We start from the raw sequence: 144,179 nt of genomic DNA, 5'->3' as shown, positions 1-144,179 counted from the left end.
TGAGGTGAGAAATGCAAGATACGTAAACATTATTAAAAACGGCATTATCGAAGTGACTAGTGATCCATTTATTAAAGTGGCCAATGATTTCAAGTCTGTATGTAGGCAGCAAGTCTGATGGCCTTGAGATAGAAGCTATAGGCAGTCTCTCGGTCACAGCTTTGATGCACCTGTACTGACCTCACCTTCTGGATGGTAGCGAGGTGAACAGGCAGTGGCTTGGGTGGTTGTTGTCCTTGATGATCTTTTTGGCCTTCCTGTGACATCGGGTGCTGAAGGTGTCGAGGAGGGCAGGTAGTTTGCCCTCGGTGATGCGTTGTGCAGACCGCCCCACCCTTTGGAGAGCCTTGCGGTTGTGGGCGGTGCAGTTGCTGTACCAGGCGGTGATACAGCCTGACAGGATGCTCTCAATTGTGCATCTGTAAAAGTTTGTTAGGGTTTTAGGTGACAAGCCAAATGTCTTCAGCCTCCTGAGGTTGAAGAAGCACCGTTGTGCCTTCTTCACCACACTGTCTGTGTGGATGGACCACTTCAGTTTGTCCGTGATGTGTACACCGAGGAACTTAAAACTTTCCACCTTCTCCACTGCTGTCCCGTCAATGTGGATAGGGGGGGTGCTCCCTCTGCTGTTTCCTGAAGTCCACGATCATCTCCTATGTTTTGTTGACGTTGAGTGAGAGGTTGTTTTCCTGACACCACACTCCAAGTGCCCTCACCTCCTCCCTGTAGGCTGTCTCGTCGTTGTTGGTAATCAAGCCCACTAATGTTGTGTCATCTGCAAACTTGATGATTGAGTTGGAGGCGTGCATGGCCACACAGTCATGGGTGAACAGGGGGTACAGGAGGGGGCTGAGCATGCACCCTTGTGGGGCCCCAGTGTTGAGGATCAGCGAAGCTGCTGTTTCCTACCTTCACCACCTGGGAGCGGGCCGTCAGAAAGTCCAGGACCCAATTTCACAGGGCGGGGTTGAGACCCAGGGCCTCAAGCTCAATGGTGAGAAAGATGTTAATTCTGCCAATGAGAGGATTGCATAAAACATTCTGCAATGGCATGCATGCTTATGATTGGACAAAACAGATGAAAAGGAGCTTCATGTCAAATGTAATGTTTATTAGTTTCACATGGAATTCTCATCTCGTCACATTGTCGTCAAATATAAATATTTTTTTTTGTTATATATATTTTTTTTGTAAGGCATCTCGTCTCGTTACCGTCATTCGTTTTCGGCAGGATTTTTTATTTATTTTTGTCATAGTTAACGAAATTAAAACTGTCTGGCATTGGTTACTATCTGCCGTAATAGTAACCTGCCAGCTATTTGAGGGGATAGCAGGCCTAGTTGGACAAGGCCATCTGAAAGTGCACATGATGGAAGTTAAAGGTAAATATAAACTATTTCATGGGGTAAAAAAAATACACTGACTAATAGGTGACTTAAATGATTGTGACTAAAACTAGACAAAAATTGTCCAGAGTTTTAGTCGACTGATAAGAAGGATGAAATTACTCAAATGTGACTAAGATGAAAAGGTATTTTAGTCAAAAGACTAAAACTACATCTAAAATAGAAGCCAAAATTATCACCGCACACAGTATATTGCTTGCAAGTCATTGCAATAAAAACAAATCTAATGTTGTTTGCAAGTCAGTGTAATTGAGCAAGCAGGCATCATTAAAGTAACTTTTACATGCAGTCACAACATTCAGTTGGAGTTTACTGTCCTCGACTCTTATGAACAGGTTATCAGTGACATAATCAACGATCAGAGCATCCATTACAGAGTTGTATAGTTCATATATTTTTATGGCCAGCCCCAGATCCAATTCAGACTTCAAGTGAAGGGTGTTTGTTAAATGAAAAAATAACATTTGTCCCCCCGGTGTTTTACATCCCTAAGAAATGAAATTTGAAAAAACTATCACCCATAAAATGTTACGTTAGGATTAATTGGAGACAAAAACCTAAAACAGAGATTGAGACAATAACAATTTCTACATTACCTGTATGCTCTTAATACCAGCTTTGCAGTAGTATCTTTTGATGTCCACATCAATTTCAGTATTTCCAACAAAACTGGAGAAAAAAGTTCAACATCATCAAAATCACATGTTTATCTATGTAAAAAATGTTTTACATACTACACAGAGTACATTCTATGACAAGCCAAAGTCTACAATCTGTCCAAAATGGAGATAGTCAGGTCACCTGATCTGTAGGTCCATGATGATCTGACGCTTGTCCACATTCTCTGTGTAAACCTTGATCCCGTTGATCCTTAAAGGCTAAACACAAGACATCACGATATCACCACTAGGCCTCAGCCCCCCACTTGTGTTCTACCCAGTATGAACATCGCCACTACTCTGTGACCCCTCCTGGAAACACCCACCAGCTGTCCCTACAACACAGACACATGCACAGATACGGGTCTAGGGGTGCTTGAGCACTTACATTTTTCTTATAGGTGGGGAAAAGGGCAAGAGCTGTTTGAAAAGACTGCCTGAAATTTAAGCCTGTTTTGGTGGGATGAAGCTTTGTCCTTTCCAATGTGACATTACCATGCAGTGAATTTGTTAATAACAGCTAGTTTTCGGTTTTCCCCTACCCACTCCGAGACAGTACTAGCAAAAATCCTGCTTGAGAAATGCATCTTTGCGAAGAAGCTGTTTCTTTTTGACCATTTTAATTGAAAACAATCACAGTAAGGTACTTAATTGTTACCCAGCCAGAAATGATTTGATATTTAGATAAAAGGGTTGCATTTAAAACCAGATTGGGCAGGTTTGACCGCCTGTTGAACAGTTGAAAACCATCTTATAAACATAAGGCATGGTTAGGTAGAGACTCCTGCTGATAAGTCTTGATGTTCACCTTGTCCCCCATGTTGATCTTGCTGAAGCGGAACGTGCTGAGGTGGGAGTTGGCTCCCTTCACGGCCGGCTCGATAGTCTCGCGGAACAGCTTCTCTATGAACTGGCAAATATACGGCCACATCTGTCTCACAGTCTGCAGGGTCAGAGGGAGTAGGAACGGATTAGTGAGTTGGTACCGGTCCCATATTCTGACCATCATACAGTAAGTCATCACAAAAATGTAGGAGACAGAGTGAAGGAGCTGAATTCACTGAATTCATTCTTTAATATCAGGTCCCATATTCACAAAGTGCCTGAGTAGACGTGCTAAGTTTAGCTTTTCCATCACTATGGAATAAGACAGGTGAGACCTGGTCCTAGATTAGCACTCCTTCTCTGAGACTACAGGCCCGGCAATATCCTGAAGGTGATGCGAAAGCATTTCAATCATCTCATCAGTTGTATCATTCACAATACTCAATTCATATATTTATATTTGAACATTTCAATTGTTATATGCTCTGTTATGTACAATACATATTTGAAACTTAGGTCTCAGCTTAAGTCTCACCTTACACTCTTAGCATATTTATTTCTATTTAGAACCTACAAATGTTATTCAGCTGTCCCCATAGGATAACCCTTTGAAGAACCCTTTCTGGTTCCAGGTAGAACCCTATTTGAACATTTTACCTGGAACCAAAATGTATCTACACCGCAAAACCAAGCAGGAAAAGTAGGTCCTCATCAAAATAGAAGTGGAAATTCTAACAGTATGTTCCTCTTTGTTATTTTACCTTGTTCAGCCACTCTACTCTTTCTACATCTGGGAAGTTGACCTAAAGAGAAAAAAAGTAAGACATCATTACTGTTTACATGGTCAAAACTGTTTTATTTGCCCAGTACCAGTAGTCACTGATTCCATCTAAACAAACACATTGTACATTGTTATTTTAACTGAAATAGCTGTTGGACATGAGATATTCTGCCTAGGTTCAGCAGAAGTATGGCTGCTGCCTGCGTTGCATCCTAAATTGCACCCTATTGCCTATATTGCACTACTATTGACCAGAGCCCATAAAATGTGTGCACTGTGTAGGGAATAGTGTGCCATTTGGGACGTAGACCTGCAGTCCTCCTGAACCCCTCCTGGTTATTACAAAGACCACTCCACACAGTATGAGCATCATTGAGAGAGAGGAGAGCCCTGAGCATACACATTACCCACATAATGTACCTACACATACATACACACAAACCACATAAATAAATAACACTGGCTCTCATAAGCCAACAACAATCATAGTCTAAAAGCAAAACTTTTCTAATTAGGCTACCACACCTTTTCAGCACAACACAGAGGAAGTGTGCTGTCATGCGTTATCCCCTTAGGAGCAGCGGCTCCAGCGGTGTAGCCGTGGCAACGAGATTGCATGTGAGAGCTACAGGAGGCAGTAATGCTAACGCGGGTGAGAAAAGAGCTGATCCAGCATTAGCGTGACAGCGTAGAGGAGCATAGGATCGGACAGTGAGAGGAGTGGGAAGTAGGGAGATAAACTACTGCTGGGTTTGACAGATTCAAGCCTAGCTTTTTTTACATGCCACAAGTGCCTCTGTTATGCAAGCAGGAGCACTCAAGTGGACATGGTTTCTATTAACCTGACACATACTATAAAGCAACAAATTCACAAAATAGCGATCAGAGGATAGTGCCTTGCGGATACATCATTTACTCAACGAATAAATGAGTGATATCAAATTACTGTGCAACTGTCAAGAGGTACTTCCCACCTCACAACAGAAATTGAGATGTCATTTATATGCAGTACTGTCCATTTAAGTGGATTGAATGGGGATGCTGTTATTTAACTATGGAAATCCTTTCAAAGCATATTATAGAAGCAACTTGGATCTACTTATTTAAAAAAACATTACACACCTGGAGGTATATAACTTCCATACAGTAGCTACCTTGACATGTTGCTTATGTCTCACAGGAGCCTGAATAAGCAGCAGGATTTTACATTAGTGTAGGCAGTGCTACGCAGCAGCCTATGACTCACAGCAGATGTATTTTTCAACCAAAACAAACAGGAGCAGTTGGCAAACACAATTTTAGGTATGACATTTTAGCTATGTTCTGATGCAACTCACAAATTTTATGCAACACAAAGATGAATAACATACAGTTCTCTAAACTAATTCAATCTGTTAGTAATCAAATTTATTTCACCCGTTACTGAGATGATTGTTCCAGCTTAGATGATTGAGGTAGTCTCAATACTACATTTTCCCTACCCTGGCAGTCATTCTGAGTGCAGCTTGCGGGTGATTAACAATTCCACTTGTTGGATATCCTAACTTTGTCTGGATTCCAATAGGAATTACACATCACTTTGTATGCCAGCATAATGTAACTTGCAGGCGTGATGTGGCCTGTAAACCAGGAGATTCCTAACACTACTGTGTTAGGGTATAACTAGGCCAACAAAAGGTCTTATGATATACAGTAATAGTAAAAGTTTGGACACACCTACTCATTCAAGGGTTTTTATTTTTACTATTTTCTACATTGTAGAAAAATAGTGAAGGCATCAAAACTATGAAATAGCACATATTGAATCATGTAGTAACCAAAACAAATATTAAACAAATCTAAATATATTTTATTTTTGAGATTCTTCAAAGTAGCCACCTTTGCCTTTACTGTGCAGCCGTATTCATCGATCTGGCCAACGCTTTCGACTCTGTCAATCACCACATTCTTATTGGCAGACTCAACAGCCTTGGTTTCTCAAATGATTGCCTCGCCTGGTTCACCAACTACTTCTCTGATAGAGTTCAGTGTGTCAAATCGGAGGGCCTGTTGTCCGGAACTCTGGCAGTCTCTATGGGGCTGCCACAGGGTTTAATTCTCGGGCCGACTCTCTTCTCTGTATACATCAATGACGTCGCTCTTGCTGCTGGTGATTCTCTGATCCACCTCTACGCAGACGACACCATTCTGTATACATCTGGCCCTTCTTTGGACACTGTGTTAACTAACCTCCAGAAGAGCTTCAATGCTATAGAACTCTCCTTCCGTGACCTCCAAACTGCTCTTAAATGCAAGTAAAACTAAATGCATGTTCTTCAATCGATCACTGCCCACATCACTACTCTGGACGGCTCCGACTTAGAATATGTGGATAACTACAAATACCTAGGTGTCTGGTGACTGAAAACTCTCATTCCAGACTCACATTAAGCATCTCCAACCCAAAATTTTTAAATCTAGAATCAACTTCCTATTTCGCAACAAAGCATCCTTCACTCATGCTGCCAAACATACCCTCGTAAAACTGACCATCCTACCGATCCTCGATGATGTCATTTATAAAATAGCCTCCAATACTCTACTCAACAAATTGGATGCAGTCTATCACAGTGCCATCCGTTTTGTCACCAAAGCCCCATATACTATCCACCACTGCGACCTGTATGGTCTCGTTGGCTGGCCCTCGCTTCATACTCGTCGCCAAACCCACTGGATCCAGGTTATCTACAAGTCTCTGCTAGGTAAAGCCCTGCCTTATCTCAGCTCACTGGTCACCATAGCAGCACCCACTCGTAGCATGTGCTCCAGCAGGTATATCTCTCTGGTCACCCCCAAATCCAATTCCTCCTTTGGCCGCCTTTCCTTCCAGTTCTCTGCTGCCAATGACTGGAACGACCTGCAGATATCACTGAAGCTGGAGACTCATATCTCCCTTACTAGCTTTAAGCACCAGCTGTCAGAGCAGCTCACAGATCACTGCACATAGCACATCTGTAAACAGCCCATCCAACTACCTCATCCCCATACCGTATTTATTTATTTATCTTGCTCCTCTGCACCCCAGTATCTCTACTTGCACATTCATCTTCTGCACATCTACCATTCCAGTATTTAATTGCTATATTGTAATTACTTCGCCACCATGGCCTATTTATTGCCTTAACTCCCTTATCTTACCTCATTTGCACTCACTGTACATAGACGTTTTGTTTTCTTTTTTTCTACTGGATTATTGACTATGTTTTACTTATTCCATGTGTAACTCTGTGTTGTTGTATGTGTCGAACTGCTATGCTTTATCTTGGCCAGGTCGCAGTTGCAAATGAGAACTTGTTCTCAACTAGCCTATCTGGTTAAACAAAGGTGAAATACATTTTTTTTTTAAATGACAGCTTTGCTGAGCAAATGTGTCTCCTAGAGGACAGGAAGGACAGGAAGCTTTTGTATAGCTCATGGTTTCAGATACCTCCCGCTCCTTCTCCTCAGAAACACAACCCAAGTGGCACGTTTCAGCATCTCAGTCTGAGTGACCAGCTGGTAGTGTCCAGACTGAGGAAGCTGAGCACCAGCGTTCAGTCTCTCCTTCAGTGCGTGAGGCATGCCTATTAGAGGTCGACCGATTATTGGATGACCAAAAAAGTCGCTGCCGATTAACCGGCTGATTTTTTTGGCATTTATTTATTTGTAGTAATGACAATTACAACAATACTGAATGAACACTTTTATTTTAACTTAAAACATCAATAAAATCAATTTAGCCTCAAATAAATCATGAAACATGTTCAATTTGGTTTAAATAATGCAAAAACAAAGTGTTGGAGAAGAAAGTAAACATTTAAGCTAACATTTAAGTTCCTTGCTCAGAACATGAGAACATATGAAAGCTGGTGGTTCCTTTTAACATGAGTCTTCAATATTCCCAGGTAAGAAGTTTTAGGTTGTAGTTATTATAGGACTTTTTCTCTCTACCATTTGTATTTCATATACCTTTGACTGTTGGATGTTCTTATAGGCACTTAGTATTGCCAGCGTAACAGTATAGCTTCCGTCTCTCTCCTCGCCCCTACCTGGGCTCGAACCAGGAACACATCGACAACAGCCACCCATGAAGCATCGTTACCCATCGCTCCACAAAAGCCACGGCCCTTGCAGAGCAAGGGGAACAACTACTTCAAGGTCTCAGAGCGAGTGACGTACCCGATTGAACCGCTATTAGCATGCACCCCGCTAACTAGCTAGACATTTCACATCGGTTACACCAACCTAATCTCGGGAGTTGATAGGCTTGAAGTCATAAACAGCTCAATGCTTGAAGCACAGCGAAGAACTGCTGGCAAACGCAGGAAAGTGCTGTTTGAATGAATGCTTACGAGCCTGCTGGTGCCTACCACCGCTCAGTCAGACTGCTCTATCAAATGATAGACTTAATTATAACATAATAACACACAGAAATACGAGCCTTAGGTCATTAATATGGTCAAATCCGGGAACTATCATTTCGAAAACAAAACGTTTATTCTTTCAGTGAAATACGGAACCATTCCGTATTTTATCTAACGGGTGGCATCCATAAGTCTAAATATTCCTGTTACATTGCACAACCTTCAATGTTATGCCATAATTACGTAAAATTCTGGCAAATTAGATCGCAAAGAGCCAGGCGGCCCAAACTGTTGCATATACCCTGACTCTGCGTGCAATGAACGCAAGAGAAGTGACACAATTTCCTTAGTTTAAAGAAACTCATGTTAGCAGGCAATATTAACTAAATATGCAGGTTTAAAAATATATACTTGTGTATTGATTTTAAGAAAGGCGTTGATGTTTATGGTTAGGTACACATTGGTGCAACGCCAGTGCTTTTTTCGCGAATGCGCTTGTAGAATCACCCGTTTGGCGAAGTAGGCTATGATTCAATGATAAATTAACAGGCACCGCATCGATTATATGCAACGCAGGACAAGCTAGATAATCTAGTAATGTCAACCATGTGTAGTTAACTAGTGATTATGTTAAGATTGATTGTTTTTTATAAGATACGTTTAATGCGAGCTAGTGTAACTGTGTAGGTTCCGTCCCTCTCTTCGCCCCAACCCGGGCTCGAACCAGGGACCCTTGCACACATCAACAACTGACACCCCACGAAGCATCGTTACCCATCGCGCCACAAAAACCGCGGCCCTTGCAACGCAAGGGGAAACCCTACTTCAAGTCTCAGAGCGAGTGACGTCACTGATTGAAACGCTATTAGCGCGCACCACCGCTAACTAACTAGCCATTTCACATCGGTTACACTAGCACCTTACCTTGGCTCCTTGCTACACTCGCATAACAGGTAGTCAGCCTGCCACACAGTCTCCTCGGCCATAATCGGTGTCCAAAAATGCAGATTACCGATTGTTATGAAAACTTGAAATCGGCCCTAATTAATCGGCCATTCCGATTAATCGGCCGACCTCTAATGCCTATGGCAGCCTGAAAACAACAGGGCACAACACAGTGTAGCCAGTCCAGTCCAGCTCAGCATTGCTTGGCACAGTTTATCACAGCACAGTAGAGACTAGTGCACTCTGATGAGAAAACACTGTAATATACTGACTCACTGAATCATTGCTGCTGGCAGCTACCGGCGTGGAGCAGCACTGAGGCAGACATTTCATTTACTTCTAAATCGAGTTAAGTCATCTTTAGAGAGACCTTCAGAGCTAGTTCATCAAACTAACTCCAGTAGGGTTCTATACACACTAAAGGTTGATGAAGTACCCGCAATAACTACTTTAACAGAGCCCTTTGGAAAAATGTGTCTTAGGAGAGAAGTCACAAGGTATGACAGTGTGACAAGCCAAACATTTAGGATAAAAATAGGGTGAAAATTGATGTCCCCCCATGTTTTTCCCCTTAACCAAATGAGTAGTCCCCTTGTCAGCTAAAATGGCAGAAGAGACAGACAAACAATGATACTGTCCTAGTTTGACACTTGCTGAGTAGATCTCAAGCAGCTTATAAATTATGAATAATTATCCTCATCAAGTATAGGCCTAGTTGATGTCTTCAACTTGAGTCAGACGACATTATTGTCAAGGTGCGTTTAAGTTGGGGGTTTCTCCTATGGCCCTACATTTTGCTAGCCTGAGTGCCAGACTGTTTTTGCCATCATGCCAACTCCTTGTCACTCATCGTCAAGCCAATGATTGTACAATCAGATCTAGAACCAGGCGAACAATAAGTGAGTTTAGATTGGGTGCATCTTCCAGGCATAATCATGCATGCAAGGTGTTGTTAGTTATCTCAACAGTGGCAAGGCAATGTGATTGGGGCCCATGTGTCCCTCCCACACTGGTGTCCGGTTTACCATTGTGCAATGCTGTATTTAGAGGGGCTTAGTCTAATGTCACTGCTGGGGACAGCTGTGTGATCAGAGCTTTACAGGTCAACACTGTTCTGTCTTCTGATCCCAGAGTGATGGTTTTCTTAGAAACTCAAAAACAACAAAAATGATTCACGTGTGTTGTGCACTAGGCTTATTTGGGTTATAGAAAAAACATGTTCAAATACATTTGATATAGGCTAATCAAATGTGGTAGTAATATAGCCATATAATAATAATAATAATCCAGAGTGGATAACTGAATAGGGGGATAAAGATAACATTTTGTGCACTTTTTTTTGGTGCTCCCTTTATAAATGCATCTTGGTCTTACCCATGATGGCAAATGAGAAGTTGTCAGACTTTGTTTGACAGTTGTCTCCTGTTCAAAGAACGCCAAGGCTCTGTACAGTCGGGTGTTCTTGCCTCCTGTGTTTCTCCTCCACCAGAAAAATATTACAAGTCCTATTAAGAGCCAACTGAAACTGAATTCAAAATATCCCAAAACATATATGGGGAAAATTAGCACGAATGTCTTTGTAAACTGAATCCATGTCTGAGTTAGTTCACCGACGGAAGACCCAGACTTGTCAGCGCCGATGTCTGCCGGTGGAAATACGTTTGTATTGGGGTCGGTGTTAACCGGGCTCGGTGTGTTTTGTTCATTCTCCTTTGATCCAGCGGAGCTCCCATTATGTGCATGGGCGCTTCGTACAGCCGTCATACTGTCTATTGACATTCGTTTCTTTGCGCCCACAGTTTCGATGGGATGTTGGAGTAAAGACCTCAACAACAAAAGCTTCTTCTATTCTTTATTAAACTGTCACCAATGTTAAACCTCCTGCGCAGAGAGCGCGCAGAGCCTCTCCGAGTCAACCTCAGACTGCACTCACGTTAGTTCAACCGCATCTGAGCCCATTTTGCCCTGGAAAAAGCGGGCATTGATTATTCTTCCACGCTGCAATAAAGTATACGAGCAACCATCTCATTTGCCTAATTTTCTTGTCTCATTCTTCAATAACACCACGCTACTTCCCTCATACCGCGCAGAGTTCGGGTAGTCCACCACTTGCAATAACCTACAGCAGCCGCAATCTTCCAACGCACTCCTCTCCCAGCGCACGTTTGCGTTCTGTACTACTTCATGGTCGTCACTAGCTTCTACCAATCTCTTCCCATAAAGTCATAAACCCCGCCCATTTCTACACTCGGTTGAGTGATTTTTTTAAAAAAGACATCCGTGTGTCTAATTAGGGATGACACGTGTTACTTTAAACCCAATCACCGTGTTGGCGTAACATGATTTTTGTACATTTGTTCAATACATTTTGTGTCAATCCCTGCAATGAATGTGTTAAATGTTGAAAACCATTCATCACACCCAAGATGTGTTAGATTATTATCCAATCACATTCAGCTAGTGGAAACCCTCTTTCAAGGAACTGTAGGTCAAGGAATAGCTCCATGTGACAGAGGCACAAAATCGCCAGCCCGTGCCCACCACCTGTAGAGACCGCTACATATTTCAGGAATAGCAACATTCTCTAGTCTCATCATCATCTCTGTCATACATCAATAAGAACTCTGAATAGCTTTCAGTGTGATCAATTCAGTACCTCTGCCTAATAATCACCATTATCATCATCATCATTTTAACTGACTGGCTCCAAAGCTACACTAAACAAAACCAATAAATACTGATTACAATTTTTTTAATCTTCATGATGATTAAGGCTTAAAAAATAATAATTAAAGGCTTCCCGATAGAAATGGAATTTAGCAATTATTTTTCTACGGACTGAACTGTGTATCCAAGGTGATTTGTTCTTGCTTGCAGAAATTGCTATTTGATCGATTAAAGATCCTGTTGTCAAGAGAACATGACACATTTACCTTAGTTTCAGTGAGATTGTGCAATCGAAATCTGCTGCCATGGCACTGGATAATGTCAACACAAGTTTGGAAGCTTTATTTCTGAAATCAGTGGAATATTTCACAAGGAAGAACATAAAGGCAATAACATACATCCTGAGAAGAAAAACTGGTGACTTGATACACAACAATTGTACACATATGTGTGGCAAACATAGAGATAGACAGCTAGGCTAGTTAAACTTACATCTCCGGGCGTTAGTTTGCTTGCTAGCTAACGACGTTAAAGCTAATGGTAGTGGTAACTAACCCTTTTGTTAGTGGTTATAACGTTACACCAATATTCTTTGCAGCAAAGCCAGTCTTTGTTATTGCTGTGCGTGTTGTCAATGGGAATAATATTGTATTAGCTACTTGTCGAATTATGAAGAAAATAACTAAATAAGATACAGATTACTTTAGGGGGCACATAACTAGGGGCAGCGTGATAAGGGTAGCTACATTTTTTATGATAACCTTGTCCCCCAGGGTCTCCCGAGTGGCACAGTGGTCTAAGGCACTGCATCGCAGTGCTAGCTGTGCCACTAGAGATCCTGGTTCGAGTCCAAGCTCTGTCGCAGCCGACTGCGACTGGGAGACCCATGGGGCGGCGCACAATAGGCCCAGCGTCGTCCGGGTTAGGGGAGGGTTTGGCCGGCAGGGATGTTCTTGTCCCATCGTGCATTAGCGACTCCTGTGGCAGGCCGGGCGCAGTGCACACTGACACAGTCACCAGGTGTACGGTGTTTCTTCTGACACGTTGGTGCGGCTGGCTTCTGGGTTAAGCGGGCATTGTGTCAAGAAGAAATGCGGCTTGGCTGGGTTGTGTTTCAAAGGACACACGGCTCTCGACCTTCGCCTCTCCCAAGTCTGTACGGGAGTTGCAGTGATGGGACAACACTGTAACCATCAATTGGATACCACAAAATTGGGAGAAAAAGGGGTAAAAATACATTGTCCCGATTGTATCAAGTGCAACGTCGGGTGGAGGACATGATGAAGACTATGGGAGGAGGAGAGATGAATATGAGAGAAGACACAGGACTGAGGAGTTCGTGGAGAGAGAGAGAGAGAGAGAGAGAGAGAGAGAGAGAGAGAGAGAGAGAGAGAGAGAGCCTGGGAGAGGACAAAACCCAGAGACAGAGAAGGACAGATTGAAAGACGACTCACAAGAAAGGACAGGCAAAGAAAGGAGAAGAGAGCAAGATGGGGTTAAAGGCACATGCAATGACAAGTACAGGGATGGGAACAGAGAGTCAGGACAAACTACATGATAGTACAGGGAGAGAGTAAAGGCAGAGAAATGGGTAAGGAGGGGACAAGGGAGAGGGAAAGAGGTTAGCCGTATGAGAGGGATACGGAGAAGGAGGTCTGAGAGATAAGGAGAGGGGGGAGAGACAGTGATAAAGACCATGATCGTGAGAAGAGATAAACATAATGAGAGGGAGTATCTGAAAGAGAGAACGCTACAAAGATAGATCGCAGGAGTAGCAGAGAGACAAGGAAAGAAAATAAATACACAGACAGAGAGCATTGAGGACAAAGTTAAAGTTATCTAGGTGAAAATGATGTCAACGTCATACTTTTATTATTATTTATTCATTTATTTAACCTTTATTTAAAAAGGCAAGGGAAACTTCACCCCAGAGTGTGAGCCAGCGACAACAAAAAGATTTAATGAAAGATTTAATGACTATGATTAGTGAGGTAGTACTACTACCTCACTAATCATAGTCATTAAATGTCTATGATTAGTGAATGTCTATGTACTTAGTCATTAAATCTTTTTGTTGTTGTTGTTTTTTCATTTTGATTTCAGAATACAGGGAGCAACATAGAAAATAAAAGGAGGAGAAAGTAAGAAGACACAAAGATAGAGCACAACACGTAAGCATCTTCAATATTGTCCAAAAATAGGTTATTTTTGTCCCCGAAATTGAATGTAAGTAACAACACCACAAACAAAGCCTGACTGGCTCCGCTGGCTCACACTCTGGGGTGAAGTTTACCCTACACTGAAAAAAATTAAGCTTCTTATATGGTTCTTTCTCAGCTCTTAAGGTTCCTTGGTGAACTCTTGCCTGATAAAGAACCTGAGTTAAGTGTGCAGTTATTGACGTGGCATCTACAGTTCTTCAGACTTCTAAAAGGTTCTTGAAATATATGGAAGCCTGCAGCTGCGTCCCCTTTCATAGCACACAGCAAATTGGCCAGTTTTAACTAGTGTTGCTTTTTCAGTGTAACATTTCTTGTGTTGATTAAAGAGTTAAATTAGCCCTGTAAATAATGAAATTAACACTCAGTGGTGTAAAATAACCCCGGTGTTGGTGGTAACAACCAGAGTTGAACCAAAACCACTCCCATCATTATTATATTTCCCAGCATGCTCTATTGAAGGCAGATTGTTTTTAATTGCATTGACTGATTCATTAATCTTATGCTACTCACATATAAATAACAATTTTCCAAACTATTCCAGTCTGTTACTTGGAGTTTAGATGTTAAAGGTAATCTCATATCATAGTCTTCTCAGCCCTAGCAGTCATTCTGAATGCAGGTTGCAGGTGAGTACAAATTCCATATGTTGCATATCCCCACTGGCTGGATTCCAAAAGGAATTAAACATCACTTTGAAAGCCAGCATAATGTGACTTGCAGGCCTGAGGTGGCCTGTAAACTGTCTGCTTCAGGACACTTTATTAGGGAAAATCTAGGCCCTCAAAAGAAGACCTTATGAAATACTGTATAAAATGTATTGTCTTCAAGAACACCATTTAAATGACAACATCTTCACTTAGGATTTCACTTGTTTAAGGCCACAGAATTGAAAATGAGAGCATGCAACAACTATATCTCTGTCACTAGTAAACACAGTCATGGGTGGTACTGGTGACTCAAAAATGTACTTAAAAGGCACCCTGGGAAATATGTGAATAAGGCTTAAAACCCTAAATTCTTAGAAGAATCATTCCATTTATGGTTCCCCTATGGCAGGGCTGTCAAACTCACTCCAAGTTTTTCCCTTTCAATTAAGACCTACACAACCAGGTGAGGGGAGTTCCTTACTAATTAATTAATCAATCAATTACAAGGGAGGAATGAAAACCCGCAGATACTTGGCTCTCCGTGGAATGAGTTTGACACGTGTCCTATGGCATCGCTCTCAAGAACCTTATTTGGTTCCATCATGCACCTTTATTTTTTAGAGTATAGGTACAGATCTAGGATAATCTTCCTCTCCCCCAATCCTAACCTTAACCATTAGTGGGGGAAATGCAAAACTGACCCAAGATCAGCATCTAGGCTAGGGGCAACTACACCCTACAGACTGCTGGCTCACATCCCGGGGTATATTTTTGTTACAGGATGCAGGTGAAAGTCAGAGACATGATGGTGAATCCAGAGAAGAGGAGCAAGTGCACAGGGAACATAAGGGGTTGGACAGAGAGAGGGAGGAAGAGAGGGATAAACATCGAGAGAGGAGGCACAGAGAAGGAGCTGACCCTGAGAGGGATCCCAAAGAACAGACCAGCGCCAAGAAATCATCATCCTCTGACCTCAGAGTTCACAAGGAAAAGACAGAGCCTGTTAAAGCTAAGGTTAGTATCACTCCAAAGTCAAGTCAGAGTTTATTCAAAGTGCATATTAAATTGTAATTTATAAAACACATTTTACATAATTAAAAAGAATACATGAATATAGGAAAAGGGGGAAAGGGAATATGGAGATATCAACAAGTCATAAACAGTCCCTCTCCCTTTTCAATAGATGCTCCTCATATAAAGTATACTGGTTTTCATGGCTCTGTTTTCCTTTGTGTTTTCCCTTTGTGTCCCAGGAAGTAGTGATGCGATCTGAGTCACCCTGGAGGTCTAGTCAGAAACAATTTAGTGACACAGAGGAGCCCATAACACTTGATGATGGGGTTTTTCTCAGGGCCATATCTGTCTGCCGTCAACCCCTCTGCTAGCATGAGAATAGAGCATGCCTATTTATTTTGGACCATGGCTGTTTACGACACGCCCAATTCAGACCAGGACCATTGTATGTTGAATTCGGGACTGTCAAAATTGATTGAGGCATTTGGTATTGATAACAGTGCATCTAACATCAGATAAGTGGATAAACATTGTCTATAGACATACAGCATAGTGTTCTCTACTCTTTCCTGATATTTTTTCTTTATTCACTGGCAAATGTTTGCAATGGCACCTTCTGTTGGTGGCTTCATTGCTTTGCTTGCCTTCACTTGCTCCTGCTTGTTGTATGGTAATGTTCACATGGATACACTTTTTACTGTAAACACTGTATATTTGTCTATGTACTTAACTAACAGTGGTGCATTCAGTACGACAGAATGGCGTTCAACGTTTAATTCAAAGGAAACTGTACTGTACTGTTTGGACTAATGTATCCAAACAATTTTGCAAAGAGTTTCTATTTGGACAAATTCAGGTAGGTCACTCCCCGTTTTGTTCTGTTTGCTTTCGAAAAGTTTTGCAAAATCTGTGGAAAAATTACACCCCAGACCGACCAGTTGAAGAACAGCGTGATTATGATGGCCCAGAGGGTGATTGTGTATGGTGTGTTGAATAAGCTTGGTGATTTCAAATGGTCACACCCATACTGACCAGGCCACACCTCACAACACCCACAAATCAAGAGCAAACGTAACTCAAAGTGAGAATGAGCACCGTTTTGGGGAAACGTGTCATTTAGTACAAACCGTCACGTAAAGTAGTTAACGTTGAACGAAACTGAATGCATACAAAATGGTGATCTATTGCTCATATTTTTAACTTATTAAAATACGTAAGTCTATGCAACATTAATCAATTAAAAACAGTTCTGTAGCAATGAGGTTTGTGCAGTAGGCTATATGTACAATACATTATCCATGCAGATTGGCTATGCTTGAATTGCCCGGCCAGCATTTTTAAATGTTTAAAAACTGTAGGTTTGTGATCACACTGGTAATAGATCACATATTTTATTACTTGTGAAGCACAGCTAAGTGAGCATAATCATTTGCTTTCTTTTTTACTGAATTGATGGCCTGCATCTGATGGTCAGTCTGAGGGGAGGGAGCAGCGGTGAGGCTAGCTTCACCTAACTTGCCCTCCTTCCACCCTCCTTCCCTCCGCTTAGAAAAGGGGACACAGTCTTCCAGCAGATTGTGGAACTAAAGTAGCACTGCATTATTTCTGCCTCATGCACCAATTCCCGTTGTTACTCCTATGACCAGAGAAAGTGAAATATTCCTTGATATTAAAAAAGACACAAGCTGCTAATAATAACAACACAAACTTATCGGAAGACTTTGCTATAGCCATTCATTGCAGCTGCAGTAATGGTTGTAGCGTGTAGGAAGTAGATAGAACACGCATTTTATGTATTATAAAAGTGTTGAACAAAGTGTTGCTTGTGTTGAATTATATTTTAAACATAAACTTACAGCAAATAACTGCTGTTTTTATGTGTATTCATTGAGTCTCACTCTAGTCCAACTACAACATTTTCCGACAAGATAGAACTGCCAACAGGGGCAGAGATGCAATCTACTGCAGAGACAGCCTGCAGAGTTCTGTCATACTATCCAGGTCTGTGCCCAAACAATTCAAACTTCTACTTTTAAAAATCCACCTTTCCAGAAACAAATCTCTCACCGTTGCTGCTTGTTATAGACCCCCCTCAGCCCTCAGCTGTGCCCTGGACAACATATGTGAATTGACTGCCCCCATCTATCTTCAGAGTTCGTACTGTTAGGTGACCTAAACTGGGATATGCTTAACACTCCAGCCGTCCTACAATCTAAGCTAGGTGCCCTCAATTTCACACAAATGATCAAGGAACCTACCAGGTACAGCTCTAAAATCTGTAACCATGGGCACCCTCTTAGATATCATCATGACCAACTTGCCCTCTAAATACACCTCTGCTGTCTTCAACCAGGATCTCAGCGATCACTGCCTCATTGCCTGCGTGCGTGATGGGTCCGCGGTCAAACGACCACCCCTCATCACTGCCAAACGCTCCCTAAAACACTTCAGCAAGCAGGCCTTTCTAATCGACCTGAAAAAAATGTAGAACTAAGAACAGATACAGCCCTTGGTTCACCCCAGACCTGACTGCCCGTTACCAGCACAAAAACATCCTGTGGCGTTCTGCATTAGCATCGAATAGCCCCCGCAATATGCAACTTTTCAGGGAAGTCATGAACCAATGTACACAGGCAGTTAGGAAAGCTAAGGCTAGCTTTTTCAAACAGAAATGTGCATCCTGTAGCACTAATTCCAAAAAGTTCTGGGACACTAAAGTCCATGGAGAATAAGAGCACCTCTTCCCAGCTGCCCACTGCACTGAGGCAAGGAAAAACTGTCCCCACCGATAAATCTACAATAATCGAGAACTTCAAGAAGCATTTTTCTACCATGCTTTCCACCTGCCTACCCCTGGCCAGTCAACAGCTCTGCACCCTCTGCAGCAACTTGCCCAAGCCTCCACCCCCTCTTCTCCTTCACCCAAATCCAGACAGCTGATGTTCTGAAAGAGCTGTAAAATCTGGATCCCTACAAATCAGCTGGGCTAGACAATCTGGACCCTCTCTTTCTAAAATTATCAGCTGAAATTGTTGCAACCCCTATTACTGCCCTGTTCAACCTCTCTTTCGTATCGCCTGAGATCCCCAAAGACTGGTAAGCTGCCGCGGTCATCACCCTCTTCAAATCAAATCAAATTTATTTATATAGCCCTTCTTACATCAGCTGATATCACAAAGTGCTGTACAGAAACCCAGCCTAAAACCCCAAACAGCAAGCAATGCAGGTGTAGAAGCACGGTGGCTAGGAAAAACTCCCTAGAAAGGCCGAAACCTAGAGAGGAACCAGGCTATGAGGGGTGGCCAGTCCTCTTCTAGCTGTGCCGGGTGGAGATTATAACAGCACATGGCCTAGATGTTCAAATGTTCATAAATGATCAGCATTGTCAAATAATAATAATCATAGTAGTTGTCGAGGGTGCAACAAATCAGTAACACAAGAGTAAGTGTCAGTTGGCTTTTTCATAGCCGATCTTTGAGAGTATCTCTACCGCTCCTGCTGTCTCTAGAGAGTTGAAAACAGCAGGTCTGGGACAGGTAACATGTCCGGTGAATAGGTCAGGGTTCCAGCAGGTCTGGGACAACAGGTCTGGGACAGGTAGCACATCCGGTGAACAGGTCAGGGTTCCATAGCTGCAGGCAGAACAGTTGGAACTGGAGCAGCAGCACGGCCAGGTGAACTGGGGACAGCAAGGAGTCATCAAGCCAGGTAGTCCTGAGGCATGGTCCTAGGGCTCAGGTCCTCCGAGAGAGAGAAAGAAGGAAAAAGAGAGAATTAGAGAGAGCATATTTAAATTCACACAGGACACTGGAAAAGACAAGAGAAATACTCCAGATGTGACAGACTGACCCTAGCCCCCCCGACACATAAACTACTGCAGCATAAATACTGGGGCTGAGACAGGAGGGGTCAGGAGACACTGTGGCCCCATCCGATGAAACCCCCAGACAGGGCCAAACAGGTAGGATATAACCCCACCCACTTTGCCAAAGCACAGCCTCCACACCACTCTTCAAAGGGGGAGACACTCTAGACTCAAACTGTTATAGACCTATATCCATCCTGCCCTGCCTTTCTAAAATCTTTGAAAGCCAAGTTAACAAACAGATCACCGACCATTTCGAATCCCACAGTACCTTCTCTGCTATGCAATCTGGTTTCCGAGCTGGTCATGGGTGCACCTCAGCAACGCTCAAGGTCCTTGTAACAATGTCTCTAACAGGAGGGGGGGGGGGTGTGGAATCAGGAGCAGGAGAGCAGATGGGTTCCAGGAAATCAAATGTTTATTACAGGCGGTCCCAAAGGCACAGCACAAGCACAAAGGGAAACCGCACAAATGTAGCATCCACCCACAGGGAAGGAATTAGGCACATAGAGGAGAAACCTCGACTCCACTAACTACCGAGCAAAATGTCCACGGTAAACACATACCGTACAAAATGAAACAAATCCCCGTGGTGCAGGCACTCACCCCTTTACAGTACTATACAGCAACAATCCCGCACACAGCCTAACCTGCAGCGGGGAAATATAAACCCACCGAAATCAGCACAACTAGACACAGGTGTGTAAAACCAGACAGTACTAAACGAAAAAGGAAAATGGGATCGGTGGCAGCTAGTAGGCGGTGACGAATACCGCCGAGCACCGCCCGAACAGGGAGAGGAGCCACCTTCGGTGGAAGTCGTGACAGTCCTAAACGATATCATAACCTCCATTGATAAAAGACAGTACTGTGCAGCCGTCTTCATCGACCTGGCCAAGGCTTTCGACTGTGTCAATCACCGCATTCTTATCGGCAGACTCAATAGCCTTGGTTTCTTAAACGACTGCCTCGCCTGGTTCACCAACTACTTCTCAGACAGAGTTCAGTGTGTCAAATTGGAGGGCCTGTTGTTCGGACCTCTGGCAGTCTCTATGGGCGTGCCACAGGGTTCAAATCTCGGGCCGACTCTTTTCTCTGTATATATCAATGATGTCACTCTGGTGATTCTCTGATCCACCTCTACGCAGACGACACCATTCTGTGTACATCTGGCCTTTCTTTGGACACTGCTAACAAACCTCCAAACGAGCTTCAATGCCATACAACACTCCTTCCGTGGCCTCCAACTGCTCTTAAATGCAAGTAAAACTAAATGCATGCTTTTCAACCGATCACTGACCGCACACCCCCTCCCGTCTAGCATCACTACTCTGGACGGTTCTGACTTAACATATGTGGACAACTACAAATACCTAGGTGTCTGGTTAGACTGTAAACTCTCCTTCCAGACTGACATTAAGCATCTCCAATCCAAAGTTAAATCTAGAATCGGCTTCCTATTTCGCAAAACAAAGCCTCCTTCACTCATGCTACCAAACATACCCTTGTAAAACTGACTATCCTACCGATCCTTGACTGTGGCGATGTCATTTACAAAATAGCCTCCAACACTCTACCCAGAAAGCCTACATCCAGTTATCACAGTGCCATCCATTTTGTCACCCCCATATACAGTCATGGCCAAAAGTTTTGAGAATGACACATATTCATTTTCACAAAGTCTGCTGCCTCAGTTTGTATGATGGCAATTTGCATATACTCCAGAATGTTATGAAGAGTGATCAGATGAATTGCAATTAATTGCAAAGGCCCTCTTTGCCTTGCAAATTAACTGAATCCCCAAAAAACATTTCCACTACATTTCAGCCATGCCACAAAAGGACCAGCTGACATCATGTCAGTGAATCTCTTGTTAACACAGGTGTGAGTGTTGACGAGGACAAGGCTGGAGATCCCTCTGTCATGCTGATTGAGTTTGAATAACAGACTGGAAGCTTCAAAAGGAGGGTGGTGCTTGTAATCATTGTTCTTCCTTTGTCATCCATGGTTACCTGCAAGGAAACACGTGCCATCATCATTGCTTTGCACAAAAAGGGCTTTACAGGCCAGGATTTTGCTGCCATTAAGATTGCACCTAAATCAACCATTTATCGGATCATCAAGAACTTCAAGGATAACGGTTCAATTGTTGTAAAAAAGGCTTTAGGGCGCCCAAGAAAGTCCAGCAAGCGCCTGGACCGTCTCCTAAAGTTGATTCAGCTGTGGGATCGGGGCACCACCAGTACAGAGCTTGCTCAGGAATGGCAGCAGGCAGGTGTGAGTGCATCTGCACACACAGTGAGGCAAAGACTTTTGAAGGAGGACCTGTTGTCAAGAAGGGCAGCAAAGAAGCCATCAGGGACAGACTGATATTCTGCCAAATGTACAGGGATTGGACTGCTGAGGACTGGGGTAAAGTCATTTTCTCTGATGAATCCCCTTTCCGATTGTTTGGGGCATACGGAAGAAAGCTTGTCCGGAGAAGACAAGGTGAGTTCTACCATCAGTCCTGTGTCATGCCAACAGTAAAGCATCCTGAGACCAATCATGTGTGGTGTTGCTTCTCAGCCAAGGGAGTGGGCTCACTCACAATTTTGCCTAAGAACACAGCCATGAATAAATAATGGTACCAACACATCCTCCGCGAGCAAATTCTCCCAACCATCCAGGAACAGTTTGGTGACGAAAAAATACCTTTTCCAGCATGATGTAGCACCTTGCCATAAGACAAAAGTGATAACTAAGTGGCTCGGGGAACAAAACATCGATATTTTGGGTCCATGGCCAGGAAACTCCCCAGACCTTAATCCCAATGAGAACTTGTGGTCAATCCTCAAGAGGCGGGTGGACAAACAAAAACCCACAAATTCTGACAAACTCCAAGCATTGAATATGCAAGAATGGGCTGCCATCAGTCAGGATGTGGCCCAGAAATTAATTGACAGCATGCCAGGGCAGATTGCAGAGGTCTTGAAAAAGAAGGGTCAACACTGCAAATATTGACTCTTTGCATCAACTAATTGTCAATAAAAGCCTTTGACACTTATGCAATGCTTGTAATTATACTTCAGCATTCCATAGTAACATCTGACAAAAAATATCGAAAGACACCGAGGCAGCAGACTTTGTGAAAATGTATATTTATGTCATTCTCAAAACTTTTGGCCACGACTGTACTACCCACCACTGAGACCTGTATGCTCTCATTGGCTGGCCTAGCTTCATATTCATCGCCAAACCCACTGGATCCAGGTAAACTATAAGTCTTTGCTAGGTAAAGCCCCGCCTTATCTCAGCTCACTGGTCACCATAGCAACATCCACCCGTAGCACACGCTCCAGCAGGTACAGTTGAAGTAGGAAGTTTACATACACCTTAGCCAAATACATTTAAACTCAGTTTTTCACAATTCCTGACATTTAATCCTAGTAAAAATTCCCTGTCTTAAGATCACCACTTTATTTTTAGAATGTGAAATGTCAGAATACTAGTAGAGAGAATGATTTATTTCAAATTGTATTTCTTTCATCACATTCCCAGTGGGTCAGAAGTTTACATACACTCAATTAGTATTTGGTAGCATTGCCTTTAAATAGTTTTTCTTGGCTCAAACATTTTGGGTAGCCTTCCACAAGCTTCTGTTAGGGTTCGTTCCTTTCCTCCTTGCCAATCATCATTGGTGAAATTAGCATTATGACAATATATTTAATTAAATCATTCAAAAAACTTTAATGCAATTGCAGACAGAAGTTGACAATCAAGAACATAGCACACATGTTTCTGAGTAAGTTCTGCATCAAACAAAAGGTCTGAAGTTGTTTTATTAAACCAAAGTCCCGCCTTAGTGATGTCACTGACTACGCCATTACATTTCTACTCCTGAGACCAAAACCCTGCCTAACAAACAATATAAACAATGTATTTTAGTGTTATCTAAAACTTAGCAGTAAACGTCCACTCCCCAAAGTTGATTTATTGTTGAATGTTTGACTAGTCTTATCTCCTACACTCCCCTGCAGAGCTCCTTCTTCACAGTCACACATTACTCAGAGGACCCTCTTTGTAATGAGAGAGAGAGAGAATTAGAAAACAACTGTGGTACAATATTAAAACCTCATAATGTATATATGTTGTTAATCTGTAGTCTAGGACCCTATTCATGTAAGGTGGGGTCTTATAACCCCTCCCCTTCCATTAATATAACATAAGCATAATCAATCATTCTAATACAGCAAACGTTTGTACAGCCCTTTTCATAGCCCCTAGGTGAACCCGACACTTCCCACAATAAGTTGGGTGAATTTTGGCCCATTCCTCCTGACAGAGCTGGTGTAACTGAGTCAGGTTTGTAGGCCTCCTTGCTCGCACACACTTTTTCATTTCTGCCCACAAATTTTCTATAGGATTGAGGTCAGGGCTTTGTGATGGCCAATCCAATACCTTGACTTTGTTGTCCTTAAGCCATTTTGCCACAACTTTGGAAATATGCTTGGGGTCATTTTCCATTTGGAAGACCCATTTGCGACCAAGCTTTAACTTCCTGACGGATGTCTTGAGATATTGCTTCAATATATCCACATAAATTTCCTTCCTCATGAATCCATCTATTTTGTGAAGTGCACCAGTCCCTCCTGCAGCAAAGCACCCCCACAACATGATGATGCCATCCCTGTGCTTCACAGTTGAGATGGTGTTTTTCGGCTTGCAAGCGTCCCCCTTTTTCCTCCAAACATAACGATGGTCATTATGGACAAACAATTATATTTTTGTTTCATCAGACCAGAGGACATTTCTCCAAAAAGTACGATCTTTGTCTCCAAAGTGCAGCTGTAAACCGTAGTCTGGCTTTTTTAGGGCGGTTTTGGAGCGGTGGCTTCTTCCTTGCTGAGTGGCCTTTCAGGTTATGTCGATATAGGACTCGTTTTACTGTGGATATAGATACTTTTGTACCTGTTTCCTCCAGCATCTTCAAAAGGTCCTTTGCTGTTTTTCTGGGATTGATTTGTTCATTTCGCACCAAAATTCGCTCATCTCTAGGACACAGAACGTGTCTCCTTCCTGAGCGGTATAACGGCTGCGTGGTCCATTGGTGTTTATACTTGCGTACTATTGTTTATACAGATGAACGTGGTACCTTCAGGCATTTGGAAATTGCTCCCAAGGATGAACCAGACTTGTGGAGGTCTACAATTTGTTTTCTGAGGTCTTGGCTGATTTCTTTTGATTTTTCCCATGATGTCAAGCAAAGAGGCTGAGTTTGAAGGTAGGCCTTGAAATACATCCACAGGTACACCTCCAATTGACTCAAATGATGTCAATTAGCCTATCAGAAGCTTCTAAAGCCATGACATCATTTTCTGGAATTTTCCAAGCTGTTTAAAGGCACAGTCAACTTAGTGTATGTAAACTTCTGACCCACTGGAATTGTGATACAGTGAAATAATCTGTCTGTAAAGAATTGCTGGAAATATTACTTGTGTCGTACACAAAGCAGATGTCCTAACCGACATTCCAAAACTATAGTTTGTTAACAAGAAATTTGTGGAGTGGTTGAAAAACAAGTTTTAATGACTCCAAACTAAGTGTATGTAAACTTCCGACTTCAACTGTATCTCACTGGTCATTCCCAAAGCCAACACCTGCTTTGGCCGCCTTTCCTTCTAGTTCTCTGCTGCCAATGACTGGAACGAATTGCAAAAATCACTTAAGCTGGAGAATAATATCTCCCTCTCTAACTTTAAAAAATCATTATTTTGCCTCTATGTCCTATTTATTGCCTTACCTCCCTAATCTTCTACATTTGCACACACTGTAAATAGATTTTTCTATTGTGTTATTGACTGTATGTTTGTTTATGTGTAACACTGTGTTGTTTTTGTCACACTGCTTTGCTTTATCTTGGCCAGGTTGCAGTTGTAAATGAGAACTTGTTCTCAACTGGCCTACCTTGTTAAATAAAGGTGAAATAAAAAATTTAAATACAAATTTTAAAAAGTCATGGTTTTCAAATTTATGAAATCTCATAGTATCAACGTTGCAGGGCTTTCAATGCTTCTTTTTAGTCTATGGCTCAAGGAAACATAGGTTACGAGTGTAACCATGGTTTTGTGAGCTATATGGATCACTCCAATATATTGGTATCCCTCCGCAGCAGAGGGATACGTCCGAGGTGAGGATTTACAGATTTACTCCTGTGTACACCAGTGTCACGGCTGGGCTCCGCCCCTATATATAGACCCCATGGCCACGCCACGCGTTCTCTACATAATTTTTTAAGCACCTCTAGCACCGTAGAGGATTGGAGTGATCACAACTGTGGTTACATATGTAACCTTCGTTATGTTTCACCTATATTGGATCACTCCAATATATTGGTATAGCCGTAAAAGATTTAGTCGGTGCTAGAGGGACCTGGCCAACCAGCGGCAAAGTCACAGCACAGGACCGAGACGCAGGGGCCGTCAATGTGGAAAGGGGATCCTGGCACAGTCCTTGGAAGGGGAGGCGACGCCCAGGACCGCTGAACCAAACACAGAGGGAAGTGCCAGATTTACCTGATGGTACCTAGCATAGGTGCAAGAGGAAGCCCAGCTGGCCACAGCACATATATCAGCAAGGGGCACTCCTCTCCTTAGAGCCCAGGACGCAGCCACATCTCGTGTTGAATGTGCCACCACAGATCCCAGCACTGGCCTGCCAGCCAGGTGGTATGCTGTCGTAATCATGTCCACTATCCAGGGAGCCTCTGCTTTGATAGCCCAGCCCCCAGGACTCTCTCACATAGTAGACAAAGTGCTGGTCTGTTCTCACTGACCGTGTCCGCTCCATATAGGCAGCCAGTGCCCACACAGGGCACAGCATGCCGAAGGGAGGCCCAGACTCCCCCGCCACTGCCGGGGGGTCATAAGCAGACAGGATAAAAGAGATGTTCACATGCCTGTCTGACAGAACCTTCGGGAGGAAAGAAGGGTTGGGGCTGAGAGATATACTCCTCCCACCGGGGCCCATCCAGTAGCACTCAGAACTTATTAAAAGAGCACGGAGCACAGAGCTCTGGCACAACCTCAATACCAGTGCACCAAGAGCAGAACAACCGCCAGCGCAACTGGTATGCCGCGGAAGTAGCCGGTGCCCTTGTGCTCTATGTGGTGTTCATTACGCCCTCCTGTAGTCCTAACATGAACCATTGGTGCCGTTTAGCGGCCAAGCCCACAGACTGAGGCGGTGCGGTCTCAGATGCCACAGAGTTCCCCCGGCCCGAAACAGGTTGCGGAGGTCCAGAATTGGTCGAAATTCTCCTGCATTTTTTAGGGACCACAAAATAAGTGGAGTAGAACCCACCTAGCAGTTCTGATGTCTTGATCCTGCAGATGGCACTCTTGTTCAGGAGTGAGGAGATCTCCAGCCACAGGGTTTTCTTCTTCAGGGGTTCTGCCACCATGGGGACACGAAGGCCCCTGAAGGACGGGGGCCGGCACCGGAATTGGAGTCGGTACCCCTCGAGCATTGTGGACAACACCCAGAGGAGTCCACACCCTCCTCCCACTTTGCCCTTTGAGACCGGTAGAAGCGGGCCCGAGGCCGGGGAAGGGTGTGTCAGAGGTCCTGCCGGGGCCCAACTCTCCTCTGCCGCTCCGAGTGCCAGGGTCTCCCATGCACGTCCCTGTGGCGGTGACAGTTTACCAGTTGTTGCTCCACTGCACGCTGTGCCCCTCCCCTGCTGTCGTCCCTTAGCGCGAGGCGATGGGGCAGGAGAGGGACCCCACCGTCGTTTGGTTGCAAGTGGGTGGCCACGGTCCGTCTGTCAGAACGTGCGTGCAACTGGTCAACTAGAGTCGGGTGCAGGACAGCAGAGATGAGTGAACGGGCACACCTTATTTGGCAGAAGCACAAGTCGGACGCAACAGCATCACAACACTCCAGCCAAAGGCAAAGTGAGAGCGCACTGGTCACAATAATTAAAGAACAACAATACAATACCACGGGTTGAAACAATACCCAGAAAAAACCCAGCCTGACGTGTCACACAATACATGTAACGAACAAACAATTCCACACAAAGACATGGGTGGAACAGAGGGTTAAATACACAACTCTTAATGGGGGAAATGAGAACCAGGTGTGTAGGAAAACAAAACAAATGGAAAATGAAAAGTGGATCGACAATGGCTAAAAGACCGGTGACGCCAACCGCCGAACGCCGCCCGACAAAGAGAGGAATCAACTTTGGTGGAAGTCGTGACACCGTCTGCCTTGGACCTGGGACCTGAGGAGGCGGCATGAACCGTCTCAGGGTCTCCCGGTCCCTACGAACCTTATCGGTCTGCTCCAGAATGTCATCAACCTCTGGGCAAAACGTCAAGTGATGGGGAGAGTGGCAGACAGGATTGGACCAGCCAGAGATGGCGCTGGGAGGTAACCACCTGTGCCATGGCACTGTCTGTTGATACGGGCCACATCCCTCTGGAGCAGAGAAAGCAGGTGAGACACCATTGCTTCCCGGAGGATCTCCTCTGTGCCCTCCTGCAGGCGTGGAAACAGAGTCAGCAGGTAGGCCTGCAGCAGCATGGCCACGTTAGTAAATCAGCCAAGAGAGCAGAGGGACCCATACGTGGCTTTCAGGTCCGCATCAAAAACTCTGGAGATTCCGGCTTCAGTCGCTGGTTCCGCCCTATTATCTTCCGGGAGGACCATGGCAGTTATCATGGTGTCCATGGTCGGGTACTCCCGGAGGCGGAGGGATTCTGCACCCGCAACATAACTCCATGGTCCAGTCTCTGCTGTGTCGGAAGCACCCCCTGGCAGAGGCCCATCTCTCCTGCAAGGCCTCGCGGAACTCAGCAATGATGTGGGGAAGGATGGAGAGCCATCACTGTCCACCAGTCTGATGTCCAGTGCAGTGGCTACCCAAGTGAGTTGGCTCCATGGGTAGCCCCGCTGCTGGCTTTTGATGGCCTGGTAGCCCCACTCACGGTGGTGAACAGTGCCAGCTTCATCCCCCAGGAACAGCCTATCATTGGCCAACAGGGAACAGCTGTTGTCACCATTGAAGCTATGAACCTCCTGACGCAGGGCATGCGCCCTCCGTTCATGCTGGTCCCAGTGGTCTGACTCCTGCCCCCATCCAGGACTGGCAGCAGATGGGCTCTGCCTGCGGTGGTTCCGGCCACACTTCCTGGGAGGGGTAGTGGGCCCAGTGGATGGACTAACAGCTTGCTGGCACACCAGTCCTGAGGGAGGGAGCTCGTCCCCAGCCTGAGCCAGAGCCGGGCCGACCCACTCGTGCAAGGCCTCCAATCGCGTCAGGTGCAGGCCCTCTGAGAACATCACACAAATCAGGCATCCAGTAGGGCGCTCCACCACCCTCTCCGCGTAGCTCAAACCAAGGCAGTACATACACGAGGTATGCGGATCCCCAGGGGGATGCCAGCCTCACACTTGTCACAAAGGGTAGCCATAAGCTCAGCCAAGCCAACAGGTCCACGGAGTAGAGTTCCAATGCCCTGGGAGAGCTTATGTCGTGACCCGCTTGGAGGAATAGGAACCTGGCGCGGGGAGCAGCATCTTAAAGAAATTCACAACACACACAGAACAAGCCATTCGGCAAGTTGTGTAAGGTAAATTACAGTTTGTGGCAGCAAGAGCCACCATACTAATGGATGCACACGGAGTCGTAGTGTAATGCTAACAAAATACAAGTACGACAAACCACGGGCGGAAGATACAGACCAACCGCAGCAGTGAGTGGAGCACTCAAGATGAGGGGCAGCCATGTGCAAACAGCTAGTGAGTATACTTTCAAGATATTACACTTACCAGTGACTTACCAAGCAAACTTTAGAAAATGTGTACCTCAAGCCTTATGGACGTCTGCCGAGAAAATGAAAGAGAACGTGTGTCGCGGCCATGGGGTCTATATATAGGGGCGGACCCCAGCCGTGACACAGGTGTACACGGGAGTAAATCTGTAAATCCTCACCTCGGATGTATCCCTCTGCCACGGAGTGATACCAATATATTGGAGTGATCCAATATAGTGAAACATAACCATGTAGACACAGTGATCTGAGCTATATGATTAGCAGTAGGCCTATAGGTGCACTTGATTTGCTCTCTGGGCCTGCTGGGTAGGCAGAGTTTTACCTTCGGACCACAGGAGGTTGGTGGTACCATAATTGGGGAGAACAGGCTTATGGTAATGACTGGAGTGGAATCAGTGTAATAGTATCAAATACATCAAGTATTATTATGATCTGTTCTCCCATTTTTATTTGACCCTTATTTAACTAGGCAAGTTAGTTAAGAACAAATTGTTATTTATAATGACGGCCTACCCCGGCCAAACCCTAACCAGGACGATGCTGGGCCAATTGTGTGCCGCCCTATGGGACTCCCAATCACAGCTGGTTGTGATACAGCCTGGAATCGAACCAGGGTCTGTAGTGACGCCTCTAGCCCTGAGGTGCAGGGCCTTAGACCGCGGCACCACTCGGAGCCCCCCTCAGCATCCTCCTGTGCTTCAGACACATTGCCTTCCCGGCGCTAGGACTGCTGAATCAGGTGCACCTACCGCCAGCAGGGCGATAAAAAAATAGGAACACAAGGCTATATCGTTGGGTTTTTTGCAGAAATGTTTGATTGCAGTCGACCAGTTGGTGACCACTGCGTCACACTTAAAGCCCAATACTAATGTCCATACTCTGTGTTCAGCCGTTCACCTTGCTGTCGTTGCAGTGCAGAACAGTCCCTAGAAAAGGGAACCTGCTCCTAATTAGCTCATACCATGCACTTTCAATCAACATCTTGTGTCTTGCTACTGTCCTGAACTGAAGGTCTGCCCTGAGGACCTAAAGGTGTCGCCCATAACAACCAATGGTATTTTTGCCATGTTTGTATACGAGCTAGTTTGTCTCTGTGCTGTTGTTGTCCCTGCCTGCAGGTCGTCAGATCAGCCTGGTTCACTTCTCCCTGGTGCAGAGGCAGACCATGCTGTCCGTGTACAGCCCCTTAGCCAAGCCCAGTTCCGTGCGCCTCGACAGCAAGACCAATATCTGTATCTGGAACATCTGGGAGCCCTCCCACCCACGGAAGATCCTTGTCTATGAGTCTGGTAAGCTTTTTGTGCATTTGGAACATTTCTGGGATCTTTTATTTCAGCTCATGAAACATTGTAACAACACTTTACATGTTGCGTTTACAACTGCATCTCAGAGCCTAGTTTCAGATGGGGTTGCAAAATGATGGTAGATTTTCCCCCAATTCATAGGTTTTCCAGAAATCCTGGTTGTAAAATTCCCATGATGAATACGGAATAAACAAGAAATCAGCAACCAGGATTTTTTGAAAATCTGAGAATATTGGTAGGTTACTGGAATTTTGCAACCCTACTGCAGAAAATGTGAAGCTTTGATTTAAAATGTTATGTATATTCCCTTACAGAAAAAACACATGCATTTCACATAATATCAACATGTAAATGCATGTGATAACATGAAACTACATATTGTGGCAAAGAAGGGGGTCGAGTGATAAATGGCAGATATGTGAGGGCAGAACTAATAAACGGGCTCTGCCCGATCACTAAAATGGCCACCCCGATCAGAACTACAGATCACAAAATGGCCGACTGCCAAAACTACAATTCCCAGAAGCAAGGGGAACCCTCAGAAGGTGGAGCCGACCCACAGATAAAAGGTCAAGAAAAACCAGGAAGAGAGAGAGAGGGCGGGAAGGATGTATGAACCATAGAGAGAGAGAGACATTCTACGTTGGCTGGATTTACCGTGTACGAGCTGGACTGTTTTGGACTTACCTGTTGGCGTTTAGACCTGGACCTACCGAGAACCAGATTTGTGTACCGAACCCTGCTATCCTTGACCTTACCTGCGGCCTGGGTGGACCAGGACAGCGAAACAAACACACAGGTACTGTCATGTTCGAAAGAACTTTCATTCTGGGCTGACTTTGGTGACAGTTTCCCACTTAATTTGTGACAAACGCTCCTAGCTTTGAAGAGGTTTGCCACACGTGGTGGAGAATGTGGGCACTGGATTAACCATACCGCTGGTTAGGTAGAAAAAAAAAAAGGTTTAGTTAGCACTCCAAAGGGGAGTCAGGTTTTTTTTTGGTTTTTTTGTGGCTTTGTTTGGTTAGGACAGTTTTTTTCAGGAAAATGAGTATGGATGGAGCCATACAGGCCCTGTTACAAGCGGTGGCCGCCCAACAAGAGGCAACTAGAGCTCAACAAATAGCTCATCAGGATGCAATGCGAATGTATCAGGACACGTTACAGGTCCAGCACCACACCAACCAGCTGCTCAGAGAAGAGCAAGAGAGAAACACCCGGGAGTTAACTTCTTGAGGCTACCTGGGACGTTAGCGTGCCACCTGTGGCGCACCCTATCAACAGCAGGTGCATTTCAAGAGCGGCAAATTTGAAACCAAATAAATGTACAAATTCAAATTTCTCAAACATACAACTAACTTACAGCCTTTGAAAGATAAACATCTTCTTAATCTAACCACGTTTACCGATTTCAAAAAGGTTTTACGGGGAAAGCATAAAGTTAGGTTATGTTAGGAGAGTACATTGACAATAGCTGTGTGCAATGCATTGTCGATTCAAAGACATGCCTCACCAAAACCATACAATCAGCTAAAATTATGCACTAACCTTTTACAATCTCCATCAGATGACACTCCTAGGACATTTTGTTAGACAATGCATGCATTTTTAGTTCTATCAAGTTCATATTTATATCTAAAAACAGTGTTTTACTATGGCGTTGATGTTCAGGAAATCGTTTCCCTCCAATACCGGCAGTCAAGTCATGACGACAAAATAATTAATTAATATTAGAAAACATTGCTAAAATATTATATTGTCATTCAAAGAATTATAGATTTACATCTCTTGAACGCAATGGACTTGTCAGATTTTAAATGAACCTTACTGGGAGATCACACTTTGCAATAATCTGAGCACTGCGCCAGACAAATACGCATCGCGATACAGACTAACCGCCATGTTGGAGGAATCTAAAATCGAAAATACTATATAAATAATCCATTACCTTTGATTCTCTTCATCAGATGTCACTTCCAAAGAGTCCCAGGTCCATAACGAATGTATTTTTGTTCAAAAAAGCTCATCATTTATGTCGAAAAACCTCCGTGTTGTAGCGCATGATCTAAGCCAGCCGGACTTCACTTCACTTCAAGAACGGAAAAAATATATTTCCGTTCGTTCAAACATGTCAAACGTTGTATCGCATAAATCATTAGGGCCTTTTTTAACCAGAACATGAATAAAATTCAAGGCGGACCATTGGGTTTTCTTTTAAAACGTTTCGGAATGAGAGTACCCACCATCAAATCGCGCGCCAGGGTGAATGATGGACCATCACGTTCCATGGCTCTTATTCGGTCAGATCTCACTGTAGAACACTCAAAACACTTTGTAAAGGCTGGGGACATCTTGTGGAAGCAATAGGAAGTGCCAGAATATAATTCACCCCCTTTGTTTTTCAATGGCATAGGCTCAAAGTCAATTCAACACATCAGGTATCCACTTCCTGTCAGAATCTGTCTCAGGGTTTTGCCTGCCAAATGAGTTCTGTTATACTCACAGACACCATTCAAACAGTTTTTGAAACTTTAGGGTGTTTTCTATCCATATATAATAAGTATATGCATATTGTAGTTACTGGGTAGGTGTAGGAGGCATTTAAAAATGGGCACATCTTTTTTCAAAAAATTCTCAATACTGCCCCCTATACCCTAACAGGTTAAGAGAAGGCCTAAAGGGGCTAGCGGACCAAATTGGGGCTCAGTTACCAGCTGCAAATACCCAAAGGTGGGCCAATCATTTTCTTCAAAAAATGACAGCGCAGGATGATGTGGAAGCATATCTTACCACCTTCGAAAGGACGGCAGAGAGGGAGAAGTGGCCGAAAGAAGAATGGGCAGGGCTTCTGGCACCATACCTGGCAGGGGATGCTCAAAAAGCATATTTTGACCTGGAGTTGAAGGATGCACAGGATTACGATAAACTCAAGGGAGAGATTCTGACTAGACTGGGAGTGACCGATACCGTGAGGGCACACCGCTTCCACCAGTGGTCCTACAGACCGGGACAACCCCCCCGAACACAGATGTTCGACTTGATTCACCTGGCACGGAAATGGTTGCGACCGGAGACCCGTTCGTCCGCCGAGGTCGTCGAGACCATCGTACTCAACCAGTTTCAGCGAGGTCTACCCCAAGAAGTGCGACGATGGGTTGGCCAGAACGAGGTACTTTCCGCCGACCATCTCGTGGGCCTGGTTGAACGGTATTGTACGGCAGGAACAGCTGAGCAGGCGCAGGAGGAAAGATTCCCATTTCCCAGGCCTGGGCGAACCAGCGGACAGGTTAAGACTGTGCCAACAGGGGGAGGGGGAGGAGAGCAGCGTGGGGCCATGAGGAAAGAATCAGAATCGGGCCGAGACACTAAGGGAAAAACCGGAAACCGGGACTGGGGGTCGAGGAGGTCTCCCCCCCGGAACCCTATTATCTGTTACAATTGTAATCGACCGGGACATATTGCAGCCTACTGCCCTATTAAAGAAGAGCCAATGCAATGTAACCTCGGTGAAAAAGAAGATGAGATATGGTATGCATGTCCCGTGGTAACCACTGTACTTGAAAGATCAAGAAACAAACATATGTGCAGGGTGAAGGTTGAAGGGAAGGAGGTTGAAGCACTACTGGATTCCGGCAGTATGCTAACCCTGGTCGTTGCAAACCTAGTATCGACGCATAAACTGGATACAAGTCAGGATATCAGTGTTACGTGCATTCATGGGGATACCCGTCTGTACCCCACAGCATTAGTGAGCATACAAACAGAGGACGGTCTGCTGGATTATGAGGTCGGCGTGGTCCCAAAGATGCCATATGATGTAATATTGGGTAGATACTTTCCTAACTTTGCGAAGTTAGGTCAAAAGAACGGCATATTTGAGAAGCCAACAACCCTGACCAAGCAGGAAGAAGAATGGGGCCTTCAACCAAGGCCAAGAAAAGAGGTCTCCCAGGGGCCAAGCCCACAGGTACTAGTAGGGGAGGATGAGGATGAAGTGGCAAACCTCGTTGATAATGAACAGCCCAGTACTAGTGGGGCTGGGGTCGATCTGAATCCAGAGGACGACTATCTAGAACCAGCAGACCTGGCAGGGTCCATGACTAATTTCGGGACGGCCCAACACCAGGATCCAACCCTGCAGCAAGCCAGAGCAGACGTGCAGGTCATAGATGGTACTCCCATAAATGATAGGATGATGCCTAATAGTTTTCCCCACTTCATCATGAAAAATGGTTTGGTGTACAGAGTCTCAAAAATAGGGGTTGATGTGGTGGAACAGTTGTTGGTCCCCACCCGGTACAGAAAGACAGTACTGGATCTAGCTCATGGGCACATTCTGGGTGGACACCTTGGTATCGATAAAACCCGAGACCGGATTGGAAGGAGGTTTTACTGGCCAGGAATTCAGGCTGAAGTGGCTCGGCATTGTGGAGAGTGCCCGGAGTGCCAGGTAACAGCTCCCCGACCAGCGTTTAGAAGCCCGTTAGTGCCACTCCCCATAATCGAAACGCCATTTGAGAGGATAGCGATGGACATAGTGGGCCCACTACCCAAATCTGCCAGAGGGCACCAATACATTCTGGTCATTCTAGATTATGCCACTCGCTACCCAGAAGCCATTCCCCTTCGGACAATGGCTTCCAAAAATATCGCCAAGGAACTAGTGTTATTGTTCACCAGGGTTGGGGTCCCAAAGGAGATCCTTACTGACCAGGGGACCCCCTTTATGTCCCGCCTTATGGCAGACCTTTGTAAATTGTGGCAGGTGAAACAGTTGAGGACATCGGTTTACCATCCACAGACGGACGGGCTGGTTGAGAGATTCAACCGGACCCTGAAGTCAATGCTCAGGAAGGTAATCGACAAGGATGGGAAAAACTGGGATTGCATGTTGCCATATCTGATGTTTGCCATTAGAGAGGTTCCTCAAGCCTCGCTGGGGTTTTCTCCCTTCGAGCTGGTATATGGGAGGCACCCCCGGGGAATCTTAGACATTGCCCGGGAAACCTGGGAACACCAATCCACCCCGTATACTAGTGTCATAGAGCACGTCACGGCAATGCAAAACAGGATAGCCACAGTCATGCCCATCGTCAGAGAGCACATGAGACAAGCACAAGAGCACCAGCGGCACACTTATAACCGGCAGGCTACCCTGAGGGAATTTCAACCGGGAGATAAGGTGTTAGTGCTGATCCCCACGGTAGAGTGCAAACTACTAGCCACATGGAAAGGACCATATGAAGTACTGGAGAGAATAGGAGAAGTTAATTATCGGATCCGACAGCCAGGTCGACGGCCCCAGGAACAGATCTATCACATAAACCTGTTAAAAGCATGGAGAGAGAGAGAAACACTAATGGTCACGTACCCCACACACACTCAGGAGACAGCTGAAGTAAATATTTCACCTACTTTGTCCCCAGCACAAGTACAGGAAGTAAAGACCCTGATCCAGAAAAACAGAGATGTGTTTCAGAAGTACCCGGCCGAACTGAGGTTACAGCTCATGATATCGTTTCCCTACCAGGGAGAAAAGTGAGCATGAGGCCATATCGGGTACCCGAGGCTCGACAGGCAGCGATTAGAGCAGAGACGGAGAAAATGTTGACAGCTGGAGTGATCGAAGAGTCACATAGTGAGTGGTCTAGCCCAATTGTGATGGTCTCCAAGCCCGATGGGTCTTTGCGGTTCTGTAACGACTTTCGGAAGGTAAATGAAATCTCCAAGTTTGATGCCTACCCCATGCCCAGAGTAGACGAACTACTGGAGAAAATTGGTAAAGCTCGGTACATTACGACCCTGGACCTGACAAAAGGGTACTGGCAAATTCCTCTGACCCCCAGGGCCAAAGAAAAGACAGCATTTGCAACCCCTGACGGTTTGTTTCAATACACCGTCATGCCATTCGGCCTACACGGGGCCCCAGCCACCTTTCAACGGCTCATGGACAAGGTCCTAAAACCGCACCAAGCATACGCCGCAGCTTATTTAGATGACGTGGGGATCTACAGCCCAGATTGGGAATCCCACTTACCCCGGGTACAGGCGGTGTTAGACGCCCTTAGAAAGGCAGGGCTCACGGCGAACCCTGCCAAGTGTTATGTGGGGTTAGAGGAAACGGAGTATCTGGGATACACCGTGGGAAGAGGATTAATCAAACCCCAACGTAAGAAGGTGGAGGCAATTAGAGAATGGCCGAAACCAGTAAATAAGAAGCAGGTTCGAGCCTTCCTAGGGCTGACCGGGTACTACCGGAAGTTCATCCCAAGTTATGCCACAGTGGCCGCCCCACTCACCGACATGACTAGAGCCAGAGGGCCAAACATGGTCAAGTGGGATGAAAGGGCCACCAAAGCATTTAGGACATTACAGGAGGCCCTCTGCTGTAATCCAGTGCTGGTGGTACCAGACTTTGAGAGAGAGTTTGTGGTTCAGACGGATGCTTCAGAGGTCGGCTTGGGAGCAGTGCTGTCCCAAGAGGTAGAAGGGGTGGAACACCCCATCCTGTTTTTAAGCAGGAAGCTGGAACCACGGGAAACCAACTACTCAGTTGTTGAGAAAGAGGCGCTGGCAGTAAAGTGGGCTCTGGAAAGCCTGAAATACTACCTGCTGGGGCGCCACTTCACCCTCATCAGTGACCATGCACCACTCACCTGGATGCATAGGGCTAAAGAGAAGAACGCTCGGGTGATGCGGTGGTTTTTGAGTCTCCAACCGTTTCACTTTGACTTGAAACACAGAGCAGGAAAGGAAATGGGAAATGTGGATGGGTTATCCCGCATGCACGCATATTTTGCTGCGGTAGCCCGACCTAGGGGGTCGGATCTAGGGGGGGAGATGTGTGGCAAAGAAGGGGGTCGAGTGATAAATGGCAGATATGTGAGGGCAGAACTAATAAACGGGCTCTGCCCGATCACTAAAATGGCCACCCCGATCAGAACTACAGATCACAAAATGGCCGACTGCCAAAACTACAATTCCCAGAAGCAAGGGGAACCCTCAGAAGGTGGAGCCGACCCACAGATGAAAGGTCAAGAAAAACCAGGAAGAGAGAGAGAGGGCGGGAAGGATCTATGAACCATAGAGAGAGAGAGACATTCTACATTGGCTGGATTTACCGTGTACGAGCTGGACTGTTTTGGACTTACCTGTTGGCGTTTAGACCTGGACCTACCGAGAACCAGATTTGTGTACCGAACCCTGCTATCCTTGACCTTACCTGCGGCCTGGGTGGACCAGGGCAGCGAAACAAACACACAGGTACTGTCATGTTCGAAAGAACTTTCATTCTGGGCTGACTTTGGTGACAGTTTCCCACTTAATTTGTGACAAACGCTCCTAGCTTTGAAGAGGTTTGCCACAATATGTATAAACATAATCTCATGTGAAATAAATGTGGCCATGGGGATGCAGAATTTCTACATGTGCTAAACTCTGAACATTGAGATATTAAATGAATGGTAGGAAATGAAAGAGACTCGGTTATGTTAGAAGTTAATGGTTCTCAGAAGAAAGAAGAAGGCTTCGGAATGTGTTTGATGGAGGAGAGGAAAGCGATGTGTTGATACAGGGTAGACAGATGGACATCTGGGTAGTAGATGAAAGAGGGGTTGAGGTCAGGAGGTGAGGACAGATTCTATTATTAAGAGAGTAATAAATGTTTGGAATCCTGTTACCCTCTTTATTAGCTTCCTGTAGAGCCATAAAATGTAAGGATTGGAGAGAAAGGGGAGTGTCTTAAGTAGGATGCATATAAACTGTGAAGTCTGAAATCTTTAGCTGTCTGTTTTCAGCTGTACATAACCTTTGGGGAAAGATTAAACTTGGTTAAAGCTTCTATAGTGTCCGTGAGTTATTTACTCTGAAAAATGAGAACCTAACAATGGGATACCATGAAACTACACGTGACAATATTTGAGCTAGACAAAAACCTCCAGAAAAACACGAGACAATATCCCAAGAACATCCCAAAATTGTCCTCGGGGACATCCCTGGAACAAACTTGGAGCAAGACAAAACCTCCAGGGGACCATGATACAACGTTCTGAGAAACCTTGAAATTCTGGGGAATTGAGAAAGTTTCTCTTTACTCCAGAGGGGGCAATATTGTGAGGAAATTGTTACAGAGAGGCACTTTGGATCGACAGCTTAGATTGCGTTAAGCCAATTGGTCTGAATGAACAGCTCTCGTTCTCATCTTTTTTGTAAATCTGTTTTTCTTTGTTATTTCTGTCTTTTGTTATTCAAGAGAATGTATGTGTAGGAATCTTGAATGATGATCTTACTCTTGTTTGAATAACCTGTCTAGTTGCTACTACTACTGACGGTATTGACATAATTGACATGTTTGATTGACTTGACGAGCGGGACACTCCCCTGCGAGGGTATATAGGTGACTCCCACAATTTTCTACTCAAGACTCTGATGAAGGCGATTCATGCCGAAACATGAACCTATTGTTTGCTTGTTCCGTCAATAAATCGGATTTATGCAGAAACAGAGTGCTCCTTTTCTATATTCTCCCAGATAGTCACCAGTTGAAGTATCCTGGGGTAAGCAATGTTTTGGGGATTTTCAAGTCCCTCAGTCAAGCACCTGATCTCCCCTTTTTCATTTGAGCTGGGCAGAAGCGCGTTTGGGTATAGGGTACCAGGGCATAACTAGCCCCCCGTAAGAACAATGTCTAATTGCTGACACAAAAAAAGCAACATTTGGAAAAAAGATGAAGGTCATGCTTAGGCAAATAAACTATAAAGGGAAATAAATGGCTACAGTTTACACTTTTTTAGCTATTTCATGAAATGTTGTTTTTTGAAAAGACGTGTTTTTTTTTAAGTACCGGGGTAAATGCCCCGCCCCCGGGGGCCAGTTACCCCAGTAGAAGATTATGGCATAGGGTGTCACACACGTGATTTGGAATGGATCGATTTGGATAATGCTTTAAAGCTTATTTCTGCTGCATTTATAAAGATGTGATCAATACATGTTGATGATTTTATTGCTGTGCTGTTTGTATTGATATTTGTTTGCTAAGCATAGCCACTTTTCCTGTAATCCTCTGCTAGCAAACAATTGCCGCATTGGAACTCTGGATTATCAATATTGTCCTGGACAAGAGTGTAATAAACACAGCTTCTACAGCGCTGGAAAAGTTTGTTAGCTATTCCAGGCGAAGCGGGTGCCATTGCAACCTAGCTAGCTAGCTAGCTGGCTAGCTGGTAGCAGGTGTTGACACAAACAATTCAGAGAAAAAATTTAAATGAAACAAAGTAAAACTTCGTAAACAACAGGCCGAAACAACATGACAAGGCGCAGGAGATATCCGAGTTCGTTATCATCATCCTTATGACCTAGACATACTGTCATATCGCCATTATTATATTTTCATATTACTTTCTTTGTTTATTCTACAACTCATACCCATAGGCTGAAATCTGTCAGATCATCTGTCAAATCGGACTCAAATCAAAACCGTTTGTTCGGAAGGCCAAACTAACTGAAAGGTGCGATCCGAAAGATTATAACAAGCAAATTAGCTTCTGTCAAATTTTAAAGAAAAATAAACATGACACTAGCTCATTTTCCATCCAATTGGTGACAGATTTTCATGCATATATTTTAAAATCAGCATATGCGCATTTTCCCACCATTGGTGTTTCCACCAAACAGACTTGTTGAGGATAAAAATCAGTGCGTGATGACCTAGTGCACACAAACTTAAGCAAAAAAGTAAAGTTTCCATGTACTGAATAAAACTCTAAAGTTCAGTGTGTTTCCATCTCATTTTCAACTACCGATAGTTTTGTATGGTCTGGGGCTGTTTTTACCCCCCACAAGATATGAGAAAGCTATTCAACACAGAATTTTTTTTGCTGTTGTAAAGATGATTTCCTGCAATTCTACATATATTGCATGGGGCAGAGAGAAAAATATGCAGTTTTGTAATTAATCTCAAGCTATTCTACACATTTGGCAATGAGGCTGAGAGAATTTTGAATTTTTAAAGTTAACTTCAGGCAATTCTACACATATTGCTATGGGACAGAGGGGAACATTTGTGTAATTTAGCTTGCTTCATCAGGAAAGAGTTTGACATTGGCAAGTAGCCTATTTCTATTCACAACTCGTCCTGGTAAAGTTGTCAGTCTAACTACTATCATTACAACTATAGATGTCATACAAATCAAACAATATTTGTATATAGGTACCTAATTTATCCCCTGAAAGTTAGCTTGTCAGCTGTAGCTAGCCAATTTGACGTGGTCCATACCCTTTGACTGACTCCTCATTTTGTTGTGTTACAGCCTCGATTCAAAATGGATGAAATATCTTTTTGCCACCCATCTACACACAATACCCAATAATGACAAAGTGAAAACATGTTTTTAGACATTTCTGCAAATTTATTGAAGATTAAATGCAGAAATATCTCTTTTACATAAGTATTCACATCCCTGAGTCAGTACTTTGAAGAAGCACCTTTGGCAGTGATTACAGCTGAGTGTCTTTCTTGGTAAGTCTCTAAGAGCATTCCACACCTGGATTGTGCATAATTTGCCAACTATTCTTTCAAAATTCTTCAACCATTATTTTCAGGTCTTGCCATTAATTTTCAAGCAGATTTAAGTCAAAACTGTAACTCAGCCACTTAGAAACATTCACTTTCTTCTTGGTGAGCAACTCCAGTCTAGATTTGGTGTTTTAGGTTATTGTCCTGCTGAAAGGTGAATTCATCTCCCAGTCTCTGGTGGAAAGCAGACTGAACCAAGTTTTCCTCTAGAATTTTCACTGTGCTTAGCTCCATTCAATAAAACATTTTATCCTGAAACTCCCCAGTCCTTAATGATTAGAAATATACGCATGATACAGCCACAACTATGTTTGAACATTGGGGTGGCAGGTAGCCTAGTGGTTAGAGCATTGGGTCAGTAACCAAAAGGTTGCTGGATCGAATCCCTGAGCAGACAAGGTGAAAATGTGCCATTCTGCCCCTGAACAAAGCAGTTAACTCACTGTTCTCTGGTAGGTTGTCATTATAAATAAAAATGTGTTCTTAACTGACTTGCCTAGTTAAATAAAGGTGAAAATAAAAAAATATTGAGAGTGGTACTCAAAACTGTAACTCGTATTGAGTTTTTCACAAAAATAACACTTTATATTCAGACCAAAAAGTTACTTGCCTTACCACATTGTTGTCAATATTTCTTTAGTATCTTGTTGCCAAATTAATGCATGTTTTAGATTTTTTAAAATTCTGAGTGGTTTCCTTCCACTCCAGGAAATGACTGACCTAGGAAGGATGCCTGTATCTTTGTAGCGATTGGGTGAATTGATACACCATCCAAGGTGTAATTAATAACTGAAAGGGATAGTCAATGTCTGTTTTTCTTTTACCCATCTACGAATAGGTGCCCTTCCTTGTGAGGCATTAGAAAACCTCCCTGGTCTTTGTGGTTGAATTTGTGTTTGAAATGCACTGCTCGACTGAGGAACCTTACTGATCATCTTTCAAATATTATCTCCTTTTCAATCTCTTTCAATCTCTCGTTCTTACACTTTTTTCGTTTATTCTACCTGTTTCACTTTCTTCTTCATTTCTTGTCTTTCCAATTCTGCTTTTCTCTCCCTTTCCATCTCCCTTTCTCTCTCTTTATCCATCTCCCTTTCCCTCTCTCTTTCTGTCTCAATAGGTTTGTTGTTCCTGGCCAGTCTTGGTCGCTGATCCTCCATGACTTTCTGCCATAGCCTCAATCTCTCTCTCTTGCTTCATTTTAAAAGGTTAAATTAGTGATAATCTATGACCAAGACATACTTTCAAAGGATTTACAGAGAATGATACATAGAAATACAACCTAGACCTAAGTAATTGAATCAAACACTGGACAACATCAATAGCAGGGTTATTTTGATCAATTCATCTAGACAATTCATTGTCAATTAATGTATTGACATGTTTGAAAAAATTATGAGACATTTTATGGACAAATACAAACACACAACTAGCTTGCCCATTCAGTTAGGGGTTTGAGAAATTCCCGTTGCAATTTATGTGATGTTACAACAATGTTGCCTCTGATGTTTACGCTTGAAGAAATTACTCCTACAAATGATGTTTCACTAATGCAATTATTTACAACCTGCACACATACAGTTATCAACAAACACAACAGTAATGATGTTAATTAATAAGGAAGTTGATATTCAACCGGCAAAAGAAAGGCATAGGGGTTGAGATAAATTAAGGTTAGGTTCAAGACCTAGGGTTGGGTAAAGGTAAAAGTTAGGTATAGTTTCAGTGAGGTTAAGGTAAGGTTTAAGGAAAGGCATAAAAGTTAACATTGGGTTAGCGTACCGCTGTCCACCGTCATTCATTTTCAGCTGGGTAAATATACACTGCCTTTTAATAATAACAATGACATGTCTTACGTGGGCCAGTTGTAGATCCACCATCAGTAGCTCCAGCAGATGTTTGAGTCTCTTGATCTGCATTTTTCTCTGGTTCTCCTTCGCTTCTGTGACTCTCTCTGCCTCCCTCTGTCTCTCTGCCTCCATTTGTCTCTCTGCCTCTCTCTGTCTCTCTGCCTCCCTCTGTCTCTCTGCCTCTCTCTGTCTCTCTGCTTCTCTCTGTCTCTCTGCCTCCCTCTGGCTCTCTGCCTCCCTCTGGCTCTCTGCCTCCCTCTGGCTCTCTGCCTCCCTCTGTCTCTCTGCCTCCCTCTGTCTCTCTGCCTCCCTCTGTCTCTCTGCTTCTCTCTGTCTCTCTGCCTCTCTCTGGCTCTCTGCCTCCCTCTGGCTCAGGATTTCAGCCTTCCACTCGTTCATTAGACCCCTTTCTACTCTTCTTCTCCTCCTTTCCTCTTTTAAAAGGGATCTGAGATGGTCTGTCTCAGACTGTAATTGTTCAATGATCTTGTCCTTCTCCGTTCCACCATTCCTCTTCTTCTTTTCCTCCTCCCAGAGGCACACTTGAAGTCTGTCCATCTCCTTCTTCTGATTTCGATCCTTCCCCCTCAACTCAAGCATGTGGGCTTCCTTCTCTGTACAGGTCTTCTTCTCTTCTCTCAGGAACTGAACCTCCATCTCTGCCTGCTTGTAGCTGGGAGCAAAGGAATGTCCACACATTATTAGGAAGTGAACTCAGACAATTTATTACAGTGTAAAAATAATAATTAAACCTCTGCGCAATTAAACTGTATTTAATAACGCAACTCACACAACTGTGACTTACAGTACGTGAATGTAATGAGTTGACTGTCCATGATGGCCAGAGGTGGGTAATGTGTAGCTCTGGTCCAGGGCATTATGTACAGCTTGCTGACACTGAGCCTTCCTTCAGCAAGCCGCACATAATGCCCTGGACCAGAGCTAGGTTATGTGATGAATGACTTACAGACTGTTCCACATGATAGGAGGGGGTAAGAAGCAAGTCCCAGTAGGAGACGGAGATCGTCCAGAAGAAGAAGAGGTGTCCATCTTCTCAGAGACTGCAGGAATGGTCTACAAGTTTTATTTCTGGAAAATAAAGAGATGCCTTCGATCAGCAACAATGTGTGTTTGTATGTTTCTGTCACTAGATGGGGCCATTGTACACAACATTTACTCACCAGGTCAGTGAATTCAGAAATAGTCTACACACTACAGTACTCAAGCTCTAGCCTACAACCCATCATGCATCAGCACAACTAATATAATAATACCTCATCACAACTTCATAATCACAGTACACCTGGATTGTGTCCTTTAGATAATGATGTTGTAATTTATCTACAGAAAAACGTTGTTCTGAGCTCAACAAGCAGTTGTAGCAGTATGCAAATCAATTCGGTTCCCGACGTTCAACAAAAAGATCCGTTCAAAAAGTTCCGTTCGTTCGTGAACGACACATCACCACACTGTAGTTCTCCACCATTGCGTATCGTGAGCTGGAGGAGCGTTCGTCCAACTTCTCATCCAAGTAAATGGCAGCGGCGCATCATCCATCCGCTGAACTCCCAAGAGACTGGGAGGATAGTTTACGATGCAACAAGCGTTTGGGGAGCACATTCATTGAAACGCAATGAGTGTTTTTAAATTGTTGAGGGACTCTTGCTCCAGGGGAAATCTCAGCAGCGATGTCTCTGCTGTGCGTCAGAGGTGGGATCTTTTCATTTTCACTATGCTTATTATACTGTACATATCTGTCACATTAATGACATTGCACTCAGGAAAGTTGTCTGTAGGCTATTGGGGAGATGCGCGTAGCCCGTTGAGTTGTCACGTTCCAGTCCAAACATGACCTGGGATGTGAGAAGGGAGCTATTCTATAACACATGTAGATGACGTGTTGTCTTTATATGTAGATTATATTTTGGTTTTATATTTCATATTTGATTGATGATTAGGCCTATGAGTTTTGATTCCACTGTGGCTACCTTGCACCATATTGTCCTCTCTTGCTATATCTTACACTTTATGCCCTTGTGCAGATCTTCTCTCTACAAAGTAGTCATGATAGTGTGGATGAGTTGAGTAAACTACACTGTTAGCTTCCCAGTCTGTACTGTACTGTCCCTGGAAGACCCTCCACATAGTTCACCTAGATCTAGTCCACTTTGTACCGCTGGTCAACTAATCATCCAAACCTCTGATTAGTGAATCAGGTGTGCTGGTGGTGGAATACATGATATGAACTGGTTAGGGGGAGGACAGGTTTGAGAAGGGAAAGACTAAATGGACTTTTCTGACCAACATCCCATTGACAGCCCGTCTGGCCAAAACCTAAAACCTTAAACTGACTCTAACCTTAACCCTAACATTAACCAAACCTTTAAGCCTTAAAGGTAGTCTCATCATGGGTGTGATTCAGACTGTAGTTTCTCCCTGTGTGTCCAGTAAACCTCCTCTCATCATGGGTGTGATTCAGACTGTAGTTTCTCCCTGTGTCCAGTAAACCTCCTCTCATCATGGGTGTGATTCAGGCTGTAGTTTCTCCCTGTGTGTCTAGTAAACCTCCTCTCATCATGGGTGTGATTCAGACTGTAGTTTCTCCCTGTGTGTCTAGTAAACCTCCTCTCATCATGGGTGTGATTCAGACTGTAGTTTCTCCCTGTGTGTCTAGTAAACCTCCTCTCATCATGGGTGTGATTCAGACTGTAGTTTCTCCCTGTGTGTCCAGTAAACCTCCTCTCATCATGGGTGTGATTCAGACTGTAGTTTCTCCCTGTGTGTCTAGTAAACCTCCTCTCATCATGGGTGTGATTCAGACTGTAGTTTCTCCCTGTGTGTCCAGTAAACCTCCTCTCATCATGGGTGTGATTCAGACTGTAGTTTCTCCCTGTGTGTCCAGTAAACCTCCTCTCATCATGGGTGTGATTGAGCCTGAAGCTGGAGAGGCCAGTAGCAACCAGCCCGACCATTATATTACTAGTTGGGGATGGATAGTATGTCTGGAGTTACAGTAGGGCATTTCCATGTAAAAGGATTGTCTATTAGGTATTTGTTGTGAATTTGTTAGATATTACTTGTTCTATATTGCTGCACTGTTGGAACTAGAAGCACAAGCATTTCGCTACAGTCGCAATAACATAAGCTAACTATGTGTTGTGACCAATACAATTTGATTTTGATTTGAGCACCGACGCAACGTTCATAGGAGCATGTGTAAACATTAGGTGTCAAATGAAATCGAAGAGTCTATATTTTTGGGAAATGTAATTCTACATCCATTTTTCATCCAGTGAAGACTTTGATTTCTGGGTAAACAGATGGAAAAGGGATCTTAGAAAACATCACCTGAAAAAGTCTAAAAAGGTCCAATATCAGAACTACATAAAAACAGAATCATGTTGACGTAAAGACCCCTGACTACTAATATCAACACTTACATTTGGGTTTGGAGAAATCATTAACCTTTAGTTCTTATGGATTACTAAGAAGTCAAGCTTTATTTTTATGTATTACACTTGTGATTTTAGGAAAGTTAGATATTTATAATACTGTCGTTTGAATTTTGATCTCTGCAATTTCCCCGGATGTTGGCCAGGTGGGACGCTATCGTCCCAGATTTAAAAAAGGCTTTACGGCGAAAGCAAACCATGCGATTGTAACCGATGTGAAATGGCTAGTTAATTAGCAGTGATGCGCGCTAATAGCGATCACTGGTTGCTGCGGAAAAAGCAGTTTAACAGTATCGCTTCCGTCCCTCTCCTCGCCCCAACCTGCGCTTGAACCAGGGACCCTCTGCACACATCAACAACTGACACCCATGAAGCATCGTTACCCATCGCGCCACAAAAGCCATGGCCCTTGCAGAGCAAGGGGAACAACTACTTCAGGTCTCAGAGCGAGTGACGTCACCCGATTGAACCGCTATTAGCGCGCGCCACCGCTAACTAACTAGCCATTTCACATCGGTTACACGATTATCTGAGGACTGCGCCCCGCATAGAAACACATGAAAAACATATTTCAACCAGGCAGGTGCGACACAAAAGTCAGAAATAGCGATATAAAAAATGCCTTACCTTTGATCTTCTTCTGTTTGCACTCCAAAAGGTCCCAGTTACATCACAAATGGTCTTTTTGTTCGATAATGTCCTTCTTTATATCCATAAAAACTCAGTTTAGCGGGCACGCTTCTGTCAATAATCCACCCAGTTTCCCTCCATCAAAATACATACAAAATGAATCCCAAACGTTACTAATAAACTTTTCCAAACAAGTCAAACAACATTTATAATCAAACCTTAGGTACCCTAATACGTAAATAAATTATCAAATTTAAGACGGAGAATCGTTATTGTCTTTACCGGAGAAAAATACCAAAGAACGCGCTCTCTTCCACGCGCTTGGAAACACTACAGCCAAAATGGGAGCCACCTAGAAAAACTACAATTTCTGGCTAATTTTTCCAAAAACCAGCCTGAATCTCTTTCTAAAGACTGTTGACATCTAGTGGAAGCCCAAGGAACTGCAATCTGGGAGGACTTGGCCTTATAATAAAAGTGATAGCCATTGAAAATTGTGGTAGGCTGAATTTTTTTGGTTTTGGGATGGTTTGTCCTCGGGGTTACGCCTGCCATATCGGTTCTGTCATACTCACAGACATAATTGTAACAGTTTTAGAAACCTTAGAGTGTTTTCTATCCACATCTACCAATTATATGCATATCCTAGCTTCTGGGCTTGAGTACAGAGTACAGGCAGTTTACTTTGGACATGCTTTTCATCCGGATGTCAAAATACTGCCCCCTACCCAAGAGAGGTTCAGTTTCAGAAATATTCCCTTGTGCCTTGTAATTCCGTTACCAAAAACCCACATAACTTTCAAATATTTTGAGGCGGGAGGATAATGAAAGTTCACAGAAGTAACAAGTAATGGTGGAGCTAACAGTTAGTTCTAGTGATTTTTCTGATGTATATTTTGTTTGTGAATTATTAAGTGATTAAAACTCGTAATTCCGTTACCAAAATAGTAGAGAAGTTACCAAAAAATCTGTAACCAAATTATTTCTCTCTCTCTCTCTCTCTCTCTCAAATGATTCAGTGTTTTACTGAGTCACTCTGACCAGACTGACTGATTAGGTTTCTCTTCACAGACACTATAATTGATTAACTGTCTATCTCAGGAGTCATATTGAGTTGGCTTCAGTCTCAGTGGTCACACTGCACATGATTCAGAGTCAAGCTTACTGATTCAGAATCAAACTGACTGATTCAGGATCTCTGTTAACACCCCCCCATCAAGCTGATGAGCAGTCATTTTGACTGAAACATTCTAACAGTGTAATACATTTCATATATGCTATCGCAAAAATAATCATTTGGTTGTGTTTATGAAAGCCATGGGTTACATTAGAATACCATTTGTATTTGATTTCAAATAACACAATAGCATTTCATTACATTATGTTACTGTAGGCTATAGGTACAAATTAAACATCACTAAAAACACCACAATCAAGTGTTCAATCAATTGTATTCATGGAGTGCCTTTGTTACGACGATGAAACAGAAATCATATGTGATGTAACACAGTAACAGCTTGTTTTTATAAGGACTAAATAAATAAAATAACCCAACCACCAAGACGTGAGGTCAAATGATGAAAACATTGGTAGAACAAACATCATTATCAACAAGTAGCCTTGATAAATAGTGAAACTCAGCACAAAAGCAATAATGGCATTATAATTAATATAAGTCTCTAAAACTATCATCATACATTTACACATTCACATTATATATGACTCACTGTACTATAGGATCTAAAATGTTGTTGAAAAAAAGTACAGAAAGTTCAGACGCCATCTTGATCCCTTCTCTTACATGTAAACCATTAGCAACCTAGCCATCCTCCATTCCTTACAATGGGGAAAATACCAACCAGTTTATCACTGTTAAAACTCTCTTCAGTTGCCTTCAAATGTGACCAAACTCATGGACTATGTAGTTAACCATGTTACCTCAATATTTTGAGGGTCATATTGCACATTTGCACATTACGTAACTGAATTAATATGGTAAAATGATGAGACGGAGAAACGTTATTAGTTTTCAGTAGTAGGCATTCTCCAAGATTGAAGAAGAAACCTCTAAGACCTCACGATCTCACTAACGCTCCCCATTGACGTCACAGCTCCCCCTAGCAGCAGTAATTATATACATTACTTTAAATGCAAATACCTGGGAGGCCTAGAAAATGATACAAGGGATGGCTCCATCAGATAACAAATGAAGTAAAACATCAAAAATATGACCATACATATTTGTGTGTCATATATACACATGGCATATGTTTGGGTGCCACCTTGGCATCTCTGATCTGCTTGCTTCAGTGGTGGAAAAAGTACTCAATTGTCATAGTTAAGTAAAAGTAAAGATACCTGAATTGAAAATGACTCAAGTAAAAGTGAGAGTCACCGTGTAAAATACTACTTGAGTAAAAGTCTAAAAGTATTTGGTTTTAAATATACTTAAGAATCAAAAGTAAATGGAATATCTCAAATGTACTTAAGTATCAAAAGTAAAAGTACAAATGTTAACCATTTCAAATTCCTTATATTAAGCAAACCAGACAGCACAATTTTCTTTTTTTTAAATGTATTTGCGGATAGCACTCAGATATAATTTACAAACGAAGCGTTTGTGTTTAGTTAGTCCGCCAGATCAGAGGCAGTAGGGATGACCAGGGATGTTCTCTTGATAAGTGTGTGAGTTGGACCATTTTCCTGTCAAAATTTACCAAGTACTTTTGGGTATCAGGGAAAATGTATGGAGTAAAAAGTACATTATTTTCTTTAGGAATGTAGTGAAGTAAAAGTTGGTAAAAATATAAATAGTAAAATAAAGTACAGATACCCCAAAAAACGACTTAAGTAGTACTTTAAGTAGTTTTACTTAAGTACTTTACACCACTGGCTACATTGGTAGCCAGGTTTTGTCACGTCTGCTCCCACTCAGCGATATTGGACTCACGTGGACTCACTCATCACCTGTTATTACCTCCCCTATATTTGTCAGTTCCCCAGCTCTGTTCCCCGCTTCTGCATTTTTTGTTTTTTGTTTGTATTACTAGGTTGCTGTCGCTGTTCCTGTCTCGTTCCATGTCCGTTCTTTATTAAATGTTTGACTCCCCGTACCTGCTTCGTCTCTCCAGCATCATTCCATGTGACAGGATTAGCTGTTTGTATCTAGTCTCTTAATAATTGCATAACGGTGCAAGCTAGACACATGTTATCCTTTGTTTACATGTGAGCATGTATTTTTCTGTCGGTCCTGTCAATGTTGAGTGATCACACATGCCTCAGCACGCATAGGAGGTTACTTTGCCTGCTTGTAAATGTGTGCTAAAAGTGGGGATGTTTCATATTATTTCAGATTATCTTAACTCCCCACCACCAATGAACCATTGATTTTATTTCAGATAACCACTGAACCACCACTGCAATATAGGCCTACACTAAAAAAAGAGGTGCTTTCTACAACCTAAAAGGGTTCTTCTGCTGTCCCCATAGGAGAACCCTTTTTGGTTCCAGGTAGAACCCATTCTGTGCCTAGGTAGAACACTTTTGGGCTCCATTCCACAGAGGGTTCTACCTGGAACCAAAAATAATTTTTCTTTGGTGACAGCCAAGAACCCTGTTGGAACCCCTTTTTTAAAGAGTGTACTCAACAAGTTCAACCTGTTAAATTTACACCATTTCATTCTGTTCTCAAACAGCTGATTGGTATTCAAGATAACACGCAACATAGCACCACCACCGTTGAAGGTTTTCATCAATCTCTTAAATAGCAGTGTTCCAAGATCCTCCACCAGGGGTGACTGTAGGGAGGCAGAGAGCCAGAGGGAGGAAGAGAGACAGAGAGAGGCAGAGAGACAGAGGGAGGCAGAGAGAGTCACAGAAGCAAAGGAGAATCAGAGAAAAATGCAGATCAAGAGACTCAAACATCTGATGGAGCTACTGATGGTGGATCTACAACTGGCCCACGTAAGACATGTCATTGTTATTATTAAAAGGCAGTGTATATTTACCCAGCTGAAAATGAATGACGGTGGACAGCGGTACGCTAACCCAATGTTAACTTTTATGTCTTTCCTTAAACCTTACCTCACTGAAACTATACCTAACCTTTACCTTTACCCAACCCTAGGTCTTGAACCTAACCTTAATTTATCTCAACCCCTATGCCTTTCTTTTGCCGGTTGAATATCAACTTCCTTATTAATTAACATCATTACTGTTGTTGTTGTTGATAACTGTATGTGTGCAGGTTGTAAATAATTGCATTAGTGAAACATCAATTGTAGGAGTAATTTCTACAAGCATAAACATCAGAGGCAACATTGTTGCAACATCACACAAATTGCAACGGGAATTTCTCAAACCCCTAACTGAATGGGCAAGCTAGTTGTGTGTTTGTATTTGTCCATAAAATGTCTCAATTTTTTCAAACATGTCAATACATTAATTGACAATGAATTGTCTAGATGAATTGTCTAGATGAATTGATCAAAATAACCCTGCTATTGATGTTGTCCAGTGTTTGATTCAATTACTTAGGTCTAGGTTGTATTTCTATGTATCATTCTCTGTAAATCCTTTGAAAGTATGTCTTGGTCATAGATTATCACTAATTTAACCTTTTAAAATGAAGCAAGAGAAAGAGAGATTGAGGCTATGGCAGAAAGTCATAGAGGATCAGCGACCAAGACTGGCCTGGAACAACAAACCTATTGAGACAGAAAGAGAGAGGGAAAGGGAGATGGAAAGGGAGAGAAAAGCATAATTGGAAAGACAAGAAATTAAGAAGAAAGTGAAACAGGCAGAAGAAACGATAAAAGCGTTAGAACGAGAGATTGAGAGATTGAAAGAGATTGAAAAGGAGATAATATTTGAAAGCGAAAGAGACATGCGTATTGCAGAGAATGAGAAAGTCAAACTGGTTAACGAAAAGGCAAAAGAGTTAGAGAGAGAGGTTGAGAGACTGAAAGAAGATATGACAACAAAAGAAATGCAATACAAAATCAAATTTGAAAGAGCGAAAGAAGCGTATAGAAGACAGAATGAGAGAGTGAACCAGGTTAACCAAAATGTACTAGTGTTAGACAGAGAGGTTGCGAGAATGAAAGAAGAGATTAGATTGAAAGATGAGACTGAACCAGAGAGAACATTTGATAGAGACAGAGAGAGAGAAAATGATTGGAGACGAAGAGAAGAGGAGATGAAAAATAGAGTGGAGAGAGAGATGGAGATGGAGACAGCCCTCATCAATGACAAAAAGACGTCTGAATTGGAGGAAGTCTTCAAGAAAATCAAGGAACAGCTGATAGAATTAGAAAATATGGAAACAGACAAAAATCTATGGAAACAGAACCAAATGGACATGGAGGAGAAGATGGAGGGTGAGAACAACAAACAGAAAGATGTAGAAAGAAAGAGAATGGAGAAAATACCAAAACAGAGACAACAAGAAGATGAGAAGAAGAAGGAGATGGAGAGAGAAGAAGAAGACACAAACAGAAGCAAATAGAGATGGAAGAACGAGAGAGGGAGAAAGAGAGACAGAGACAGATCAAAAGAAAGAGAATTGAGAAGAGACAAAAAAATATGGAAAGAGAAGAAGAGAGACAGAGAGAGATTGAAAGAGAGAATGAAGAGGAACTATTTAAACAGAGGCAAATAGTGATGGAAGAGGAAGAACGAGAGAGGGAGAAAGAGAGACAGAGACAGATCAAAATAAATAGAATGGAGAAGAGAAAAAAAGTATGGAAAGAGAGCAAGAGAGACAGAGAGAGATTGAAAGAGAGAATGAAGAAGAAATATTTAAACAGAAGCAAAAAGAGATGGAAGAGGAAGAACGAGAGAGGGAGAAAGATAGAGAGAGAGAGATTGAAAGAGATAATAAAGAAAAAAGATGTAAACAGATGCAAATAGAGATGGAAGAGGAAGAACGAGAGAGGGAGAAAGAGAGACAGAGAGAGATCAAAAGAAATAGAATGGAGAAGAGACAAAAAAGTAGGGAAAGAGAGCAAGAGAGACAAAGAGAGATTGAAAGAGTGAATGAAGTGACAAAGGATTCATTTTGCACTTCCTACGGCTTCCACTAGATGTCAACGATCTTTATAAAGTTGTTTGAAGCGTCTATGATGAACAGAGACTGAATTAGAATGCAGGGAAGTTGACGTCGCTGGGATGTCGTCACTTCATTATTGTGCGCACCTGCGCGTGCATGTGAGGCGAGACATTTTTCAAAAACATTTTTCAAGACACAGGAGAGGTCGGGTTGAAATATTACCGATGTTTCACGTTAAAAATGGCCCTAAAGATTGATGCTAAACAATGTTTGACATGTTTGAACGTACGTAAATAGATTTTTTTTAAACTTTTCGTCGTGACTTTCCCCCCCCGCCCTACTTTTGAGGAGCCTACTGAACGCGCTAACAACATGGAACAACTTGGAGTTATTTGGACATAAATTATGAACTTTGTCGAAAGAAACAACATTTGTTGTGGACCTGGGATTCCTGGAAGTGCCTTCTGATGAAGATAATCAAAAGTAAGGGATTATTTACAATAGTATTATTGATATTAGATGGTGCTAACCTGTATATCCTAGCCTATTGTTCTTAGCATAGCACCCCGTTTATTGCAAAGTGTGATTTCCCAGTAAAGTTATTTTGAAATCTGGCAATGCGGTAGCATTTACGAGATGTTAATCTATAATTCTTTGAATGACAATATTATAATTTACCAATGTTTTCGAATAGTAATTTTGTAAATTGTAACGCTGATCCACCGGAAGCATTTGAGGGAAAAAAAAATCAGAATTTCACCACTACTGTAAAATGCTGTTTTTGGATATAAATATGAACTTGATGGGGAAAAAAATGCATGTATTGTATAACATAATGTCCTAGGAGTGTCATCTGATGAAGATTGTCAAAGGTTAGTGCATAATTTTAGCTGGTTATCTGCTTTTGGTGACGCCTGTCTTTGAATTGACAAAACATTACACACAGCTATTTTCAATGTACTCTCCTAACATAACCTAACTTTATGCTTTCGCCGTAAAGCCTCTTTGAAATCGGACAATGTGGTTGGATTTAGGAAATGTTTATCTTTCAAATGGTGAAAAATAGTTGATTGTTTGAGAAATTGAAATTATTAGATTCTTGCAGTTTTGAATTTCCCGCCATGATCTCTTGTCAATAAATCCCAATACCGGGATTAGAGCAGGAAGGGGTCCTCAACAGGTTTTAACAGTTTGCTTACTTGATGCTAACCAAATGTAGCTTGTCTAAGCGCTAGCTAGCTCTAGGCTAGTTGATCTCAGTCAATGTTAGCGTACATGTTAGTGGTTTATAATATAATGGTTGTAGCACCGTTTAGCACAGGCCTCCAGTAATTTATAGCTTTTATTTTTGAGGCACAGCGGTTCCAGTGTTAACAGAGATCCTGAATCAGTCAGTTTGATTCTGAATCAGTAAGCTTGACTATGAATCATGTGCAGTGTGACCACTGAGACTGAAGCCAACTCAATATGACTCCTGAGATAGACAGTTAATCATTTATAGTGTCTGTGAAAAGAAACCTAATCAGTCAGTCTGGTCAGAGTGACTCAGTAAAACACTGAATCATTTGAGAGAGAGAGAGAGAAAGAGAGAATGAGATTGTCCAGACAGACTGTTTTAACACTCTTGGTTTGACCACCAGAGGAGAAAGAAAACAGTTATGAGCTGAACAGTATGCCAGTGGAATGGAGGACAGTACAAGGTAACCCAATTGTGGTTAGTGACAATTATGATTTCCATTGTAGCCAATTCAATTGCAGTAATTTGATTACAGATTTTTTGGTAATTCCGTTACCAATCTGGTAACAGAATTACGAGTTTGAATCACTTAGTAATTCACAAACAAAGCTGATATCAGAAAAATCACTAGAACCAATTATTAGCTCTACCGTTACATCTGCTCCTGCCACACCTTCTACTGCTCATCCTGTGTCTGCTTGACCTGCTACCACTCCCACAGTGCTCTCCCTCTCTCTCTCCCTCTCTGTGTGTGATTGTGTGGGAGGAGACAGGTGTGCTGGAGTCAGAGCAGAACCCCACCAGCTGCAACCTGTTCCATAATCAAGACCTCTACAAATACTCAGTCGTGCCACTTCCACCCTGGCAGATCGTAATCTCTGCTCAGTCAGTCTACGTTTCTAGCCATTTATTACTATTTAGATCCTGTTGTGCCTGTTTTCCTTGCCTGACACAGTTTTCCTCTCCGCTACAGTTCTGCCCACTCTGACTTTGGTCTCTGTCTCCAGGCCAAGGCCCTTCATCCTGCTACTCTGCCCTGGATTCCCCACTCTACTGCTCCCTTGGATTCCCCTCCGGACCTGCCTACCCTGTCCCAAACCCTCTCGCTCCAGCCTCAGCCTCCACACCTGGTTTCCTGCAACCCACCCGAGCTTCCCGTGGCCTGCACTCCATCTTCCCTCTTAATTATCCTCCCTCCTCACAGAGACAAACGTGTAAATATCTTAAGCGGAATTACAAGGCACAAGGCAATATTTCTTAAACTTAAACAATTTCTCCAAACACAAATGTAAGTGTTGATATTAGTAGTCAGGGGTCTTAACGTCAACATGATTCTGTTTTTATGTAGTTCTGATATTGGATCTTTTTATACTTTTTCTGGTGATGTTTTCTAAGATCCCTTTTCCATCTGTTTACCCAGAAATCAAAGCTTGCACTGGTTGAAAAATGTATCTAGAATTACATTTCCCCAAAATATACAGTCTTAGATTTAATTTGACAGCCAATTACACATGCTCCTATGAATGTTGCGTCGGTGCTCAAATCAAATCAAAATCTAATTTTATTGGTCACAACACATGGTAAGCAAATGTTATTGTGACTGTAGCGAAATGCTTGTGCTTCTAGTTCCGACAGTGCAGCAATATCTAACAAGTAATATCTAACAATTTTCCAACAAAATACCTAGTAGACAATCATTTTACATGGAAATGCCCTACTGTAACTCTAGAGATACTATCCATCCCCAACTAGTAACAAAGTGGTCGGGCTGGTTGCTGCTGGCCCCTCCAGCTTCAGGCTGAATCACACCCATGATGAGACTACCTTTAAGGCTTAAAGGTTTGGTTAATGTTAGGGTTAAGGTTAGAGTCAGTTTAAGGTTTTAGGTTTTGGCCAGACGGGCTGTTAGTGGGATGTTGGTCAGAAAAGTCAATTTAGTCTTTCCCTTCTCAAACCTGTCCTCCCCCTAACCAGTTAATATCATGTATTCCACCACCAGCACACCTGATTCACTAATCAGAGGTTTGGATGATTAGTTGACCAGCGGTACAAAGTGGACTGGATCTAGGTGAACTATGTGGAGGGTCTTCCAGGGACAGTACAGTACAGACTGAGAAGCTAACAACAGTGTAGTTTACTCAACTCATCCACACTATCATGACTACTTTGTAGAGAGAAGATCTGCACAAGGGCATAAAGTGTAAGATATAGCAAGAGAGGACAATATGGTGCAAGGTAGCCACAGTAGAATCAAAACTCATAGGCCTAATCATCAATCAAATATGAAATATAAAACCAAAATATAATCTACATATAAAGACGACACGTCATCTACATGTGTTATAGAATAGCTCCCTTCTCACATCCCAGGTCATGTTTGGACTGGAACGTGACAACTCAACAGGCTATGCACATTTCCCCAATAGCCTACAGACAACTTTCCTGAGTGCAATTGTGACAGGTTAAAGGAAATAGTCATAGCCTGTTATACATTAAAAAGTATTAGTAAGTTCATAGTATGTGAGGATCTTAAAACATCTAAGGTTAAAAAGATCATGCATTCTGTATTAGTTGATAGAGATGGATAACATTCATATAATTGTGTTAAAAAGTTAAAATCCATCAAGTGTACAAAAGGTAAGAATTGTAAAAGGAATGTGTAAACGTTATATTGATTACTTTATTTTGTGGTGCCTAATTGAAGGGGAAAAGTGTTAATCTGTGATCGACTAAATGCTCTTAATCTATGAACCTGAGATCGATTGCTCTGGTCTCCACCCAAGTTCAAGGGGAAATCGCAGTCTTTTCCTCATTACAGTTAAAGTTCTCATTGAGGAAACAATACCGTATCACTCGTGATTATTTCTCCCCTTTTTCAGGTATGTTATTGATGATAAAACAGAGTCATTTAAATGTAATAACTCGCTAACATGTCAAGAGTGTTTAAGGTGTGTCTTGGTAACATCTTGAGAAAGTTAGAGTTACGTTTGCAGAGTAATATGAGCCCTGCTCGGTTGCAGCTAAGGCTAGCTTCGTTCTGAGAGTAGCTGCCATTTTATGTCGATCGTGAATGAACATGTGCATTGCTAATACGATATTTTGCGGTGTTATTTGTGTAATGGTTTTTCAAACACTTTATTGACTGTTGATAAATTAAGTTATGGTTGACTGAGTTAAAGCATTGTGCTTGACAGTTATATTGAAATGAGTGTATGTTTCAGTGAATTACAGTGTATACTGTTGTGACTTGAATAAGCCTTGTACCCTACAACACTAGCTCTTTCCTGTAGATCTGTTGTTCTGTAAAATGTGTTACTTTTGTAAAATGTGTTACTTTTGTAAAATGTGTTACTTTGGTAAAATGATTACAGTAAAAGTTCTTAGTGAGGAAACAATACCGTATCACTCTCGTGATTATTTCTCCCCTTTTTCAGGGGCGTAACATTTTTGGAGGCTCCGCTGAGATTGCTGCTCAGATGTCCAGTTTCCACATCCTGGTCGCTGAATTCCGAGCCAGCTAAATTTCCACATAACAACTCAGGCAGGCTGCAGTGAGGAAAGTGTTGCTGTTCGAGGAGATCTGGAAGTTGGTGGTTAAGTACGTGTCAGCTGAGGCCATTGATCGACCATCAGAGACAGTAAGGACCATCTAATTCAGAGTCAACTCCTGCACAGTAAAAGTTCCTCCTGTTCTGTCAACATGACGACCGCCTTGGAAGAACTACAGGAAGAGGTAGTTGGAGAATTGCACACCCTGACTAAAGACAAGTTACTAGAGATACGTGATTTCCTTGACATTTCAGGCGAACAGAGAAGAGATGTTCAAGACAAATCCCGCATATCATTGATGACTCACATTATGAGGTTCCTTGAAAGAGAGGAAGCTGCAGAGTTAGAAGATGGCGGCATGTCGGAATTGTTGCTACTTAAAGACAAAATGACAGAGATGATCAGTGGCATAGATAACAAAACAGGGCAAACTGACCATGATATTGAAACAGCCGGAACACATCACAGAATAGACGAACTGAGAACTGCAACCCCACAACAAGGGGTGGGAACTGAGCAGATTACTGCAGCCAAAGCCAGTGATTCTCTGTGTCAGACCCAACCCAATGCTAATCTTCAGGTGAGCGTGCCGCTCTCACCCAGTGCACAGCCCAGCTCATACTGGCGCAAAGAGTTTAAAATTTCTGGTCAGATAGGTGAACCGGGCCAGAAAGATAAACAGATTTTTTCCAGCCTTGCCCATCAGATCGAGAATGGACTTAACAGCGGCTATCCTGAGGTAGAAATAGTAGACGCAGTAGTCAGGGCTATTTCTCCAGGCTCAGAGCTACGCAGCTACTTGGAAGGTAAACCCCAGCTAACTCTTACCACACTTAGATGTATCCTGCGTTCCCACTTCCAAGAGAAGAGTGCAACAGAGCTTTACAAACAGCTAGCTTCAGAAGCACAGCATAGCAAGGAGACCCCTCAAAGCTTCCTGATGCGCGTCTTAGATTTGAGGCAGAAAGTACTGTTTGCATCCCAGGAGTCAGAATCAGGGCTTAAGTATGACCCTGCTCTAGTCCAGCGCATGTGTTTACACACAGTCCTTACAGGTCTCCAGAGTGACAGTATCAGGATAGACATGCAGCCTCTCCTGCTAGATACCGAAACATCAGATGAGGTTTTGCTAGAGAAGCTTAACATTGCTTGTGCTAATGAGATAGAAAGACGAAACAAAAAGCGGTTTAATGCCCCACAGCCTGCTACAACTGTAAGTGTAGTCCAGTTAGAAAATACGCTATCTGTGAAGGAAGCCAAAGCTAAGATACCCGCAGAACTGTTAACAGAGTTAGCTGAACTTAAGACAGGTGTAGCTTCTCTAAAAGGTCTCAGTGCAGAGATTGCTCAGATTAAGGAGACATTACAGCAGCCTATGTTTCAGTCACCGCCTTGTGTCTATGCCCCACCTCCAGTTAGGAGGCCAGATAGGGACCCCCAGCCACCTGTTTCCCATCAGCAGTATTACAGCAACTACAGTCAGCCCCAAGCACCTGACCCTGCGCAGCATCAATATACACCTAACCTGTATACCAACCGCTCTGCTCAAGCTCCAAGGAGGTGTTTTGTCTGCCAGCAGGCCAGAACAGATGCACGCTGCACACACTGCTTCCGATGTGGGAGTGGAGAACATTTTCAAGCTGGATGTAAAATCCGGGGAGTCAGACCATCAAGAGAGGCCCCTTTAAACGGGGAAGGGTTACCGCTGAGGGACAAGTGTTAACCGTAGCTACCAAAAAGTCCCATGTGCAAATTGTGCCAGAGAAGATTCATTTGAGAACCTGAAACAATGTTCATCATGTAAAGAGACACTGTACTGTTCCAAAGTATGTCAAAACCAACATTGGACTAAACATAAGGAAAAATGCACTCACCTGAAAATTGACTCTACAAGTGAAAGGTTTTCCTGCACAGAGGAAAATGCCCACTCTTTACCATCCCTAGCTCAAGGTTGCCACCCCCGTAAGGTCACCTCGCTAGTCGGCAGACAGTGCCTTATTGAGTGTCACCTGAATCGCCACCACCTCCAAGCTCTATGGGACACAGGCTCTCAGGTATCGGTCATCGATGAACGATGGAAAGAGAAATCTCTCCCAAACGCAAGGCTGAGAGATGTTTCAGAAATCCTGGACTCACCTGATGGTCTAAGGTTGACTGCAGCAAATGGGACTGAAATGCCGTACCTGGGATGGATTGAAACAACTTTTCGGCTAGCCTCTGAAACTGACCAAACAAAGGAACTGATCATCCCAGTGCTGGTAATGAAAGGCTGTCACCTATCGCGTCCCATCATAGGTTTCAATGTTATCGAGCACATCCTGACAATGACTGAAAAGACTAAACGATACAGTACAGTAAAAACAGCTTTCCCAAGCCTCAAAAGAAACAAGGTGAGAGCTTTTATACAGGCTGTTAGCGCAGAACAGACAGATGAATATGCAGTGAAAACCAAGAAAGAGAAGGTTGCTGTACCAAAACACAGTAGCATTCAGATTGAGTGCCGTATAGCTTCCCAGCCTTTCAAAGAGGACATGACAATGCTTTTCCAGCCAGACCTGAACCCGCAGTGGCCAGACGACCTTGAGTTCTTTGACACACTAGTCAGAGTCAGGAAAGGTGTTTTTCCAGTTGTCATGCTTGATGTCTCTAACCCCACTGATCACGACATTGCCCTGCTAGGACGCACAATAATCGATACAGTACAAACCATTATGACTGTGTTACCTGCCCAGGTCTTTGAAAAAACTGTCGCCACAGTGAATCACACCAGCGTTCGAACCCCATGTACTGCTACTGAACGGTGGGATCCACCAGTAGGTTTAAATCACCTCACCGAAGAGCAGAGAGAAGTTGTTAGGCAAATGCTTAGAGAAGAGTGTCACTCCTTCTCCAGATCAGACAATGACATTGGCTGTATTGCACGATTGAAAATGACTATTTCTCTAAAGGACTCTGAACCAGTCAAGCGCGCATACATGTCAGTGCCCAGGCCACTGTATCAGGAGATGAAGGGTTACCTTTATGACCTCATAGCCCAGGGCTGGGTTAGGAAGTCAAACTCTTCATATTCTTCACCTGTCGTGTGCGTTCGGAAGAAGGACGGGACCCTCCGGTTGTGTATAGATTACAGAGACCTGAACAGAAAGACACATCCCGACCGCCAGCCTATCCCTCGGGTCCAAGACATCATGGACAGTTTAGGTGGTAATTCCTGGTTCTCCCTCTTAGACCAGGGAAAAGCGTATCACCAGGGGTTCATCTCTGAAGAAAGCAGACCACTGACAGCATTTGTGACCCCATGGGGACTCTATGAGTGGATACGTATGCCATTCGGCCTCATGAACGCTCCTGCAGCTTTTCAGCGGTGTATGGAGGAGTGTTTGGAAGGGCTCCGGGATAACATCTGCATTCCTTATCTGGACGACACGCTAGTTTTCAGTAAAACATTCGACAGCCATGTGAATGATGTGTGAAAAGTTTTGCAGCGTCTCAGAGAGTATGGCATTAAACTCAAACCAAGTAAGTGTGATCTCTTTAAACCCCAGGTCCGTTATTTGGGCAGAATAGTGTCTGCAGAGGGCAGCCAAGTTGACCCAGACGATTTTGAAGCAGTAAGGGCATTGAAAGAAATCAGACCAGAGACTGTGGGCCAGCTCAGAAAAATGCTTAGTTTGCTCACTTACTACAGACAGTACATCAAAGACTTTTCTAGGAGGGCCAGCTGCCTGTATGACCTCCTGAAAGCAGATTCAGAGAAATTACCTCACCACCCACGGAAAACAAAAACAAAGAAAGCAAGTCATGTGGTGCCCTCAAACAAGCCAATCCTGTGGACTGAGCAGCATCAACAGGCACTTGAACAGCTGATTGAGTGTTTGCTTCACCCACCAGTCTTAGGTTTCCCTGATTTCACTCAGCCATTTGTTGTACACACTGATGCGTCACACCAAGGCTTGGGAGCAGTTCTGTATCAAAAGCAAGATGGGAAGCTTAGAGTCATTGCTTATGGCTCTCGAACCTTAACAGCAGCTGAGAAGAACTATCACTACCACTCGGGCAAGATAGAATTTCTATCTCTGAAATGGGCAATCACTGATAAGTTCCGTGATTATTTGTACTATGCTCCAACCTTCACTGTATACAGCAATAACAACCCGCTCAGCTACATTCTGTCTACTGCAAAACTGAACGCAACCACTTCCAGGTGGGTTGCAGAATTGGCTGATTTCCACTTTACAATAAAGTACAGGCCAGGCAGAGAGAACGGCGATGCCGATGCTTTGTCAAGGATGCCACTGGATGTAGAGTCACTGATGGAAGAATGTTCTGAGGAGCTTCCACCAGACACTATTGCCGCCACGATACAAGCAGTTGAGGTACAGAAAGAGGCTGTTGTACCTTGGTCACTTTCAGCTGCATCTATGTCAGTATCAGTTGAAGGTGAGACAACCACTGCAACAATCAGCTCGATCCCAAAAGATGGGATAAGAGAAGCACAAGAATCTGATCCGGTCATCCATCCTGTGCTCAATTTCAAACTGTCTGGTTCCAAACCGCCAGTTAAAGAGCAAAAGGAATGCAGTCCAAAGACAAAATGCCTATTCAGGGAATGGGACAAATTGACAATAGACAGTGATGGCATTCTGTACAGAATTACTACAGCCCGCAAACAGTTAGTTCTACCAGAGCAGTACAAAGGTAAGGTGATGGAAGAGTTGCACAATAACATGGGACACCAAGGTACTGACCGCACTGTATCACTAGTACGTGACCGCTTCTTCTGGCCATATATGCAAGCTGACATCGAGCACTATGTGACTAAAACTTGTAGCTGTGTCAAGCAGAAAAAGCCAGCCCATGAAACAAGAGCTCCTCTGACAAACATTGTGACGACACAGCCATTTGAACTGGTATGTATAGACTTCCTTCATCTCGACAGATGCAAAGGGGGATATGAGTACATCCTTGTGATTGTTGATCATTTTACACGTTTCACTCAAGCCTACGCCACCACATCAAAGTCAGGTAAAACTGCTGCAAATCTCATCTTCAATGACTTTGCCCTGAAGTTCGGGTTCCCGTCCCGCATCCACCATGACCAAGGGGGAGAATTTGAAAATCAGTTGTTCCATCAGTTAAAGAAACTCAGTGGCATGGCGGGGTCCAGAACAACACCTTATCACCCGATGGGGAACGGTCAAGTGGAACGCATGAACAGAACAGTGTTGCAAATGTTAAAGACACTAACTGAGACACAAAAGTCAAACTGGAAGGAGTCTCTGAACAAACTGGTTTATGCCTATAACTGCACCCGTTGCGAAGTGACTGGCTATTCACCATTTTATCTTCTGTTTGGGAGATAACCCAGGCTTCCAGTTGATATGCTCTTTGGATTGTGCACAGAGGCAGATTCCAGTAACCAGCGAGACTACGTGGAGAACTGGAAACGAGGGATGGAAGAAGCATACGCCATTGCAAATGAAAATGCTCAGAAAGCCGCTGAAAGAAGTAAGAAGTACCATGACACTAAAGTTAGGAGTTCAGTGCTACAGCCTGGCGAGCGAGTTCTGATTAAAAACCTGACACCAAGAGGAGGACCAGGAAAACTCCGTAACTATTGGGAAGATACAATTCACACAGTAGTGAGACAAATGGGTTCAGACCTGCCGATTTATGAATTGAGACCAGAAAAGGGTAGGGGACGCTCCAGGGTCCTGCACAGAAACCTGCTCATGTCCTGTGACCACTTACCTTTTGAGACGCAACCAGAAATGACCAAAGATGACAAGAAAAAAAGGAGACATCAGCCTGAATCAGAGCCTCTAGATTCTGATGAAGACAGCGGGGATGAATATGACATTCATCATGAGCCGCTACAGGTTCCCACATCTCCTACAGTACCTGAGGAGAGGGATGCTGAACCAGCGAGAGAGTGGGAACACAGGCCCCCACCAGTGAAACAGACAGTTGCCGTGCCAGTCCCTGATACGCAACCAGCACAGCCTCTGGTTGAAAAGCGGCTGGAGGAGACAACAGTGGAGGAGATGAACTTGCCTGCTGAAAATTTGCCTGATGATCGTCCACCAAGTGCCTTTCCTTCATTAACTGCTGCTGCTGAACCCGAGGAACCAGCCTACCAGCTGCCACAAAGAGAGAGACACCCTCCGAGACGTATCACCTATGATCAGCTTGGTATCCCTTCCTGCTACAGTATCCAGCCACAGCCACAGTTGTTCCCTGTCTACTCTGCACCAGGAATGGTTCCATGGCTGCCATCACTACAGCAATGTTACTTTCAGCCACCTTACATGTATGGGCTTCAGCAAACATGAAGCTACAGAGTTGACATGTTTGACCATGGACTACTGACTGATTTCAGACTGTCACAAGAGACAATTTGCAGACTATGCATATAGATCATTAAAATTGATGGACTGTTGAGATCAATAGTATGAGAAAAGACTGCTTATGGACTGTTTATACAGCTGGTCAACAGATATGGACTGTGAAAATAACTTGTTAGTTATATTTGAACTGTGACCCTTGACCTCTGCTCAAGTACTACCTTACAGAAGAGGATTTCCTAGGTCCAGTGCATACAGACTGTGGAAGAAGACAATGTTGGTAATGTTGGGACAACATTTATTTTGTCGGGGAGAGTGTGACAGGTTAAAGGAAATACTCATAGCCTGTTATACATTAAAAAGTATTAGTAAGTTCATAGTATGTGAGGATCTTAAAACATCTAAGGTTAAAAAGATCATGCATTCTGTATTAGTTGATAGAGATGGATAACATTCATATAATTGTGTTAAAAAGTTAAAATCCATCAAGTGTACAAAAGGTAAGAATTGTAAAAGGAATGTGTAAACGTTATATTGATTACTTTATTTTGTGGTGCCTAATTGAAGGGGAAAAGTGTTAATCTGTGATCGACTAAATGCTCTTAATCTATGAACCTGAGATCGATTGCTCTGGTCTCCACCCAAGTTCAAGGGGAAATCGCAGTCTTTTCCTCATTACAGTTAAAGTTCTCATTGAGGAAACAATACCGTATCACTCTCGTGATTATTTCTCCCCTTTTTCAGGTATGTTATTGATGGTAAAACAGAGTCATTTAAATGTAATAACTCGCTAACATGTCAAGAGTGTTTAAGGTGTGTCTTGGTAACATCTTGAGAAAGTTAGAGTTACGTTTGCAGAGTAATATGAGCCCTGCTCGGTTGCAGCTAAGGCTAGCTTCGTTCTGAGAGTAGCTGCCATTTTATGTCGATCGTGAATGAACATGTGCATTGCTAATACGATATTTTGCGGTGTTATTTGTGTAATGGTTTTTCAAACACTTTATTGACTGTTGATAAATTAAGTTATGGTTGACTGAGTTAAAGCATTGTGCTTGACAGTTATATTGAAATGAGTGTATGTTTCAGTGAATTACAGTGTATACTGTTGTGACTTGAATAAGCCTTGTACCCTACAACACTAGCTCTTTCCTGTAGATCTGTTGTTCTGTAAAATGTGTTACTTTTGTAAAATGTGTTACTTTTGTAAAATGTGTTACTTTGGTAAAATGATTACAGTAAAAGTTCTCAGTGAGGAAACAATACCGTATCACTCTCGTGATTATTTCTCCCCTTTTTCAGGGGCGTAACACAATGTCATTAATGTGACAGATATGTACAGTATAATAAGCATAGTGAAAATGAAAAGATCCCACCTCTGACGCACAGCAGAGACATCGCTGCTGAGATTTCCCCTGGAGCAAGAGTCCCTCAACAATTTAAAAACACTCATTGCGTTTCAATGAATGTGCTCCTCAAACGCTTGTTGCATCGTAAACTATCCTCCCAGTCTCTTGGGAGTTCAGCGGATGGATGATGCGCCGCTGCCATTTACTTGGATGAGAAGTTGGACGAACGCTCCTCCAGCTCACGATACGCAATGGTGGAGAACTACAGTGTGGTGATGTGTCGTTCACGAACGAACGGAACTTTTTGAACGGATCTTTTTGTTGAACGTCGGGAACCGAATTGATTTGCATACTGCTACAACTGCTTGTTGAGCTCAGAACAACGTTTTTCTGTAGATAAATTACAACATCATTATCTAAAGGGGGTGAATCCTCACTGCAGAAACAATACATAGTGGGGAGAGCGGGTCAATCTGGTCCACGAGGATTTATTTCATGCTTAAACGAATTCTTCTTTTTTGACGCGCATTTCACGATCTGACTTCATGTTAGCCTACCTTTGTGCTTTTACATTGAATATTTGAAATGTTGTCATTGTTCTTGACTGATTTTAAGCATTTTGAAGGAAGATCCGTTTATGAGCCAAATGTGCCGGTTCACCGATAAGACTCACCGAAAGCCCATCACTACTACAGCGGAGAGATTAGATCCAAAGAGAGCACCACAATCAACAGGCACACTCAACAGGCAGGCGGTTAGGGGTTGGGATTTGACTGTCACAGGGACAAACTAATAAGAGGTTATAATTCATTGGAATAGGCGGTTCTTGAGGTAACGGTGGTCAATTGAAAACGGATCAACTGGATTCTTGTACCCCGGGGAACAGGTGTAGTCCAGCAGTTGGTGATGGTGACATACTGAACAGTTCGACCTGGACAGGTGCACCAGAGTTGTGATTGTATGTTTGTTTGTACAGTTATGGCTGTGCTGTTATTGTTTTGTGTACTCACTAAACACCCACATTTGTATTTGTGTGGGAAATGTTTGTAGACTATGGTTGCTGTTTGTATTTCATTGAACTTTAGGTCCATACAAAGAGAAATCACACAACATAGACTACCAAATAACCTTAGGCAAAAATACACGAAATAAAAGTCAAGTGAAAATAGTTATACATTTCTTTATCAATTATGAGTAGCTCAACAATATCGACTTTTGGACACTGATGCGCAGGAGAACCCCTAGCTGTCAATCAAGCAGGCGCAGTGAACCGATTATGACGCTCAAGCGTTTCAAATGACGCAACAATACAGCTCCAGACCAGAGAAAGTTAATGCCAAAGATATTATTCGGTTCCACACTAAAACTGCGGTTTGACACGTGTGATTTGAGGTGAGTCAAATATTTACACAAGTTTACAATACATGAACCAACCGCTAGCCTACTTAGACTATAATTCTGTCATGGTAAGATAACACATGTGAAGGTGAACGTTAATGTATTTGAAATATTTTTTCTTTCTGACATTATAAAATACAATTATATCTTTGTTTTTTTCTGTTGCTATCAATCAGTCCATCTATATCTACTCTTCTGTCTGTCTGTCGGACTATCTGTCTGTCTGTGTACTGTCTAGCCAGCATATGCCAGAAAGGTTCTTTCACACAGGCTCATATTCACAAAGTCTCATAGAAGGAGTGCTGATCAATAATCAGTTTTGTCTTTTAAATCAAACTGAATACGTGTTGATGGACGGGGGGATCTGATCCTAGATCAGCACTCCTACCCTGAAACACTTTGTGAACACAATCCAGGTGTACTGTGATTATGAAGTTGTGATGAGGTATTATTATATTCGTTGTGCTGATGCATGATGGGTTGTAGGCTAGAGCTTGAGTACTGTAGTGTGGAGACTATTTCTGAATTCACTGACCTGGTGAGTAAATGTTGTGTACAATGGCCCCATCTAGTGACAGAAACATAGAAACACACATTGTTGCTGATCGAAGGCATCTCTTTATTTTCCAGAAATAAAACTTGTAGACCTTTCCTGCAGTCTCTGAGGAGATGGACACCTCTTCTTCTTCTGGACGATCTCCGTCTCCTACTGGGACTTGCTTCTTACCCCCTCCTATCATGTGGAACAGTCTGTAAGTCATTCATCACATAACCTAGCTCTGGTCCAGGGCATTATGTGCGGCTTGCTGAAGGAAGGCTCAGTGTCAGCAAGCTGTACGTAATGCCCTGGACCAGAGCTACACATTACCCACCTCTGGCCATCATGGACAGTCAACTCATTACATTCGCGTACTGTAAGTCACAGTTGTGTGAGTTGCGTTATTAAAGACAGTTTAATTGCGCAGAGGTTTAATTATTATTTTAACACTGTAATAAATTGTCTGAGTTCACTTCCTAATAATGTGTGGACATTCCTTTGCTCCCAGCTACAAGCAGGCAGAGATGGAGGTTCAGTTCCTGAGAGAAGAGAAGAAGACCTGTACAGAGAAGGAAGCCCACATGCTTGAGTTGAGGGGGAAGGATCGAACTATCCGAAATCAGAAGAAGGAGATGGACAGACTTCAAGTGTGCCTCTGGGAGGAGGAAAAGAAGAAGAGGAATGGTGGAACGGAGAAGGACAAGATCATTGAACAATTACAGTCTGAGACAGACCATCTCAGATCCCTTTTAAAAGAGGAAAGGAGGAGAAGAAGAGTAGAAAGGGGTCTAATGAACGAGTGGAAGGCTGAAATCCTGAGCCAGAGGGAGGCAGAGAGCCAGAGAGAGGCAGAGAGCCAGAGAGAAGCAGAGAGACAGAGGGAGGCAGAGAGACAGAGGGAGGCAGAGAGACAGAGGGAGGCAGAGAGCCAGAGGGAGGCAGAGAGCCAGAGGGAGGCAGAGAGCCAGAGGGAGGCAGAGAGACAGAGAGAAGCAGAGAGACAGAGAGAGGCAGAGAGACAGAGGGAGGCAGAGAGACAGAGAGAGGCAGAGAGACAAATGGAGGCAGAGAGACAGAGGGAGGCAGAGAGAGTCACAGAAGCGAAGGAGAACCAGAGAAAAATGCAGATCAAGAGACTCAAACATCTGCTGGAGCTACTGATGGTGGATCTACAACTGGCACACGTAAGACATGTCATTGTTATTATTAAAAGGCAGTGTATATTTACCCAGCTGAAAATGAATGACGGTGGACAGCGGTACGCTAACCCAATGTTAACTTTTATGCCTTTCCTTAAACCTTACCTTAACCTCACTGAAACTATACCTAACCTTTACCTTTACCCAACCCTAGGTCTTGAACCTAACCTTAATTTATCTCAACCCCTATGCCTTTCTTTTGCCGGTTGAATATCAACTTCCTTATTAATTAACATCATTACTGTTGTTGTTGTTGATAACTGTATGTGTGCAGGTTGTAAATAATTGCATTAGTGAAACATCATTTGTAGGAGTAATTTCTACAAGCATAAACATCAGAGGCAACATTGTTGTAACATATCACAAATTGCAACGGGAATTTCTCAAACCCCTAACTGAATGGGCAAGCTAGTTGTGTGTTTGTATTTGTGTATAAAATGTCTCATTTTTTCAAACATGTCAATACATTAATTGACAATGAATTGTCTAGATGAATTGATCAAAATAACCCTGCTATTGATGTTGTCCAGTGTTTGATTCAATTACTTAGGTCTAGGATGTATTTCTATGTATCATTCTCTGTAAATCCTTTGAAAGTATGTCTTGGTCATAGATTATCACTAATTTAACCTTTTAAAATGAAGCAAGAGAAAGAGAGATTGAGGCTATGGCAGAAAGTCATAGAGGATCAGCGACCAAGACTGGCCTGGAACAACAAACCTATTGAGACAGAAAGAGAGAGGGAAAGAGAGAGGGAAAGGGAGAGAAAAGCAGAATTGGAAAGACAAGAAATGAAGAAGAAAGTGAAACAGGCAGAAGAAACGATAAAAGCGTTAGAACGAGAGATTGAAAGATTGAAAAGGAGATAATATTTGAAAGCGAAAGAGACATGCGTATTGCAGAGAATGAGAAAGTCAAACTGGTTAACGAAAAGGCAAAAGAGTTAGAGAGAGAGGTTGAGAGACTGAAAGAAGATATGACAACAAAAGAAATGCAATACAAAATCAAATTTGAAAGAGCGAAAGAAGCGTATAGAAGACAGAATGAGAGAGTGAACCAGGTTAACCAAAATGTACTAGTGTTAGACAGAGAGGTTGCGAGAATGAAAGAAGAGATTAGATTGAAAGATGAGACTGAACCAGAGAGAACATTTGATAGAGACAGAGAGAGAGAAAATGATTGGAGACGAAGAGAAGAGGAGATGAAAAATAGAGTGGAGAGAGAGATGGAGATGGAGACAGCCCTCATCAATGACAAAAAGACGTCTGAATTGGAGGAAGTCTTCAAGAAAATCAAGGAACAGCTGATAGAATTAGAAAATATGGAAACAGACAAAAATCTATGGAAACAGAACCAAATGGACATGGAGGAGAAGATGGAGGGTGAGAACAACAAACAGAAAGATGTAGAAAGAAAGAGAATGGAGAAAATACCAAAACAGAGACAACAAGAAGATGAGAAGAAGAAGGAGATGGAGAGAGAAGAAGAAGACACAAACAGAAGCAAATAGAGATGGAAGAACGAGAGAGGGAGAAAGAGAGACAGAGACAGATCAAAAGAAAGAGAATTGAGAAGAGACAGACAAATTTGGAAAGAGAAGAGAGACAGAGAGAGATTGAAAGAGAGCATGAAGAAGAAAGATGTAAACAGAAGAAAATAGAGATAGAAGAGAAAGAAAAAGAAGAAGAGAGAGAGAGAGATTGAAAGAGAGAATAATGAAGAAATATGTAAACAGAAGCAAATAGAGATGGAAGAGGAAGAACGAGAGAGGGAGAAAGAGAGACAGAGACAGATCAAAAGAAATAGAATGGAGAAGAGACAAAAAAGTAGGGAAAGAGAGCAAGAGAGACAGAGAGAGATTGAAAGAGTGAATGAAGAAGAAATATTTAAACAGAAGCAAATAGAGATGGAAGAGGAAGAACGAGAAGAAGAGAGAGAGAGAAATCGATGAGAAAGAGAGACAGAGAGAGATGGGAGAGAAAGAGAGACGACAACAACAAGAGGAGAGAAAGAGAACGTTTGAGAGAGATCAAGAAGAAGAAGATATATGGAAACAGAAGCAAATTGACATGGAGAAGGAGGGAAGAGAGAGGGAGAACAAGATACAGAGAAAGATAGAAGAGATACACAGACGACAACAACAAGAGGAGAGACAGAAACAAATGGAGAAAGAGAAAGAAATGGAGAAAGACAATGAGAATCAGGGAGAGATGGAATTAAAAGATCAGCAACAGAAAGAGATGGAGAAAGAAAATATGATTATGAGAGAGGGGGAGGAAGTAGGAAGAAGAAATGAGGGGCAGAATGAACTGGAGACAGAACAGGAGAGAGAGATGGAAGAAAAGCAGGAAGTGATTATTAAGAAAGCAGAGGAAGAGTACATGGAAAGAGGAGAGGAAAGGAAGTAAGCATGAAGAAACATGTAGTAGTTAATGTTAAAGCTAAAGCACGGGAAGTCTTCAATAGACGTAAAGATAGGAGGTTAGAAGTGTTGAAGGAGGAACGAGAACACATAGAAAGAGGACAACAAATCAGGAGGGAGAAGGAGGAAAGACGGCTGGAAATGGAAAGAAAACAGGAGAGGGCAAGACAACAAGAGGAGCAGGATAAAAAACGAGAGATTGGAATTGCCAGACAGAAAGAAATGTTCAGACTAAGAGAGGAGGAGAGGCAGAGAGAGGAAAAGAGAGAGGAGGAGAGAAAGAGAGCCATTGAAGGCCATTTAGCTTTAATCAGAGAGAGAGTGAACATCATAAAGGCAAACAAAAGAGAAGAGATGGAAGAAGAGGAAAGAAGAGAGATCCCTGAGAAGTACAAGAGGGGTGAGACAGAGAACAGTGAAGAGGAGGAGGAGAAGGAAGATGACCAGGAGGACCTTATCCCACCTGATAAAAGTATCCGAAGAAGAACTGTGGACTGGGTAAGTAAGAAGTGGGAGAAAAGGAACCTCAAAAAGATCGAGAGAACGTATCAGAGAGAAGCTGAGGAGGGCTATAAGATCGTCCACATAGATAAGACCTGTTTTACCTCTGCTTATGACATCATCCTCTTTAGTCTCCTCTACACACATAAGTTCCACACCAGTCATCATGTTGCATCATTGTTTCAATATAAAACTACTGTCCAAAGAATATGTTAGCTGACATGGCTAATTGAGTGACTGACTGACATAACAAGAAAAATACTGCTGATGTAACAACCACATTTTTAAATGATACCTTATGTCATCTACTAGTCTAACTCTCAAGACTAAGTAGAGACCCAGAAAGAGTTCCTAAAAAACACACACAAAAAAGGGTTTGGGGGGGTCGGGGGGGGTCGGGGGGTCCCTAGTTGCCATGGAGCCCTAAGCTGTCACATATGCCCTGGCACTATACAAAGAATAGGTGCCATTTGGGACTCATGTTCAACTTAGGGTCAGGTCAATTCGGGATGGGAATTATTGCACTTGATTGACAAATTCCATGCCTTGCTCAATTGAAAAGATTAAAGAATCATTGAGCTCCAACTGTGTTTTCTATTCCTAATTCCCTGTGTCCATTACATTTAAGTTGATACCAGATCCACTAAGTTGAATGTGAACTCTACTTCTTCTCCCCTCCCAGCCATCCCTGGACACACAAGGCTAACATCCACCATGACCCGGGCAGAGAGAGAGAGGGAGAAGAGGAAGGAGCTGCTGAAGGATGAGGAGAGAAGGAAGAAGTTGGAGGATTTCAATAAGCAGTGGAGAGAGCAGTCCCTGCTTAAAAAAAGGACTCATCAGAAACTGAAGGATGAGAGGGAGAGGATGAAGGAAAAATTCATGGAACAGATGAATCTGGAGGCTGATGCTCAAATCAACACCCGGTGTCTAACCACCCAACACAGCCACGATTACAACCACGGTCAGGCATTGCCGGGATGGGCCACAGGCCAACAGGTAAGCCAAGAGCCTGTTGGATCTGGAATTGGCCAGCAGGAGGGGCCAAGGAGGCAACAGGCATGGGCAGAGAACCAGGAGTGGAGTTCAGAGAACCAGCAGGAGTGGCCAGAGAACCAACAGGGGGAGCCAGAGAGCCAGCAGCTGGAAGCTCCAGAAGAGGGTGAAACATCAGAGCCAACCTCCAAGAACAAGAAAAGGCCAAGCATCTGGAAGAGAATTAAGATGAGGTAAATAATGTTTAAACATGTATTCATGTTTTACACTGTTAAAATATATGTTGTCACTTTAAAAAGTGACATTATCCAAATGTGAGGGTTTAGTGTACATGCAACACACTACATGTAAATATATAGATACTTACCTGTCTCTGTGATGTCTTACAGCATTCCTGACGTGCTGTCTGCCTAGAGCTGGAACTCGATGAAGCCACAGTTCCACTGAGGTTACGTCGGTAATTAAAAGTGTCGCCCAATAATTCCTCCTCCTCTTCAAGTCATCAAGCCACATTTCCTCCACAAAACATTATATTCTCCTCAATCCAGCAAGTATCTTCCTTATCAAGGCAACAAACCATCTCCTCCCCAGAGCAGAGATTCTCATCTTTATCCAAGTTGAATTCATCTCTGCTCACCACCTCTACTGTCCTAGAAAATATCCCCAAATGGACATGGTTTAAACAGAAGTCCTCCCCTCAGACCAGTGGCTCCACAGACCAGAATTTCTCATCTTTATTCAAGTTGAACGCAACTCTGATCATTTCCACCACCTCACCTGTTAAGGGGAGGTGCTGAAAAGGAGGTCTGGGAGGAGGTCTGCAGGTAGCCTGGACCGGACCGGTAGCAGCTAAGTTGCTGGCTCCATCCCCGGGCAGAGCTGCTCAAGTCAGGCCAGTGATGTTTGATGATGTCATTTTTGTTAGCAAAGTTTTACGCTTTAATAAAAGCAGTTATTAAAAAAGCAATATTGTTGTTACGGTGTGGATTGTTTTGTTATTTATTAGAATTGAAACATCCAGTAGTCATGGTAGATGTTAGACTTTCAATGAGACACCTAACATTCCATCAGTTTGATACAATGTGTGACATGTTATATTAGAGAGGAGTCCTCTATACACATCTATTTTAGACCATAGGAGAAATATCAGATTGAAATAGCTTCTCTAAGAATCTGAGGAGAGAGCAACAGTAGACGCATCCTTAGCTCTCCCACCTCCAGTTCAGTTCTTGGGTCATTCCACCAATTGAGTACCTTTTGGGGAGTGTAACTTTTATTTCACCTAATTCTAACATTCTTAGGTAACAGGGTTGATGTGTTATAATTCACCCACCCAGTGGTGATTGTAGCATGTAAATCTTGGTGGGGAAAACTCCCCAAAAATGTTTCAGATGCATGCCAGCAAAGCCACTACACTACACAACACAACACTAAACAATACATGAATTGCACTATAACTTTGACAAATGGTGCCCACAAACTGTTAGGGTCTACATAAAGCTGTCCCAACAGCAGAGCTTTCTTTTCAGCACCATGGAGTGAATCCTTTTAAAGAACATAGCTGATATGGCTGACTTGCTTAAACAAATGTGGTTTCTACTGACAGTTGAGATGTACAAACTATGGCATAAGGGGACAATGAGTGGATAAGAGGCAATCCGTAATTTTGATGAAGACATTAATGAGAGAGCTAGGATGGACGTAGTCAATATATTTAGTCTACATGTGCACCACCAAGTCAGAGCACTAGGCTAAGTTATGAGAGGGGAAAGGGACAAAATTATTAGGGTGAGGCACATCAGCTACTAACAGCTTACTACACAACACACACTTAGTATTACTTTCTTAGCTACAGTATACATATCTCCCTGGCATATTACATCATTTATAGAGCAGCATACAAGACATTTATGGACTCACCTTGTTGTGCTGTGCTCACTTGAACAGGAAGGTGTCGCGGCGGTTTGTCATCAAATTTGTCATCAAAGTCTGGCATTCTCTGGATTTATGGTGCTTTCAAGACAACTGGGAACTAGGAAAAACAAGGTTGAATCATGACGTCGGTGATCTTCAGGTCAGAGCACAAGAAAGAGGCCTGAGTTCCCGACTTGGAATGCCGAGTTGGATGCACATTCAAAACTTGTTTTCCCAGTCAGAGTTCCCAGTTGTCTTGAACTCACTGAAGTCTAAGATTTCCCAGTTCCAAGTTTCTAGTTGTTTTGAAAGTGGCAGAAGTCATGCTGAAAAGCAGGCTAGTGATTGCTTTGTTAAGCTTGTAGTTAGCCACTGATTCCTTCCAAACCACCCATTGTTGAATTTGCGATTTCCAACTTGTGTAATGTTTATGTCCAATGGTTGATGAGCACCGATACATTTAATCTATAATTTCTCTTCATAATTTCTCTTCAAATGACAAGGAAAAAGAAAGAAAGCAAAAACATACCATGTCTGTATGATGCTTTATTAACTCAATGATTACATTTTCTTTTTTACATTGTTTGCAAACTGATATGTGACACATATTAATGCCAAAATAACATGGAAAACAGGCAACATATATATATATATTTGCTAAACACGTGGGGCTCAAAACGGGTGTGGCACCGCCCCACCTGCCCTAAATGACGGCTCGCCACTGACAATACTATAATCAAAGATGATTCTATGATGAATACATTATTATTAAAAGATGAGCTCACCGTTTTTATTGGTGAATCAAAATTGAATGATTCAATCAGACAGTGTTTTACAGCGGTGAAGTTAGCTTTATATTAAAGATTCAGACTTTGCTCTTCAATACCTCTTCCACGGAACGTGCAAGGATGACTAGGCTACTGGGGGTGACAGGTAGCCTAGTGGTTAGAGTGTTGAGCCAGTAACCAAAAGGTTGCTAGATAGAATCCCCGAGCTGACAAGGTAAAGATCTGTCATTCCTACCCTGAACAAGGCAGTTAACCTACTGTTCCTAGGCCGTCATTGTAAATATGAATTTGTTCTTAACTCAATTGCCTAGTTAAATAAAAAAATATACATTTAATATTCTAAATCGGCTGATGATAGTGAATAAGTTAAACCCCTTGTTTTTCCAATTCTGTGTCATATTTCCTTTTTGGAGGTGAAATGTAGCTAAAAATGTGCTATCCTCTGCTCAGAGGGTTATGGGACCGTCTTAAAACTGCAATGCATACAATTGTCTGTAAATGAAAAATATCAATACCTTCTCAACTACATGACATAGTGATCTCAAACAAATTTAACACGGTAAAGAGACCTCTTCTCTCGAATGCAATTAGTTACATTTTTTTACTTGTATAAAATTTACAAAATGTAAAATACATCACTTTACATAAACAAATCTTCATTTAAACATCAATATCTTCCACCCCATAAGACTTTCATGAATACAACCAACTGTTATTGGTTCAGGGACGTCATGCCTCCAATCAACAGCAATTTGTGTTGTATTGGTTGACTTTGGATACTTTTTTACAAATGTTAATTAAATTTGCATGAATAATACTTTAAAATGTCAATAGATTCCACCCCATGTGACATTAATGAGTAAAAGTAACTGTGATTGCTTCAGGGACCTCATCCCTCCAATCAATAGCAAATACTTTTGTATTTTTTGACTTTGGCGATATTCTACCATCTTAAATTGACTTTACATTAAAGATACTTCCTTAAAACGTCAATAGCTTCAACCCTATGTTCCTTTAATGAATACAAACAACTGTCATTGGTTCAGGAACCTCATCCCACTACTAAACGTCAATTACTTTTTGTATATTTTTTACTTTACATTTTTTTAATGAATTTGAATTGACTTTACCTGAAAAATGTTTCCCTAAAACTTCAGTAGCTTCCACCCCATATTACTTTTATGAATACAACAAACTGATATTGGTTCATGGACCTCTTCCTTCCAATCCACGGCAATTACGTTTGGACTTCTGGACATTACAAATTTAGTCAAATTGAAAACAGTATTGGTATTGTTGAATTAGGTTTTCATAATAGCAAGCTAGGACTGATGGTTTGGTTATCTAAACAAGCAAGTATGTTTGTTTGGTTACCAAGGCAACTACTGTAGCTATCTAGTAAACTTGCTAGCTACTTCAGTGGATGTTGAACACATTTCTACTGACAAATGTGTTAAATTATAGCCATGGTATTAAAGGGAAAATCAACTATAATCAACAGTGGGGCAGAGGGTAGCCTAGTTGTTAGAGCGTTGGACTGGTAACCAAAAAGTGGCAAGATCGAATCCCCGAGCTGACAAGGTACAAATCTGTCATTCTGCCCCTGAACAAGGCAGTTTTCTCTAGGGTAGGGGGCAGTATTTTGACGTCCGGATGAAAGGCGTGCCCAAATTAAACTGCCTGCTACTTAGGCTCAGAAGGTAGGATATGCATATTATTAGTAGATTTGGATAGAAAACACTCTGAAGTTTCTAAAACTGTTTGAATAATGTCTGTGAGTATAACAGAACTCATGGCAGGCAAAACCCTGAGAAAAATCCAACCAGGAAGTTGAAAATCTGAGGCTTGTTGTTTTTTCAATTGATTCCCAATTCAAACTACAGTGACTTAGGGGTCATTTTGCAGTTACTAACGCTTCCACTAGATGTCAACAGTCTTTAGAACGGTGTTACAGGCTTCTACTGTGAATGACAGTCAATTCAACCAGGTGTCTGGCTGAGTGCCATTAGATCATTCATGCGCGTGGCTGTCAGCGGGAGGTGATTTCTTTTTCCTTTCTGAAGACAAAGGATTTGTCCGGTTGGAATATTATCGAAGATGTATGATAAAAACATCCTATAGATTGATGCTATACATCGTTTGACATGTTTCTACAAACTGTAGTATAACTTTGACTTTTCGCCTCAACAAAATGCGCGAGCATGATGCATTTGGATAACTCAACTGAAGGCGCGAAAAAAAATGGGGTATTTGGACATAAATATGGAGCTTATCGAACAAAACAAACATTTCTTGTGGAAGTGGGAGTCCTGGGAGTGCATTCCGACGAAGATCAGCAAAGGTAAGTGAAGATTTATAATACTATTTCTGACTTTTTTTGACTCCAGAACTTGGTGGGTAACTGTATAGCTTGCTTTGATGGCTGAGCTCTGTACTCAGAATATTGAACAATGTGCTTTCGCTGTAAAGCTATTTTGAAATCTGACACAGCGGTTGCATTAAGGAGAAGTGTATCTATAATTCTTTCAATAACTGTTGTAAAGTTTATCAACGTTTATGATGAGTATTTCTGTAAATTGATGTGCTCATTCACCAGAAATTTTGGAGGCAATACATTTTCTGAACATCACGCGCTAATGTAAAATGGGGTTTTTGGATATAAATATGAACTTTTTCGAGCAAAACATACATGTATTGTGTAACATGAAGTCCTATGAGTGCCATCTGATGAAGATCATCAAAGGTTAGTGATTCATTTTAGCTGTATTTCTGGTTTTTGTGACGCCTCTCCTTGCTTGGAAAATGGCTGTGTGGTTTTTCTTGTCAAGGTGATGTGCTAACATAATCTAATGCTATGCTTTCGCCGTAAAGCCTTTTTGAAATCGGACAATGTGGTTGGATTAAGGAGAAGTGTATCTTTAAAATGGGATATAATAGTTGTATGTTTGAGAAATTTGAATTATGAGATTTTTGTTGTTTTGAATTTGGCGCCCTGCTATTTTTATTTATTTATTTTATTTCACCTTTATTTAACCAGGTAGGCAAGTTGAGAACAAGTTTTTTGAGAACAAGTTATTTCACTGGCTGTTGAATAGTGTGTCCCGCAGGTGGGGCGGTCAAGTCCCACATACCCAAGAGAGGTTAAATAAAGGTAAAAAAAAAAAAACTCAGGGCTTTATGGGTTCTCTGGAAAAGAATGCAAGTCCATGGAAGGTCAGGTCCACAGTGTTCATTATTTACCATAGAACACATAGTCCCTCATTGATTATCCCTGACATAACTTTATGAGCTGTATTTGCCTTTCTTTGCAACAGTGGAAGCTGCTGAGGAGACGACGGCTCATAACAATGATTGGAATGGAGTCAATGGAGTGGTATCAACCCATCAAAGATGTGGTTTCCATGTGTTTGATACCACTCAATTGACTTCATTCCAGACATTATTATGAGCTGTCCTCCCCTCAGAAGCCTCCACTGCTTTGCAATTAGTTTGTTCATTTTCAGTTCTTAGCATTTAGCCAACAGCGTCTATGTGAATTTGCTATCAGTTTGTGCTAATTTGTTAGCATTCTGGTAATAGATGCCCACAGGCTTTTCTTGTGTTTTTAGCACCCCTTCATGTGCTATGCTGGTAATACTGTAAATCCCGGTATGAGAGAAAGACGGTATGACAATATGAAAATCTGGATACCGCCCAAGCCTAATCACCACAACTACCACAACTACCAAACCTACCTACCACAACTACTACACCTACCTAAAACAAACTACCACACCTACCTACAACAACTACCACACCTACCTACCACAACTACCACACACACCTACCACAACTACCACACCCACCATCAACACACCTACCACACCTACCATCACCACACCTACAAAACCTACCATCACCAAACCTACCTAACACCAACTACCACACCTACGTACCACAACTACCACACCTACCTACCAAAACTACCACAACTACCACACCTACCTACCATCATACATACCATCACCACACCTATCACACCTACCATTACCACAAATACCATACTATAATTACTTCACCACACCTACCATCATTACACCTACCATCACCTACCAGCATCACATCTACCATAACCACACCTACCATACCTACCTTCACCACACCTACCATCACCACACCTACCATCATCACACCTATTATCCCTACACTTACCATCACCACAACTACCATCATTACACCTACCATACCTACCATCTCCACACCTATCACACCTAACTTCACCATACCTACCATTGTAAATATGGATGGTATGCTGCTTCATTCAATGATTACGGTATTGCAGAAGGTAGAAACTGGAGTAGCCTATAGTCTACATTAATAACATATTGAATGTGTTATAGTATAGTTTATATAATTGATGAATGAAATTGTAAATAGATTATTTCACTTATAATTCACTGTATCACAATTCCAGTGGGTCAGAAGTTTACATACACTAAATTGAATGTGCCTTTAAAGAACTTGGAAAAATCCAGAAAGTTATGCCATGGCTTTAGAAGCTTCTGATAGACTAATTGACATCATTTGAGTCAATTGGAGATGTACCTGTGGATGTATTTCAGGGCCTACCTTCAAACTCAGTGCCTCTTTGCTTGGCATCATGGGAAAATCAAAAGAAATCAGCCAAGACCTCAGAGAAAAATTGTAGACGTCCACAAGACTGGTTCATCCTTGGGATCAATTTCCAAATGCCTGAAGGTACCACGTTCATCTGGACAAACAATAGTACGCAAGTATAAACACCATGGGACCACGCAGCCATCATACCGCTCAGGAAGGAGACGCATTCTGTCTCCTAGAGATGAACATACTTTGGTGTGCAAAAAGTGCAAATCAATCCCAGAACAACAGCAAAGGACCTTGTGAAGTAGCTGGAGGAAACATGTACAAGAATATCTATATCCACAGTAAAACGAGTCCTATATCGACATAACCTGAAAGGCCGCTCTGCAAGGAAGAAGCCACTGCTCCAAAACCGCCATAAAACCCCAGACTACGGTTTGCAACTGCACATGGGGACAAAGATCGTACTTTTTGGAGAAATGTCCTCTGGTCTGATGAAACAAAAATAGAACTGTTTGGCCATAATGACCATTGTTATGTTTGGAGGAGAAGGGGGAGCCTTGCAAGCCGAAGAACACCATCCCAACCGTGAAGGACGGAGGTTATAGCATCATGTTGTGGGGGTGCTTTGCTGCAGGAGGGACTGGTGCACTTCACAAAATAGATAGATTCATGAGGAAGGGAAATGATGTGGATATATTGAAGCAACAACTCAAGACATCACTCAGGAAGTTAAAGCTTGGCAGCAAATGGGTCTTCCAAATGGACAATGACCCCAAGCATACTTCCAAAGTTGTGGCTAAGTGACTTAAGGACAACAAAGTCAAGGTATTGGAGTGGCCATCACAAAGCCCTGACCTCAATCTTTTAGAACATTTGTGGGCAGAACTGAAAAAGCGTGTTTGAGCAAGGAGGCCTACAAACCTGACTCAGTTACACCAGCTCTGTCGGGAGGAATGGGCCAAAACTAAAGACCCCTTGAGGTCTAAAATGACTGTGGGGGGCCCTCATGTCTCCTTTTGTCCGTTTGAGGACACTACAGTCACCCCTGGTGGAGGATCTTGGAACACTGCTATTTAAGAGGTTGTCGAAAACCTTCAAAAGTGGTGGTGCTATGTTGCGTGTTATCTTGAATACCAATCAGATGTTTGAGAACAGAATGAAATGGTGTAAACTTAACAGGTTGAACTTGTTGAGTACACTCTTTAAAAAAGGTGTTCCAACAGGGTTCTTGGCTGTCACCAAAGAAAAATTATTTTTGGTTCCAGGTAGAACCCTCTGTGGAATGGATCCCAAAAGTGTTCTACCTAGGCACAGAATGGGTTCTACCTGGAACCAAAAAGGGTTCTCCTATGGGGACAGCAGAAGAATCCTTTAAGATTGTGGAAAGCTCCTCTTTTTTTTAGTGTAGGCCTATATTGCAGTGGTGGTTCAGTGGTTTACTGTAAAAAAAAAAAAAATGGTTAATTGGTGGTGGGGAGTTAAGATAATCTGAAATAATATGAAACATCAGCACTTTTAGCAGACATTTACAAGCAGGCAAAGTAACCTCATCATCCAAGATGGCATAGCAGTCAGACGTCCTTTATCCTCGTCTTGTTGTGTCCCGTATATACACTGCTCAAAAAAATAAAGGGAACACTTAAACAACACAATGTAACTCCAAGTCAATCACACTTCTGTGAAATCAAACTGTCCACTTAGGAAGCAACACTGATTGACAATAAATGTCACATGCTGTTGTGCAAATGGAATAGACAACAGGTGGAAATTATAGGCAATTAGCAAGACACCCCCAATAAAGGAGTGGTTCAGCAGGTGGGGACCACAGACCACTTCTCAGTTCCTATGCTTCCTGGCTGATGTTTTGGTCACTTTTGAATGCTGGCGGTGCTTTCACTCTAGTGGTAGCATGAGACGGAGTCTACAACCCACACAAGTGGCTCAGGTAGTGCAGCTCATCCAGGATGGCACATCAATGTGAGCTGTGGCAAGAAGGATTGCTGTGTCTGTCAGCGTAGTGTCCAGAGCATGGAAGCACTAAACGGCAGACAGGCCAGTACATCAGGAGATGTGGAGGAGGCCGTAGGAGGGCAACAACCCAGCAGCAGGACCGCTACCTCCGCCTTTGTGCAAGGAGGAGCAGGAAAAGCACTGCCAGAGCCCTGCAAAATGACTTCCAGCAAGCCACAAATGTGCATGTGTCTGCTCAAACGGTCAGAAACAGACTCCATGAGGGTGGTATGAGGGCCCGACGTCCACAGGTGGGGGTTGTGCTTACAGCCCAACACCGTGTAGGACGTTTGGCATTTGCGGTGGGTTAGTCATGGTGTGGGGTGGCATTTCTTTGGGGGGCCGCACAGCCCTCCATGTGCTTGCCAGAGGTAGCCTGACTGCCATTAGGTACCGAGATGAGATCCTCAGACACCTTGTGAGACCATATGCTGGTGTGGTTGGCCCTGGGTTCCTCCTAATGCAAGACAATGCTAGACTTCATGTGGCTGGAGTGTGTCAGCAGTTCCTGCAAGAGGAAGGCATTGATGCTATGGACTGGCCCGCCCGTTCCCCAGACCTGAATCCAATTGAGCACATCTGGGACATCATGTCTCGCTCCATCCACCAACACCACATTGCACCACAGACTGTCCAGGAGTTGGCGGATGCTTTAGTCCAGGTCTGGGAGGAGATCCCTCAAGAGACCATCCGCCACCTCATCAGGAGCATGCCCAGGCATTGTAGGGAGGTCATACAGGCACTTGGAGGCCAGACACACTACTGAGCCTCATTTTGACTTGTTTTAAGGACATTACATCAAAGTTGGATCAGCCTGTAGTGTGGTTTTCCACTTTAATTTTGAGTGTGACTCCAAATCCAGACCTCCCTGGGTTGATAAATTGGATTTCCATTGATTATTTTTGTGTGATTTTGTTGTCAGCACATTCAACTATGTAAAGAAAAAAGTATTTAATTAGATTATTTCTTTCATTCAGATCTAGGATGTGTTGTTTAAGTGTTCCCTTTATTTTTTTGAGCAGTATATATATATATATATATATATTTACATATTTTCTTCGCATATCTTTTCATATATTTTTTCTAAAAACTCAACTTCAAAACACTCTCCTGCAACCCGCCTCACCAATTTAAAAAAAAGTATTATTTACCTCAAATCTGAAATCCAAAACAGAAGCAGGCCAGAAGTTAGCCAGTTCACTAGCGAACGTTAGAATTCAGCTAACCACGGTTGGCGGTCATCAGCTATACCTTAGCTCGATAAGCTATCGGCAGTTTTGTATAACGCAATTCAGACCAGAGCATACCCGAGCTATTTTCTCTCCATATCCCCAGATTACTACCGCAAGCTCTGGACATTTGCACCTGGATCTTGCTAGCTGCTATCCGAGTGACTATTGGCTAACATCGGTCCCGGGGCTAACATCCATTATTCCGGAGCTAGCCAGCTAAAGAGTTCTATCAGCCACTCCTGGGCTACAATCACCTATCCCGATCCATTTTACTGTCGATGCGGAGCCCCATCTTGCCTTCATGACTGGACTACCGACGTTATCTGCCCGAAGGAGTTAGCCAACTGGCCCCTCCGTCGCAACGTAACCTGACCACCCATCTGATCGTTAGTTGTCTTATCAGCTGCTATCGGCCATTTTTCTTGGGCCACTATAACTATTTTTGCCAATTGGATTTTTGGGAATTTTTTATTTTATTTTATCTTTATTTAACTATCTTTATTTTCAATGACGGCCTAGGAACAGTGGGTTAACTGCCTTGTTCAGGGGCAGAATGACAGATTTGTACCATGTCAGCTCAGGGATTCAAACTTGCAACCTTTCGGTTACTAGTCTAACGCTCTAACCACTAGGCTACGCTGGTCCCCTCTACCGCACGGAACCCCACTAATCTACCAACGGAAACGCACGAGGTGGCTAAAAACAGACCATCTTCTGCCAACTTGCTACCCATGGCCCGGCTAGCTGTCTGAATCGCCGTGACCGCAACCGACCTCACTACTCATTGGACCCTTTTGATCACCTGGCTAAGCATGCCTCTCCTTAATGTCAATATTAAAGATTTAGATGCACTATTGTAAAGTGGTTGTTCTACTGGATATTATAGGTGAATGCACCAATTTGTAAGTCGCTCTGGATAAGAGCGTCTGCTAAATGACTTAAATGTAAATGTAAATGTAAATATGCCTTGTCCATTGCTGTTCTGGTTAGTGTTTATTGGCTTATTTCACTGTAGAGCCTCTAGCCCTGCTCATTATACCTTATCCAACCTCTCAGTTCCACCACCCACACATCACCTGGTTTCAATGATGTTTCTTGAGACAATATCTCTCTCATCATCACTCAATGCCTAGGCTTACCTCCACTGAATTCACATCCTACCATACCTTTGTCTGTACATTATACCTTGAAGCTATTTTATCGACCCCAGAAACCTGCTCCTTTTACTCTCTGTTCCGGACGTCCTAGACGACCAATTCTCATAGCTTTTAGCCGTACCCTTATCCTACTCCTCCTCTGTTCCTCTGGCGATGTAGAGGTGAATCCAGGCCCTGTAGTGCCTAGCTCCACTCCTATTCCCCAGGCGCTCTCTTTTGATGACTTCTGTAACCGTAATAGCCTTGGTTTCATGCATGTTAACATTAGAAGCCTCCTCCCTACGTTTGTTTAATTTACTGCTTTAGCACACTCTGCCAACCCGGATGTCCTAGCCGTGTCTGAATCCTGGCTGAGGAAGACCACCAAAAACTCAGAAATCTCCATCCCTAACTACAACATTTTCAGACAAGAAAGAACAGCCAAAGGGGGCGGTGTTGCAATCTACTGCAGAGATAGCCTACAGAGTTCTGTCCTACTATCCAGGTCAATTTGAACTTCTACTTTTAAAAATCCACCTCTCTAAAAACAAGTCTCTCACCGTTGCCGCCTGCTATAGACCACCTTCTGCCCCCAGCTGTGCTCTGGACACCATATGCGAACTGATTGCCCCCCATCTATCTTCAGAGCTCGTACTGCTAGGTGACCTAAACTGGGACATACTTAACACCCCAGCCACCCTACAATCTAAGCTTGATGCCCTCAATCTCACACAAATGATCAATGAACCTACCAGGTACCACCCCAAAGCCGTAAACACGGGCACCCTCTTAGATATCATCCTAACCAACTTGCCCTCTAAATACACCTCTGCTGTTTTCAACCAAGATCTCAGCGATCACTGCCTCATTGCCTGCATCCGTAATGGGTCAGCGGTCAAACGACCTCCACTCATCACTGTCAAACGCTCCCTGAAACACTTCAGCGAGCAGGCCTTTCTAATCGACCTGGCCCGGGTATCCTGGAAGGATATTGACCTCATCCCTTCAGTAGAGGATGCCTGGTTATTTTTTTAAGTGCCTTCCTCACCATCTTAAATAAGCATGCCCCATTCAAGAAATGTAAAACCAGGAGCAGATATAGCCCTTGGTTCTCTCCAGACCTGACTGTCCTTAACCAACACAAAAACATCCTGTGGCGTACTGCATTAGCATCGAACAGCCCCCGTGATATGCAACTTTTCAGGGAAGTTAGAAACCAATATACACAGGCAGTTAGAAAAGCCAAGGCTAGCTTTTTCAAGCAGAAATGTACTTCCTGCAATACAAACTCAAAAACGTTCTGGGACACTGTAAAGTCCTTGGAGAATAAGAGCACCTCCTCCCAGCTGCCCACTGCACTGAGGATAGGAAACTCTGTCACCACTGATAAATCCACCATAATTGAGAATTTTAATAAGCATTTTTCTACGGCTGGCCATGTTTTCCACCTGGCTACCCCTACCCTGGTCAACAGCACTGCACCCCCCACAGCAACTCGCCCAAGCCGTCCCCATTTCTCCTGCTCCCAAATCCAGTCAGCTGATGTTCTGAAAGAGCTGCAAAATCTGAACCCCTACAAATCAGCCAGGCTAGACAATCTGGACCCTTTCTCAGGCTCCCTGCCTGTGCCATTAAACCCCTACAACTCATCCAGAATGCCGCAGCCCGTCTGGTGTTCAACCTTCCCAAGTTCTCTCACGTCACCCCACTCCTCCGCTCTCTCCACTGGCTTCCAGTTGAAGCTCGCATCCGTTACAAGACCATGGTGCTTGCCTACGGAGCTGTGAGGGGAACGGCACCTTCGTACCTTCAGGCTCTGATCAGGCCCTACACCCAAAGAAGGGCACTGCGTTCATCCACCTCTGGCCTGCTCGCCTCCCTACCTCTGAGGAAGCACAGTTCCCGCTCAGCCCAGTCAAAACTGCTCGCTGCTCTGGCACCCCAATGGTGGAACAAGCTCCCTCACGACGCCAGGACAGCGGAGTCAATCACCACCTTCCGGAGACACCTGAAACCCCACCTCTTTAAGGAATACCTGGGATAGGATAAAGTAATCCTTTTTACCCCCCCCCCCTTAAAAGATTTAGATGCACTATTGTAAAGTGGTTGTTCCACTGGATATCATAAGGTGAATGCACCAATTTGTAAGTCGCTCTGGATAAGAGCGTCTGCTAAATGACTTAAATGTAAAATGTAAATGTAAAATTATCTGCCGAAATTGTTGCAACCCCTATAACTAGCCTGTTCAACCTCTCTTTCGTGTCGTCTGAGATTCCCAAAGATTGGAAAGCAGCTGCGGTCATCCCCCTCTTCAAAGGGGGGGACACTCTAGACCCAAACTGCTACAGACCTTTATCTATCCTACCTTGCCTTTCAAAAGTCTTCGAAAGCCAAGTCAACAAACAGATTACCGACCATATCGAATCCCACCGCACCTTCTCCGCTATGCAAGCTGGTCATGGGTGCACCTCAGCCACGCTCAAGGTCCTAAACGATATCTTAACGGCCATCAATAAGAAACAATACTGTGCAGCCGTATTCATTGACCTGGCCAAGGCTTTCGACTCTGTCAATCACCACATCCTCATCAGCAGACTCAATAGCCTTGGTTTGTCAAATAATTCCCTCGCCTGGTTCACCAACTACTTCTCTGATAGAGTTCAGTGTGTCAAATCGGAGGGCCTGTTGCCCGGGCCTCTGGCAGTCTCTATGGGGGTGCCACAGGGTTCAATTCTTGGGCCGACTCTTTTCTCTGTATACATCAATGATGTCGCTCTTGCTGCTGGTGAGTCTTTGATCCACCTCTACGCAGACGACACCATTCTGTATACTTCTGGCCCTTCATTGGACACTGTGTTAACTACCCTCCAGACGAGCTTCAATGCCATACAACTCTCCTTCCGTGGCCTCCAACTGCTCTTAAATACATGTAAAACTAAATGCATGCTCTTCAACCGATCGCTGCCTGCACCTGCCCGCCCGTCCAGCATCACTACTCTGGACGGTTCTGACTTAGAATATGTGGACAACTACAAATACCTAGGTCTCTGGCTAGACTGTGAACTCTCCTTCCAGACTCACATCAAACGTCTCCAATCCAAAGTTAAATCTAGAATTGGCTTCCTATTTCGCAAACAAAGCATCTTTCACTCATGCTGCCAAATATACCCTCGTAAAACTGACCATCCTACCGATGCCATTTACAAAATAGCTTCCAATACTCTACTCAGCAAACAGTCTATCACAGTGTCATCCGTTTTGCAGAAGTGTTTCAAATATGTATTATCTTTTACCAGATCTAATGTGTTATACTCTCCTAAATTAATTTCACATTTCCACAAACTTCAAAGGTTTTCATTTCAAATGGTATCAAGAATATGCATCATTGCGTCCGGTCCTGAGCTACAGGCAGTTAGATTTGTCCTTTTAGGCAACATTTGATAACATTTGTCCAATACTACACTCTTATTGCACACAGAGTGAGTCCATGCAATTTATCATGTGACTTGTTAAGCACATTTTCACTCCTAAACTTTATTTAGGCTTGACATAACAAAGGGGTTGAATACTTGACTCAAGACATTTCAGCTTTTCATTTAATTAATTTGTAAATATTTCAAAAAACATAATTCCACTTTGACATTTTGGGTTATTGTGTGTGGGCCAGTGGCAAAACATCTGAATTGAATCCATAAAATAATCTTTCTGTAACACAACAAAATGTGGAAAAGGTCAAGGGGTGTAAATACCTTCTGAAGGTACTGTATCTAGCCTATCATGTCTTTCAGCAGCAATCGTGATTAAACACTCATAACAATGTTGAAAAGGGAATGTTAGCTAACTTAGCGCATTACTTACCAACTGGACAATTTTTCTAGCTACCAGTAGCTAGCAAAGTAAACATTATCAACTGTTGGCTAGCCAGCACAGGAATATGCACCCTTGTCACGACTGTCTGAAGAATGGGACCAAACCGCAGAATGTGTATCATTCCACATTTAATTTAAACTGTGAAACTATGCAAAACATACCAACAGACTAAGACTAAGACTAAGACTAAGACTAAGACTAAGACTAAGACTAAGACTATGACTATGACTATGACTATGACTATGACTATGACTAAGACTAAGACTAAGACTAAGACTAAGACTAAGACTAAGACTAAGACTAAGACTAAGACTAAGACTAAGACTAAGACTATGACTAAGACTAAGACTAAGACTAAGACTATGACTAAGACTAAGACTAAGACTAAGACTAAGACTATGACTAAGACTAAGACTATGACTATGACTATGACTATGACTAAGACTAAGACTAAGACTAAGACTAAGACTAAGACTATGACTATGACTATGACTATGACTATGACTATGACTATGACTATGACTATGACTATGACTATGACTATGACTATGACTATGACATACACTTACTCAAAATAATCTCCCACAAAACCTAGTGGTAAAAACAGCAACTTAAATATGATCCCCAATTAGAGACAACGATGACCAGCTGCCTCTAATTGGCGATCATCCCAACAAAAAAACAACATAGAAATACAGAAACTAGAACCCCACATAGAAATACATAAACTAGACAAACCCCCAACATAGAAAAAAGAAACTAGAACCAACATAGACATAAATAAACTAGACAAAACCCCCTGTCACTCCCTGACCTACTCTACCATAGAAAATAAAAGCTTTCTATGGTCAGGACGTGACAACCCTTATGCTGCTTGACAGGCAGAGCCCAAACGGATGAAAAATTCACCGAAACCACTGATACTTGTCAGGTATAGAACACTTTTACTTTATGTCACTCAAATGTCCAATTAATGGTGGCCAAAATGTTGAGATATCTTGAGGCTATCCTCACATATCTGAAATTACACGATGAAAGAGCTAAATGTGCGTAATTGTTTTTGCATGGATAATCAGAAATTTCAAACATTCTTTACTTTATTGCCTTATTGTGACATTGTATTGATAACAACCTATTAAATTAACCTATTAAGTCATAAACCCTCGAAGTTCCAGAATGGTGTGAAAATGGCAGGCATATTGGTCAGGGAGAAATCCAAACCACTCTAATTGGAATGAACGGTAGTAGAGACATAATCCTGATTTTACTTATGCAGGAAAAGGTATGAGATACTTCAAAAATGGTGTAACAGAGTCATTGTCAACCTAAAATATTGTCATATAATCATAAATGCAGTTTATATGGGTTTTATACATATTTTCTATATAAATAGCCTCTAATATACACTACATGACCAAATGTATGTGGACACCTGCTCATTGAACATCTAGTTTCAAAAACATGGGCATTAATATGGATTTGGTCCTCCCTATGCTGCTATAATAACCTCCTCTCTTCTGAAAAGGCTTTTCACTACATGTTGGAACGTTGCTGCGGGGACTTGCTTCTATTCAGCCACAAGAGCATTAGTGAGGCCGTGCACTGATGTTGGGCTATTAGGCCTGGCTCGCAGTCTGCGTTCCAATTCATCCCAAAGGTGTTCGATAGGGTTGAGGTCAGGGCTCTGTGCAGGCCAGTCAAGTTCTTTCACACCAACCTCCACAAACCATTCTGTATAGATCTCACTTTGTTCACTGGGGCATTGTCATGCTGATACAGGAAAGGGCCTTCCCCAAACTGTTGCCACAAAGTTGGAAGCACAGAATCGCCTAGAATGTCATTGTATTCTGTAGCGTTAAGATTTCCCTTCACTGGATCTAAGGAGCCTAGCCCAAACCATGAAAAACAGCCCCAGACCATTATTCCTCCTCCTCTAAACTTTAGTTGGCACTATGCATTGGGGCAGGTAGCATTCCCCCAGATCCATCCGTCGGACTTCCAGATGGTGAAGTGTGATTCATCACTCCAGAGAATGTGTTTCCACTGCTCCAGAGTCCAATGGCGGCGAGCTTTACACCACTCCAACCGACGCTTGCATTGAGCATTGTGTGGCTGCTCAGCCATGGAAACCCATTTCATGAAGCTCCCGACAAACAGTTCTTGTGCTGATGTTGCATCCAGGGGGAGTTTGAAACTCAGTAGTGAGTGTTGCAAAAAAGGACAGACAATTTTTGTTGTTGATTTGAAACAATTATGGAATCATTCTTCTTAAACTGTCTGGCTAGCTAGCTAACACATTTTTCAAATGCATTATTTTACACAATATCTGCCACGTTCACCACCCTGTGAAGTTCATCATGACTTATTTCATCTGTAGCCTAATAAACTCAATGGTTTCCCGAGTCATAGTGGGGGAGGACCACACACCATATCATCGAATGACTCCAAGTTTACTTCGATAGGGTGGTTATTATATCAATATTTGTGCATAAGGACATTTCACCATGTCAAACGAACAAATGATCTGTTGGCATTTATAAAACTGTACCGAAATGTCCTGTTTACGTCACAGCTGTCATGATTTCCATTTATATGGTATGACTTTACCTGCATAAAAACTGTGAATGGAAACGTGGTTACTGACAGGGATATTATGTTGCACGCAAATAGGTTGATGCAGCATTTTGGAAGAAAATGTTGTGTAGATTCTATTCTGTTAAAACTGTACCCCTTGAACCAATTCCTATTTTGCTTAATGATGATTCACATGCAGCTGAACGAGAAACAATCTAAAGTTTGGCTTGCTGGGTTGACTGCTGACCAAAAGCACGCCGCTGGTTGCCACCACACCACCTTCACATTAGAAAATAGATCGCATAGGACGTGGTTATGATAGAACTATCCACTGCCATCATGAATAACACCAAGCCCTTTACTTTAGAAATGTGGAAAATAGCTGCCTCAGAAATCACAGATTTGCTGGAGAGGGTGTAGGTGAGATTTTAAAACGTTTTGGTTGTGGTGATGCATATTCTTAAATATTCTTCTTATTGTTTGTTTATTATTATCTTTAGATGTTGGTGTTTTTGTTCTTTATATTAGGTGTACACCTAGGTTGGGGGTAGGGTGGGTCCACCAGGGGTTTGTTTGAGATGGTGGTGGGAGGGGTGGAAGGGGAATTGGTAAAAATGTAATTGATTGCACTGTTGTTGAAGTGACTCAATAAAAACTATTATTCACACAAAAAACATGCAACATTTTGTTTTTCAGTAAGTTGGCAAATATGTCCAGTACAGTGGAGGCTGCTGAGGGGAGAACAGCTCATAATAATAGCTGAAACAGCAAATGGAATGGCATCAAACCATGTTAGAAGTAATTGATACCATTCCAGCTATTCCGCTCCAGTCATTACCATGAGCCCGTCCTCCCCAATAAAGGTGCTACCAACCTCCTGTGTTCCAGTAACATATTGACTGAGTCCATTGACTTGACTCCACAACCAGTGGTGTGAACTCTTTTCAATAGTTATATCCCCATCTAGTGGGAATCTTTGAGACTCACACTCAAATTCAGAGCCAAAGTTGGTTTTCTATTTGACATCCCAAATATTGTTGTTCTACAATCATTGTATTATATTATAATTATTGTGCTATTTGATTACATTCTTTGACTATACATGTGTGTACAATTCAGTCTCTGACTGTGAGAAAATTAACTCTATTACTACTACTACTACTACTACTACTACTACTTCTACACGTTGCTCACTCCCTGGGTGAACATGATGATACATTTATGTAAGCATATTTACAGATTTTATTAGACCATGTATACAAACCACGTATTGTTAATACTGTCCATGTTTCATTCTCCAAATGTGTAATTTACGTTTGTATATGTTTTTAAATATCCCATTGCAATATCTAGAGAATGTGTCCACTTATGTTTGATTTTTTAAAATATTGTATGGTTTAATACCTTTCCTCTTTTACTGTAGTATTGTAATGTATTGTGTATGGAACATAGTGCTCTTCGTCTCACACACCATTGTGTTTTATACCAGAGTCTAGGCTTGACCTCATTAACCACAAAAAGGTTATAACAGTATCTGTTTTTATATAAGGGCATTTTTCCGAAGCTCCCGCCATACCTTCCTTAGTCTCCTTCCTTCTCAGATTGGCTACTTCTGAAAGCTTCCCATCCATGCACAGACATTACCACCCTGCATCCCACTGCTGGCTTGCCTCTGAAGCTAAGCAGGATTGGACCTGGTCAGTCCCTGGATGGGAGATCGGATGCTGCTGGAAGTGGTGTTGGAGGGCCAGTAGGAGGCACCCTTTCCTCTAGACTATAAAAAATCCCTATACCCCAGGTCAGTGATTGGGGACAAAGTGTAGGGTGCTGTCTTTTGGATGGGACGTTAAACGGGTGTCCTGACCCTCTGAGGTCATTAAAGATCCCATGGCACTTATCGTAAGAGTAGAGGTGTTAACCCTGGTGTCCTGGCTAAATTCCCAATCTGGCCCTCATACCATCATGGTCACCTAATCATCCCCAGCTTACAATTGGCTCATTCATCCCCCTCCTCTCCCCTGAAACTATTCCCCAAGTCGTTGCTGTAAATGAGAACGTGTTCTCAGTTCACTTTCCTGGTAAAATGCTTTTAGTTTTTATGCTCCGTGGTACTAGAATGAACTACAAGAGGAAGTTGCTGCCACTATTTCAATGTAATTTCCTGTCCTAGAGAGGCAATGCACATTTAGGTTCCACCTCCGAAGAATGGCGAAGGCTACTTATGCATATTCATGAATTTGGTGTGGGAATTTCCACATGGAGTTGATAAACATCAACTAATAGGGGACTGACAGATGTCATTGTAGCTAGCGAGCATGCTAAACATTATCTAGCTAGCTAATGTTATTTGTTTGCAAAATGCTATCATATCATGCAATTATACTATTTGTACAGAGCCGATTTTAGCATTTAAATCTTGGTGGGGCAACTTGCTGGCATGTTGATGCATGCCAGCAAAGCCACTACACAACACAACACTAAACAATACATGAATTGCACTATAATGGTGACAAACGGTGCCCAAAAACTGTTAGGGTCTACATAAAGCTGTCCCAACAGCAGAGCTTTCTTTTCAGCACCATGGAGTGAATCCTTACCACTGGTACACCTGGCTATCGGCACAGCCTTATCTGGTAGCGAGATTAACAGTTCATTCAGCCTCAGCCACTATGTTCACACAGGGTGGAAGGAGGGGGTGTGCCGTTAAGAAGGAAGGAGAACGCGTACGCAGGGAAGAAGGAGCAGCAACTTGGAGCCTTCTTTCCCTGTGTTGATGTGTAGTGAGCTTTTTGTGCCACTAGCGGCTACATTGAGTTAACTCAGGTCACATGGAGAAAGGAAGGAGGATGCACACGCAAAGAGGAAGGAGCAGCAAGTTGGAGCTTTCTTTCATCGTGTTGATCTGTCGTGAGTTACTTGTGCCCTTAGTGGCTGCGTTAGCTTCACTAGGAGGAAGTAAGGTGGACACGCACGCAGGGAGGAAAGAGCAGCAAATTGGAGCTTTCTTTCACTTTGTTGATGTGTAGTGAGCTATTTGTACCCATAGCTCAGGTCACACAGGGAGTAAGGAGGACGTGTGCAGCACAGTAGGTTGGTGGCACCTTATTTGGGGAGAACAGGCTCGTGGTAAGGACTGTAACGGTATTGGTGGAATGGTATCAAATACATCAAACACATGGTTTCCAGGTGTTTGACACCATTCCATTTGCTCCATTCTGGCCATTATTATGAGCCGTCCTCCCCTCAACAGCCTCCCGTGGTGTGCAGGGAGGAAGCGGGAGGCAGGTAGGGAGGGAGGAAGGAGGAGCATGCAGGGATTTCTATATTAGGTAAGAACTTTGTATAACCTCTATCCATCCATTCTCTCCCCTTCAACCCCTCTTTATCCATTCTTGTACTTTTACTTTTCATTCAATTTTCTTTTCATTTGTGTTCCTAGACTCCTTTGTTTTCTGTAGCTGTGCTGTTATAGTGTAAAAGTTTTGGTTATTGGCTTAATGAGATATTACCCCAACTGCATGTTTCTCTTTTCTGCTTCATCCCCACTGCACGAGGGGTTCTGAGCCCCTCTATCTAGCTGTAGCATCCATCTGTCTGAAGTCAACTTCTACCTGCCTGGTTTGGTGTTCACTAGCCATAGTTCCGCTTCTGGACTTTCCTGCCCTGGTCCTTTTCTCCCCTGATCATACCTCTAGTCTCCAAGATTAAGATGACCGCCATTTACCTTGTAAGAACATTCAAATGTTAAATCAGTCGTGATAAGCAGGGGCGCATCTTTCACTGGGGACGGGAGGGACACGTCCCCCCCACATTCTGAAATAGCATTTTTGTCCTCCCCAGTTTTATCATTGGAATGTGATACAAAACGAGGGAACGGTGTGCTTTAGGACAATGCGGACTCCTCCAAGCGGTCGGGTAGGCTGTTTGGAGTGTTTATCCGACTGGATAAAAAAAATGTGTATGTTTCCCCCAATTCTAAAACGAAAGTTGCGCCCCCTGGTGATAAGTATAGCTTGTGCTATTCCAATTATTTATTGAAGGTTTACCATTGTTATATGAGGTCTATGTTCTCTGCCTCTTACCTAATTTAAGGAAGACGGATTGAGCAGGAGCGAGTTTAAAGCCCCTTCCATGTTTCTTTGCATTACTCAACAATGTCCATAGGAACACTTTTAGTTATTAAAAAGGTTGTAGTGTGAGGTGTAACATAACACGTTCCTCTTGTAGGAAACATGGTTAACTATACCTTACATTGCTGTATCACATTGTAGTCATTACTGTTCAAAACATCTTCGTTTTGGTCCTCTTCTTCCCTGAGTGGGATGTGTTGTGTTGGGTGAGTTGCCCGTGTCCACTCTCTATGACAACACAGAGGACACTATTTGCTTCAAACACAACTTTATTAACATATGCTGTATAATCAAAACAGGTCCTGAACAGAGGTCATCATGGGAGTTCACAAGCCTTACACAGGGAACAGAGATAACAGGGTTTTTCTTTCTAAAGAATACTGTAAAACACTTTAATAACATTACTGGAAGTATGGCTGATGCCTTTGCTGCCTGTGTTAAGTACATTCACTTGGCTTTACATCAAAGCCTTTGTAATGTTTGAGCATAAAATAAATGGATGATTGTAGCAGTGGAAAATGGGTACAAGTTTTACAATAGGTTAGCCTAAATCATAAGGGAACCAGAAAAATCACACATTGAGGAACATGGTTATTGATAAGCAGAACAATGTGACAGAGGCGCTCATGAAAGTGATCTTGTATAAGCTGCAAGTCTGATGTCATATTGCTTTCCTTGGCAGAGTCATCTCCATCTCCCATCTACACATGTCATGTGCAGTAATAAGACAGCATAAGATATTACAATGTTTCCATTACAAAAGCAGCATTTGTTTAAAAACTTGGAGCTATAAAAGTTTTCAGTTCTCACATTAACACCACTGTCAAGCATAAAAGCCACACAAAGGAAGCAGTCACAAATGGAAATCAGCTGGATAGACAGTCAATCGAATTAGCTGTCGTTGTCCCACCCTCTACCCAGTGGGATTGGAGAAGTTTGATGTAATAAGCCCCTCCCCTTCCATGGCTCTCACTGATGTTGGTGTTGCACTGTGGACTTCTATCTCCACTTACACAGCGGTTTCTGTGATTTTTAATAAAAGAGAATGTTTGCTTGTCAGGGTTAGCTCTCCATGGTCTCGCTTGTCCATAAATATCCAAGACAGATCCAATAAGTATTGGGCAGGTTTCTTTGAGTGCAGCATCCAAGCAGAGGCTGGTGTCAGGTCAAGAGGATGTGGTTTGAGAGGCATGGGAAGGTCCTTCCATCAAATGATCAGGCACAGAGTCAGTTCTTAGCTCAGTGACAATGGAAGATAGAGAAAGCACAATAAACAGGAGACCTAGATCCCAGTTACCCTGGGCATTTAGAAAATGTCTTTCACGGTATGGGTCGGATCCAGCTGACGTGAAAGCCGTGAAACATGTACTTGTCAATGGGGGGAAACAAATGTATTTCCTCTATATGAGCAAATGGCTTCCTGGGTCAGGCTGTACAGAACATCGAGAAAAAAACAAGGATAGATGAGGAAAAAAGAAACAGGATGGGGGAAGAGGTTGTGTAGGCCTAGATGTTTGGCCTGGGTGTGCCTAGACACAAAGAGCTCTGGGGAACCTGCCGACGGGGAGAGAACAAGGAAGTGTCAATCATGGCTCTATTTAGACACGAAACCCAAATGTAACCCCCATGCACAGACAAAAGTATATATGTAAGACTGAGGCCCATTGGTGCACTAGAAGAGTATAAGCAGGTAGTAACATTACTATAGTAACCTGATCCCACCTGTCCTCAGTGAATCCATCCATCTCCTCTTCATCATCCAGCTCCATGTCCAACTCGTTGTCCAGACAACCGCAGCCATACCCACTCAACACACTACAGAAATAAAGCAGAAAAATCATGCCTCATTATTCAAACATACAGGTACATGTGGTTGCTCTGGTTGACAGATTGTTTGTGGAGGTTTTGGAGTTGACCTGGTAGTCCCCTTTCCTGGCCTTTTGTCCTCCTGGTAATGGATAACAGTGTCACACATCATGAGATCAGACAAGCTTTGGGTTGTGAACAAGCTGCCTCGGCACGTCAAGCCCAATCAACTCCTGCTGCTGTGCTGGTTTGGTGTGAGCAATTCATACCAGCAACATGAGACAGATTTTCCAATTTTAGAACATACACAGTGGACCATAGAAAGTCATCCACAGGCCAGAAACTATTTCGGACTCATATGTGTATTGTCACAGATTGCATTGATAATGGAGTCAGACTGAAGCCCGCTGTGGCTGCTCACCTGACAGAGCGACAGGTGAAGAATACAATCCTCTTCAGCTTCTTGTTGTAGAAGAAATAGTTGAAGGACCAGAGGCTGCCTTCCTCCCCAAAGGGGTCTGAGTCCAGGTCAGGGTTGTAGCTGAGGACAAATAAGGACATATATACTACATATACTGGCGACAAACAAAACTAGCAGCATATACATTTACGTTCACATTTTAGTCATTTAGCAGACGCTCTTATCCAGAACGACTTACAGTAGTGAATGCATGCATTTATTTTTTTGTACTGGTCCACCAAGATAATCGAATACACAACCCTGACGTTGCAAGCGCCATGCTCTACCAGCTGATCCACGCGGGACCACCATATCCCCAACCGACTTGCCTGTAAATGTCACATTCCTGCAGGCAAATTTCCTGGTCGATGGAGTTCCACAGCTCAGGCCCCAGAGAGTTGAACTCCATTCCAACTGATGAGTACAGGCTGCTGTTCACTGCATTCGCCACCTGGAGGAGACACGGCACACAATCATTAGGACTACTTATTCTCCGCACAGACATGTAGACCTGTCAAACTCAAATCCCGGAGGGCCGATTGTCTGTACTTGATTGATCATTTAAGGTTATTGTGATAAATCAGGTTATAATTAAGGTTATTGCTTAGTCACCTGGTGGTTTAGGTCTTAATTAGACACAAAACGAAAGGAAATAAAACAAACCAGCAGACATGGCCCTCCAGGAATTGAGTTTGACACCTCTATCTTACAGCCTGTGATATTCCATAAGCCCCTTGTAGAAAACTCACTACCCTCCCCCTTATGTGTATGGCTTTGTAACAATGTGCTTACGTGACTTGCATGGAATGATTCAAAGTATCTGTATATGAGTATCTGGGCAATTCTGAAATTAGGCATGAATTAGATTGGTTTAAAGTCATTCTAAAGTGGTGTAATCATGAGAGGGGTAGAGGCAGTGCTACTGACCCAATTGAGGCTAGGCTCCCGGCTAAACTCGTGGGCCCGGGCTGCGCTGAAGTCGTAGTCGGGCCTGAACGACTCGTTGAGCGTGGTGATGAGGTAAAACAAGGTCTTCCTGCAACACTTGTCACTCAGAGGGTTTTCAGCGTCCTCACTGCTCTTCCCCAGTCTGCACAAAACAAGTGAGATGAGTAGAGAGAGAGGGAGAGAGTTCAGTAATTTGGTTGGGAAGTTAAAATTAATTATCTAGTGCACAGACATATTTTTCACCTAGTCGGCTCAGGGATTCGAACCAGTGACCTTATGGTTACTAGACCAATGCTTATGGTTACTAGATAACTGCTAGGCTACCTGCCACCCCCTTAGTGTGCCACATAAGAGACTAATACCGTGACACAACACCAGTATCAATGCATTAGTGCACACCATAGCAAAACATTCCGCAATGAAAAACAGGCGGTCCCTCCCTGTTTGCTTCCGTTTCATTCCTAGTGTGATTTCCGTGTTATGTAAACATTGATAAGGGGTGTGGCTGTGGTACTTACTGGGGTGGGCTGGTGGCGCTGGACTGGGGGGGCGAGAGGGCCTCTAGGACATGTGGCTCCCCCTCCTGGCAAAATTGCTTAAACATGTGCTTGTCATCACCAGCCATCTTGCAGGAGTAGCTCTCGATCCTATAGAGACAGACAAAAAACCCAGAGTTAACTTTTGTCATTGTACTTTTGTCCATTTAGCTACTGACTAAGGAGAACATGGGTATTGTATCAAACTAGTCATGTCCCCAATTCAATACTCAGGGGTCGTGCTAATGCAGGATTTTGCGTTTTTCACTCACAAAATGAAGGATAAAACACAAACAATATCTTGCTGCGTTTTGAAAACGTAGATCTAAAATGGACAAATTTTGTCCTTTAGTTGCAATTCTCCAATCGGATTAAATATCTTTGCTTTCGCCACTGGATCACCAGACAGCGCTCTGACTGTTGTGAAGGCTACTTTTCTCTGGTGCTTTCCTCCAGCTGTGTAGTTCTCCAGTAGCAAGTTAAAATGCAAGACTAACATCAAGCAAAACATTAGGAAATGTAGCTAGCTACAGTGGAATTTAGAAGTTTACATACACTTAGGCTGGAGTCATTAAAACTAGTTTTTCAACCACTCCACAAATTTCTTGTTAACAAACTATAGTTTTGGCAAGTCGGTTAGGACATCTACTTTGCGCTTGACACAAGTAATTTTTCCAACAATTGTTTACAGACAGATTATTTAACTTATAATTCACTGTATCACAATTCCAGTGGGTCAGAAGTTGACTGTGCCTTTAAACAGCTTGGAAAATTCCAGAAAATGATGTCATGGCTTTAGAAGCTTCTGATGGGCAATTGGAGGTGTACCTGTGGATGTATTTCAAGACCTAAGTGATTTTCTTTGTTATGTTTGTTTTCTGTCTTAGTAAAGTTGTTTTTGCGGACTAAAACCTCCCTGTCTCTGTTTCAATCTCTGCACGCTCAACCCAACGGTGTACCATACCGTTTTAAAAATCATCAATAGCCTCATCCCTGAGCAGTTTCATTCCTGTCCTACAGCTCAGTTCAGAAGGACGACTGTATCTTTGAGGTTTCTGGGTGATTTAATACATAATGCTGGAATCGACATTAACGCTAGTCCTCCTGTCTGGGACAAGTAAACATTTTTTTCTTTTAATTCAGACAAGAAGAATATACTGTAGATTTAAGTAGTCCGAATGGAAAAGTAGAAATGTAAAACACAGAAATCACAATATCAAACAATTACTCCGATCAGAATTGAATCAGAGAGGCCAACACCGGAATAATATTAAAATCTGTTTCATGTAGCCTACATAAATAAATAAAAAACTACATGTCAAAGTGTAGGTGATATGCATATTGGCTACAGCCTCATGTCCAAACCGATGCTGACATGACAGAGGCGCCATGAAAATGTAGCCAAACTTTAATGAGAGTTTTAATGACATAAATATAGGCTAAACACCAGTCATGTTTGACTAACATAATGAAGGATAATTAACATTAACGTCTAAAGGCAGATCAAATGGTCACAAGACCAGAGAGTGAAGGACAGTGCCTGTTGTGCACCGCAACATCACCTACCTTGAATCTGAGCGGAGGAGGTCAACATTTTAAAACTATTTAACCATAAAACGTAATTGTTTAAAACCTGGACATTGTATGTCATTTTATGAAGTATGTCTTGTTTCAAAGTAGCCTAGCCAAAATACGACCACTGAAATGTTGAAGGAATTATTTTATAAACACATAATATGCCATTAAAACAAGCATTTTCCATGTTTTATTGGCTTTCAAATCAACGTTCTTTAATTGTCCTACAGCCAAACGCATAATACTAGTCATATTAGTAACCCATGCTAGTTGATGCATCTTTAGATCTCCCCTTTCTTAATTTCTAATGGATACTTTCATCTCTGTCACATGAAACCACTTGTGCATGAGGTGCGCTTTTGAGAATGGTGTTTTCCCTGCTAATTGCATTTTGGAACATTTGCATGTAGCCAACAGCCATGTGCGCATTGTTGAGCTTATAATATGAAGAAATAAAACTTCAACATTTTAAGCTAAACGGTCTGATCTGTTGCATCAACCTCATTGCTTTTTATACAAGTGACTTGTGCTATTGGACAAGTAAAAGAAAAGGACAAGTGGCAAAACAAAGTTACATGTCAAGCCATGCATAATGCACAGCATAATTAACTAGACCATGCTTAAAAATATATTAAATGTCTGATTTGTTATTGTTAACCATCTACAAATCACTGTCCTTTTTTACGAGGCTTTCGAAAAGCTCCCTGGTCTTTGTTGTTGAATCTGTGCTTGAAATGCAATACTTGGCTGAGGGGACAGAGGAAGGGTTAGTCATTAAAAATAATGTTAACCCCTATAACTTCACACAGAGTGAGTCCATGTAACTTTGTGATTTGTTAAGCAACATTTTACTCCTGCACTAATTTAGGCTTGCCTAAACAAAGGAGCTGAATATTTATGCAACGACTATATTCTAGTTATTAAATGTTTTATCAATTAAAAAAAGTTCACTTTTCCCCCCACTTTGACATAATATTTTGTGTATTGTTGACAAACAATGACAATTAAATCTATTTTAATCCCACTTTGTAACAATAAAATGTGAAGAAAATCCAAGAGGTCCAAATACTTTTGCAAGGCACAGTATGTCTCGTGTTCTGTATTTATTGCTTTGAACAAGCATCTGTGTCTCTGTTTCACTGTGTTCTATTTGAGGGGTATGGGTGGAATGCAGAGGGAGTGGAGCAGAGTCTAGTCATGTGTTTATTTTTCCCTCAGCCCCAGTTATGTAAGAGCAGAGGTTGTGCAACCCAAAATCTGGCTCAGAGACACACTGTGGCCCAGTCTTATTATAGGAAGGAGCAAAGGTTACGGGGGGTGGTGACATGACTGGCCTAGTTTCCATTAACAGACAAATAAAAAAATACTGAACAAACAGAGATGATCTGAAATCCATAGAAAAGTTGACCTAAAAAGCTGAGCTAATAACCTGTGGATAATTAGGCCTAGTTGTGAATAAATGCACAAATTAGCATATAAAGGATAGTTGTTTGTGGGTGTAGGCCTATTTGTAACAGACTTCCTGGTTCAATCAAATAAAGACATTATCCAGAAACCGACATTCTAAGGAAAACTATCACTGACAGAATTTGTGAACTTCCTCAAATTCATGTGTGAGTGTGTGCTCTGTTTATCATGAGTAATGGGTCCAGTTGAACTTTGCTGAGTATTGGCAGACTTTGGCTCTTTATTAGGGTGGAAAGAAGCAGCCTCATTGGGTCACATTGTGCCAGCACGGCTCTTGCTGCCATTGTTGCCAATTCTAATTCAGTAAGCAGCAGGCTAAACACCAGCACTCGGTAGCTGTTTCAGTGCTCAGCTGTGTGTGTATGTGTCTATATGCCAATGACTGCGTATGAATTGATAGTCATTGATCACGAGACACCATTCATTCCTATATGTAGACTCAATAGCGCATTTGAAGCCAAAAACATTTGCTAAGATGGCGTCCAACAGATACATAAAATTCGCAGTTTGAGCTACTCCAGGAAGTGACGTTGCAAGCTAGCTCAGGGCTGCCCCCTCTCATTGAGAATCTCACGTTGAAGGCCGACTGGGGCCCTGACGGCTGCCATTAGCAATTAAAATGATCCTTATAACTGCTTCTGTGTGCGATTTTTAAATAAATTGTTTCAAGAACACACATTTTGTGTAATAGAAGCAAATATTGGTACCATGATTGTCTTCCAAAAAAAGTATATATATACAGTTGAAGTCGGAAGTTTACATACACTTAGGTTGGAGTCATTAAAACTAATTTTTCAACCACTCCACAAATTTCTTGTTAACAAACTATAGTTTGGCAAGTTGGTTAGGACATCTACTTTGTGCATGACACAAGTCATTTTTCCAACAATTGTTTACAGACAGATTATTTCATTTATAATTTACTGTATCACAATTCCAGTGGGTCAGAAGTTTACATACACTAAGTTGACTGGGCCTTTAAACAGCTTGGAAAATTCCAGAAAATGATGTCACGTCTTTAGAAGCTTCTGATTGACTCAAATGATGTCAATTAGTCTATTGGAGATGTACCTGTGGATGTATTTCAAGGCCTACCTTCAAACTCAGTGCCTCTTCGCTTGACATCATGGGAAAATCAAAAGAAATCAGCCAAGACCTCAGAAAACAAAATTGTACACCTCCACAAGTCTGGTTCATCCGTGGGAGCAATTTCCAAATGCCTGACGGTACCACGTTCATCTGTACAAACAATAGTACGCAAGTATAAACACCATGGGACCACACAGCTGTCATACCGCTCAGGAAGGAGACGCGTTCTGTCTCCTAGAGATGAACGTACTTTGGTGCGAAAAGTGCAAATCAATCCTAGAACAACAGCAAAGGACCTTGTGAAGATGCTGGAGGAAACAGGTACAAAAGTATCTATATCCACAGTACACGAGTCCTATATCGACATAACCTGAAAGGCCGCTCAGCAAGGAAGAAGCCACTGCTCCAAAACCGCCATAAAAAAATCCAGAATACGGTTTGCAACTGCACATGGGGACAAAGATCATACTTTTTGGAGAAATGTCCTCTGGTCTGATGAAACAAAAATAGAACTGTTTGGCTATAATGACCATCGTTATGTTTGGAGAAAAAAGGGGGATGCTTGAGAGCCAAAGAACACCATTCCAACCGTGAAGCACTGCGGTGGCAGCATCCTGTTGTGGGGGTGTTTTGTTGCAGGAGGGACTGGTGCACGTCACAAAATAAATGGCATCATGACGAAGGAAAATTATGCGGGTATATTGAAGCAACATCTCAAGACATCAGTCAGGAAGTTAAAGCTTGGTCACAAATGGGTCTTCCAAATGGACAATGACCCCAAGCATACTTCCAAAGTTGTGGCAAAATGGCTTAAGGACAACAAAGTCAAGGTATTGGAGTGGCCATCACAAAGCCCTGACCTCAATCCTATAGAAAATGTGTGGGCAGAACTGAAAAAGCGTGTGCGAGCAAGGAGGCCTACAAACCTGACTCAGTTACACCAGCTCTGTCACCAGCTCTCCCAACTTATTGTGGGAAGCTTGTGGAAGGCTACCCGAAACATTTGACCTAAGTTAAACAATTTAAAGGCAATGCTACCAAATACTAATTGAGTGTATGTAAACTTCTGACCCACTGGGAATGTGATGAAAGAAATAAAAGCCGAAATAAATTACTATTATTATTCTGACATTTCACATTCTTAAAATAAAGTGGTGATCCTAACTGACCTAAGACAGGGCATTTTTACTAGGATTATATGTCAGGAATTGTGAAAAACTGAGTTTAAATGTACTTCAACTGCAATATATCCGACTTCAACTTGAACTGCAATATATATACACACACACACACACACACACACACACACACACACACACACACACACACACACACACACACACACACACACACACACACACACACACACACACACACACACACACACACACACACACACACACACACACACACACAAAGATTGCCATTTTCTCATACTCAATGCCCTTGACTTTTTCTATATTGTGTTATGTTACAGTCTTATTGTAAAATGTTTTATATTGTTTTCCCCTCCTCAATCTACACACAATACCCCAGAATGACAAAGGAAAAACCTTTTTTTAAGTATAATTTATAAAAAATTTAAAACTGAAATATTACATTTATATAAGTATTATGACCCTTTACTCAGTACTTTGTTGAAGCACCTTGGCAGTGATTACAGCCTCTAATCTTCTTGGGTATGACGAAACCAGCTTGGCATACCTGTATTTGGGGGGTTTCTTCCATGCTTCTCTGCAGATCCTCTCAAGTTCTGTCAGGATGGATGGGGAGCGTCGCTGCACAGCTATTTTCAGGTCTCTCCAGAGATGTTAGATCAGGTTAAAGTCCGGGCTCTGGCTGGGCCACTCAAGGACATTCATAGACTTGTCCTGAAGCCACTCCTGCGTTGTCTTGGCTGTGTGCTTAGGGTCGTTGTCCTGTTGGAAGGTGAACCTTTGCCCCAGTCTGAGTTCCTGAGCGCTCTGGAGCAGTTTTTCATCATTGATCTCTCTATACTTTGCTCTGTTCATCTTTCCTTCGATCCTGACTAGTCTCCCAGTCCCTGCCGCTGAAAAATATCCCCACAGCATGATGCTGCCACCACCATGCTTCACCGTAGGGATGGTGCCAGGTTTCCTCCAGACGTGACGCTTGGCATTCAGGCCAAATAGTTGAATCTTGGTTTCATCAGACCAGAGAATTTTGTTTCTCATGGTCTGCGTCTTTCGGTGCCTTTTGACAAACTCCAAGCGGGCTGTCATATGCCTTTTAAAGAGGAGTGGCTGCCGTCTGGCCGCCCTACCATAAAGGCCTGATTGGTGGAGTGCTGCAGAGATGGTTGTCCTTCTGGAAGGTTCTCCCATCTCCACAGAGAAACTCTTAAGTTTTGTCAGAGTGACCATCGAGTTCTTGGTCACCTCCCTGACCAAGGCCCTTTTCCCCTGATTGCCAGTTTGGCCAGAAGGCCAGCTCTAGGAAGAGTCTTGGTGGTTCTACATTTCGTCCACTTAAGAATGATGGAGGCTACTGTGTTTTTGGGGACCTTCAATGCTGCAGAAATGTTTTGGTACCCTTCTCCAGATCTGTGCCTCGGCACAATCCTGTCTCGGAGCTCTACGGACAATTCCTTCGACCTCATGGCTTGTTTTATTTAAACCATTTTAGAATAAGGCTGTAACTCAACAATGTGAAAAAAGTCAAGGGGTCTGAATACTTTCCAAATGCACTGTAGAGTATATATATATATATATATATATATATATATATATATATATATATATATATATATACAAAAATAAAATAGTAATTGCATAAGTACTCAGCTCCCTGAGTCCATGCATGTTAGAAACACCTTTGGCAGCAATTAGAGCTGTTAGTCTTCTTGGGTAAGTCTCTATGTGCTTTGCCTATTATTCTTTTAAAAACTCTTCAAGCTCTGTCAATGTTGGGGATCATGGCTAGAGATAAAGGTTCGAGTCTTGCCATAATATTTCAAGCAGATTGAAGTCAAAACTGTAACATGGCCACTTAGGAACATCCACTGTCTTCTTGGTAAGCAAAGCATTTGGAACTTATAACCTATATAGGCAGTTTCAGGGCTCAAAAGTGAGTGAGAAGAAAATGCCCGGGATAGTATATGGTCTGCCTTTTGGTGCCAATTGTATATCATATTGTGATTGTCTTGTATATATAAGACATTGATTGTTATCTATATTAGGGGTACGTGAGACAAGGGAGATGTACAGTGCATTCAAAAAGTATTCAGACCCCTTCCCTTTTTCCACATTTTGTTATGTTACAGCTAAAATGGATTAAATAGATGTTTTCATCATCAATGTACACACAATACCCAATAACGACATAGCAAAAAAAAAATTATAAATATTTGCAAAACAACAAAACCAGAAATACCTTATTTACATAAGTATTCAGATCCTTTGCTATGAGACTCGAATTTGAGCTCAGGTGCATCATGTTTCCATTGATCATCCTTGAGGTGTTTCTAAAACTTGATTGGAGCCCACCTGTGGTATTCTATGCTGTAGCTTAGACCCTATTTTACATTTGAGGTTTTTTGTTGTGCCTGCCATCGGTTGAGAAACAACATGCTCTTGAATACAGGGTGGGTGTCATGTTTGGCTGATAAATGTACGAAAATGTGATTAACATTTACATTTTGACTTTCAAATGGTACCACAATATGGTTTGAGGTCCACACAGAGAATGGTGACTTGAATGGGAATATCTGTTTGTTTAAAATTATACTGTAAATCCTCCATAGGAAACCTATTGAAAATCATAGAAATATAGATTATAGAATAGACATGACCACTTAAGTTGACATTCGACGGTGGGAGGACCTGAAGCCTTTTTTGTGGTTGTAATTAGACGTACACATTTTTATTCAATTTCAATGGTGTACCAGCTAAATTGCAGTGGTGTGAAGGGATAGGTCCACTTTGTTAATTATATTTCTATAATTATATTTCTATGATTGAAATGACACCCACCCTGTACTCAAGAGCATGCTGTGTCTCAACTGATGGCGGGCACAACACAAAAACCACTGATGATGTAAAGTAGAGTCTAAGCTATATGCTAATATGAAGAAGAAAAAAATTGTAGGCTACGCATTTTTAGATAATTGAAGTAAAAAAACATTTGAAATAAAATAGTTTACAACCCTGTTTAAGCTTTTAAATGATATCCAACTCAACCGTTTATATTTTCCAGTGATGAAGACATAGATTTCTCATGGTACGTTGGAGTACGCAAAATGTATCAACTTTGAGTACCTCTATCCCCTGAATGTTTTTGCATTCAGGTCCAAAAAGTCACTTTCTGACTACTTCTTCCATTGGCAAACATGCATTGAACGTTTTGTTTAAATCAAAAGTGATGCTGTCAAAAAGTTATGAATTCAATACAGATTTACCCTATAATGGGGCATCCTGTTTTTTCTGAAAACAATGCCTGCAGTTCAGCATTCGGCCTTGAACTTTGTGGCTTCAATGAGAGGGGTCAGTCGTTCCTCCTGGTTTATACTCCATACCACTCTCCATTACACAGTCTACAAATAGCCACAAAGCCCTGTAAGAGTACACTCTGTCCTGCATCAGACTGCCCCTATTGATCACAGCCAGAACAGGGGTCATCACCACCATATCCACTGGTTTCATAACCTAGAGTCCTTTATGCAACATCCCTGTTCCTACTGTTACCTCAACGCCTGAAGGGTATACTACTAAGGATCAATGAGTTAGCCTGCTAACTTGCCTGAATATTCTAGAAATAACTACTTTTTTTTAAAGATAAGTTTTCAGGCTTAACTCAACAATCAAAAACCCAAAGAAGTTTAGCTTTCTTTATGAAAGTAAATAGTTATAGAAAGTAAATAGTTATTTCTGGTTGTTTATCAAAGTTAGTGGGCTAACTCATTGAGTTCCTAGTATACCCCTCTGCTGCAGTACAGTTAATCTAACCCCCTGTCGCATAACACAAAACACTCATTCATTACCCTATTTGCGGGATCAAGACTTTTTGCGAGAGAGATTCCGCCTATTTAGCTAAATGTTCCACATTACCAGTAATCGCTACAGGGATTGAATAGGGCTACATTTCTATGGCAATTCTACTGCATAACACACGATATTGACTCATCTGGTCCTGCTCAGGTACTTAAATCAGGTAGCCTACACCACTTATCTTTAGCACAGACACGTCATGAGGCGACACACCCCTTTCAGGTTTTATGACATCAATCTCTGAGAGAGGTGTCTATCATTGTGGTTTTGGTTTGTGTGTGTTTGGTAGAAAAACGGATTGGTAGGTTGTGTGTGCCTTCAAAAAGTATTCAGACCCCTTGACTTCAACCACATTTTGTTACGTTACAGCCTTCATCTAAAATAGATGTTTCCTCATCAATCTACACACAATACCCCATAATGACAAAGTGAAAGCAGGTTTTTAAAAATAAATCAACAGAAATACTGAAAGATTAGTGGAATCTGTGTGGGTAGCTGGACAGGTAGGATGACTGACAGTGAGGGTGAACAGGTGGTCACGGGTCAGGTGACAGAGAAATGGATGAGACTGAGGCAGGAATTCCTTTAACCATAAAGTGGTATATTTACTGAGTAGTCTGTGGATTCATGGACGCACAGAACTTCTGGATTTGACAGAGTGAAGGAAGAGAAAGCAGCGCGATCAGGCGATAGAGATTTCCTCATTTTATGGAGTGGAGATCTGTCGGACATTTCCACCTGACCTAATTAAAGCGCCCCTGGCCCAGCTGAGTAAGTGGCAATGAATTAAAGGATTATTCCACCAACTCCATGGGCTTTTTCTACAGCCACCCCAGAAATTGGTTAATTTCCACACTCCTCAAAAAAGGCTCATTGCTCCCCGTCCTCTGTCATCTCAGGGAGAGGAATTAGTCTGGCAACGGGCCTGATATATGTCCGGTTCTTTACCTGGATCTCCACCGATCTAACACGACCATCGGTCCCAGGCATGATCTTAGTGATACGGCCCACAGGCCAGGAGGCTCGAGGCAGCTGAGGGTCCACCATCATTACAACTTGGCCAGTTTCCAGGCTGGCCATTTCTCTCCGCCATTTCCCTCTGTGCTGTAGACTTGGTAGGTAATCCCGAATGAATCGGGCCCAGAAATGGTCAGCCAAGATCTGGCTGTATCGCCACCGGCGCCTGCCAACGAGGTTGGTATCAGCGTACATGGCTTGAGGAAGTGATGCATCTCGGCGTCCCATCAAGAGCATATTCGGTGTAACCGGATCGGGGTCAGCGACGTCTGCAGAGAGATATCCCAAGGGTTTGGAGTTCAGTATCCCTTCCACCTCTATCAGGACAGTCCGCAAGACAGTTTCCGTGACAGTTTGGTACCCCAGTACGACTCGTAAGGCCGTCTTTACAGATTTGATCTCTTGCTCCCATGTTCCTCCAAAATGAGGAGCTCCTGGAGGGTTAAATTTGAATGAGATTTGTTGCTCCATCAGCTGATCCTGGAGGCTGGGTTCCATGGCTTGGAAGGCTTCCTCCAACCTGGCTTCTCCTGCCTTGAAGTTTGTACCACTGTCAGCCAGGATCTCGTAGGGTTTCCCCCATCGGGAGATAAACCGCCGTAGGGCCATGAGGAACGCTTCAGTATCCAAACTCTCCAGTAGGTCCAGGTGGACACATCTAGTGGTCAAACACTTGAATACAATGCCCCAGCGCTTTTCCACTCGACGACCTAACTTGATCGTCAAGGGGCCAAAGCAATCCACTCCTGTTGACCAGAAGGGTGGTTTGAGGAGGCGCAAGCGAGCAGGGGGTAAATCTGCCATTTTGGGCACCGTGGCTATGGCCCGCCATCTCTGACATTCCACACAGGCGTATTGGTGCTTACGAATGGCTCCTCGTCCTCCAAGTATCCAGTACTTCCGCCTCATCTCCCCATAGACTCTCTCTGGCCCTGGGTGGAGAAGCCTCTCATCATAACTCTTGATGAGGAGCCTGGTACTAGGGTGTCTGGAGTCAAGGATAATTGGGTGGATAGCGTCGGGATCCAAAACTTCTGCTTGGCGCAGCCTCCCTCCGACTCTGATCACTCCAAGGATTTGATCATATTCTGGGGCCAGAGAGAGAAGACGGCTGTCCTTAGCCACCTCCCTACCGGCTTTCAGAGCTTTTAGCTCCTCAGGGAAGCTAACTGCTTGTGCATGCTGGAGGAGTAGTGTCTCTGCCGCGAGGGAGGTGGGTATGGAAGCCACCCCATCTGAGGTCTGGTTTGTGGCGGTGATCAGATCCGGCAGGGTTTGGGATTGTGTCATGTCATGGAGAACTGTTGTTGGTTCCATAGAGATGCTGTAGCATTGGGTGGACTTCCTTAACTCATGAGCTTCAGTTGGTTGCGGAGGGGCTGCACGCCTGGGGGCTGTCGGCCACTCGTTCTCTGGTTGGGACAAGAATGGTGGCCCCAAACTCCAGCGATGGGGTTGAGCCAGTTCCTTAAGTGTTTTACCACGAGTAACGTCATCAGCAGGATTGTTTACGCTGTCAACATACCTCCAGTCTTGGACTTCTGTTAGGTCTTGGATTTCCGCAATGCGAGTTCCGACGAACACCTTATACCTGCAAGACTCCGACTTGAGCCAGGTCAATACAGTAGTTGAATCACTCCAGTAGATGACCCTTTGGATTGGCAAGGTGAGCTCGGCTCGCAAGGTTGATGCCAACTGGGCTCCGGAAAGGGCAGCACTGAGTTCCAGCCTAGGCATTGACAACTGCTTCTTGGGTGCAACCCTGGACCTGGCCATGACGAAGGATACATGGATGTGGCCTGCCTTATCCTCCACTCTTAGATAGGAAACCGCCACATAAGCTCGCTCTGAAGCGTCACAGAACACATGCAGTTCCAGGCATGATCCCAGTTGGTCAGCACAGGGTGGTACATAACATCTTGGCATTTGGACTTCAGAGAGCTCCGATAACTCTGTTTCCCAACAGATCCATCGTTCCACTAGGTCAGCCAGGTGGATTGGTTCATCCCAGTCCCTCTTGGTCTGCCACAGGTCCTGGACTAAGACTTTGGCCCGGGTTGTGTATGGCAGAATATACCCAAGGGGATCGTATTGACTGGCCAGGGTCCGATAGATGGTGCGCAGAGTGGGGGTTTCGGTACTCAGGGCGGAGCGGTGCTTGTACCCCAGGGTATCCGGTATGCAGCTCCATCTCAATCCTAGAGTGGGCTCTTGTGGGTGAGCGCCAGACTGCGATAGCCATAGTTCACTGCTACTAGACTTGGCTTGTGACGGGAGGTGCTGGATAACCTCCGCTCTGTTACTCGCCCACTGTCGGACCTCAAATCCCCCTTTGGACAGGAGATTCCGTACTTTGTCAAGGAGTGCTTTCGCTTCAGCCGTGGATGGGACGCTCTGTAAGCAGTTATCCACATAGAAGGCCTTTTCCACTGAATCCCATACTTCTGGGTCACTGTCTGGGTGCTCCCGTGCGTGTCTCTGCAGAGCGTATATGGCACAGCAAGGACTGCAGGTGGTGCCAAATGGGAGTACTTGCCATTCATAGATTGTGGGCTCTGCGTCTCGTTCCATATCTCGCCATATGAACCGGAGCAGTGTAGTGTCGGAAGGCAGCAGACGAATCTGATGAAACATGGCTTTGATGTCTCCACTGATGGCTGTAGAGTGCTGCCGGAACCGGAGAAGGACACCGAGCAAGGAAGGACCTAAAATTGGTCCGGGGAGTAGACAGTCATTCAGGCTTTGACCAGCAGCTTGGAATGAACAGTTGAAGACAAGTCTGTACTTCCCACCGTGTTGCTGGATAACATGATGAGGGAGATACCAGGATTCGCCGAGTGCGTTTCCCTCTTCTTGAGTTGTCACTTTGGTGACATAGCCTGCCTTTACAAGGTTATGAATCTCTCGGTTATGAACTTCAGCAAGCTCAGGATTCTTCACCAGGCGTCGCTCCGTTCCACGCAATAGTGGGAGTACAGCCCGCGTCGTGGTTGCCAGAGGAGGATGGTTGGGCATCCGTAGCAGTGGGGTTGCGTACCTCCGAACGCCATCCATTTCAGTGGTGGTGGTGCGCTTCTCCAGGAGGTCTAATGCATAGGAGTCTTGTTTAGAGCGAGTGACCTCCTGTAGCTTCCGGTTGGAGAAGGTGTCCATCTTGCATAGCATCTCAACATTCCGAAGGAGGTCAGTAGCTGGACAGGGGGATGGAGCTGGATTGCTTCTGGTGAAGAGGAGTTGCTGTGACTGTACAGCTTGGGTGGAGAGAAGTAAAGGGGCTGGACCTTGCACAGCCCAACCCAAGGATGTATGGACAGCAACAGGCCCGCCTTCTGGTCCAGCTCGTATAGGCTCAGTCGGGGTGACGAGATGTGGGTGGTCTGACCCAATGAGGATAAGTGGAGCTACTCTGGCCAGGCTAGGAAGAGGCAATCCTCGGAGATGAGGATATTGTTTCTGTAGAACACTTACCGGGCAGGAGTGCTCTGCAAGATTCAGGCCATCCGCCGTGAAGGCATTGGTGATAGTATAGGTCACGTCCCTGTTTCCTGAAGGGGAAATGCTGAAGGTCACAGCAGAGCCTTTCATTTGGATAACATCATGTCGCACCGTTCTGAGATTAAGGGTCTCGGGGATCCCCTCCAGGTTAAGCTGTCGGGTGGCCGCCGGGAGAATGATTGTTCGTTCAGACCCATCATCTAGAACGGCGAATGTATCAATGCTTCTCCCTCCACTCCACAGAGTGACCTTGACCACCTTCAACATGACCCTTGGAGACCGGTTCTGCTGTTCGAGGTAGAGCTCCTTTACAGCTCCTACCATGAGCATACTCTGCTCTTTCTGTGCTTGGGGAATTACATCATGCAACACTGTGAGATGGATTTCCGTACAGCGATTGCAGGGTTTCCTCAATGTGCAGGTCTCCGCCTTATGGCTACGGGCACACTTGTAGCATCGCTCGCCTGAAGTGATCCAAGCCTTCAATTGAGGTTGAGTGAGCTTTTTTACCTTGGAGCATGAGCCAAGGAAGTGCCCCTTACTATTGCAATATGGACAGTAAGGCTGAAATGTGATGTTCTTGCTCTTGAGAGGGGTCTTCTTCCCGGGTTCCTCCCCAGCTTCACTATTTAAGTACATAGTAGTGGGAGTTGGCCTTTTCTGTCCCTCCTGGCGTTCAAACTCCTTCCTTCCCCCGTAGACTATGGCTGAGATTGTGGCCTGGTGAGCGATGCTCTTCGCCCTCGCTTTCACCTGCAACCATGTGGCCAGGTCTCTAAGAGCATAGGTGCTTCTCAAGCCCTCTTTCAGGATGCCTTTGTTCAAACAATGTTCAACGAAACTGTCTCTGAGGGACACTGGAAGCTTGCTAAGAAGCCTGTCCACGTGGGAGCCACATTTCAGCCTGTTCCCGTCTTCTCCTTCAACGGATTGGAGCATCGAGGTCAGGGATTGGACAGCCAGGGAGAACTCTTGGAAGGCAGCATGGTCTCCCATTTTAATTGGAGACATGTTCAGGATGGTGTTTAGTTCATTCTGGACTAGCTGGCGTGGCTCACCATATCTCGCTTTCAGGGCCTGGAGAGAGGCAGTGTATGGTATTGCGGAGTGCATAAAGGATTGGGCCAGCTTATATGCACTGGGAAACCGCAAGTGATCCATTAGTACTTGGTACTTGTAGCGTTCTGACAGATGACTGTGAATACCCAGTAGGCTCTCCAATGCCATTTCCAAAAGGACAAATTCACTCTCCTTTCCGCTCTCAAAGTATGGCAGTTTGGGTCTGGGAATTCCGTAGGCTGAGGCTACTAGCAGTTTCATAATGTTGGCTCCATCTTCTGGTTGCGTGAAGGATAAACCCGGGACTTCTGATGAGCCCACTGTGGCCTCATTGGGCCTGTCCCCTACTGTCCCAGACCCTCCATGGGTGGCAGCCGGAATTCGGTGAGAGCCCTCCCACCTGCCGTCTGAGGACTGGCCTGGTCCAGGCCCTGGACGAGAGGAATGATTTGCCGTGGTTGGTAATTGGCGGAAAGGCGAAGGAGTGATGCTTTGTCCAGATGGAGGAAAGCTAACTTCTGTCACTGGCCTAGAGGGCGTTTGGGAAGTGGTCTGTCCCCCTTGCTCCGTGTTGGCTGTTGACCTTGGAGCCTCCGGGGACTGTGTGCCATGCTGTACCAGAGGGGCAGATTGGGAAAGAAAGGCAGACAGGTCAGGTCCATCTGGAATGGTGGTCAGGTCAGCTCCCTGTTCGTTCCTCACCAAGAAGGATGAGACCATCCGTGCCTCCTCCAATTCCCTTCTTGCTTGACGGTGCCGTCGCTGCTGTGCCAGGTCCTTGGCAATGAATTCCCTTTCCTGTAGAGCTCTACGGGCTTGCACATCCAATAGGTGACATCGTTCGTCAGCCTGTCGTTCCTCCTCAATCTGACGCTCAATTTCCTCCAACGCTAATAGTTTCATCCTCTCTTGTAGGACAGCGGTCTGTGATTCACTGAGGGCTAGTGAATGGCGGCTGCCATGGCCACATCCAAAGGGGTATCCACTGGTCGAACTCTCACTCCATCTAGAGTGCCTCGACGATTTCCCTTCAGTTAAGGGGAGAGCGGAGCCTGCCTCAGGAAGCTGGTCGACCTGTGCGGTGAGAGTTACCTCCATAGGTTCTTCCTGTAGAACACTTTCCCATCCCAAAGCAGTTTCTGGTCCTTGGCACAGAGGGGATGGTTCATGGCTGAAACGTACAGCTGATCCATCACCACTTTGAGCTCTGGTGGGCTTGCCCTTGGATGTGGGAAACTCGACCACATAATCCTTAAGATAACCAGGTGCTTGCCTGGTTCTCCTGGTGCTACTGGTGGTTGAGGATGAAGCCTTTGTTACTTTAGGCTTAGCTCCTGGATCTTTTCTTTGTTCCAGGACCTTTCCCTCCGCTGCTCTCTCTTCCTTTCTCCCTCCTTCCAGTGGAGACAATTCCTCCTTCTTCCCCTTCATTTCCTTTCCACCTGTCTTTGGTTCCGTCATCATCTGGCTCGAAGGACCATTGAAAGATTAGTCGAATCTGTGTGGGTAGCTGGACAGGTAGGATGACTGACAGTGAGGGTGAACAGGTGGTCACGGGTCAGGTGACAGAGAAATGGATGAGACTGAGGCAGGAATTCCTTTAACCATAAAGTGGTATATTTACTGAGTAGTCTGTGGATTCATGGACGCACAGAACTTCTGGATTTGACAGAGTGAAGGAAGAGAAAGCAGCGCGATCAGGCGATAGTGATTTCCTCCTTTTATGGAGTGGAGATCTGTCGGACATTTCCACCTGACCTAATTAAAGCGCCCCTGGCCCAGCTGAGTAAGTGGCAATGAATTAAAGGATTATTCCACCAACTCCATGGGCTTTTTCTACAAATACCTTATTTATATAAGTATTCAGACCCTTTTCTATGAGACTCAAAATTGAGCTCAGATGCATCCTGTTTCCATTGATCATCCTTGAGATGTTTCTACAGCTCTGTCAGAATAACCATCAGGTTCTTGGTCACCTCCCTGACCAAGGCCATTCTCCACCGATTGCTCAGTTTGGTCAGGCGGTCAGCTCTAGGAATAGTCTTGGTGGTTCCAAACTTCTTCCATTTAAGAAATGTTTTGGTACCCTTCCTCAGATCTTTGCCCTCAACATAATCCTGTCTCTGAGCTCTGTTGACAATTCCTTCAACCTCATGGCTTGGTTTTTTGCTCTGACATACACTGTCAACTGTGGGACCTTATATAGACAGGTGTGTGCCTTTGCAAATCATGTCCAATAAATTGAATTTAACACAGGTGGACTCCAATCAAGTTGTAGAACCATCTTAAGGATGGTAAATGGAAACAGGATGCACCTGAGCTCAATTTTGAGTCTCATATTAAAGGGTCTGAATACTTATGTAAATAAGGTATTTCTGATTTTAATATATATGCAAAAATTTCTAAAAACCTGTTTTCACTTTGTCATTATGGGGTATTGTGTGTAGATTGCTGAGGATAAAAAATATGTTTTTATCAATTTTTGAATAAGGCTGTAACGTAACAAAATGTGGAAAAAGTCAAGGGGTCTGAACACTTTCCTGAAGGCACTGTATAATACAAATATATATATATTAGTACCAGTAAAAAGTTTGGACACCTACCCATTCAAGGGTTTTTATTTGTATTATTTTGTACATTATGGAATAATAGTGAAGACATCAAAACTATGAAATAACACACCTGGAATCATGTAGTAACCAAAAAACGTGTTAAGCAAATCAAAATATATTTTATATTTAAGATTGTTCAATGTAGCTATCCTTTGCCTTGATGACATCTTTGCACACTCTTGGCATTCTCTCAACCAGCTTCATGAGGTAGTCACCTGGAATGCATTTCAATTAACAGGTGTGCCTTGTTAAAAGTTAATTTGCAGAATTTATTTTCTTCTTAATGAGTTTGAGCCAATCAGTTGTGTTGTGACAAGGTAAGGGTGGTATACAGAAGATAACCTTATACAAATACATATTATGGCATGAACTGCTCAAATAAGCAAAGAGAAATGATAGTCTATCATTACTTTAAGACATGAAGGTCAGTCAATACGGAACATTTGAAGAACTTTGAAAGTTTCTTCAAGTGCAAACGCAAAAACCATCAAGCGCTATGATGAAACTGGCTCTCATGAGGACCGCCACAGGAAAAGAAGACCCAGAGTTACCTCTGCTGCAGAGGATAAGTTCATTAATTACCAGCCTCAGAAATTGCAGCCCAAATAAATGCTTCACATAGTTCAAGTAACAGACACATCTCAACATCAACTGTTCAGAAGAGAATGCGTGAATCAGGCCTTCATGGTTGAATTGCTGTAAAGAAACCACTACTAAAGGAGACCAATAATAAGAAGAGATTTGCTTGGGCCAAGACACACGAGCAATGGACATTAGACCGAAGGAAAAGCAGCCAACGAGTACTCATATGTGGGAACTCATTCAAGACTGTTGGAAAAGCATACCAGGTGAAACTGGTTGAGAGATTGCCAAGAGTGTGCAAAGCTGTCATCAAGGCAAAGGGTGGCTACTTTGAAGAATCTAAAATATATTTTGATTTGTTTAACACTTTTTGGTTACTACATGATTCCAAGTGTTGTTTTGATGTCTTCACTATTATTCTACAATGTAGAACATAGTAAAAATAAAGAAAAACTCTTGAATGAGTAGGTGTCCAAACTCTTGACTGGTACTGTATATTTTGTTTAAGTTCAGTTGACCATCTTATTCTGACAGTTTGTTGTTTATCTCTGTGTTTACATATCAGTGCCAGTGTCCTCAGCCTTGACATATGTTGTTATTGAAGCTTCCACAGAGCCCCAAAGTGTTAATCTTGCCTTTTAAAATAGAGCCTCTTAACCCAATCAGAAATACACCCGAGTAAGAGGGGGGGGGTGCTATGTACTTGCAGTTCACACACAAGCCTCCTAATGGCCGGTACACCCTGTTAAATGTTGAACCTGTGTTAGTCATGGAACAGTATGGCAGGCTTTACAGAACACTTTGTCCCATGTGATTAGATATGAGGTCAATTGATCTACCGATGCTGCTGGTCCAGTGCTGTAATTGTAAATACCTGCCCAGGATGTGAGACTCTCCCGTTTCAACACAGAGTTGAGAGCCCAGAGCTTCAAAACTGCTGTTCTCTAACAGTTTCATTGCTGCCTGTGAGAAGAAAGGGAAATGTTAAAATAGACAGTCCATCAGACATTCAATAATACTTTTTCACTGCTTCCTAAGGGATGTATCAAATATATTTTATCCCCATGGTGTAGTTATTGATCTACTTGGTTGGCTCAGACCAGGCTGATCAAATTTTGCCCAGAAAAGTAGGTTAGCAGAAAATGATCTGAATTCCACTAGTGCTGAGCGATTAACCAAAATGGTGGTTATTATTATTTTTTTAAACAACTAATTGACTGACTTTGGATCAATTATTGGAATTCCATTTCATTTGTTTTTTTTCTGTTAACTCAACTCGCACATCACAAAATGTTGCATTTAAAAACTACAAATATTATATTGCTTTGTCATTATGAGTTACATTTTACACTTTAGTCATTTCGCAGACGCTCTTATCCAGAGCGACTTACAGTAGTGAATGCATACATTTCATACATTTTTTTTCTCCGTACTGGTCCCCCGTGGGAATCGAACCCACAACCCTGGCGTTGCAAACACCATGCTCTACCAACTGAGCCACACGGGTATATTGATGAGGAACATTTTATAATAAGGCTGTAACGTAACAAAATGTGGAAAAAGGGAAGGGGTCTGAATACTTTCCGAATGCATATTTATTTTATTTAAATAGGCAAGTCAGTTAAGAACAAATTCTTATTTACAATGTCGGCCTACCCCGGACGAAGCTGGGCCAATTGTGCAGCTGCCCAATGAGACTCCCAATCACAGCTGGATGTATGCAGCCTGGATTCAAACCAGGGACTGCAATGAAGCCTCTTACACTGAGATGCAGTGCCTTAGACCACTTCACCATTGGGGAGTATGCATATACAGTGCATTCGAAAAGTATTCAGACCCCTTGAACTACAAAATAGTGATTTTGTCAGACAGCAGCTCTACAGAGATGACATGATAACTTGGAATGAAATAATAGTAATCAAATAAAACAAATGTAATATACACAACAACTGAAATATGTAATACTTTAAAAAAAAGAATCGAAACCGAAATCGTGATTATTTTTTTACAATCGAACCGACCTCAAAAAGCATTAATCGCTCAGCACTAGATTCCACAGACCCATTAATCAGCATACACATCATTGGAAACATATAGAAGGTAAACAAAAAGTAAAGTCCCAAAACGACCAACCCCTTTCTTTCTTACTTACTAGATAACGTTAATCCCCTCCCCCACTAAAGAAAACCTCTGCTACTATCTAGGTAGCTAATGTACACAATCCTTCTTCTTACCAAAGTCAAAGATAATGTCAGCACTCTTTGCGGAACTGAAATGTCTTCACCAATTTCACTCGCAATGTTTCTTATTTGGCAATGATGCAAAACAGATCTGTTGTTGTCTGCCCAGCCAAATGAGCTAGTATGTTAGCGTAGCACTTTCGGTCCGTGATTTCAATTCGTCAGACTAAGGTTACCTACTAACGTTAGTTCCTCAAATTCAGCAATTTAAAAATACGCTCGTTCGAAATTGATTTATCGTACAACCTTTTATCGAAAAACTGCTTCTGCCGATTAAATGAGGCGACATTAAATCCAAATATCCGTTTGATTTGGATTTCAGCGGCATCCCTTTTGACCAATATAATTTGACAGAGATTAGCTAGCTAACGTTAGTAACGTTACGGTTTCTGTCCGATCAAGTCGCCTTTTCTAACCGATTTTGCACTTCTGTCTATTTCGAATTGTCCCTGTGCTATTTGTCGTTAGCCAGACCGATTACTTGAAAGTAAAACACAACAGTAACGATGAAAACCGAATAAATCCACTGTACTCGACCCGGTCTGTCTATCGTCCGTTCATTAGTTATTTGATTCAAAAGACAACATAGAACATAATAAATTGACTTATTTTCGTTTTTGGTTTCTGAATTTGAAAATCGAAAATCGACTTGTTTCTCATTTATTGTGAAAAAACTGGACATGGAATAACAGAAAACACACTTTATTGCATTTTAATTTCGTGCCAATAGAACAAACTCAACAACAACTGAACGAAGTTGGCTTGCACTAGTTGACTACTACTGACTAGCTAGCAGTCTGGAGATCTAGACCTGGCTATAGTCATACTAGCTAGTGGAGGTAAATTAGTCCCTCAACATGCTACAAGATGAATGCCCGGACAGTTACCTGCTGAAGAAAGGTGAGAATTCTCCATTACTTTTAGTCGCTAATTTAGCTAGACCTTCTGGCTGGCTGATGGTGCTTATTGACTGAGTAATAATGAACTGCAGTTACTATGTGGCACTTTTACCCATCTGGCACTTTGCATAGGTAACTTAGCAATTGTTACACATGCAACAATATCAAATAAAGCTAGTCAGTGCTGATGCGTGTACTTACATCAGCCAATACAGTAAATAAAAATGTGCCTTTAAATTGGTATGGGTATACATCACAAACATCATTTTCTGCTCACTGAAAGGCAGATGTAGGCTACACTCTTCAGTTGTGAACACGACTATTGCTACAACAATTGGCCTACTTCTCGGAATGTATACATACTTCCTGTCTGGATGATCAATGATATTGAGCCGGTCTGATATTACTTGATTACTGATTCCTTGCTCTCGCTCGCTCTCTCACACTCACACAGGGACCTTTCACATAGTTCAGTCACTCAGCCCTATACAGTGGACGTAATACTCTCAAGGTCCTGCACTACTGCCTCCTACAACACCATAACGAGAAGCAATAAGTCTGGCCCCATGACTGTAAATCAGCATATTTCGCTAACCCTGCTGTACCCTACTGTGCTGAAACAATATGACTCTAGAACAGTTTGACACTATTTTAAATAGAACGCTCAACAGTGATTATTTGATCTTGTGCCCTCTCTCTCTTTCTCTCTTTCTTTCTTTCTTCACCATCTTTCTTGGTTGATGGCACCTGCAGGCCTGTTTGAGGGACAACTAGACAGAATGCTTGGACTTCATCTGAGACCTTCATCTCCTTCCCCGTCCTTCAAGGAAAGCTTTTCTTTACATTTCCTGTTAGGCATGATGCACTCAAGGTGTGTCTCTCAATCTCTCTCATGTCATCTGATATTACCTATAGATGACTACTAGACACTTTCAAATTGTTTGCCTGTGAATGGTTGTCATCATCAGGCTATTTACAGTGCATTTGGAAAATATTCAGACCCCTTCCCTTTTTCCACATTTTGTTACATTACAGCATTATTCTAAAATGTTTGTCATCAATCTACACACTGACAAATCAAAAACAGATTTTTTTTAAATGTTTGCAAATGTATTAAAAATTAAAAACAGATATCTGATTTACATAAGTAATCAGACCCTTTGCTATGACACTCGAAATTGAGCTCAGGTGCATCCTGTTTCCATTGATCATCCTTGAGATGTTTCTACAACTTGATTGGAGTCCACCTGCGGTAAATTCAACTGATTGGACATGATTTGGAAAGGCACACACCTGTCTATATAAGGTCCCCAGCTGACAGTGTATGTCAGAGCTAAAACCAAGCCATGAGGTCAAAGGAATTGTCCATTGAGCTCTGAGAAAGGATTGTGTCGAGGTACAGATCTGGGGAAGGGTACCAAAACATTTCTCTAGCATTGAAGGTCCCCAAGAACACAGTGGGCTCCATCATTCTTAAATTCTTCTGCATTCTTCTGCATTCTGCAGCGATACGCCATCCCATCTGGTTTGCACGTAGTGGGACTATCATTTGTTTTTCAACAGGACAATGACCCAACACACCTCCAGGCTGTGTAAGGGCTATTTGACCAAGAAGGAAAGCAATGGAGTGCTGCATCATATGACCTGGCCTCCACAATCCCCGACCTCAACCAAATTGAGATGGCTATGGATGAGTCGGACCACAGTGTGAAGGAAGAGCAGCCAACAAGTGCTCATCATATGTGGAAACTCCTTCAAGACTATTGGAAAAGCATTCCAGGTGAAGCTGGTTGAGAGAATGCCAAGAGTGTACAAAGCTGTCATCAAGGCAAAGGGTAGCTATTTGAAGAATCTCAAATAAAAAATATATTTTGATTTAACACATTTATGGTTACAACATGATTCCATATGTGTTATTTCAAAGTTGTAATGTCTTCACTATTATTCTACAATGTAGAAAATAGTAAAAATACAGAAAAAACCTTGATAGAGTAGGTGTTCGAAAACTTTTGACCGGTAGTCTACTTAACACACTTTATTCTTACCTCCCGCCAGTAACAGTTTATGGTATAAAGAATATACAGACAAGAGTTCTTGTTTAATTTAAGCCATGTTTATTGTACTTATGAATGTTATGGATGAGCGCTGTGTTTGTATGTTTCTGTTCCTCTCTCTCCGTCTCTTTAGCTTCCGGGTAGGCTGGGAAAAGGACCAGAGCTACGGCAATTGGGCTGGCTTTGTAGTGCCTGTCCCGAATGGCTCGTTTATGGGAATGGGCGTATTGGAAGATGCCATGTCAGTAGTGACGGGATTTTGTAAATCTGTTATATTGTATCATTATCAACGGATTGCAAGGTGCAATGTATCTAATTCATGATATGTTTAGCTGAGTGAAAAATGTAGGCTTGGATGTTGGTAATTGCTTAATTTATTAGTGTTTGGTATGTTCTGATGGGAGGGGCTTCCCCTCTTTCAGTTCAAAGGGGGGACTATTTTGATTGAGCTGTTGATGGGGCAGCATTGTTTTTAGCTGTCCCATAATGTATACTTTTGGTGTACAGTACTGTTTTCTTTTCTTCCAGAATCACTGTAAATATACACCCTTGCACAAAAGTACTTTTGCAGCTCCGCCATCGTTTTATTTGATAGAAGTTTTTCAGTTTAGCCTTCTGGCCTACTCTACGTTACAGTCTGGTTTTGCGTGTGTGTTTGGTAGGGGGATCGCCTAAGCCAGGGGAGGCGTATTTCTACATATCTTAATTTCACAAAGCCTGTTATTTGGCAGGGAATACTATTTGTTGATCAGTGATTCTTCTTTTCTGTTATTCCATGTCCAATTTTGACACAATAAAAAAAAAAAAAGTTGACTTCCAATTTTAGTTTTTTTTAATGCAGAAACCAAAAACGAAAAACTAGCTGTTTTCCATTTTTCCACGTCGTCTTTTGAATCAAATAACCAATTACCCATAATCTCATGGACAATAAAGTCCATACAAAGTTGATTTACTTTTTAACAGATGGCCTGCTTCACATTTCAATTTTGTTTTAATTGAAAAATGTATTTGATTCATATCAATCGATTCTTTAAATGAGCGATTCACTTCGCCATTGTAATAGGTGAATTGAATCATGTGGAACAAAGTATTGATTTGTGAATTGCGAACAGTAATTTTGAGAACAAATATTAGCTGCAGCCTTCCTTTTGGATTACATGACTTCAAAACTTGTTTTGTAGATACAGAACTTGAAGGTGATTTGGGCATTCGATGTATGGGACATTGCAACTCAAAAGATGCTAGTCAACCTGCAAAGTAAACACTTCTAAAGTAAGATAAATATAACTAAACTAGAAAATGTACATTTCCTGAAGAGAATGTGTGTGCTTCCTTCAGTTGTCTAAAAAAGGCATGCATGCTGCTGGGAATTCAGTGCTATGTTCGAGACCAACTAAACCGATTCAAGACCAAGACCAGAGCGAGTCCGAGTCAAGACCAAGACCAGAGGGGGGCGAGACCGATTCAAGACCGAGACCGGGACCAGGGGTACGAGAGTCAAGACCGAGACCAGAAAAATGCAAGTCCAATTCAATTTTGTCAAATCACCACCATAATAAGAGTTTAAAATGTCCAGTATTTCTGTGTTCATATTTCAGAACAACATGTGCATTTTTTAGACATTCAGAATAGTGAAAAAACGCATGCTGAGGGAAAATAGAGCCACTCTACAAATTATTACTAACCCAAACACAGTGGAGAACAATGGGCCTTCTACACCTTCAGAGAAGGGCTAAGGATTTATAAAATATTTATTTTAATAATATAATTATTTTAAATTATGTTCTTATTTAGTCTATTCAGTTTGTGTTGGAAAGGTTTAACACTGGGAGGAAAAAAATATCCAATAAGGATTTTTTTTTGCTGGTCTCAGGGAAGATAAATCTAGCTAGTTAAGTCAGCCATTGGCTAGGACATCAGTAGATAAAGGCATCTGCCATTCAACTGTATTAGGGCAACATTTTGGAGTGACAGTGGAATCAGCCAATCACATTTTGACTTTAAGGGTGGGACCGTTTTTAGAAAAACTTGAAGGCCAACAGGTCACTGCGCAATAGCGAGCAGTAGTGTTCCCACGGCCTAGCTAGCTAGCTTTTGTTGTCGGCTAGTTTGCAGCGGCTGCAGCAGGTGTTATCAAAGAGGATGTTGTTGTAAATTTGTTAACTTCTCCCTTTTCAAGAATAACTTTAAAAAATAAGTTTAAAATTATCATTATCTGGTGAGTGGAAGTGTTTCTTATTGCACCACGCTTTCTGTTGTTAGCCATCTCTTTGAAAATGACGTGTGTGAAACATTCTAGTTAAAGTGGAACTGACAGAATTTTAGCAACATAATCTTATTCAAATCTGTTAATATACAACCCCAGGAAAAATGATACTTTTAAAACATTTTATGACAAGAGACAACTTAGATATGGTCATTTTCACATTTTCAAAATTCTTAGAATGTCTCGGAATTATTTATACTAAGGCATTTGTGAAAATTCTTTAGCAATATAGAAAGGGAAAGAGGCTGTGCGTTTGGACAACTAATAGACACTGCAGTAAATAAAACTGAATAAAAACATCTGTCTTGTCCAGGACCGGAGTCTACACAGACCGGTGCGCCATAGCCAATCAGAGCTACAGTAGGCCACACGGGCCTGGTATCATTCACTTTGAACTGGACTGTGTGTTTACAGGCAGTTGCAACAGCGCGACTTTAGATTATTAGAAGGCATTCGCTAAAAGCCACAAAATACACCTGAATGGATTTCTGAAAATATGTAAACACCACGGGAGTGTCTTATATCTGGGAACTTTACATTCCTATTGATTAAACAACCACAAAAAGGAAGGCTCTCGCTCCCTCAATTATGCACCTCAACAACAAGATCAATAACTAATGCTAGCCAGAGCAAGATGAGCTCAAATCAAACAAATGAACATTAGATAAACCCTCTCAAACTTTTTTAGCTAGTTGGCTTAAAAATTGCACTGATAAAGATGGGAAATTGTAGTCTCGTACTCCTTCTGCAGCTTGCATGTTTGTCCCAACCAAGCACCCAAGCTAACTGGCTAAAGTTGGCTAGCTTGCTAGCTAGCTACTTCCAGACACAAATGAGAGAACACTTAACTCTGACCATTTTACTTGCCGTAGCAGAGCGGGATAGGCTGTTCACATTTGTTCTAGAGTGTTCTTGACTAACTATTACTTTTTTACCTATGTTTACTGACGGCGGTCATATTCAGTGGGTTTTGCACATTCCTAAATTCATCAGTTGTTCTGCGCTCTGGCACACTCAGGCGAGAGTACTCTGAAATTGGAGTAGATAGCTAGAGTGGTAGATAGCCAGAGTGAATTTGCGAATGCAAAAGATATGCAAACTGGATAACAGTTGTTCAAGTTCTTGCTAGCTAACCAAATGACAACTGCATCACCTGTATATAGCCACCAAAAAACTACATGAGGGGAAAAAGTCAGTCACTCACCGACTCCTCCAATGGCATGTTATGACATCCTCCTAGTAGCTAACTAGCTAGATATCTAGCTAACGTTAGGCTCTGTGTTTTTATCTTTCTACATAAATAGATACGCTAGCCTATTAGCTACGTTATGACTGACTTGTGCTCATTGCCCTTGCTAGTTTGATTGTATTGACATTCCCAGCCTTAGTTATATTTGTCTGTTTTTGTCCAGAATATTGAGTCTTTGAAACTGAAACACTGCATCCCAAATGGAGGCAGCAAACAATGTACCAGGCCAACTGTGATTTACAACCTGATAACAATATTTTTTGGACTACCATGAAATGTATTGGTGAATTATATGAATCATGCATTGAACTGCATCCATCTATTCTGCCAACAATTCCTTAATGTACGTCATGGAACGTTGAGTCAAATAAAACATATTTTTAAAACCTTTCATGAAGTTGGATTTGTAGCAGGTTCAATAAAATAAAAAGCATAAACTGGGAATGTAATATTTTTGACTGAGCCTCTGTCCACCCAGGCCCATCCCTGTATAAGCCCCTGATGCAAATGACAAATAGCCTACTAACCAACACGTCAAACTAAACTTTTCAATACCTGGTTTGCATACCCATTGTTGCCTTAGTTAGCATTTACTAGTTAATATCATAAGTTGAAACGTCTTTCCTACCCTCCCGGCTACCGATGTCATTCTTCTGTGAGCTGCTTCATGCCAAAACCAGTTGAGTTTGATGGGTTCGGATTTCTAAACTTTAGATATTGGTAATCATCAGTTATACTAGAGACATGAGGGGTGCCATAGTCTCTAGGGTCTACACCAGAAGTTAATGGTTAGCTGTAGTAGGAATGTATATGGTGGATGCAATTAAGCTTGGAATGTACTGAGTGAAGGAAAGATAATCACATGTTGGCAGGCACTTATAAAGATGGAGAGATGTGGATTAGTAAGGAAGGAGGTTGAGGTCAGGTCACCTTAAGGGAGAAGGAACAGTTTGTAGCCCGTATCACTTAACTTCCTGCCTAGTAATAAAGATGTAATATTAAGAGAGAAGAAGGAGACTCCACCCAAATTGGGTTATATATGCTACCACTGGTGGAAATATGTATTTGTCTGTTCAGCTGTTCAATCCTTTGGGTGATTAAACTTGGTTGGAGCTTTTATAGTGTCAGTCAATTTCTTACTATGATATTTAGAACCTAACAAGTTGCACACTGTTGCTACCTGCAGATGATATTCCGCTGAAACTAGACTGTGTGGGGGCGCATGTGAATATATTTCCCATTCACTTTGTATCCCCCTTTTCCCTTTCCCTTTGTGCATGATTTATCTATTGTAGTCATTTACCTCTACAACACTGCTTTGATACTCAACAGTAGGGATTATTAAGAAGTGAGTATACGCAATGCCCACTGAAAAAAAAGTGGGTATATGGCATATACCTGCGTATACCCTCTACTACACCACTGGCCCTTTTGAGTTTTACAAAAAATGCACTCTCCTACATGAGTGCGCTGGTATTATGGTTGCTGTCCATTCAGAATCACGAACCTGTCATACACTGAAGGCCTATGCACACTCTGCCTACATTGATCTGTCTTGATTACGCATGGAGAGCGGTTAGAGAACCCAATAGTTGTTTGGCCTGCACCGCCTTTGGAGAACACATGCGCTTAGTACGCCTGGAAGGGATGAGGGCCACAGTTCTTTTCAAAAACATCTTAAAAAAACATACATGATCCATTTGATTGTATTTTCCATGCTACCTTGAACATTTTGAGCCAAAACAATTTTAGGGGACATTTCCACCACATTTCTGCATGAAGTTTAAAGGACATATACAGTGCATTCAGAAAGTATTCAGACCCCTTGACTTTTTCCACATTTTGTTACATTACAACCTTATTCTAAAATGTATTAAATAATTTTTTCCCCTCATCAATCTACACACAATACCCCATAATGACTAAGAAAAAACACGTTTTTAGAAATGTTTGCAAATTTAAATATCTGTTGAAGCACCTCTGGCAGCGATTACAGCCTTGATTCATCTTGGGTATGACGCTACAAGCTTGGCACACCTATATTTGGGGAGTTTCTCCCATTCTGCTCTACATTCCTCTCAAGCTCTGTCAGGTTGGATGGGGTGCGTCTCTTCACAGCGGTTTTCAGGTCTCTCCAGAGATGTTCGATCAGTTTCAAGTCCAGGCTCTGGCTGGGCCACTCAAGGACATTCAGAGACTTGTCCCGAAGCCACTCCTGCGTTGTCTTAGCTCTGTGCTTAGGTTCGTTGTCCTGTTGGAAGGTGAACCTTTGCCCCAGTCTGAGGTCCTGAGCGCTCTGGAGCAGGTTTTCATCATTGATCTCTCTGTACTTTTCTCTGTTCACCTTTCCCTCGATCCTGACTAGTCTCCCAGTCCCTGCCGCTGTAAAACATCGCCACAGCATGAAGCTGCGACCATGCTTCCCCGTAGGGATGGTGCCAGGTTTCCTCCAGACGTGACGCTTGGCATTCAGGCCAAAGAGTTAAATCTTGGTTTCGTCAGACCAGAGAATCTTGTTTCTCAAGGTCTGTGTACTTTATGTGCCTTTTGGCAAACTCCAAGCGGGCTGTCATGTGCCTTTTACTAAGGAGTGGCTTCCATCTGGCCACTCTACCATAAAGGCCTGATTGGTGGAGTGCTGCAGAGATGGTTGTCCTTCTGTAAGGTTCTCCCATCTCCACAGAGAAACTCTTGAGCTCTGTCAGAGTGACCATCGGATTCTTGGTCACCTCCGTGACCAAGGCCCTTCTCCCCCGATTGCTCAGTTTGGCCAGACAGCCTGCTCTAGGAAGAGTCTTGGTGGTTCCAAAATTCTTCCAACTTAAGAATTATGAAGGCCACTGTGTTTTAGGGGACCTTCAATGCTGCAGAAATGTTTTGGTACCCTTCCCCAGCTCTGTGTGTCACGCCCTGATCTGTTTCACCTGTCTTTGTGCTTGTCTCCACCCCCCTCCAAGTGTCACCCATCTTCCCCATTATCCCCTGTGTACTTATACCTGTGTTTTCTGTTTGTCTGTTGCCAGCTCGTCTTGTTTGTCAAGCTTACCAGTGTTTGTCCTGTCAGCTCCTGTCTTTTCCCAGCTTCTCTTTTTCTCGCCCTCCTGGTTTTTGACCCTTACCTGTCCTGACCCTGAACCTGCCCGCCTGATCACTCTGCCTGCTCCTGAGCCTGCCGTCCTGTACCTTTGCCCCTATCTGGATTTCCGACCTCTGCCTGACCTGACCCTGAGCCTGCCTGCCGTCCTTTGCCTCTGTTGCTGTAATAAACATTGTTACTTCGACACAGTCTGAATCTGGGTCTTACCTTATCCTGATACTGTGCCCCGACACAATCCTGTCTCGGAGCTCTACAGACAATTCCTTCAACCTCATGGCTTGTTTGTTGCTCTGACATGTACTGTCAACTGTGGGACCTTATATAGACAGGTGTTTGCCTTTTCAAATCATCTCCAATCAATTTAATTTACCACAGGTCGACTCCAATGAAGTTGTCGAATCATCTCAATCATAGGAAAGGGTTTGAATACTTATATAAGTAAGGTATTTCCGTTTTTTATTTTTAATAGATTTTCAAAGAATTCTCAACCTGTTTTTGCTTAGTCATTATGGGGTATTGTGTGTAGATTGATATGGATTTTTTTTTTTTTAATCGAAGGGGTCTGAATACTTTACAAATGCACTGTATTTTCAGATGTTGTGTATCCCTGGAAATAGTCAGAGTTCATGTAAACATAATGTTTTTGAAAGCATAGCTTGCCCAAAAAATGGCATAATTGGCATAATTGACCCCGTGTATAGGATCAATTGAGCATAGGGACAGGTTAAAATGAGCCACCTTGGGGTAAGTGGGTGATAGTGGTGGAAGGTCAATGTTCAGTTCATGGAATGGGGGTGTGGTGTATTGTATATCTTAAATGTACTGTAGGCGTACACAGCAAATTGGCCAGTGTTACATAATGTAGAATTTTCTGTGTATAATTTGTTGTGTTGATTCTGGTGTTAATTTAACACTTACATAGTTAATATAACACTCATTGGTGTAAAATAACCCCATTGTTGTTAATAACAAGTGTTAAACATTTTTCCAAGCATGCTATATTGCATTTTTAGAATTGTTTGTTTCAATATCTGTTTTTGCATATACATTGATTGATTCATTAATCTTATGCTATTCAAATATAAATAACATACATTTTTCTAATCCAATCTCTCACTTGGACTTGTTACCTGTTACTGAAATGGTTGTTCCAGTTTAGATTAGATAGTCTCATATCTTTGTCTTCCCAACAGGGGCAGTCATTCTGAATGCAGGTTGCAAGTTAATAAATAATGTGACTTGCAGGCCTGAAAACCTTGAGTTTTAGGCCACAGTATTAGAGTACAACTAGGCCCTCAAAATAAGGCCTAATTATCACAGTATCATATGTATTTCACAAGGCCTTATTTTGAGGGCCTAGATTTACTCTAATACAGGGACCTGGAACTCATACAGATCACTTTGAACCAAAACCACAACATCATTATCATATTTCCCAGCATGCTCTACTGCAGGTAGATATATATTTTTAATGTGTGGTTTTGCGTGTAGTGTATATTGATTGATTAATCTTATGCTACACAATGATAAATAACATACATATTCTAAACTAATCCAATCAGTTAGTACAATTTTTTTGTACCCGTTACTGAAATGGTTCTTCCAGTTTGAATTGCTTAGATAGTCTCCTCACACTGGTATTTGTTCTGAACAATACAGTTGGTACAGTAACAATTCCAATTGTTGGCTATCTAAAACTGTGTAGATTCCAATAGAATGTACACATCATTCTGTATTATTGCGACTTGCTTGAAGGGTAGCAAAATTCTGGCGGTTTTCCCAACACGTCCAGGTTTACTAGACATCCCTTTTGAAAAATACCTTGAAATGGGAGGGAGTTATCAGGAAATCTGGTATCTTTCAACCAGTATGTCTGGAAAATCTGGAGATTTCAGGAAGTTACTGTAGTTTTGCATTGTAGGTTGAATGTGGCCTGTAAACCATTATTCTAAGGCCACTGTGTTAGGATTACACTAGGCCTCAAAACAAGGCCTTTTGAGACATAAAATTCATTTTCCAAAATTACATTTTTGTGATGACATTCAACTAGGAACTCACTTGGTGAAGGCCATAGAATTTAAAATGTACAGTTGAACTCGGCAGTTCACATACACCTTAGCCAAATACATTTAAACTCAGTTTTTCACAATTCCTGACATTTAATCCTAGTAAAAATTCCCTGTGTTAGGTCAGTTAAAATCACCACTTTATATTAAGAATGTGAAATGTCAGAATAATAATAGAGTGAATGATTATTTCAGCTTTAATTTCTTTCATCACATTCCCAGGCGGTCAGAAGTTTACATACACTCAATTAGTATTTGGTAGCATTGCCTTTAAATTGTTTTACTTGGGTCAAACGTTTCAGGTAGCCTTCCACCAGCTTCCCACAATAAGTTGGGTGAATTTTGGCCCATTCCTCCTGGCAGAGCTGGTGTAACTGAGTCAGGTTTGTTGGCCTCATTGCTCGCACACACTTTTTCAGATCTGCCCACAAATTTTCTACATTATTGAGGTCAGGGCTTTGTGATGGCCACTCCAATACCTTGACTTTGTTGTCCTTAAGCCATTTTGCCACAACTTTTGAAGTATGCTTGGGGTCATTGTCCATTTGGAAGACCCATTTGTGACCAAGCTTTTACTTCCTGACTGATGTCTTGAGATATTGCTTCAATATATCCACATAATTTTCCTCCCTCATGCTGCCATCTATTTTGTGAATTGCACCTGTCCCTCCTGCAGCAAAGCACCCGCACAACATGATGCTGCCACCCCCATTCTTCAGGGTTGGGATGGTGTTCTTCGGCTTGCAAGCGTCCCCCTTTTTCCTCCAAACATAACAATAGTCATTATGGCCAAACAGTTCTATTTCTGTTTCATCAGACCAGAGGACATTTCTCCAGAGAGTACGATCTTTGTCCCCATGTGCAGTTGCAAACCGTAGTCTTGCTTTTTTATGTCGGTTTTGAAGCAGTGTCTTCTTCCTTGCTGAGTGGCCTTTCAGGTTATTTCGATATAAGACTTGTTGTACTGTGTATATAGATACTTTTGTACCTTATTGGCTACCTTGTACATCTAGCATCTTCACAGGGTCCTTTGCTGTTGTTCTGGGATTGATTTGCACTTTTCGCACCAAAGTACGTTCATCTCTAGGAGACAGAACGCATCTCGTTCCTGAGCGGTATGACAGCTGCGTGGTCCCATGGTGTGTATACTTGCGTACTATTGTTTGTTTTGATGAACGTAGTACCTTCAGACATTTGGAAATTGCTTCCAAGGATGAACCAGACCTATGGAGGTCTACAATTGTTTTTCTGAGGTCTTTGCTGATTTCTTTTGGTTTTCCCATGATGTCAAGCGAAGAGGCACTGAGTTTGAAGGTAGGCCTTGAAATACTTCCACAGCTACACCTCCAATTGCCTATCAGAAGCTTCTAAAGCCATAACATCATTTTCGGGAATTTTCCAAGCTGTTTAAAAACACAGTCAACTTAGTGTATATAAACTTCTGACCCACTGGAATTGTGGTACAGTGAATTATAAGTGAAATAATCTGTCCAAACAATTGTTGGAAAAATTGCTTGTGTCATGCAGAACGTAGATGTCCTAACTGACTTGCCAAAACTATCGTTTTTTAACAATACATGTACCCCCCCAATGTACCCCCGCAGAGTCAATCTGCGGGGGCACATGTTAGTCGAGGTAATTTGTAGGTGGGGTAAAGTGGCTATGCATAGATAATATACAGCAGGATATATACAAGGGGGGGCTGTCAATGTAAATAGTCTGTTAAGGAGCCTTTTGGACCTAGACTTGGCGCTATTTTACTGCTTGCCGTGCGGTAGCAGAGAGAACAGTCTATGACTAGGCTAACTGAGGTCTTAGACAATTCTTGGGGTCTTCCTTTTGGGTCTTTTTTGGTCTTCCTCTAATATATAGGTCCTGGATGGCAGGAAGTTTAGTTCCAGCGATGTACTGGGCCATACGCACTACCCTCTGTAGCGCCTTGCGGTCGGATGCCGAGCAGTTGCCATATCAGGCAGTGATGCAACTGGTCAGGATGCTCTCGATTGTGCAGCTGTATAACTTTTTGAAGATCTGGGGACCCATGCCAAATCTTTTCAGTCTCCTGAGGGGTAAAAGGTGTTGTCGTGCCCTCTTCACGACTGTCTTGGTGTGTTTGGACCATGATAGTTTGTTGGTGATGTGGACACCAAGGAACTTGAAACTCTCGACCCGCTCCACTACAGCCCAGTCGATGTTAATGGGGGCCTGTTCGGCTGTCCTTTTCCTATAGTCCACGATCAGCTCATTTGTCTTGCTCACATTGAGGAAGAGGTTGTTGTCCTGGCACCACACTGCCGGGTCTCTAACCTCCTCCCTATCGGCAGTCTCATGGTTGTCAGTGATCCGGCCTACCACTGTTGTGTCGTCAGCAAACTTAATGATGCTGTTGGAGTCGTGCTGGGCCACTCAGTCTTGGGTGAACGGAGTACAGGAGGGGACTTAGCACACACCCTGATGGGCCCCAGTGTTGAGGTTCAACGTGGCATGGTCTGTTGCCTAACCTTACTACCTCGGGGCTGCCCGTCAGGAAGTCCAGTTGCAGAGAGGGGTATTTAGTCCCAGGGTTCTTAGCTAAGTGATGAGCTTTGTGGGCACTATGGTGTTGAACGCTGAGCTGTAGTCGATGAACAGCATTGTCACATAGGTGTTCTGTGGATCTGTTGGGGTGGTATGCGAATTGGAGTGTGTGTAGGGTTTTTTGGGATGATGGTGTTGATGTGAGCCATGACCAGCCTTTCAAAGCACTTCATAGCTACCGACGTGAGTGCTACAGGACGGTAGTCATTTAGGCAGGTTACCTTCTCTTTCTTGGGCACAGGTACTATGGTGGTCTGCTTTAAGCATGTACACTACCGTTCAAAAGTTTCGGGTCACTTAGAAATGTCCTTGTTTTTGAAAGAAATGCAATTTTTTTGGTCCATTAAAATAACATCAAATTGATCAGAAATACAGTGTAGACATTGTTAATGTTGTAAATGACTATTGTAGCTGGAAATGGCTTATTTTTTATGGAATATCTACATAGGCGTACAGAGGCCCATTATCAGCAACCATCACTCCTGTGTTCCAATGGCACGTTGTGTTAGCTAATTGAAGTTTATCATTTTAAAAGGCTAATTGATCATTAGAAAACCTTTTTGCAATTATGTTAGCACAGCTGAAAACTGCTGTCCTGATTTAAGATGCAATAAAACTGGCCTTCTTTAGACTAGTTGAATATCTGGAGCATCAGCATTTGTGGGTTCGATTACAGGCTACAAATTGCCAGAAACAAATAACTTTCTTCTGAAACTCGTCAGTCTATTCTTGTTCTGAGAAATAAAGGCTATTCCATGCGAGAAATTGCCAAGAAATTGAAGATCTCGTACAACGATGTGTACAACTCTCTTCACAGAACAGTGCAAACTGGCTCTAACCAGAATAGAAAAAGGAGTGGGAGGCCCCGGTGCACAACTGAGCAAGAGGACAAGTACATTAGAGTGTCTAGTTTGAGAAACAGACGCCTCACAAGTAACTCATTTAATAGTACCCATAAAACACCAGTCTCAACGTCAACAGTGAAGAGGCGACTCCGGGATGCTGGCCTTCTAGGTAGAGATGCAAAGAAAAAGCCATATCTCAGACTGGCCAATAAAAAGAAAAGATTAAGATGGGCAAAACAACACAGACACTGAACAGAGGAATCTAAGTTTGAGGTGTTCAGATCACAAAGAAGAACATTCATGAGATGCAGAAAAAATGAAACGATGCTGGTGGAGTGCTTGACGCCATCTGTCAAGCATGGTGGAGGCAATGTGATGGTCTGGGGGTGCTTTGGTGCTGGTAAAGTGGGAGATTTGTACAGGGTAAAAGAGAGTCTTCCTTCTTCAAGATATCACTCCATTTTGCAATGCCATGCCATACCCTGTGGACAGCACTTAATTGGAGCCAATTTCCTCATACAACAGGACAATGACCCAAAGCATTACATTTACGTCATTTAGCAGACGCTCTTATCCAGAGCGACTTACAAATTGGTGCATTCACCTTATGATATCCAGTGGAACAACCACTTTACAACAGTACATCTATATCTTTTTTGGGGGGGGAGGGTTAGAAGGATTACTTAATCCTATCCCAGGTATTCCTTAAAGAGGTGGGGTTTCAGGTGTCTCCGGAAGGTGGTGATTGACTCCGCTGTCCTGGCGTCGTGAGGGAGCTTGTTCCACCATTGGGGTGCCAGAGCAGCGAACAGTTTTGACTGGGCTGAGCGGGAACTGTGCTTCCACAGAGGTAGGGAGGCCAGCAGTGCCCTTGTTTGGGTGTAGGGCCTGATCAGAGCCTGAAGGTACGGAGGTGCCATTCCCCTCACAGCTCCGTAGGCAAGCACCATGATCTTGTAGCACAGCTCCAAACTATGCAAAAACTATTTATCGAAGAAACAGTCAGCTAGTATTCTGTCTATAATGGAGTGGCCAGTACAGTCAACGGATCTCAACCCTATTGTGCTGTTGTGAGAGCAGATTGGCCGTATGGGACGTAAGAAGTGACCTTCAAGCAAATCCAACTTGTGGGAGGTTCTTCAGGAAGCATGGGGTGAAATCTCTTCAGATTACCTCCACAAATTAACAATTACTGTAGAATGCCAAAGGTCAGCAAGGCTGTAATTGCTGCAAATGGAGGATTCTTTGAGGAAAGCGAAGTTTGAAGGACACAATTATTATTTCAATTAAAAATCATTATTTATTTGTCAATGTCTTGACTGTATTTCCTATTCATTTTGCAACTCATTTCATGTATGTTTTCATGGAAAACAAGGACATTTCTAAGTGACCCCAAACTTTTGAACGGTAGTGTAGGTATTACAGACTCGGTCAGGGAGAGGTTGAAAATGTCAGTGAAGACACTTGCGAGTTGGTCCTCGCATGTTCTGAATACATGTCCTGGTAATCCGTCTGGCCCGCGGCCTTGTGAATACTGACCTGTTTAAAGGTCTTGCTCACATTGGCTACAGAGAGCGTGATCACACAGTTGTCCGGAACAGCTGGTGCTCTCATGCATGCTTCAGTGTTGCTTGCTTTGAAGTGAGCATAAAAGGCATTTCGCTCGCCTGGTAGGCTCGTGTCACTGGGCAGCTCGCGGCTGGGTTTACCTTAGTAGTCCGTAATAGTTTGCAAGCCCTGCCACATCCGACGAGTGCCAGAGCCGGTGTAGTAGGATTTAATCTTAGTTCTGTAGTGACGCTTTGCTTGTTTGATGGTTCGTCTGAGGGCATAGCGGGATTTCTTATAAGCGGCAGATCTAGCCTTTCCCTCGGTGCGGATGCTAACTGTAATCCATGGCTTCTGGTTGCGATATGCACGTACGGTCACTGTGGGGACAATGTCGTCGATTCACTTATTGGTGAAGCCATAAATATTACAGTTTATAATGTCCTGTTGGTAGAATAGTCTTGATCGTAGCTCAACCAGTTAGTTTTCCAATGATTGCATGTTGGCCAATAGTATAGATGGTAGTGGGGGTTTACCCACTCACCAACGAACTCTCGCAAGGCACCCCAAACTCCGCCCCCTGTATCTCTGTCTTTTCTTCATGGTGATTTGGGCCTGGTCTCGTGAAAGCAGTATGTCCTTCGAGTCGGACTCATTAAAGAAAAAATCATTTCTGTTCTAATGTCCCAAAAAAATGTTTCAGTCACAACAGACCGTAGCTGTAACATTATGTACAAAATAAGTTAAAAACAATGTAAAAGAATAAATAACACAATAGCTAGTTGGTGAGGATCCTGTAAAACAGCATCCATCATCCTCTCCGACGTCATGGATGGTAACGCTACATTTAACTCAAAAAAGCAAGGCACACTGGGAAATTATTTTGGAAGCATGTCTTAGTGGTGGTGTGGCTTTTTATTAGTTATTTTTGGCCACCCGTGTGTGGAAGAGTTGTACCAGTTGAAGTGGTCTATGGTAGAGGTGCATTATTACCACTAAGTGTCTGGTGAGAGAAAGGCAGGTTAAGGTTGTTAGGATCAGAGTATTATTTAGAAGGCGCTGTACGCTGAGGCAGTGAAGAGAGTAGGAGAGGAAGATGGTTACAGGGCGAGGGATCAAGAGAGGATTTCTGTGTGGAGGCAGAGGCCAATAGAGTGTGGTAGGATTACCATGAGCTTAAGCCATAACAGCCTAAACCCTGTCTAAGCCAGGGAGGGGGGGGCTATATGGAATGATATAGCTATTTGAATTTCAAGAACCCTTATATGATGACAAGAGAACACCATCCTGTGGGGTCATAACCATTCAGACTCTACAGACAATTTTGTGAGATGACTGATTTTCGGGATGTGGAAGTGGGACATCAGTGGATGCAGTGGATTGAGAAACATCCAATGCAAAAAACAGATATCTTTAGCTTAAACTGGCAGATTTTGATTGGGATTTTTGTATTATGCTAATTCGATTTACACAGTGGCCCGGACTTCGACTCTAGGTTGACTAAGGTTGGTTTCTTAGTGTTCATAGCATTGGTTACCAATTGTAACACAGAAATGGAACATAAATCCCAGAAAAAATAGATGTGGTGGCAGCTGCAGTTAAGTACTTGGGTGTACGAGATTTTACTGGAGATGAGTTACAAAGTGTGTTGAACGATAATGTCCCGTCCTCCCAGGATGTCGGCCTGGTGTAGGATCAGGTAGGGCCAAGTAGTGGGATAGTGGGGATGTTTTTTTAATGGATGTAGTGTTAGATGGTAGGGCAATGTTTTTCTCCCTTTTCCCCATCCTTTTCCCTCCCCTTTTTGTGTGACTAAGTGTAATGAATTCACACTGCAGAATAATAGGCAAAGACACAGGGATAGATGAATAGGGAGGCCATGACCAACACCGTTCTCCAGTACACACCTTTCGGTTTGTTGCGATCTGCCGATACGAATTTAAAGAAGAAGAATTACATTATTACCATTTTCCAGGAACTAATGTATTTGTCACTGTGGTGGTACCCTATGTATTATGCACCTGTAACCAGGGATGAGAAAACAAAGCTTCCTGAAGCATTGACGTTTTCCAGCTAATTGTTACTCAAGGCTTTGAGCAAAACAGTGTACTGTACACTAACGGCACCTGCTGGTCAAAATAATTTAGAGCCGCCAAATTATAATTGATGATGTCCCACAACCCGTAATCGCATGCTTAGCATAAAGTGGTACAAGCATTGGCACACCGCTTCGAATACACTGCTTAGCAAAATGTCTCAGCACTCCGGTACATAATGTTGATTACGTATTAATAAAGGTAAAAAGCAAATGTTTGTACTCCTTCAGGAACAAGTCTTAAACGTTTTTGTAAGAGTGTAATACAGTGCCCTGAAATGCCACATTGTGCTGGCTTGCAAAGTAATGCATAAATCCTATTGGAATGCAGCCAGAGTGGGGATATTCGACATTTGTAATTTTTTATCACCCGCAACCTGCATTCAGATAGACTGCTAGGGTTAGGAAGACTAAGATATGTGACTATCTAAAGCTAGTGATGGGAAACCAAGGCTTTATGAAGACTTCGGCGCGTTCACCAAATCGTGCCGAAAAACGGTTCATTTGTCACGTCCTGACCAGCAGATGGAGCTGTTGTAGTAGTTTTGGGGTCAGGACGTGGCAGTCTTGTGTGTGTGAATGTTCTGTGTTGGTTTTGTGACTCCTGATCAGGAACAGCTGGGGATCGTTGTTCCTGATTGGGTGTCATATATGTAGGAGTATGTTTGTCACTTGGTTTTGTGGGTAGTTGTTCTTGCACTGCGTTTTTGTATGCCTGTGAGACTGTTCCTGTCGTGAGTATCATTTAGTGTATTGTTTTTCCAGTGGATGCCTTACTCCTCTTTTTTTTAATTAAAAGAAAATGAGTATCCACAACTCTGCTGCATTTTGGTCCTCTCTACAACACCACGACATAATCTGTGACATCATTACTCAACTCTTTATTATCTGTTCAGAATGCACATTATTGTAATCTGCTGGTCAGCAATAAATAGCAGCGTGTGATTATCAGATATAAAAAAAAAATCTCCACTGTTTTCATCAAAAGTCTGTGGTGCAGGGGTAAGTCATTGGCCTTAGTTGCCTATAATCAGTTGGAATACCAGGTTCACAACAAGCGTAATATATATTGTATAGACAGCACCTTGGAATCAAACAAAACACAAGAACCTCAGCGAAATCAGTGGAATCTCGTATTTTACAACACACGGTTTGAAAAAGCATGTGAGCAAATGAAGCTTTGAATATCAATGATGACGTACTTCTGATAAATTAATACCCGTATCGTAGTTGTACATGCACAAACATAGATATTGAAACAAACAATAAAAATATATATATCTGCAATAGCGCATGCTGGGAAATATGATAATGATGTGTGGTTTTGGTAAAAAAAAAAATATTTTACGTTTATTTAAACAGGGAGTCACATTGAGATTAAAAATATATTTTACAAGAGAATCCTGTATACATTACAATAAAAACAGAATAATAAAACATACACATGTGTATAAAACAATATAATTCAGCACACAATAACAAAATAAACATATTTAATAAAAGCAATGACATTCAACTACATAAAGGTTCTCAATCAATAATTTTAACTGCCTAAGTGGCACCAGCACATGTAACTGCAGTGAACTCTGCAGATTGTTCCACAAATTAGGGGCAAAAACACTAAATGCAGATTTTCCCAAATCTGTGGAGACTGAAGGGATCTCTAGTGTTATCCATTCATGAGAACGGGTTTGGTAATTTAATATTCTTAACTTAATGACCAAAGTTACTTATGAAGGGAGTTTCTGTCAGATTGCTTTGTAAACAAATAAAAGAGAATGCAGATCTCTTCTTACAGACAGAGCAGTCCATCCCACATTTTTATGCAGACTACAATGATGAGCCCTAAAATTGTCCCCTATGATAAAATGTATTGCGGAATAGTAGACTGCGTCCAAGGGTTTCAAAACAGAGGTTGCCGCATGCATGTAAACAATATCACCAAAATCCAATACAAGAAGAAGCGTTGTTTGAACAATCTTTCTCCTATTATCAATACTGAGGCATGATTTATTTCAATATAAAAAAGCAATCTTGGATTTTAGCTACTTAGTCAGATTTTATATATGCGTTACAAAGGACAATTTATATTGAGAAACACGCTCAATTTGGGCTCCATTTGTAGCGCAACATTTCGTGACCTAGAGAACAGCATGAGCTTGTTTTTACTTGTATTTAACACTAGTTTAAGATCTGTAAGTGATTTCTGAATTGAATCAAAGTCATGCTGAAGTTCACAAGTGGCCTGCTGCACCGAGGTGGCACAGGAATACCAAATTGTGTCATCTGCATAGAGATGAATGTTACAAGGAGAGGATCATCCCACGATTTAGCAACAAAAGGTCCCGCCGACTCCATTCTCCGTCGGTGATGGATCACTTCCAAGCAGCGGCCAATCCACAGAAGATAGCTTGCCCGAAGGCGAGACTCCCATCAGCCCAGCTCGATGCACGGCCCCCAGAGGGGAGGAAAACGAGAAAATCATAGGTCTTGGTTTCCCAGTAGCCTGTGCAAATTAGCTTATGAAATTCATTGTGATGTGTATAAGTTTCAGACTCCTGTAGGGTAAAACTAGGCTCTTAAAATAAGACCTTGTGCAATACGTATGGTATTGTGTTAAATATATACTGAACAAAAATATAAACGCAACATGCAACAATTTTGACGATTTTACTGAGTTACAGTTCATATAAGGAAATCAGTCAATTGAAATAAATAAATGATGCCCTAATCTATGGATTTCACATGGGTGGGCCTGGGAGGGCATAGGCAGTGTCACGCCCTGACCATAGAGAGCCCTCGGGGTTCTCTATGGTGTTTTAGATCAGGGCGTGACTAGGGGGGTTTCTAAGTATTATATTTCTATGTTGGTGTGTGTGTATGGTTCCCAATTAGAGGCAGCTGAATATCGTTACTTCTAATTGGGGATCATACTTAGTGTGTCCTTTTTCCCACCTGCTATGTGGGATATTGTTTTATATGAGTGCCTATGTGCGCTACGTATTTCACGATCGTTGTATCTTTGTTGTTTTGGAAGTTTCACTATGATTAAAATGTGGAACTCTACTCACGCTGTGCCTTGGTCCAATTATTCATACGACGGTCGTGACAGAATATCCCACCTAGCCAGGACCAAGCAGCGTGCCCAGGAGGTAAAGCGGAGTTGGTCATGGGAAGAGATACTCGGTGGGTGTGAGACCCTTCCTTGGTGGGAGTCGCCGAGGAGTAAAGGAGGACAGCGACGATGCCGGGGTCCGTGGCCACAAACAACCCAGGGCAACCCCAATTTTTTTTTGGGGGGGGCACAAGGGGCGGTCGGCCGAGCCGAAGAGAGAGCCAGAGACCGTCTGGGAGTCGATGGAGCAGTTTGAGGAGGGATATTGGAGAGAGATGTTGGCTAGGAGTATGATGCAGCGCAGGCGTTTTGAGGAGCGTGTCATCAGTTCGGTGCAACCTGTGCCGGCTCCACGCACCAGGCCTCCAGTGCGCCTCCCCAGCCCGGTACGTCCTGTGTCGGCTCCCCGCACTCGCCCTGAGGAGCGTGTCATCAGTCCAGTGCAACCTGTGCCGGTTCCCCGCACTCGTCTACCAGTGCGTGCGTACAGTCCGGAGTCTCCAGCGACGTTCCACAGCCCGGAACCTCCAGCGACAGTTCACGGTCCGGAGCTTCCAGCGACGGTTCACGGTCCGGAGCTTCCAGCGACGGTTCACGGTCCGGAGCCTCCAGCGACGGTTCACGGTCCGGAGCCTCCAGCGACGGTTCACGGTCCGGAGCCTCCAGCGACGGTTCACGGTCCGGAGCTTCCAGCGACGGTCCACGGTCCGGAGCCTCCAGCGACGGTCCAAGGCCCGGAGCTTCCAGCCCGAGCTTGTGCCCCCCCCCCCCCCAATTATTCATACGACGGTCATGACAAGCAGACCCACTTGGGAGCAATGCCCACTGACTGGGGTGCCAGGCCCAGCCAATTTAGAATGAGTTTTCCCCCACATAAGGGCTTTATTACAGACAGAAATACTCCTCAATCTCATCAGCTGTCTGGGTGGCTGTTCTTGGCTGGATCTGGAGGTCCTAGGCTGGCATGGTTACACGGGGTCTGCGGTTGTGAGGCTGCTTATCCTCTCTGGGCTGGGGGGCAGTATTTTCACATTCTGATGAAAAGCGTGCCCAGAGTAAACTGCCTGCTACTCAGGCCCAGAAGCTAAGATATTAATATTATTAGCAGATTTGGATAGAAAACACTCTGAAGTTTCTAAAACTGTTTGAATGATGTCTGTGAGTATAACAGAACTCATATGGCAGGCGAAACCTGAGAAATATCCAACCAGGAAGTGGGAAATCTGAGGTTGTAGTTTTTCAAGTGATTGCCTATCCAATATACAGTGTACATTTAGTCAGATTGCACGTCCTAAGGCTTCCACTAGATGTCAAAAGTCTTTACAACGTTGTTTCAGGCTTCTATTGTGAAAGGGGAGTGAATAAGAGCTGGTCTGGCTGAAAGCCTTTAGTTTAGTCACGCACGCAGCTGTGAGCACGAGCTCCATTCCCTTTCCTTTCTAAAGACAAAGGAATTGTCCAGTTGGAATATTATTGAAGATTTATGATAAAAGCATCCTAAAGATTGATTCTATACATCGTTTGACATGTTTCTACAAACTGTGATGGGACTTTTTTTACTTTTCATCTGGACTTAGTGCCTGTGCCTTGTGCATTTGGAATAGTAAACTAAACGCGCGAACAAAAAGGAGGTATTTGGACATAAATATTAACTTTATCGAACAAAATGAACATTTTTTGTGGAACTGGGATTCCTGGGAGTGCATTCCGATGAAGATCATCAAAGGTACAGTGAGGGAAAAAAATATCTGATCCCCTGCTGATTTTGTACGTTTGCCCACTGACAAAGAAATGATCAGTCTATAATTTGAATGGTAGGTTTATTTGAACAGTGAGAGACAGAATAACAACAACAAAAATCCAGAAAAACGCATGTCAAAAATGTTATAAATTGATTTGCATTTTAATGAGGGAAATAAGTATTTGACCCCCTCTCAATCAGAAAGATTTCTGGCTCCCAGGTGTCTTTTATACAGGTAACGAGGTGAGATTAGGAGCACACTCTTAAAGGGAGTGCTCCTAATCTCAGTTTGTTACCTGTATAAAAGACACCTGTCCACAGAATCAATCAATCAGATTCCAAACTCTCCACCATGGCCAAGACCAAAGAGCTCTCCAAGGATGTCAGGGACAAGATTGTAGACCTACACAAGGCTGGAATGGGCTACAAGACCATCGCCAAGCAGCTTGGTGAGAAGGTGACAACAGTTGGTGCGATTATTCGCAAATGGAAGAAAAAAATATATAGGCTGATCATTTCTTTGTCAGTGGGCAAACGTACTGTCATACCCTGACCTGAGAGAGACGGTTTATTTCTCTATGTTGTTGTGGGGTGGGCATTCTATGGTTTATATTTCTATGTTTTGGCCAGGAAACATTTTTTGGGGGGGCACACGGGGAGATTGGCGAAGTCGGGGTTAAGACCTGAGCCAACTCCCCGTGCTTACCGTGGGGAGCGAGTGACCGAGCAAGCACGGTGTTATGCGGTGATGCGCACTGTGTCACCAGTGCGCACTCACAGCCCGGTGCGCTCGGTGCAAGCTCCTAACCGTTGCCGTGCTAAAGTTGGCCGTCAGCCAGGAAGAAGTGTGCCGGCTCAGCGTTCCTGGTCTCCAGTGCGTCTCTTCGGCCCAGGTTATCCTGCGCCAGCTCTACGCACGGTACCCCCCGTTCACCAGCACAGCCCAGTTCGTCCTGTGCCAGTGCTCCGCCCTTGCTGGCCTAAAATAACCATCCAGCCAGGTCGGGGTGTGCCAGCCCTAAGCTCCAGACCTCCAGTGCACCTCCACGGCCCAGTATACCCTGTGCCTGCTCCGCGCACCCAGTCTCCTGTGCGTCTCCCCAGTCCGGTGAGACCGGTTACAGCTCCACGTAGGAAGCCTCCAGTGATGATCTGTGGTCCGAAGCCTCCAGTGATGATCCATGGCACGAAGCCTCCAGTGATGATCCATGGCCCGGAGCCTGTAGTGACAATCCATGGAACGAAGCCTCCAGTGATGATCCATGGCCCGGAGCCTGTAGGGATGATCCATGGCACGAAGCCTCCAGGGATGATCCATGGCCCGGAGCCTGTAGGGATGATCCATGGCACGAAGCCTCCAGTGATAATCCACGGCCCGGAGCCTGTAGGGATAATCCATGGCAAGAAGCCTGTGGGGATGATCCGTGGCCCGGAGCCTGTAGAGATGATCCATGGCATGAAGCATGAAGCTTCTAGTGATAATCCATGGCCCGGAGCCTCCAGTAATGATCCATGGCACAAAGCCTCCAGTTTTGATCCATGGCGTGGAACCTGTAGTGACGATCCATGGCATGGAGCCTCCAGCGACAGTCCCCTGGCCGGAGCCTCCAGCGACAGTCTTCAGCGGGGGTCCGCAGCCCCGAGTCTTCAGCGGCGGTCCGTAGCCCCGAGTCTTCAGCGGCGGTCCGCAGCCATGAGTCTTCAGCGGTGGTCCGCAGCCATGAGTCTTCAGCGGCGGTCCGCAGCCCAGAGTCTTTAGCGGCGGTCCGCAGCCCAGAGTCTTCAGCGGCTCTCTGCAGTTAAGAGCCTCTGGCGATGATCCACGGTCTGGTTCCTCCGGCGACACAGAAGCGG

General features: G+C 43.0%; 3 protein-coding genes, 2 long non-coding RNA genes and 1 pseudogene across 8 annotated transcripts in view; 3 read left to right on the top strand and 3 right to left on the bottom strand.

Annotated features, from left to right (window-relative positions):
- LOC115154189 (extended synaptotagmin-2-A-like) overlaps positions 1–11,152 on the bottom strand; it is a 33,617-nt gene extending 22,465 nt beyond the window's left edge. For all 3 annotated transcript variants that reach the window (XM_029700155.1, XM_029700166.1, XM_029700177.1), the window contains exons 1-5: positions 10,373–11,152; positions 3,652–3,693; positions 2,874–3,008; positions 2,208–2,284; positions 2,003–2,075 (exon numbers count right to left, since the gene is read on the bottom strand). In XM_029700155.1, the coding sequence (XP_029556015.1) occupies positions 2,003–2,075; positions 2,208–2,284; positions 2,874–3,008; positions 3,652–3,693; positions 10,373–10,777 (732 nt within the window). In that variant the 5' untranslated portion in view covers positions 10,778–11,152. The remainder of the gene's footprint in view (positions 1–2,002; positions 2,076–2,207; positions 2,285–2,873; positions 3,009–3,651; positions 3,694–10,372) is intronic.
- Positions 11,153–11,294: 142 nt separating this feature from the next.
- LOC115163005 (zinc finger CCCH domain-containing protein 13-like) lies at positions 11,295–15,919 on the top strand (annotated as a pseudogene).
- Positions 15,920–43,594: 27,675 nt separating this feature from the next.
- Positions 43,595–44,077, bottom strand: LOC115154174 (uncharacterized). The gene is made up of 2 exons (XR_003867836.1): positions 43,929–44,077; positions 43,595–43,634 (listed from the first exon to the last, which is right to left on the bottom strand). It is a non-coding gene; the product is annotated as an uncharacterized LOC115154174 (long non-coding RNA).
- Positions 44,078–68,536: 24,459 nt separating this feature from the next.
- Positions 68,537–73,595, top strand: LOC115154168 (trichohyalin-like). The gene is made up of 3 exons (XM_029700125.1): positions 68,537–68,688; positions 72,309–72,855; positions 73,012–73,595. Exons 2-3 carry the CDS (start codon positions 72,341–72,343, stop codon positions 73,034–73,036), a joined length of 540 nt encoding a protein of 179 aa, XP_029555985.1. The 5' UTR covers positions 68,537–68,688; positions 72,309–72,340; the 3' UTR covers positions 73,037–73,595.
- A 21,537-nt stretch (positions 73,596–95,132) lies between these two features.
- LOC115154150 (repressor of RNA polymerase III transcription MAF1 homolog) lies at positions 95,133–119,289 on the bottom strand. Of its 2 annotated transcripts, none has more exons than XM_029700107.1 (8): positions 118,768–119,289; positions 117,408–117,496; positions 98,614–98,742; positions 98,075–98,237; positions 97,477–97,598; positions 97,109–97,228; positions 96,604–96,696; positions 95,133–96,435 (listed from the first exon to the last, which is right to left on the bottom strand). In XM_029700107.1, the coding sequence occupies exons 2-8, from the start codon at positions 117,488–117,490 to the stop codon at positions 96,411–96,413; spliced, it is 735 nt and encodes a 244-aa protein (XP_029555967.1). In that variant the 5' UTR covers positions 117,491–117,496; positions 118,768–119,289; the 3' UTR covers positions 95,133–96,410. The 2 variants fall into 2 exon arrangements, with proteins under 2 accessions (XP_029555967.1, XP_029555957.1); XM_029700097.1 differs by lacking the exon at positions 118,768–119,289 and adding an exon at positions 118,555–118,641.
- Positions 119,290–119,463: 174 nt separating this feature from the next.
- On the top strand, positions 119,464–123,352 carry LOC115154162 (uncharacterized). The gene is made up of 4 exons (XR_003867832.1): positions 119,464–119,673; positions 120,426–120,543; positions 121,860–122,983; positions 123,065–123,352. It is a non-coding gene; the product is annotated as an uncharacterized LOC115154162 (long non-coding RNA).
- The last annotated feature ends 20,827 nt before the right edge of the window (positions 123,353–144,179 follow it).

The sequence above is a fragment of the Salmo trutta genome, chromosome 2 (genome assembly GCF_901001165.1).
Source record: "Salmo trutta chromosome 2, fSalTru1.1, whole genome shotgun sequence".
Taxonomy (NCBI): Eukaryota; Metazoa; Chordata; class Actinopteri; order Salmoniformes; family Salmonidae; genus Salmo; species Salmo trutta.
Note: the sequence above shows the minus strand (reverse complement) of the source record. Positions and strands in the feature narration are given on the sequence as shown.

Bases quoted from the DNA above. Each gene is read 5' to 3' on its own strand.
- LOC115154168 (XM_029700125.1), top strand. From the start codon at position 72,341: ATGACCCGGGCAGAGAGAGAGAGGGAGAAGAGGAAGGAGCTGCTGAAG. The intron at 72,856-73,011 runs GTAAATAATGTT...GATGTCTTACAG, and splicing joins TGGAAGAGAATTAAGATGAG to CATTCCTGACGTGCTGTCTG.
- LOC115154150 (XM_029700097.1), bottom strand. From the start codon at position 118,626: ATGTTTCCAATGATGTGTATGCTGATTAATGGGTCTGTGGAATCTAGT. The intron at 97,229-97,476 runs GCAAGTCGGTTG...ATTTGTCCTCAG, and splicing joins CAGGAATGTGACATTTACAG to CTACAACCCTGACCTGGACT. The intron at 96,436-96,603 runs GTGGGATCAGGT...CCCCGTCGGCAG, and splicing joins GATGGATTCACTGAGGACAG to GTTCCCCAGAGCTCTTTGTG.